At 46.5% G+C, this 144,179-nt stretch overlaps 2 protein-coding genes across 4 annotated transcripts; one reads left to right on the plus strand and one right to left on the minus strand.

The window, feature by feature from the left end:
* The first annotated feature begins 34,554 nt into the window (after nt 1–34,554).
* LOC127333822 (uncharacterized) lies at nt 34,555–117,969 on the plus strand. Its single transcript, XM_071822687.1, has 4 exons — nt 34,555–34,597; nt 36,334–36,729; nt 37,021–37,331; nt 117,907–117,969. Exons 1-4 carry the CDS (start codon nt 34,555–34,557, stop codon nt 117,967–117,969), a joined length of 813 nt encoding a protein of 270 aa, XP_071678788.1.
* A 10,183-nt stretch (nt 117,970–128,152) lies between these two features.
* Nucleotides 128,153–141,289, minus strand: LOC127305204 (phospholipid-transporting ATPase 3). Of its 3 annotated transcripts, XM_051335599.2 has the most exons (27): nt 140,809–141,289; nt 139,142–139,207; nt 138,435–138,496; nt 138,126–138,207; nt 137,921–138,031; nt 137,694–137,771; nt 137,481–137,577; nt 137,227–137,333; nt 136,228–136,293; nt 136,021–136,142; nt 134,508–134,592; nt 134,356–134,433; nt 134,165–134,281; nt 133,794–133,949; nt 133,599–133,703; nt 133,214–133,356; nt 132,646–132,747; nt 132,498–132,561; nt 132,209–132,421; nt 131,410–131,575; nt 131,163–131,242; nt 130,389–130,628; nt 129,726–129,947; nt 129,477–129,644; nt 129,035–129,397; nt 128,845–128,951; nt 128,153–128,723 (listed from the first exon to the last, which is right to left on the minus strand). In XM_051335599.2, the coding sequence occupies exons 1-27, from the start codon at nt 141,037–141,039 to the stop codon at nt 128,405–128,407; spliced, it is 3,750 nt and encodes a 1,249-aa protein (XP_051191559.1). In that variant the 5' UTR covers nt 141,040–141,289; the 3' UTR covers nt 128,153–128,404. The 3 variants fall into 3 exon arrangements, with proteins under 3 accessions (XP_051191559.1, XP_051191562.1, XP_051191568.1); XM_051335602.2 differs by lacking the exon at nt 140,809–141,289 and having other exon boundaries at nt 138,435–138,491; nt 139,142–139,186; XM_051335608.1 differs by lacking the exons at nt 138,435–138,496; nt 139,142–139,207; nt 140,809–141,289 and having other exon boundaries at nt 137,694–137,776.
* Nucleotides 141,290–144,179: the final 2,890 nt, after the last annotated feature.

Genomic DNA, 144,179 nt, shown 5'->3' on the forward strand with positions numbered 1-144,179 from the left:
TCGGTAAGAGGCAGGGAATCCGGTTGGGCGCCCGGTTGACCGGGCCTGGGACCGGGTGACCCGGTTGTGGGTCCGGTCTGACCGGGTCCTGGACCGGCCAGGCTGGGCCTCTTCCTCCCGCCTCTTCTTCCTCTTCCTTCTTCTCTTCTTTCCTTCTTCTTCTTCTTCTCTCTTCCTTGCACCATGGGAGTTCCCTCTCTCTTGGTCCTTGTCGATGTCGGCACCTATAGACACAATGATGATAGGCATGAGGTAGCATACCATTCAAGTTGGTGTTGAGGTCGACCATAGAGAGGAAAGAGTTCACCTTGACATATATGGCGGGGGTTTGTGTTGTTGGTCCACTTGGGGGACTCCTTGGCCATGGTGTGGCGTCGACGATAGGCGGGGCTGCACTTGACGGTCTTGAGGTGGAGGTGTCCAAAGGCCACCCCGCATCACAGCCGACATTTCTTCGGGCAACTCCAGTTGATAAGATACTTCACCTCGGCGACTCAGAACTTTCAAGGGTCCGACATATCGGGGTGCGAGCTTTCCTTTCAGCTGGAATCTCTGCATTCCTTTCAAGGGGGATACCTTGAGATAGACGAAGTCTCCGATCTCGAAGGTCATCTCCCGACGTCTCTTGTCGGCGTAGCTCTTCTGTCTTGATTGCGCCGTCTTGAGGTACTCGCGAATCTTGTGCACTTTCTCTTCGGCTTCTCGAAGAACATCTGGGCCAAAAACTTGGCTTTCTCCGACTTCCGACCAGTTCAGGGGGGTACGGCATTTCCTTCCGTACAAGGCTTCAAAGGGGGCCATCTGCAGGCTGGCTTGATAGCTGTTGTTGTAAGAGAATTCTGCGTAAGGTAAGCAGTCTTCCCACTTGGATCCATACTCCAGTACACATGCTCTTAGCATGTCCTCCAGTATCTGGTTGACTCTCTCAGTCTGTCCGTCGGTCTGTTGGTGATAGGCGGTGCTGAAATTCAGGCAAGTTCCTAGTCCTTCATGCACTTTCTGCCAGAATCTTGAGGTGAACTGTGATCCTCTATCTGACACTATCGATTTCGGGGTTCCGTGCAGGGCGACTATTCTGGAGATGTACAATTCGGCTAACTTTGGGCCTTGGTATGTGGTCTTGACGGCGATGAAATGGGCTACCTTGGTCAGTCTATCGACAACTACCCATATTGAATCATTGCCTTTGCTGGATTTGGGCAATCCGGTGATAAAGTCCATTCCTACGGAGTCCCATTTCCATTCTGGAATCTGCAGTGGTTGTAGCAGTCCGGCGGGTCGTTGATGTTCTGCCTTGACTCTCTGACAGATGTCACACTTGGCGATGTAGCTGCCGATTTCTCTCTTCATTCCATGCCATCAAAATTGCTCCTTCGGGTCTTGGTACATCTTGGTACCTCCGGGATGGATTGAGTAAAGGGTGTCATGGGCTTCTTGCAGGATGACTTGCTTCAAGTCTGAGTCCGATGGTACGCAGAGGCTTTCTTTGTACCAAAGAACTCCGGCTTCATCTACGGTGAATCCAGGGGCTTTTCCTGCGGCTATCTGTTTCTTGATTCCTTCGATGCTAGCGTTTCCCTTCTGAGCTTCCTTGATCTGACCAATCAAGGTGGGTTGCAGTTCTATGCTGGCTAGGAATCCTTCACTAACAAGTTCAAGTCTGAACTATTCAAACTCTTGATACAGGCTGGGCTGCTCGGTTGCGATCATGGAGTTCAACTGACACGGCAGTCGACTCAAAGCATCCGCTACCACATTGGCCTTGCCGGGGTGGTAGTGAATCTCCATGTCGTAATCCTTGATCAATTCGATCCATCGGCGTTGTCTCATGTTCAGCTCCTTCTGGGTGAAGATATATTTCAGGCTCTTGTGGTCGGAGTAGATCTCGCATCGATTACCCATGAGGTAATGACGCCAAACCTTCAAGGCTAGGACCACGGCTGCAAGCTCGAGGTCATGGGTTGGGTAGTTCTGTTCATGTTGTTTCAGCTGTCGTGAAAGGTAGGATACAACTTTGCCTTCTTGCATAAGCACACATCCAAGACCAGTCTTGGAGGCGTCGCAATATACGTCAAAGGGCTTTGCGATATCTGGCATGATCAGGATTGGGGTTGTTGTCAGTCTACTCTTGAGCTGTTGAAAGCTCTCTTCACATTTGTCGGTCCACTCAAACTTCTTGTCCTTTTTTAGCAGTTGGGTCATTGGTCGAGCGATGCTCGAAAAGCCTTCTACAAATCTGCGGTAATATCCGGCTAATCCAAGAAAAGCGCGGACCTCGGTTTGGGTGGTTGGGGCTTGCCATTCCATAACGGTTTTGATCTTGGCGGGATCTACGGCAATTCCTCCTGCAGACAAGATGTGTCCCAGGAATCCAACTTCTTCCAACCAAAACTCACACTTGCTGAACTTGGCATACAACTTGTGGTGTCTAAGGGTTTCTAGGACAGTCTCCAAATGCTGTTCATGTTCCTCTTCGGACTTGGAGTATACAAGGATGTCATCGATGAAGACAACGACAAACTTGTCCAAAAAGTTCATGAAGATCTTATTCATGAGATTCATGAAATAAGCGGGGCATTGGTTAGTCCAAACGACATGACGTTGTACTCATACAACCCATATCGGGTGGTAAAGGCAGTTTTTGGAATGTCGGTGGCTCGGATTTTCAGCTGATGATATCCAGTCCTAAGGTCGATCTTGGAGAAAACTTTGGCTCCGGTTAGTTGATCAAACAAGTCTTCTATCTTGGGTAGGGGGTATTTGTTTTTGATGGTGACATCGTTAAGCTTACGATAGTCCGTACATAAACGATTGGCACCATCCTTCTTGTCCACAAACAACACTGGGGATCTCCAGGGGGATGCACTTGGTCTAATCAGACCTTTGGCTAACATATCATCTATCTGTTTCTTCAGCTCCACAAGCTCTGTTGCGTTCATGCTGTAGGCTCTCTGGGCTATAGGTCCAGTTCCGGGGATTAACTCGATGATAAACTCGATATCCCTATCCGGGGGCATACCGGGTAGATCATCCGGAAACACATCAGGGTAGCGACAAACGACCCTGATTTGATCCAGAGTTGGCTTGGATACACTTTGGTTGCAGGTGAATTTTCTGGGGAGTCTTTCAGAGACATGTTCTACTATAATACCTGTGCTGCTAGTCATGGTTATGGCTTTCTTGGCACAGTCTATCAATCCATTATGTTTTGACATCCAGTCCATTCCTAGTACGACTTCCAAACCTTTGGTTCCCAGAATGATTAGATTGGCATAGAAATCTACATCATGGATTTTGATGGGTACATTTTTGCAAAATTTTCTGGCTTTGGTGGTTGATCCGGGGATTTGAACTATCATAACATGCTTCAAACTGATAGGTTGAATTTTATTTTTGGATGCAAAGTCTTCCGTGACAAAAGTATGAGATGCTCCGGATTCAAACAACACTCTGGCAGGGATGTGGTTGACAGAAAACATACCCAGTACAACATCCGGTGCTTCCTGGGCTTCTTCGGCGTTCATGTGGTAGAGACGGCCGTTGCGGTTATTGGGGTTGTTGGGGGCGAACTTCTTGCCGGTGGAGACATGGCGTTGCTGCTGAGCAGGTGCAGCGGTGTTGTCGACGAGCTTGGTGAGTCGCTTGGGACACTCGTTGGAGTAGTGCCCCGCTACACCACACTCATAACATGTGATGGTGGCCTTGTCCTTGGTCGCAACGGGGATGGCGTTTTTTCCGGTTCTGGGAGCGGTGTTGGTGTTGCTGTTGTTGTTGTTGGGGGCTCTGGGCGAAGCGCGGTTGTAGTAGTAGTTGTTGTTGTTGTTGTTGTTGTAACCTCCTGGCTTGGAGTTTCCTCCACTCCGGTTCTGATAACCGGGGCGCGAGTTCTGCATCTGGGGTTTGTTGTTGTTTCTCGGAGTGAAACCTCCGCTTGAGCTAGGGCGATACTTCTGGGCATTGCTAGACCCACTTTGATTCATCATGCGGCGCTTGCGGTTCTCATTGTCTTGGTTCAGCTTGCCCTCCATCTGGATGGCGGAGTCGACAAGGGCTTCAAGGTCGACGAAGGGGATGTTGACGAGGACAGTCTGCATCTCATCATGCAGTCCGTTCAGGAACCTCTCCTTCCTCTTCTCAACGGTGTCGGTCTCGTCGGGGGCGTACCTTGACAGTGTAAGGAACTTGTCGCGGTATTCTACCACCGTCATGCGACCTTGCTTCAGTTCACGGAACTCATCCCTCATCTTTTTGATAAGACCCGGGGGTACATGGTACTTGCTGAATTTGAGCTTGAAATCCTCCCAAGTCATGAACTGACCCCCGTTCATGGCACGGGTGCTAGTCCACCAGGCGCGGGCTGGTCCGGCAAGATAATGGGTTGCAAACAAGACCTTCTCATTGGCTTCCACTCCGGCTACTTCCAAGTTGTTCTCCATAGTTTGGAGCCAGTCGTCGGCGTCGAGGGGTTCCTCCGTCTTGCTAAACACCGGAGGGTTGGTGTTCTGAAAGTTCTTGAGCTTCGATCCGGGGTGGTCATGATTTCCAGGGCCCTGATTGGCAATGTTCTGCAAGGCTGCGATGTTGGCTTGGCATTCAGCTCTTTCTATCTCCCTGTCGGCAAGCAGGGTTTGCAGCAGTTGCATCATCGCATCGTTGGTGCGATTGGGAGGGGCCATCTGAAGATAGAGAAGATCATGAGATAAGAGGGAACATTTCTATGGTTTATTTTGAGTAAGTTTGAAAACATTTGAAACTTGTAATCTTTTCATGACAAACATAACATTCATTCATTCATTCAACACACATTACAAACTAACACACTCATACTACCATGGTTTTAAGAACCATTCTCATGCTACGATACAAAGGACGGGATACAACTCACACCTACATAAGTGAAACTAGTGCAACTACTCCTCATCCTCGACGTCGATCGGGACGTAGTCGTCAGGTCCTGTCTCCAGGAACTCGTAGTCCTCCTCCTCGGTGAACTCATCCTCCTCAAAGTCGTCGTCGTCGCTCAGGAAGGCTCCTCCTCCCTGAAGGTCGATACCTCCGTCGTCATCCTCCAGCTCTCTAATCTGATCCTCCTGGGCCTTGACAGTGGCCTCAAGAGACGCGATCTTGGCGCGAAGGCGCACAATCGTAGCGTCCTTCTTGGCACGCTGCTGGCGAAGGCTCTTGCGGTCGTTGTTGAGTAGCTTGATCGCCTCACCCTGCTCGACGATATGAGCATGGGTCTGGTTCGCGTAAGCACGAGTGGCGTCGAGGTCCTTCTGAGTCTGGTAGAGCATGAAGTCCAGGTGCTCAGCATGGTGCCTCAACTGCGGGTGCGGCTGCAGCTCCATGGGCACTCGCATGGCATTACGCCTCACGAGATGCGCGAAGCTCGAAGCGAGGATGCGCACCACGTTCTGTCCACAAAGGCGCGCAAGTGCCTCCTGAAGGCCACGTGCGAGTCCGTCGAGCCAGTTGCTCTCACGGAAGGAGAAGAGGATCCTCTCAGAAGTGGGAGGCTCCATCTTGCCCCTCAAGTCGGCGGTGATGATCCACTGCAACTCTCCTCCAGGAGTGTCGTCCACCTGAATCCCGTGGAACTCAGGGTGCGGGCGCTCGAGGAAGTCCGAAAGGGCGTTGAGGTCGTGCTCGAAGATCAAGCTCCCTCCGTTCCCAAGCTGGTAAAACTTGGTGTTGATGGGTTCATTCGGCTCCATCTGAAAGAGAATTGGATGAGTAAGTTAGAGAGTGCAAAGTGTGGCAAAATTTTAAGTAGATTCAAATAAGATAGAACATGATTCATCAAATTTTGGAAAAGTCTCAAAGGCAAGAGTGTAAGTAAATTTTCACAAATATTTTCTTCATTTGATTTCAAAGTTAAGTTTTTCAGAACGCCCATTCTAACTAAGGTCTTCTAAGGTCAAACAATGGCTCTGATACCAACTTGTCAACACCCGGATTTTTAAGTCCGGATGCCTATTATGTCATACATCGCAATCCCAGGAATATTGTTGTTGCGAGGCATAATAGTTAAGTATCATAGTCATCATTCATTACAAACCATAATGTCTTACAATTGGAATCACATCATCCATATTACACGAATAGTTGATCTATCGATCAACGAACAAACACAAGTTCATAGCGGAAGCGTAAGATACAAGGACTCTCTAGTCCACAGGCCAACGCTTGACGTCGGAAGACTCCTAGTTGTCAGGCGTCCTGCTGGTCATCTCCTTGCTCATCTTCATACTCTGGCCATTTGAATAGCCAGGGACAAAGCCGTGAGTACTTCAAGTACTCGCAAACTAATACTAATGTAAGTGCTAGACATTTCTAGTATGGTTTGCTAAGCTCTAGTTTATTTGCATAAAGCCAATTTTAGTTCACAAGTATTTGAGAAAAAGCTTATTCAAGTGCTAACTAACTCAAGTGGTAACATTAGTGTCATTCCCACCATTCAAGTGGTGATTTCAATTCAATTCACCACATGTCATTTCACCCATTTCATTTCATCATCATTTTCAAGAATTTGACATCGGAAACTGTATGGCCTTTCCAACCGTCCGTAACCGTGGACGCGGCTATTCGAATAGATTGACACTCTGCAGAGGTTGCACACTTGTGCCACAACATTTGATTTCATCCGTCGGGATTACCCCGAATCATCGTAACACAGTATGCGGATCATCAACCATAACCTTTCACTTATAAACCCTAGTATGAGCACCTCTCCCCATGAGCTTGGTCTCCCAGTGAAGACCAATTGCCAACCTGGGAACTGCACAGGGCTTGGCCGTACAATTCACCTCAATTCACATCATTTCTCAACAACGGAGGCAGCCTCAAGCGTAACCCCTATGACGTGTGTTCAGAGGGAACCCATACTAAGATGCATAAACTTCCAGTTAAGCCCTACCCATAATCAGGTATTGTGGGGGTACTCAATATTGGAAAGGTATCGCATTCAAACCAATATCATTTTTATCAAAAATCACCATCTTCTCTTTGTCATATTCACCTTCAAAAATCATTCAATGGAATGCTTCACCATTCCAAGGTTTCAAATTCATTTCAAGTCACATTGTTCCCATCTAGAGTAGTCAAGTTTTATTTATTAGCACTAGCTCTAAATCATGAGGGGTGCTATCTTGCTTTGCTTGATTGAGACTAACTTTACTACTCTAGTAAACTTCTTTACTTTGACCAAAGTTAACTATAAAAGTAACTTCTTGAGAAAACAAGTAACAACTTGTAAGGTATAAACTTGGGATAGGCATATGTAAGAAAAGGTAAGATTCATGGTGCCTTTCCCCAAGGGGCTTTGCACTTTGCAAGAATATTAGCTTGCCTTGGTAGTTCTCAAAGTTCTCCTCCTCCTCTTGGTAGCAACCTTCTTCTTCCGGGTACTCTCCGGTGCTAGCGTCTAAATTTAAATACGAGTATAATCACTCAACTAATTCAATGGCTATTCCATACATCACATATAATCACACAAACTATTCTAAGCACACAATTAATCTAATTATGGTGCATTGGTTGTGTTGCTTGAGGAGAATTAGCTTCCTTTTATTTAATATGTAAATGATAGTTTCCATAGGGTTCTTGAGAAATAATTTCCTCTCATTGAAATCTTCTTAAGATTTAATTTCTCAAACAATCATACATGAACTTATATTGACCTAAGTCAAACATTCATTATCATCATTTTAGAAAAAGATTTAAATGAGGTAGACCACCTCATACCATTTAATAATGCTACAAATGATTTAAATCTCCAAGTAATTCATATAAGAGAGTTTTGCCAGGGGTCCAAACATCACATGAATTCATTTGAGACAAGATTTAAATGAAGTATAAAACTTCATATGATTTGCATAATAGTTTTGGACAATATCAATTACATAAACTAGCCATATTGTCCATTAATTAAACTATGGCATAATCATGCAAAGTGACCACACCATTTTCTTGCATAAACAATTAGTGTAAGTCAAATTTGAGCTATTGGAGTTGGAATTAACTTAATATCTATTTTGGTTGATTTTTAATAATTATTTGAATAGGGAAAAGTCCCTACCTTCTTCTTTTTATCAGATTAATTCTACAACAAATTTTGAGATGGGACCAGTGGCATATTGTAGATCTTTTTCATAGCTTTCCAACAATATAAAATTTGTTAAATTTGGCCAAGCCAAAATGATTCTATGAATTTTCAAAGTTGGGTGCAGTATTGAATTTAACTGGATTTGAATTAAATTAGATTTGAATAAATGGGCTGGCGGGAAACCAACGTGGGCCGAAACTAATTCAAACGCAGCAAATCGGCCCAGTAACGCATCCAATGCGCTTGGGCTTGCTGACAGTGTGGGTCCCACACGTCAGTGGCTGTTAAAACCCGAAACGGTATGTTTTAAAGTGGAGCGTTGGATTAGAAGCGAATCGAACGATTGAGGTTCATCGTCTTCTCCGACGAGAACCCGATGCTCTGGCGGCGGACCTAGGGGTCGGAGGGCTAACCAGAGCTCCAGCAAGGGTTGGCAGTGTGCTCGAGGTAGATGTGGACGACGGCGAAGCAGCCGGTAGCGGTGGCGGAGCTCGAGGTGGCCTGGATCGTCGGTGATTTCTCCAGGGCTTCCGCGGCTCCGAGCTTGCGATTGGCCTTGCTCCGGCGACGATCGAGGTGGCTAATGGTGCGAGGCGAAGTGGTGAAGGGTGGGGAGTGAGATGGTGTGCTCCGTTGCTTCCAGGGAACGCTCTATTTATATAATCGAGTGAGGGTTGCGGGGCAGGGTGGTGGTCGACATGGGCGCGGCGATTTCGGCGAGGTGTTGGGCTAGGCAACGGTTCAGGGAGGTTCTCCTCGTCCAGGCGAAGCTGTAGGTAGCAACGGCACGGTCGGGCGGCGTCTGTGGGCGACGCATTATTTCCGTGTCGTCGGGCGGCGCTGTAGCACCCTACCTTTTAATAAAGGTAAGATACCTGTGTATAGTGCTATTCCCGGGATCACTGATAACACACACATTACAAAATTTAGTAATCATTGCAATAGTATCAAATTACTACATCTTTGATCCAAAGGGTAAAGTAAAACCTTACAAATTGCATAGTCACATGGACTAGCTTAACAATATTCAAAACATACACAGCGGAAAGTAAATCATCAATGAGCCTTCATCATCTTCATGTGCCACAGGCAGTCATGTTGGAATGTAGACTCGAGATCCTACCACGTACTTCTCCTCAGAAAATCCTGCACGTTTGAATATGCAGCCCCACGAATGGAGGTCAGTACAATGATGTACTGGCAAATGACACTTATATGGTGGCAGTTTTTAGGCATGACTAACTACATGATATTTGGCAAGTGGAGTTTAGGCAAATTTGCATAAAGCCAATTTTATCCTACATTTTATTTCAAAATAAAACATTTTACAAAACTCATAATGATGTCATAAACAGTATCATGGTTACATCTCCCATGTACTATCCGACAGTTGCTACTCAAATTTTAACTTATTCAGAAAAGGTGATGAGATTCTTCCGTACATTCCCTGCCTAGAAAGCTCAAATTGTCCGTAACCGGGGACACGGCTAAGATCTTAGGTTTAACTCTCGAGAGGTTGTGCACTTTCACCTTACGACCCACCCCTCCCAAGATAAGAATGAGACAAGATCTTTCAGAAGGAGATTTCAACCATACTAGCATAGACTCGTACCCATTTGGCCGCAGCCACATCTTCCTGTCTATCAAACAAGTTGGACCTCACAACTTACTTAATTCTAGCAGAGCCCATAATACCATAAGGCTGCACTTGAAGCTAACTAAGACATGGACGACATAGTAATCTCTTTAATCATGGGTGGCCATCCACAAGTGAAACTCACAGGCTTAAAATCATTAAAGATAATAAACCCCCGCACGATCCCCTGGTGAAAACCAGAGGTGCAGTCCAGGGCAACCACTATTCAACTGCGCACTCTCAGGTACCCACCTGCCACTGGTTACTCCAGGGTCGGAGCCCCGAGCAGCCGCCCACCACACAACCAATCCACCCAGGTGATTCATTAAAGTTGTTAATTTTAATTCCCAATACTCACAATCCAGAATAATCAAAACAGCAGTGGCATTTTGTTATTGCTAGGCAACTAAGTATCCTAGCAAGGGTTCATGGTGGCTACACACTACTAGGATTGATAAGCATAGCATAACTTTCGAAAACAAAATCCTACCATGCATACTAGTTTGAAAAACACTAATGCATAATAAAGTAGGTAGGAATTGAGTGTCACTTGCCTTTTTGGTAGTCGAAGCGCGTTCACTTTTCTTAATCAAAATACGTTCCTCTCCGTACAAACTATAACATAGAATATAGCACAACATAAACATACCATTCAACAACAACATCAAAATCAAACAAGACAACAATCGTAAATCGCTCTATGGTACTAAGGTGTGGCATGAGGTTTGGCTTGCAAGATATGAATTGGAGATATTGAATGGATGGATCAAATACTTGAAAAGGAAATGATTATCTAAGTCAAGTGCTTAGAAGAAAAATGATTGATAAGAACCTATGGTCAATTGTTGTTTGCTACTCAAGAATGGGAAAATTGGAATGATCCATGTGATAAATCACATGAGTCTCAAAATGGCGCAACTCAAAATATCGTTTAGTAAAGTGTGACAACACTTACTAAGATAGTATGGGTTACACATAGATTTGGGTATGAACTAATGATATATGGAATTACTCAAATTACTCATTTGTAAGTTGAATAGTTTTAAACTAGTCAAAGGAATGAATGAAAAACAATTTGGATAGGCACGATATTGATTCAAGGTAGAGTGTCTAATGGTATTGGTGTGTGGATGTGATCATAAGTTTCACCTTCACAAAAGAATCATGTTGAGGAAGGATTATAGAAATCGCTAATGGGCATATACTCAAATTCTCATATTTGAATTTGAATATTTGCAAAGTGATTCAAATATTTTGGACGGTGGTGGTATTGGATGGAGTACTGTAAAGCAAGACTTATGAAATTGACATAGTGTGACAACACTTATCAAATTAGCACAAGATAGCATTGGATATGAACTAATGACATATTAAACTATTCAAATAACTCATTTGAAAGTTGAATAGTTCGAACTAAGTGGAAGGATTGAATGACATAAATGATATCGGGATTTGGTTCGCGGAGCCTAATGGATAACAAAAGTTCATCACATGAAGCAAGGTAAAAATCTAAACTAGGACATGTCACACTTTACTCAAATAACTCAATTGTTATTTGAATAATATGAACTAGACGACTAGGGGTAAGGTATGTGAACATGATAAACAATTATAACGGTCCTGGAAGATGGGTATGATCATAAGGATCATTTCGGCAAAAGGAACTATGTTAGGACTGCACTTTTCGCGAAAAGTTATTAGAAAAGTTCTCCAGATGGAAGACCTTTCTACACGGAAGTTCTAGAGGATTCCATTACAAGCGTATCGCCAAAAGAATCTTTCGGAAAAAGTTTATACGATTATTTTATAGACGATGTTGCGGATCAAATGGATACCGCGAAAATAAAGTGGGCAAAACTGACATGCAAAAAGTCTAGAATGATCTACGGGATTTGCTGATTCCAACGGTATAGAGTTTGTCGAAATCCGACGGATAGAACTTAAGATATAAATTTTATAAAACTAAACAGAATTGGGTGCAATTCTAATGGTGTACGAAAAGTTGTCCGAACAAGTTGCTCGGATGGAAAAACTTCCTACATGAAAGTTGTAGAGGATCTATTTACAAACTTAACGGAAGAACCACTATTCTAAACGGATGTGTAGATCTAAGGAACTAAAATTACGAAGTTACGTAGGATGTTCCATCGCGTGTGTGAATCGCGAACGGCAGCGTCGTGTGAAGGAAAGAGCTTGCTGCCCGGGGGAGAAAGAAAGAGAAGAGGCGTCGGGCTGTGCTTTGGGGCTGCCCATTGAGATCTTTATATAGGCTGAGAGTTGGGGCAAATATTACTCAAAAACCGATGTGGGACTAAAACAAAAGGCAAAGGAATAGGCTGCGTGCGTGCGTGTGCGGGGCGTGCACGCGCGGGAGTTGGGCTTGCGCGGGAGCGTGGCCGGCTTGGGCCAGATCGGCCGGATGGGCTGGGATGGGGAGATGGGCTGGGTGGGGCTGAGGCAGCAGCGCTCGGGTGGCCGAATCGGCCAGACGGGCCGCGGCGTGAGCGACGTTGGCTGTCTGCCGCACGCGGACGGTGGCGCGCGGGGCGAGGCGGCCGGGTGGGCTGCGGCGGCCTTGGGCCGCACAGTCGGCAGCGCCCATTGTTTTTTTGTTCTCTTTTGTTTTTAAGCAAAATTGGAAATACATATTTGGAGGCTCAAATAAAATCAGAAAAATACAAATGAGGTACCGTTGGATTCGTTATGAAAAATGCTTCAATATGAGACTAAATTTTGGAACAAAATATGATGAGGACATCCCTACTACACCATTACCTCCGTCATTGACGAATGAAGATGAACCTGCTGTGAAGCTCAAGTCCGATGAAGTTCGGATTGGACCAATTACAAGAGCTCGTGCGAAACTACTTAAACAACAGGTGAACTTGTTCTTAAACGATACTTTGATTGATGAGAACTTTATACTGCCTAAGTCCTATTACTTATGTATCATCAGGTATCAAGAGGAGACGTGCATCGCACGAGGAGTAGAGAAGCAGCTGGACATGAAGACGGACGTCAAGATGGACGTGAAGCTGGACATGGAGCTGGACATGAACATATCTCATGGTCGCGCGAGGGAGGAGCGGGAGGAAGGCGCGAGAGGAGAAGACGACGTCCAGGCCGGTCCAGCACCCGGTTAGACCGGCCTCCGGACGGCCGCACTGGCCCTGGTTCTGCTGACCGGCGCCAACCGGATGGGATTTATCGTACCGGGCAAAAACCGGATTTTTGCGAACTTCCCGGTTTGCCGCCCGGTTGACCGGGTTCCCAGGCAACCCGGTCACTGGCCCGGTTGACCGGATTCCAGACCGGATCTGTCCGAGTCTGTCTCGACCAGAACTATTCTGGGTCGGTTTTACTTGTATTTTTCGACCAGAACTCGTCCCGGACACCTATATAAGTGCCTTGGACGACCCCCTAGCTGCTTTAGACCAAGTTTAAGATAAACCCTAGTTCATAGTTGTTTGCTAAGCAAAACTATTGTTCCCCAACTCTCCAATTCGTTGCGATCTGGAGTTTTATGCTACTGAAAGTTTGTGTGATCTGATGTTCCATTGGGGATTAGAAGATTGCAATCTACCGCTTCGTGGTCGGCGGCTACGTGCGCAAGTGTGTGGAGTTGCGAATATCTTGCAGGGTTGAGAGCTGTTGCATTGGCATCAGGAATCAATCGAGAGACTTCGTTGGCGTCATACAAGTTATCCTCCTCATCATCATCGATTCCATCCGCTGCTACCTTCGTGTGTTCATCACCACCCGTCACTTACTGAGAAGATCGGGCCACCCCCCTTATCAAAATATAAAGTTTATAAAACCAAAATTTGACATATATGTCTATGTGACTATATTGCCTTGTTATGGTTTAAACTCTTTTATTAAATAAAAGAATTTATAAGTTTCAAAACCTCCAAACAAAATAGAGTATTGTTAGACAATATTTTGAAACTAAGGTTTATGAAAACTACTATATTTTTGCAACAACCTTTTTAATATCTATTTCTGAAAATAAAATAATCATTATATGCACTTAGCCCAATTGGCTACTTTGGCAATATTTTGCAAACATAGTTTTCTATAGTTTTATTTTCTTAAATAGAAATCCATTAAGGATTTGAAAACCTTGAAAACCAAGATATGTTTAGTTTTGAAAATACTTTGAAACCAAAAGTCTTAAAAACACTATTTTAGGATTAACTTGTAAATAACTTTTAAAAGTTTTAATTCTTCGTGAAATTTTCAATCAAAGTTCAAACAATCAAGCATTATATTTATTTTTATTTCACATTCCAAAATTTAGAAAATTTCAGGATGTGACAGACTACCACCCTTAAAAGAAATCTCGTCCTCGAGATTTGAGAAAGGCCAGAAAGAAAAGGTTTTGGTCTCAGGTCTTCTAGTAGGTTCATATCCACTATTTCTTCTTTTTGGAACACCTCCGAGAAGATTCCGGAAGTTAAATTTGGGTTTTAAAAACGTTACACTAAACTATACGTGGTTATACTATCAATGGTATCCATTCTTATGCGGGTAATCATCCCATGGGTATTATCCTTTACTTTAGTACACTTGGTCATGGGGAACTCCTTATGATACCTTCTCCAAAACACCACCTCGTGCAGCATCCGATGTAAATTCAAAAAACCAGGGTATGGCGTCTACTACCCTTAAAAGAAACTTTTGTAGGCAGTCTTAGGTCTTGGGTTTTGGCTAAGCTTATCTTGGATATGACTTGGCACTGGGTCATGGTTTGAAACACCTATGGCTTATGGCTTCTGAGTTAATGTCCACTAGGTGAATGCTTATTCACATATAGTGAACAATATATCTCTTGTAAGTGAAATGAGTAGGATTTTCCTCATGGTTGGGATTCTAATCCATATAGAATGGTGGTTGATCTAACTTTGACACTGAGGGGTCACTCTTCGGGTCAATCAGGAGATCAAGATGAGAGGACTTCATGACTTTCCTCATCTTTGTTTATTGGTATCTTCGACGGTCTTCCACTATCTTCATCCAGTAGTTGGGTGTTCATTCTCACCGTAACCCTACGGTTGGCAGCACTTGCCTACTATAAGGGTATAATATTTATCCACCCTAAGGTTTAGACTTAACAACGACGTCTCTCTTGTAGGCACGTCTCTCTAGATTTACCATTCCTCATAACAAGAGCGAACAATATGAGTAGTCGTCATGGGGGCCAATCCATGTCGCACCCAATCATTTCCTTATTTTCAGTTTGGTATATCTCGTATTCTAACTCTTGGTCAACCTCACAAGTTTGACAAAAACCTCCATGGAGAACTGAATCAATGTTTCAATCCCCATTATTGAATTGTTTTGAAAACACTTCTATCAATCCTTAACTAGGGTTTTGCGTATCTCACATCGTATACTTCTTCATCTGATAGGAAACATCTAGGGTTGATTTCACTACTGTTGTCTTCAGGGCAAGTTGCCGAGAAAACATTCTCTGGGTTGGGTATTGATGAGAATAGATAGAAAGATTCTAAAGAAGATTTCCTACCCAAACACATCAGATCAAGGCAAATCATTTTACAAACAACATCTAACAAGCATCAAGCAATATGGTTAAACACAAACAAACTAACATGGTCATACCTCAATTTGGTATGATCAATACTTTTCTACTTTATCGTTAGTTCGCTAAAAGAGAACTAATGGTGGTCTAGTCTATTTATATCTCGCGTGCTTCAAGTTTCACTTCTACTCCTTAGTTGTATCTTTGGGTCTTGTGCAAATTGTTTCGGAGTCTTTCTTCAAATCTTCGTTGGTCTTCTATGAAACACTTCTTGCGGAGTCAAAGAATGTCACACGAAGTAGCAGTCCCTCACTTCAGGCACAAGTCATCGTCGGTCCATGTTGATAGTTTTGATAAGGTGGTCATCTAAAGTGAGAGGAAAACAATTTTGAAGATGAAGTGGATGAGAATACCAGAATTTCACAAAGCAAACATATTTTTGATTTAAAATAGGATTAGACAAAATTTTCATCCTAGGGTCTTCCTATTTCTAATCCAAACCTAGGGTCTCGATCCTACAGGCAACACTATGCTCTGATACCATTCTGTAGCACCCTACCTTTTAATAAAGGTAAGATACCTGTGTATAGTGCTATTCCCGGGATCACTGATAACACACACATTACAAAATTTAGTAATCATTGCAATAGTATCAAATTACTACATCTTTGATCCAAAGGGTAAAGTAAAACCTTACAAATTGCATAGTCACATGGACTAGCTCAACAATATTTAGAACATACACAGCGGAAAGTAAATCATCAATGAGCCTTCATCATCTTCATGTGCCACAGGCAGTCATGTTGGAATGTAGACTCGAGATCCTACCACGTACTTCTCCTCAGAAAATCCTGCACGTTTGAATATGCAGCCCCACGAATGGAGGTCAGTACAATGATGTACTGGCAAATGACACTTATATGGTGGCAGTTTTTAGGCATGACTAACTACATGATATTTGGCAAGTGGAGTTTAGGCAAATTTGCATAAAGCCAATTTTATCCTACATTTTATTTCAAAACAAAACATTTTACAAAACTCATAATGATGTCATAAACGGTATCATGGTTACATCTCCCATGTACTATCCGACAGTTGCTACTCAAATTTTAACTTATTCAGAAAAGGTGATGAGATTCTTCCGTACATTCCCTGCCTAGAAAGCTCAAATTGTCCGTAACCAGGGACACGGCTAAGATCTTCGGTTTAACTCTCGGGAGGTTGTGCACTTTCACCTTACGACCCACCCCTCCCAAGATAAGAATGAGACAAGATCTTTCAGAAGGAGGTTTCAACCATACTAGCATAGACTCGTACCCATTTGGCCGCAGCCACATCTTCCTGTCTATCAAACAAGTTGGACCTCACAACTTACTTAATCCTGGCAGAGCACATAATACCATAAGGCTGCACTGGAAGCTAACTAAGACATGGACGACATAGTAATCTCTTTAATCATGGGTGGCCATCCACAAGTGAAACTCACAGGCTTAAAACCATTAAAGATAATAAACCCCCGCACGATCCCCTGGTGAAAACCAGAGGTGCAGTCCAGGGCAACCACTATTCAACTGCGCACTCTCAGGTACCCACCTGCCACTGGTTACTCCAGGGTCGGAGCCCCGAGCAGCCGCCCACCACACAACCAATCCACCCAGGTGATTCATTAAAGTTGTTAATTTTAATTCCCAATACTCACAATCCAGAATAATCAAAACAGCAGTGGCATTTTGTTATTGCTAGGCAACTAAGTATCCTAGCAAGGGTTCATGGTGGCTACACACTACTAGGATTGATAAGCATAGCATAACTTTCGAAAACAAAATCCTACCATGCATACTAGTTTGAAAAACACTAATGCATAATAAAGTAGGTAGGAATTGAGTGTCACTTGCCTTTTTGGTAGTCGAAGCGCGTTCACTTTTCTTAATCAAAATACGTTCCTCTCCGTACAAACTATAACATAGAATATAGCACAACATAAACATACCATTCAACAACAACATCAAAATCAAACAAGACAACAATCGTAAATCGCTCTATGGTACTAAGGTGTGGCATGAGGTTTGGCTTGCAAGATATGAATTGGAGATATTGAATGGATGGATCAAATACTTGAAAAGGAAATGATTATCTAAGTCAAGTGCTTAGAAGAAAAATGATTGATAAGAACCTATGGTCAATTGTTGTTTGCTACTCAAGAATGGGAAAATTGGAATGATCCATGTGATAAATCACATGAGTCTCAAAATGGCGCAACTCAAAATATCGTTTAGTAAAGTGTGACAACACTTACTAATATAGTATGGGTTACACATAGATTTGGGTATGAACTAATGATATATGGAATTACTCAAATTACTCATTTGTAAGTTGAATAGTTTTAAACTAGTCAAAGGAATGAATGAAAAACAATTTGGATAGGCACGATATTGATTCAAGGTAGAGTGTCTAATGGTATTGGTGTGTGGATGTGATCATAAGTTTCACCTTCACAAAAGAATCATGTTGAGGAAGGATTATAGAAATCGCTAATGGGCATATACTCAAATTCTCATATTTGAATTTGAATATTTGCAAAGTGATTCAAATATTTTGGACGGTGGTGGTATTGGATGGAGTACTGTAAAGCAAGACTTATGAAATTGACATAGTGTGACAACACTTATCAAATTAGCACAAGATAGCATTGGATATGAACTAATGACATATTAAACTATTCAAATAACTCATTTGAAAGTTGAATAGTTCGAACTAAGTGGAAGGATTGAATGACATAAATGATATCGGGATTTGGTTCGCGGAGCCTAATGGATAATAAAAGTTCATCACATGAAGCAAGGTAAAAATCTAAACTAGGACATGTCACACTTTACTCAAATAACTCAATTGTTATTTGAATAATATGAACTAGATGACTAGGGGTAAGGTATGTGAACATGATAAACAATTATAACGGTCCTGGAAGATGGGTATGATCATAAGGATCATTTCGGCAAAAGGAACTATGTTAGGACTGCACTTTTCGCGAAAAGTTATTAGAAAAGTTCTCCGGATGGAAGACCTTTCTACACGGAAGTTGTAGAGAATTCCATTACAAGCGTATCGCCAAAAGAATCTCTCGAAAAAAGTTTATACGATTTATTTTATAGACGATGTTGCGGATCAAATGGATACCGCGAAAATAAAGTGGGCAAAACTGACATGCAAAAAGTCTAGAATGATCTACGGGATTTGCTGATTCCAACGGTATAGAGTTTGTCGAAATCCGACGGATAGAACTTAAGATATGAATTTTATAAAACTAAACAAAATTGGGTGCAATTCTAATGGTGTACGAAAAGTTGTCCGAACAAGTTGCTCGGATGGAAAAACTTCCTACATGAAAGTTGTAGAGTATCTATTTACAAACTTAACGGAAGAACCACTATTCTAAACGGATGTGTAGATCTAAGGAAATAAAATTACGAAGTTACGTACAACAGTCGACGTAAAAAAGAGCGGGAAAAAAATTATTACCGCGTCGAGTCGCGGCGTTTCCCAAATGTGTTGCGGATGTTCCATCGCGTGTGTGAATCGCGAACGGCAGCTTCGTGTGAAGGAAAGAGCTTGCTGCGCGGGGGAGAAAGAAAGAGAAGAGGCGCCGGGCTGTGCTTTGGGGCTGCCCATTGAGATCTTTATATAGGCTGAGAGTTGGGGCAAATATTACTCAAAAACCGATGTGGGACTAAAACAAAAGGCAAAGGAATAGGCTGCGTGCGTGCGTGTGCAGGGCGTGCACGCGCGGGAGCGTGGCCGGCTTGGGCCAGATCGGCCGAATGGGCTGGGATGGGGAGATGGGCTGGGTGGGGCTGAGGCAGCAGAGCTCGGGTGGGCCGAATCGGCCAGACGGGCCGCGGCGTGAGCGACGTTGGCTGTCTGCCGCACGCGGACGGTGGCGCGCGGGGCGAGGCGGCCGGGTGGGCTGCGGCGGCCTTGGGCCGCACAGTCGGCAGCGCCCTTTGTTTTTTTGTTCTCTTTTGTTTTTAAGCAAAATTGGAAATACATATTTGGAGGCTCAAATAAAATCAGAAAAATACAAATGAGGTACCGTTGGATTCGTTATGAAAAATGCTTCAATATGAGATTAAATTTTGGAACAAAATATAAAGTTTATAAAACCAAAATTTGACATATATGTCTATGTGACTCTATTGCCTTTTTATGGTTTAAACTCTTTTATTAAATAAAAGAATTTATAAGTTTCAAAACCTCCAAACAAAATAGAGTATTGTTAGACAATATTTTGAAACTAAGGTTTATGAAAACTACTATATTTTTGCAACAACCTTTTTAATATCTATTTCTGAAAATAAAATAATCATTATATGCACTTAGCCCAATTGGCTACTTTGGCAATATTTTGCAAACATAGTTTTCTATAGTTTTATTTTCTTAAATAGAAATCCATTAAGGATTTGAAAACCTTGAAAACCAAGATATGTTTAGTTTTGAAAATACTTTGAAACCAAAAGTCTTAAAAACACTATTTTAGGATTAACTTGTAAATAACTTTTAAAAGTTTTAATTCTTTGTGAAATTTTCAATCAAAGTTCAAACAATCAAGCATTATATTTATTTTTATTTCACATTCCAAAATTTAGAAAATTTCAGGATGTGACAGGCGCTCACGGGATTTTCTTCTCCGTCTCCGGCGGCGGCGGTCCAGGGTCGGGTCGAGCGCGTGTCTGGCGGCGTCGTGGTGTCACGGCGGTGCTCAACGGCTAGCAAGAGGGGCCAGAGCGAGTGCGAGCGATTGGAACGGCGCGTGTCCAGTGTGTGTCCACGCGCGACGCGAGCGGCATCCAGGGGCGACCGTGGCACGCGATCTCCGGTGAGGCTACGTCGTCTACGGCGAGCTGGTCGGTGCTAGGATAGGTAGGTGAGCACGGTGGCGTCGTTGGACACCAGGGCCAGGGGTGGCGATGAAGGAGGAGAGGGGGAGCTTGTCGGGGTGGCGACATGGCCGGCATGGCCATGCCCTACCTTGCTTCTCCTCTCTCCTTAGGGTTCCTATGTGTCATTAAGGGTGAGAGGGGGTAGGGGAACCATTTAGAATAGGTTGGGGTAGATTAGGGTTGAGGTAGATCACTATTTCAAATAGTGTCAAATAGTTCCATAGTTGGAAATTTGCAAATTTGTCCAAATTTGATTGAATTCAAATGGTTGCCCAATTTGAAATGTGTGTGTTTAGTTGAGTTATAAATGACCAGAGATGATGAGAGGTGGTGGTGGAAAAGTTTAATTCAAAGATTTGCAAAAATTGATAAGTGGGAGATTGTTCCACTTAATAAAAAGTTGCAAATTTGGATGAGCATAGCATTTGATGTAGAAAGAATTTGGCAGGGTGATCTTTACAAAAAGTGTTCACCTTGATGTTGTCTTGGATGAGGTGCAAAGAGTTAGCAAGGTTTAGTTTGAAAATTTTGAATTGCAGGGGCTCAAAGTAGTGATCAGACTATAATTGGCAGATTTGACCATTATCATATGTGAGCCAATTTTGCATTTGAAAATCATTTGATTTGTGATTCTTTGATTCCCAAAGTTGTAATAAGTGTTTAGTAACATTATTCAACTAAGGGTGAAGACCAAAATGGTCTAGGGTCAAAATTTATAAAAATGGCATAGGGCCATATGTGAGGGCTTTAGGGTTTTTCTTTTATTTGATTTTCTTCCTCTTTTTGATTTATTTGGTTGGTGATCTTCTCATGATCACATTAGGGTTTTAGAGTATGGCATATACACATAATAACAATCATCATGGCATATCACTCAAATGCACAAGTCCTATGCATGGCACTATATGCAATTTAAAAAGTTTTTGTTGGTTTGAAATTTTGCTCTCTGGAATTCTTCTAACTTTCTTTTAATTGAAATTTGGGATGTTACATTTACTTCCGTTGCACTAAAAATTGAAAAAGGCTAAAACTTTGCGTAGCGTCCATTCACCCCCCCCCCCCCCCCCTCTTGTTCGCTACGATCCATTTAATTGGTATCAGAGCAAGGTTTTCTTGCTCGGGCTTTACCGCCTAAGAAATGTCCGAACAAGAGACGGTTGCGAATGGTGACAAGGGATTAACTTGTCAATGCCTACGGATTGTAGACTAGGGTTTAGTTGGAAGTAGAGGGCAAGTAGATCTCGAAGGTTTCAGCCGAAAAGTACTCGACGATTATGAAAACTAGGGTTTGAGAGACAATGATTCGATGCTTTCTTTGTCCCTCGACTCCCCCTTATATAGGAGGTGGAGCCGAGGGATTCGTGTTGTACAAGTTACAGAGTCCGAGAAGGTTTCTAACTCATCCCGCAAGATTACAAATAATGCTTCCTATTACAACTCTAGCTTTCCTTAACAATATCTTGGGCTTCCGAATCTTCTTATTCTTCGAGTAGTGGGCCTTCAGTAAACCCCGGGTACTATCTTCGGCAGGCCCATTGGGGATGCCTATGTCAGTAGCCCCCGAGATTTTGCTTGAATCGCAGAGTCAGGGAAAATCTCCATTGTTTATTTTTACTCGACAACTTAAAACTTCTCTATATTTCTTCACATGAATTTCTATATTGTACAGGGATAATGGTAGTTGGGGCTAGTTCATCTGACGGATCAGGTACTAGTTAACTGCTCTAGTGGCAATCCGCAAAAACCTACTTCAAGATCACGTCCCTGGACATGATCTCGGGATACTGGTGTAAACTTCGACAGGTGCCGCTTAAGGTCTTACCATTCTGTCGAGTCCCAGTCATATTTATCGGGTACCTAACGCGTCCGTTATGATTTTTCTTCGTATCTGTTGATACGGATAAAAGTAGCAAACCGACGTCAGAGACGGCGCCACGCCACACAGAACGGATCTGGGGTCTTACCTTCGCAAAGTTTTGCGGCATTCAGAAATTGTTCGCAACTTCGGCGTTCTGAGAATATATTGTCGAGTGCTTATTCGGCTGCTGGAATGACACATTTTATTGAGTCAATGGATGACTTATATTGCTCTCCCAATGGGAGTATATGTAGAGTTACTTATAACTCGAAATATACTCTCTTGTTCTTCTATCTTTCTTCTTCTCTCTCTCTCTTTTTTTTTATAATTTCATCGGGCACGCGTACAGCGTTCCCGATGGGAGTAGCCTCCGAGGCTACAGCCAAGGACTTGTGCTTGGGTGTAGACTCCACGCCTTATGCTGCTATATTTTCTTTCTCTCCCGAAGTTTTCAAATTTCTCGGGTGCGCGAACAGCGCTCCCGATGGGAGTAGCCCCCGAGGCTATGAGCAAATATTTGTATTTGATCATAGGCTCACGCCATTTCTATTTTGTCTTTTCTTGATCTTTTTCATTTTTTCAAAGTAGCCCCCGAGCATTTGATCAAAAACTTGTATTTGATCAAAGGCTCTCCAATATTTTTCCCTGTCGCCTTTTTATGAAGCTGTTGAGTCGAATTTTTCTCCTGCTAAAGTGACGTTATTGCTGACGATAGCCACGATTGCAAGTCCTAAAATCGCGAGAAGTCTCCTCCCGCTGCCTTGCGGTCCCAAATTACCCATTATCTTGACACGTCGTGCAAGTGGGGGACACACGTCCTCCGCTTTTCCTGGCGCACGTACTGTAACTTCTCCAGGGTTAAAGTACTTTTTTACCCCTGTTCCACGTGGTCATCATCTGCCGCACACTTTTTCCATCCAACGGTCCGCCGCTTCACCGCACCTCTATATAAGATCCCCTTCTTCTTCCTCGAGCACTTCCGCTCGCGCCGTTCTCCTGCTCTCCTCTGCAAAATCTCCTCCTGCGCCCCACAACTCCCTGAGCTCATCTTCTCCAAGCTGCATTCCTGCGCCATTGTTAATGCCACCGCGTAGATTGATCAGACACAGCACGCCGGAATCGACGATGGCTGCCGTGGATCTGGGAAGCGCGGAGTGGGAGAGGTCCAAAATCTCCACCCAAGACATCAACCTCTTGAAGAAACTGGGGATCAGCAAGAAGCCCAAGGCGCTGTGCTTCCCTAGCGAAGAAAGCTACCCAACCCCTCCAATGGGGTATCGGGTTAGTTTTATCGACCATCTCATCCGCGGCCTTTCTGCCCCCATTCATCCTTTCCTTCGAGGATTGCTTTTCGTTTATGGTCTGTAACTTCACCACCTCACGCCCAATTCTATCCTCCACATTTCCATTTTCATCACCCTCTGTGAAGCCTTCCTTGGCGTCCAACCTAACTGGGCGCTATGGAAGCGCATTTTCTTTTGTCACCGCAATGGCTCTCCCAATGTCGCCTATAATATAGGCGGCGTTGTTATCTGCGTCCGCCCCGATGTAGAGTATTTCGACGTCAAATTCACTGACTCAGTTCAAGGGTGGCGCAAGAAGTGGCTGTACATTCAGGAGGAGAACCATGGATGTGCTGAAGACAACATTCCTCCTTTCGACAGTGCCGAGAAAATCTATCGCTGCCGCTCCTGGGATGCAGAGGCTACCGAGGAAGAAAAAATATCGACAGAGGCACTGATGACTCGCATCCACGAGTTGCCAAACACTCGCGGCAAAGAGCTGTCAGGTATCCAAATCACGGCGTATTTCCTTAGAATCAGAGTGCAGCCTCTTCAGGCTCGCAAATACCCTCTCTGGAAGTATGTTGGCGACAAGGATGCGGATCGGTTGTCGGTGGATTTAGAGGTCAAGGACTTAGAGAAACTTGTCCGGAAAATCTCCTCCCTCAGCAAGAAAGATCCTGTCCCTTCTTCTTGTCGCGTAAAACCATATAGCGCCACCAATGCGCTTCCCAAGGTAACCTTTTGTCGACTGATTTGTTATTGTTTTGCCATACTTTGCGTTATTCTTTTATTGACACCTCCCCTTGTTTTTGTATAGAACCATCCAAATCTTGTCTCGCTTCCTCTCCTTCCTGAAGGTGGAGAAGTCGACGAACGGGCTGTTGTCACCGATGACAACCAAGATGCCCCTTCTTTTGAGAATGAACCCGCAGATTCTCAAAAATCTGCGGGATCTTCTGAAAAGGAGGCTGCCTCTGAAGCTACTGCATCGGCACAGTCTCCTCCTCCTGCTGTTTCTCCAAAGAACAAAAGGAAGAGGGCTGAAGTCGAAGATTCCGGCACCTCCAAAGCCGAAGAAGCTGCTCCTTCGCGTCAGAAGGCAGCTTTTGATCCATACCTTGAGGCCCTCATTAGCTCGTAAGTCACCTTTTATTTTCCCTTATTTTGTACTCGAAGATTTTTGTCTATCTTGCTTTTTATGCTGCCGCCATTTAATCGTAGTGGTGACGAGGAAGAAGTACCAGCTTTTGATGCGACTGCTCGAACGAGTACGTCGCACACTCTGGTTGTTTCTGAGGTGCAAGTGGAAGGAGAAGAATCTTCGCCTCCTCAACAAAACCTCGACGCTCCTACTCCTCCTTCAAGCCCCCTTGTCCCTTCACCAAAAAGGACAAGGGTTGAAACAATCACGGAGCCTGCCCTACAATTGGGTAGCTCCTCAAGTCCTCTTCTGGATTATGTAGGTCTTTAATTTCTTGTTGTCACTGTCTATATTTCCTCTGTTTGCTTCTTTGTGCCATCATATTTTTCCCATACCGATGTTCTCTTTCTTTATCCTTCTTTGATAGCCTATGATCAAAGAACTTATTCGCATTGGTGCCCAATTCATTAGGTACCGTGAGTATGCCAACAAGACCGAAGGTATTGACTCCTTGCTTGCCTTTGTTCATGACTTCTTACTCCTGTTTTATCGCTATTTTGACTATTTTTAACTATTTTGGCAGAAAAACTTGCGGAGGCCAACAAACTTGCCGACACGCTTGCTCAGAAATTAGAGCAAAGTGAGGCGGCTTGCAAGAAGGCCGAACTTGATGCTGGCAAAGCTAAAGCAGAGACTGAGAAGGCCAAGGCAGAAGCTGTTGGTGTCGAAGATCTTGAGAAGAGACTTCACGATGCCGAAACTTCCTTGAGCGAGCATAAAGCCGCGCAAGCTACTCGTGAAAAAGCGATCCTCAAGCGCTTGAACTCGCAGAATCGATGCTTTGTCAGTAAGTTTTTCAATCTATTCTGTCTTCTTTAAACTTGCTTTCCTTTACTTGCTTGTCGACCAACATATATTTTCTTCGACAGATAAAACCAACCAAGAATTTGAGCTTGAAGATCCCGACAACGATCCTCTTCTCGACGCACTCTCTCTCCTTGAGTTTCATGGAACAGAAACTCGTGAAGGTATTGAATAGGCTGAAGCAGGATTGTCACGGCTGTTCCCTTACTTCTTTCCGAAGAAAACGGAACCCAAGACTTTCCTTGCTCTTGCTAAGGACTTCAATCCACCAGAAGATCTTGGACTGAAGATGCGCCAAGAAAATATGAAGATTGCTGTCGAAAGCACTGTCGCCTTGGTTGCTGACAGCCAGCAAACTATCGACTGGACGAAAGTGGGCGACACAGAAGAGATGGAGACCACAAAGTGGCGAGCACTGATCAGGGCGGCAAAGCCCAACACGAAGAAGATCCTGGCCTATCTCGGAATCAAGCCAACTTCGACTCCTAGCTCGTCGAAGCCGGAGGTCTAGTTGAATGCCCCTTCTTTTTCTTTTTTTATTTATCTTTTCTGTTTCTTTTGCCGTTGTCGCCACAATAGCTTTGGCGATAATTGTCCTAGTAGTCCTTTTGAAGAACTCCTTCTGTAATGTCTGTGTAAATTTCCTGAAGATCAATGGAATTCTATCTTGCGCGATCATTTGATATTGAGATTTTCTTTTCCAGTTGATATTTGATAACTACTCTGCAAATCCTGATCCTGCCGATGCTTCTCCTGCTTCCTCCTTCTCGAAAAAAACACTCATCGATGATAACCTCATCGAAGGTTCTTCGGGTAAACATTTCTCACAAGATTTACAAGAACTTCGCCAACAACTCCAATCCATGAAGAAACAAACTCTGGCGATGATGGATCAATCTCGAAAAGCATCCGAAAGAGAGAAAATTGCTCTTCAACAAGCTAAAGAAGCCATAGCTGCCAAGGACGCTGCTGTGTCCAAAGCTGAGAAAGCAACTACTCGAGAAAATAGTATGCTCGAGCTAATGACTGAAGCTAGTGTGGATATGTTAGGTATGTTTTGCCATACTTAGTACTGCTTCTGCCATTTGCTGTACCCCTCCTTAAATTTCTTGTTCTGTCGCCCAATAGGTTCGGTTCTCGACGCTGCTGCTGAAGATGAAAGAGTGAATGTGAGAACGAACCTCCTCGTCAATCTTTCACTTAACCATGGCTGTCTGTTCTGGGCCACTCCCGAGCGAACTCAACAGATTGTCAGGTTCCAAGATCGTGCCTGTCAGGTTCACGAATTTCTTAACTTCTGCACGAGGACCTTGACCCTTGTTTACAAGACCCTGTTTCCTCGAGACGAGGCTCCCGAAACTCTTCTTGGATTGATGGAGAAATTCAGAGATGCCCCCCGTATTCACAACTTTGTGCGAGCTCAGTTAACTGCTGGAGCAAGGTTCGCCATGATCATGATACACATTTGCCATCCCAAATTGGACCTGACGAAGATTGTTGCTGACTGCTTGGCCAAGAAATCGCGGCGAAAAAATAACATTGACGCGATTAATGAAATGGTGACTCCTGTGGCCGAGGCAATGATGGATGAACTTCTTCGGATGGATTCAGAATTCTTCGTCAAAGGGACCTATGCTGAACACAAGACAACCAAAGGTTTATCCATAGATAGTATATTAGCCTTGACTGAGCTGTACTATATTGCGAGAAGTTATGTCTATATTTTGTCGAACTCTTTTGTATTGATGAATTTGTTTGTAAAGTGGTCTATATTGCGAAGCCCCCGAGCCTTTGGTTGGAGCTTATACTGTTTTGTTATCTCGAAGATTTTTCTCTGTTGCAAGAATATATATATATATTTTGCTGTCGATGGGTTACGATCCCCCGAGTGTCTTGGTGGCGACGTTCTATATTTTTGTTGCGAGGTTTTCAGACCAAAGCAATAAGATTTGAACGAGTGTACTATATTTATGGGTGTTAGTCCCCAATGTTCTATTTGGCGAGGTATTTTTGTACCAAGGCGAAATATTTCGGTAATTCTAGTTCATCTATATTGTGTATAATTTATAACTTGAAGGCATTTAGCCCCCGAGCGTGTCGAAGAACAAGAAGTATATCTCCACTATCTTTATTATATTGCAGCACCGCGAGCCCGCCTCATTAAAAACCTTTCCAGCCGCACTCAGTGCCCTGAAAAGGAAAAGAGTGCGTCTGAAAACTCGCGGGCGTTTCAGTACATTGTATTTTACAGAGGAGGACTATATTTCGACTCTAAGCGTAGAACTGCCTGAGCTGCGCCACGTTCCAGGGGTTTTTCTCGGGAACCCCTGTCTTCTTGTCCTTGATCCTGTATGCTCATCCGTCGATTACTTCTGTGACAACGTAAGGGCCCAACCATGGTGACTCGAGCTTTTGAGTACTTTGCTGGTTGAGCCGTAGGACCAAATCGCCGACCTGGAAAGATCTTGGCCGCAATCGTCGACTGTGGTAGTTTTTCAGGTCCTGCTGGTACTTGGTGACTCGTGATAGTACTTCATCTCGAGCTTCATCGAGTGCGTCTACATCGTCCTCCCGAGCTCTTCTTGAGGTTTCCTCGTCATACTCTGCCACTCTTGGGGAGTCATGCTCTATTTCAATTGGTAGTACCGCCTCAGCTCCGTGGGCGGGAAAAAACGGAGTTTCTTGTATCGCCGTATTTGGTGTTGTTCGGATGCTCCACAAAACACTTGGCAATTCCTCTGGCCAAGTATGTCGAGCCTTTTCAAGCGGTCCTAGCAGGCGCTTTTTAATGCCGTTGTAGATGATACCATTGGCTTTCTCGACTTGGCCATTGGTTTGCGGGTGTCCAACTGACGCAAAGTGAAATTTGATGCCTACTTCTGCGCATTATGCCTTGAACTCCTTAGCTGTAAAGTTACTGTCGTTGTCTGTCACGATGCTATGAGGTACTCCAAACCGAAAAACGAGGCCCTTCACGAACTTTATTGCCGACGCTGCGTCTGGTGAGTTTATTGGCTTCGCTTCTACCCACTTGGTGAATTTGTCGACAGCAACCAACATGTACTCATATCCTCCTGGCGAAGCCTTGTGCAATTTTCCAACCATATCGAGTCCCCATTGGGCGAAGGGCCAAGACAATGGTATTGGCATCAGCTCTGCCGCCGGAGAGTGAGGTTTTGCGGCGAATCTTTAGCACACGTCGCAGGTTCGTACTATCTCTTTTGCATCCTCGATTGCTGTCAACCAGTAAAATCCTGCCCGAAAAACCTTGGCCGCAATAGCTCGACTGCTCGCGTGGTGACCACATATTCCCTCATGCACGTCCTTTAGGATTATCCTTCCTTCTTCGGGTGTGACGCACCTTTGCAGGACGCCTGAAATGCTTCGCTTATATAACTCCCCTTTGACCACTGTGAAGGCTTTGGATCGTCGAATAACTCGCCTTGCTTCGACTGGATCGTCGGGTATTTCTTTCCTTAGGATATACGATATTACGCTTGCATCCATGGAACTTCTATCATCATCACCATCTCTTGGTCTTCTTCGTCATCCGCACCTTCTTTGAGGGGTGCCGAAGTTTTCTCTTCCTTCACTTTCTTCTGCGCCTTCTTTGGCTTTGTGGATCTCTCTGCTATTTCTTCCCAAAATACACCTGGCGGGATTGGGAGGCACTGCGACCCGATGTTTGCTAGAACGTGGAGGCACTGCGACCCGATGTTTGCTAGAACGTCGGCTTCATCATTGCTCAGCCTACTGATGTGATTTACTTCGCATCCATCAAATAGCTTCTCAAGCTCACTGTACACCTCCTTATATGCTATCATGCTATCATTGACTGCATCACATTGGTTCATAACTTGCTGAGCTACCAATTGTGAGTCGCCAAAGATTTTTAGTCGAGTTGCTCCGCAAGCTTTCGCCATCTTCATCCCGTGTATAAGGGCTTCATATTCTGCTTCATTGTTAGATGCGTTTGGGAACGTCATCCGTAGGACATACTTCAATTTGTCGCCTTCGGGTGATATGAGTATCACTCCTGCACCAGCTCCTTCTACTCTCTTGGATCCATCGAAGTTCATGGTCCAAGTTCTCGATAAATCTGGAGGTCCTGTATTTTGCAGCTCCATCCACTCTGCAATGAAATCTGGAAAACTTGCGACTTGATTGCCTTTCTTTTTTCATACGTGATGTCCCGAGGGGAATGCTCTATTCCCCAAAGGGAGACACGCCCTGTAGCTTCTGGATTGTTTAGTATATTTGAAAGAGGTGCTTCATTGACCACTATTATCGGGTGTGCCGAAAAATAGTGGCGCGACTTTCTTGCCGTTGTAATCACTCCATATGCTAGCTTCTGGTACTGCGGGTACCGCTGTTTGGAAGGCGATAAAACTTCACTGATGAAATATACCGGCCTTTGCACTCCATGGAGTTTTCCTTCTTCTTCTCTTTCGACGACTAGCACCGTGCTAACCACCTGGGGTGTGGCTGCGATGTATAGCAGGAGAGGTTCCTTTTCTTTCGGCGCCACCAAGATTGGTGGTGTCGAGATTGTGCGTTTCAGATCCTCGAAGGCTCTATCGGCTTCTTCATTCCACTGGAATTTCTCTCCTTGCTTTATTAAAGCGTAAAACGTTAACGCTTTTTCTCCCAGCCTGGCGACGAATCTGCTTAAAGCTGCGACTCGCCCAGTTAGTTGATGTATTTCTTTCAACTTTGTTGGCTTCCTCATTGTTACGATAGCTTGTATTTTGTCGGGATTTGCTTCAATCCCTCTTGCTGAAACTAGAAACCCAAGAAGTTCTCCCGCTGGGACGCCGAAGGAACACTTCGTCGGGTTTAACTTGAGGCAGAATTTGTCGAGGTTGTCGAAAGTTTCCTTGAGATCCTCGATTAGCGCCGTTCCCTTCTTTGATGTTATGACGACATCGTCGATGTATACCTGTACATTTTTTCCAATCTGTATCGCCAAACACTTCTGCATCATCCTCTGGTATGTTGCTCCCGCATTTTTCAAACCGAAAGGCATTGTTCTGTAGCAAAACACGCCGTACGGTGTGATGAACGCTGTTTTGACCTCATCTTCTTCTTTCAATCTGATCTGGTTATAACCAGAATATGCATCCAAGAAGGAAAGACGTTCACATCCTGCCGTGGATTCGATAATTTGATCGATCCTCGGGAGGGGAAAGTGATCCTTTGGACAATGTTTATTGAGACACGTAAAATCGACGCACATGCGAAGGACTTTAGTGTTTTTCTTTGGCACCAACACTGGGTTTGCTACCCATGTGGCCTCTGTATGCATCTCCTTGATAAAACCAGCTTCTCTTAGTCGATCGATTTCTGACAGCATAGCCTTGCGGTTTGGTTCCGAAAAACGCCGCAAAGGTTGTTTGATTGGTCTCGCTAATGAATCCAAGTTTAGGTGGTGCTCGGCAAGTTCCCTGGGTACTCCTGGCATGTCAGCTGGACACCATGCGAAGATTTTCCAGTTCTCACGGAGGAACTCGACGAGCGCGCTTTCCTATGCGAGGTCCATGTCGTTTGCGATGGATGTTGTCTTTTTTGGGTCTGTCGGGTGAATCTGCACCTCCTTTGAATTTTTCTCAGTGTTGAAAGTTGATTCTTTATTTGGCCTTCCAACATCTGGCAGCACGTCATAGTCAGTCATAAGCCTTGACGCCATATACTCGGCTTGCATCCCGAAAGTTTCTGACAGTCGATGAAAATCCTTATCACACTTATCGGCCAGTGCAAAGCTTCCTTTGATTGTGATTGGTCCCTTAGGTCCAGGCATCCTCCACAACAGGCAAGTATAATGTGGTACCGCCATAAACCTGGCATATGCTGGTCGACCCAACAAAGCGTGGTACTGTGATGGGAAATCTACGACTTCAAACTCCAGCTTCTCGATTCTGTAATTTTCTCGGGTCCCAAACTGAACGTCGAGATTAATCTTCCCCAGCGGATAACTTGGCTTCTCCGGTGTGATACCGTGGAATCTCGTGTCTGTTGGTTTCAGGTTTGCTAGGGATATGTTCATCTTCCTTAATGTATGATGAGGTCTAAGACCCCGTGTGTGGCCCGATCTCGCGGATTGACTTCGAAACCAAGGGGGAAGATGGGAAAACGCGAGGAACACGAAGAACACGGCGATGAACACGAGGAACTCCGAGACTCACGCACACACACAACCCGATACACCCGATGCTTACCTCCGTGGCTCGATGGACCACGCCAATAGAATCTCCGAGGAAGAGACACGCGGTAGAATTCCCCGGGGAGAGATTGGGATTGGAGAAGAAGAGCTTGGTGAGGGAGAGAGAGTATCTTGTACTAGAATCTCACTCAACAAGTTCCAAATCAACAACCAAGGTGCCTTGATTACAGAGGGATGATACCCAAGGGAGACTAAGCTCAAAGTTAGGTTTGAGTTCAAAACAAGTCTAAAGAGCTAATGAGGGGTTCCAGCTACTTATATAGTCATACATGGCCAGCAAGGGCGAACAGGTACGCGAATGGATAAGTTAAGGCAGTTTGGTGGGGCATTCTCGTCAGGTCCGGTTTGGGGCCGGTCTGACCGGGCCTGGGACCGGGCTGTCCGGTTTGAGGCCGGTCCGACCGGGCCTGCGACCGGCCCGTCCGGTCAAGGGTCCGGTCGACCGGGCGCAAACCGGGAAACTGCGAAGTTCCCGGTCCTGGGTCCGGTCGTCGTCCGGTACGAGGGAGCTGGCCCGGTTTGCGCCCGGTCGACCGGGCCTATGACCGGGGCGTCCGGTTGTAGGTCCGGTCTGACCGGGTCCTGGACCGGCCAGCGTCCGTCTCTTCCTTGGGGCGCTTCTTGCGACGTCGGCTTCGGCTTCATGATCATCTCCATGTCCAGTTGCTTCTCTCCTTCCCTTGACCTTGGCGTCTTCTCCTCTCCGTGGTCTTGACGCGCCTTGTACCTAATGACACATAGCACGTCGGCATGAGGTAGCAATCCATCCAAAGGGGTACCAAGATCAAGGGTGGTGAGGAGCGAGTTCACCTCATCATGAAGAGCTTTGACTCGGGCTCGTGTCATCGGTCCACTTGGGGGACTTGTTGGTCTTGGTGTGGAGGTGACCGAAGGCCACCCCGCATCATCTCCCCCCCCTTGGGAAAGAGTCGTCCTCGACTCTTGTTCCTCTCCATCTTCATGATATGGCGACAAGTCCGCAACGTTGAAGGTGTTGCTCACCAAGTACTTGGAGGTGGGAATGTCGATGACGTAAGCGTTGTTGTTGATGCGTTTGAGAACCTTGAAGGGGCCATCTCCTCTTGGCTTGAGCTTGGAGTTGCGCTCACGAGGGAACCGTTCCTTCCGGAGGTGGATCCAAACGAGGTCTCCTTCTTGAAATATCCTTTCCTTCTTCTTGGCGTTGAGGCGGGTAGCTTGACGAAGCACATGTTCTTGTATGGTTGCCCTTGTCTCTTCATGTAGTTTCTTCACGTCAGCGGCGCGCTTGGCGAAGTCCATGTTCGTCCGCTCATGAAGGGGAAGTGGAAGTATGTCGAGTGGCGTGAGCGGCTCGAACCCGTAGACGACCATGAATGGACTCCTTGATGTAGTCGAGTGCTTGGCGCGGTTGTAGGCGAACTCCGCGTGTGGGATGCATTTCTCCCATGACTTCAAGTTTTTCTTCACGAGGATGCGTAGGAGGGTGGAGAGGCTTCGATTGACCACTTCCGTTTGGCCGTCCGTTTGCGGGTGCGATGATTGTCGTGGATGTAACCACGGCAGATGCTACAGGGGGTAGCACTTCATTGATGCGAGGGGAAGGGAACATTGCCATCTACGGGTCGAGGTGCAAGAGACGCAAGGGTTTTACCCAGGTTCAGCCCCTCCGGAGAGTAAAAGGCCTACGTCCTGCTAGATCTTTATTGCTCTGTGGAGAATTACAATGGGGGGGCTCAGTCGGCGGCTACGCCGAGAGCTTACAGGGGGAGATTGGATCTCGAGTAAGGTGTCCTCTAGGGTTTAAGCTCGGGGGTTTATATAAGCACCCCCGGCCTAGGGTTACATGGAGATAACTCCGAATCATATCAGTTGCTACTAATCCGGGATCCGCTATCCCTCTCGCAAGTAATCTTCTTGTCCAGCCGTGTGGACCTCCTCCTTGGGATCACGGCCCAGTCGCCTTAGGGCCCAGTCGCTTAGGCGACTGGCGATCCACCCAAGCCTCTATCTTCATGGCGACTGGGACTGGCGACCCACCCCCTATGGGCATATCCCCATCAGTAGTCTTGGAGAGGCGCGGTGATGGATCAAGATGAGTCGCCGCCGGGCTTCCAAAGATAAAGTCGCGGGTGCGGTGGCAGTCTCAGTCGCCATAATTTGATCAGTCAGTCGGCGTGTGACAGTCGGCTCTAGCCAGTCGCCGTTTGCCGGGCCGACGCGTAGTCACCATAGAGACACGTGGAGAGGCCAACGGCTAGATTTCACGTTGACCGAGGCGCACACCGTCTGCATGTTGTTGACCGTTGGGCTCGACGTGACCGCTAACGGCTAGTTTAACGGCTATTCAGCCGGTGACGGCGCAGATCTCGACCGTTGATTGCGGGGCGGCGATTCCGGGACAATTCAACGAACAGATCTCATCCTCAATCTGAGCGAGTGCGGGCGGTATAAAGGGTCGCCCCTAGGATTAGGGTTCAACACTCCTCCGCATTCATCCCCCATCTTCTCTTTATCTCATCTTCATTCCACACTCCACACGCATCCATGGCGGCGAAGGGTTGGGGCAAGTCGAAGGTCACGCGGGAGTCTCTCCTCCCGTACGTCGCCTCCGGAGTCATCCCGGAGTTCAACCAGGAGCGATGGCGGGTTCCGCCGGCGAACGAGACGGAGCCCCTCCCACGGCCCGGGGAGTTCGTGATCTTCATGAGCTTCCTCGATCGCGGGTTCGCTCTCCCCACCTCCGATTTCCTCCGGCAGTTGCTGGCCTTCTACAGCATCAAGGTTTCCGACCTCGGGCCGCACAGCGTCCAGCAGATTTCTCTGTTCGTGGCGCTGTGCGAATGCTACTTGGGCTGTCCGCCCTACTTCCCGCTGTGGGTGTCCATCTTCCACGGGCGGGCGACTCGGGCCAGCAAGAACAGCGAAGCACTCATCCCGAACGGGGGGATCACCTTCCAGGTGAAGTCCGGGAAAGCTTCATCGACATGGCGCTCCCCAAGAAGGCGCGATCGCTGTGGCGTCGTTCTGGTTCTACGCCAAGGAGTACACTCCCCCGGGCGAGGTATGCATTCCCCAATACAGTCCCGAGCCGAGCGTCCCGCGGCGCCTCAATGTCCGGTCGCTGCCGCGCGAGCAGGAGAAGGTGGTGAAGGATATGCGCCAAGCGATCCAGGCGCTAAAAGATGACGGCCTGACGGCGGTCGACATGTACAACTGTTGGCTTGGCCGGCGGCTGATCCCCCTGCGGTGCCGAGCTCACCCCATGTGGGAGTACCGGGGACAGAACGACCGCACCCGGTCGACGGCGACCGAGTGGGACGAGGGCGAGTACCGAAGGCGCTCGCTAAGATCACCACCGCCACCTTTACTTCCTTCGAGGACGGCTTGCAGCCCTACACCGAAGACACCCAGCGCCTCGGGTAATGCTTCGCATGGCGACTTCGCACGGCTTAGCCGCGCTTCTTCCTTTCTGACTTGTTCCTTTGATTCGATTGCAGCGTTGGCAGAAGATCGCAGACCACCTCCCTCCTCTCGCCGGAAAGGAACCACCGGAGATGACCGAAGGCGAGGAGGAAGAGGTCGACGAGGAGGAGGAGCGCACCGAGTCGGACTCGGAGGCGCGGGACTTCATCAGACTCCCGCGCGGGTCGAAGAGGGGTGCCGAGTCCTCGTCCCAGGGCGCGGCTGAAGAGGAGGCGACCTCCCGTCCGGAGGACAAGGCGGAGCCCTCCAAGGAAGGGGCCGAGCCGCTATCGAAGCGACTGCGCCCACTCTCCGGAAGGGTCCATGAGGCTTCGGCGTCCCTTGAAGGACGCGATCGATGCGGGAGCTCGGGCCGGTCCGGGCGTAAAGCGATTCCCACGGTGAAGTAAGTATTTCTTGTCGAATTTATCCTTCCTGCGACCGGACTGAGTGTCGACTCACCTCGCCTCTGTAGGTCCAAGAAGAAGACCTTGGCGAAGCCGCCCGCGGCCGGGGTGGCGGCCACGAGGGCGGCCGAGGCAAAGAAGAAAGCCGCGGAGAGGAAGGCGGCGCCGTCCGACCTTGGGGGTGCGGGGTCGGCTCCAGAAGAGCCCGCCGCCGGGAGTCAAGCGGAGAAGGAGAGCATTAGCCACGTCGAGCCCATCGCCAACGTTTTTCCTCTACCCAGCATGGCTCGCGGGGGCATGGCGAGTGCGGCGACGGGTCCGGACGTTGCTCCGCCTGTGGTGGAGGAGGAGTCGACTGACATTGGATCGACCGAGGGCGAAGGCACCCGAAGTTGAAGAGGACATCGTCGAGGAGGGCGGCCTGTCGGAGCCACCGAAAGAGCGCCGGTCCAAGGCCGCCAGGACCGCGCCCGCCCATGACACCGACACGCGGACGGGCGAGGTTCCGTCGACCGAGGCGGTGATGCGAGCGGACGGGCGACCGAGTCGCGTCATCCGCCGCCGTCTTCATTGACCTTCACTGAGCTCCACACGGCGCTTGGCGAGGCGCATGTGGTAAGTGTCGCTGAACACGTGGCCTAGTCACCCCCAGTCCCCGAGGGTCGACTTGGTCTGAAAGGGCGAGTCGAGTCTCTATTTGCTTTTTGTTTGTTGACCTTGGCATTTTTGTTTGGTTTCCGTAGGCGGAGATTAAGCGGCTGACCGCGCTTGTGGAGGAGGCGGCGCAGAAGAACCGGAAGCTGATTGCCCTGGGCAGTAAGTCATGCCCACTCGCCGTCCTCATTCAGTGTCACTGGCCCGGGCGTTCGTTCTCACCGTTTCCTTTTCTTGTAGCAGAGGCGCAAGCAAAGGCTCTTGCCGAGGCTCGGGAAGGGTTCGTCAAGGAGTCCTTCTACCGTGAAGCCGAGTTCCGGGCGCAGCAGGCCGAAGAGGCCCGGAAAAGGGCGAAAGCGGAGGTGGCGGAATTGACGAAGGTCCTGGAGCAGAAGGGCCGGGAGCTGGAGGACGTCATCACCGAATACAAGGTGAAGCTGGAGGCCGCGACTGATGCGCGGGACTCTGCACGTGGGGCTGCCGCGTCTCTGCGGGAGGAGGTGGCGGCCTTGAAGCAGCAGCACGCCAAAGAACTTGCTGCGGAGAAGGAGGCGTCCGAGGGCATCGTCCTGGCGGTGCAGGCCGAGAAGACCAACTTCGAGGCTTTCGTCAGGGAGATGTCGCGGCAGATTCTTGGTAAGTTCTTGTTGTCGCACTTCTTGTTTTATTTGCCGGGGGTTTGAGTATCTGAACACGGCGAGTCGGCCTCGGGGGTCAGTCCCCGAGCGTGGCGAGTTGGCCTCGGGGGCCAGTCCCTGAGCGTGGCGAGTCGGTCTCGGGGGCCAGTCCCCGAGCGTGGCGAGTCGGCCTCGGGGGCCAGTCCCCGAGCGTGGCGAGTCGGCCTCGGGGGCCAGTCCCCGAGCGTGGCGAGTCGGCGTTGAAGGGGAAGTTCTCATTTTTCCCTTTTCCTTGTGTTGTTGACTGCAGGTACGTGCGACTTCGTGGAGACGGCGACTCCACGGGAATGCCTGTCGACCGCGACCGCGCGTATCATCGCCTGCGCGGGGGCGATACTTGCCGCGCTCCAGTACCTGAGCCCGCGGGAGGTGATTCCGCGGGACACGCCATCCGTCTTCAAGGCCGTGTCCAACATTCCGGCTGTTGTTGACTGGCTTCGTCGCTCTTCCTGCCGCGTTGGCATTACCATGGCTCTGAGCATGGTGCTGGCGCATTACTGCGAAGGGTTCGACGTGGAGGAGGTCACCGCTGGCTTCCCCTCGGAGACTGGGGAGTTCGATGTTGCCGAAGTGCTGCGGCTGATGGATGCGGTGCGCCCCTTCGCCGACCGAGTACTGGCGACCGCGGACTTGGAGACTCATATCCCCAGCCAAGCGGCTCCTGGTGACGCGGAGAAGGAGCCGGGCCCGGTGGACTACCCCGCGGAGCGCCTCTTCCATGCTGCTGCCGCCGGCTCGCTGTCTACATATCCGGTCGTGGTGTACACGCCGAAATTTCGTCACGGCGATGACGGCGTCGAGCCTGTCGTAGAGGGGGCTCCGGGGTCGTCCTCGTAGTTTCCTGAGTACCTGTGTAAGAAGTAGCTAGATTTCCCGCGAGCGGGTGTTAGTTGTAAATAGAATGATGACTTTTGCTTAAATGTGATTCGGTGGTTGCTTTTGCATTATTTGAGACGGCGATGCATTGGAGTTGGTTCCGACTATCCATGGCCTTCAGGTCAGTCGCCTTGCGACCCCAATGAAGGCTATCGACTTGACTGTTTTCCTTTTCGAGCTGGGCGTCCTGGCCGCAGACGTAGTCATTATAGTACGAATAGCAGCCTCATGGGTGGAGTAGTGGTGTGGTGTAGTTTGCGCTGTTCGGATGTAGCGCGCCACTCGCCGTGGCTCGGTGAGCCGATCGCTAGGCGACTCCAAAGGGGATCATTGCGGGCGTATTTTCCTTGGCGAGCCGCGGGTCCGTTTTGCGGGGTCCCTAGTCGAAGTACTTAGCCACGCAATTCGCCAACCTAAGGTAGAGGAGGGCATTGGTGTGCTTTATAACGTAGCACAAGGCGGTCGCCGAGGCCCGTGGGGCTGGCCGAGCGTGCGGCCCTGCTGTGGGTTCCAGTCGCCGTTTTCACCCGATGGCGTGAGAGATGGTGGGTGACCGGGCCTGGTGTTGCGCCTCGGTCACGCCGCCATCCCGTGTTAGCCCGGCTACTTGGCCGATCGTGGACTTCTCTCTTCCAGCAGCGGCGACCGGAGGTCTCTCAGTTCCTAGTCGCTTGTCGCGGCGACTAAGCCGGTATGTCCCGGGATGAGAGATGACGATATTTGGCGGGTGAAGGAGAGGTAGTCGGAGCTTGAGATCAAAAAATGGTCGGCGATTTTTATTACCCTCTGAATTTTCGGATTACATTTTTCCCTTAGGTATAGAACCGCCGGAGGAGGTTGATGTTCCAGGGCGCTCCACCTCTTTAGTGAGCGGCTCGCCTTTGTCGTCCTTGCGGACGTCGATGAGGTAGTAGGAGTCGTTGCCGAGTACGCGGCTGACGGCGAATGGTCCTTCCCAGGGCGGGGACAGCTTGTGCATCCCTTTCTTGTCCTGGATTAGCCGGAGTACCAGATCGCCGACTTGGAAGGAGCGACTCCGAACGCGGCGACTGTGGTAGCGACGGAGGTCCTGCTGGTAAATGGCGGTTCTGGAGAGTGCGAGGTCTCTGGCCTCGTCGAGGAGGTCGATGTCATCTTGGCGAGCTCGCTCGTTGTCTTCTTCGGCGTAATTGGCGACCCGAGGTGAGTCGTAGGCGATGTCCGTGGGCATGACGGCTTCGGCGCCATATACCAGGAAGAAAGGCGTGAAGCCGGTTGACCTGTTAGGCGTTGTGCGGATGCCCCATAGTACTGAAGAGAGCTCCTCTGCCCAGCAGCCGGCTGCGCGCTCTAGGGGCACGACCAGGCGTGGTTTGAGTCCGTGCAGGATGCTGTGGTTTGCTCTGTCGGCTTGGCAGTTCGTGTCGGGGTGGGCGATCGAGGCGAGATCGAGTCGGATGCCCTTTTCTTCGCAAAAGTCAGCCATCTCCCCTTTGGCGAAGTTGGTGCCGTTGTCGGTTATGATACTGTGAGGGTAGCCGTACCGATAGATGAGCTCGCGTAGGAACTTTGTGGCCGTCTTCCCGTCGCACTTCTTTATGGGCTTTGCTTCTACCCATTTGGTGAACTTGTCCACCGCTACCAGGAGGTGAGTATATCCGCCGGGGGCCGTTTTGAATTTTCCCACCATGTCCATGCCCCATACGGCGAAGGGCCAGGTGAGGGGGATGGTCTTCAATGCCGATCCTGGCATGTGCGACTGGCTTGCATGCTTTTGGCACCCGGCGCATGAACGGACAAGGGCGATTGCGTCTTCGTGGGCTGTTGGCCAGTAGAAGCCGTGACGAAAGGCCTTGGCGACGATTGACCGCGCGCCTGCGTGGTGGCCGCAGTCTCCTGCGTGGATGTCGCGCAGAATGTTGCGCCCTTCCGCCGTGGTGACGCATCGTTGGAACACTCCCGAGACACTGCGCTTGTATAGCTCATTGTTGATGATGGTGAAGGACTTGCATCTGCGCACGATGGCGCGTGCTTTGGTTTCATCCATCGGCAGTGCCTGGCTCTCGAGGTAGCTTATGTATGGCTCGGTCCAATCGGTGCTGTCGACGGCGAGTGCGACTAAGGCGGAGTCGGGAGCAGGTGGCTCGGCAATGTCCAGCTCGCGCGGTGCGCGCACCGAGGGGTGGCTGAGGATGTCCAGGACGACGCCCGGAGGAGGTTGAAGTCGCTTGGACCCGATTCTGGCTAGCGCGTCGGCTTCTTCGTTCTTGCGCCTGTCAACCCACTCGACGACGTGACCGGCGAAGCTAGCGCCGGCTTGGTCGACGGCGCGTTTGTATGCGATCATGTTGGCGTCTGTGGCGTCGCAGGTGCCGGAAGTTTGGCTGGCGACTAGGTCGGAATCGCCGAGGCAGCGCAGCCGTGTTGCGCCCATCTCTTTTGCGACTCGCATGCCGTGCAGGAGCGCCTCGTACTCGGCCATGTTGTTGGTGCATGGCTCGAATCTGAGTTGCAGGACGTACTTCACTGTGTCGCCCTTTGGTGATGTGAGGACGACTCCCGCGCCTGCTCCTTCGAGGTTTTTAGAACCGTCGAAGTGCAACGTCCAATGTTTGAGGTCCGCGGGGGAGCTTGGCTGCTGGGCCTCTTCCCAGTCGGCGAGTGCTTGAGATTTGATGGCGTGGCGTGACTCGTAGGTGATGTTGTGGACGCCGAGCTCGACTGCCCACTTGGCGATCCGGCCAGTTGCGTCGCGGTTGCGGATGATGTCGGCGAGTGGTGTTGAGGCGACTACCTTGATGGGGTGCTCGTGGAAGTAAGGGGCCGCCGCCGCTGGGCCCCGAGGACGGCGTACACCAGCTTCCGGTAGTGTGGATACCGTTGCTTGGATTCGATTAAGGCTTCGCCGATGTAGTAGACCGGGCGTTGTACCAGCTTGCTCCCTTCCTTCCTCCTTCCGTTCGACGACCATGACCGCACTTATAGCGCGGTTCGACGCGGCGACGTATAGGAGCATGGTTTCTTTTGGCAGCGGGGCCGCGAGGATAGGGGCATTCGAGAGGGCGTGCTGGAGTTCCTCTAGGGCCCGCTGCGCCTCGTCTGTCCACCGGAATGATTCCGACTTCTTGAGCAAGCGGTATAGTGGCATGGCCTTGTCTCCGAGCCGGGTATGAAGCGATCGAGGGCGGCGACTCGACCGGCGAGTTTTTGCGCGTCGACTAGGCATGCTGGCTGCTTGGTGCGCATGACCGCCGTTGTCTTCTCCGGGTTAGGTTCGATGCCTCGCTTGGAGACGACGTAGCCTAGCAGCTGTCCTGATGGAACCCCGAAGGTGCACTTCAAAGGGTTGAGCTTGATCTTGTACCGCCGTAAGTTGGCGAATGTTTCGGCGAGGTCGCTGACGAGGTCGGTCTGTCGAGTCGATTTGACCACCACATCGTCGATGTAGACATGCACGTTGCGGCCGATCTGGCTTTCTAAGCAGCTGTTCATGCACCGCTGGTACGTTGCTCCGGCGTTCTTGAGGCCGAAGGTCATGGACGTGTAGCAGGAGGCGCCTAGGGGTGTGATGAATGCAGTCTTCTCTTGGTCTTCCTTGGCCATCTTTATTTGATTGTACCCGGAGTATGCATCAAGGAAGCATAGCGACTCGGACCCGGCGACCGCGTCGATAATCTGGTCGATTCGCGGTAGGACGAATGGGTCCTTGGGGCACGCGCTGTTGAGGCTTGTGTAATCGATACACATTCGCCACGTCTTGTTCTTCTTTAGCACTAGGACTGGGTTTGCCAGCCATTTCGGGTGCTTGATTTCTATGATGAAGCCGGCAGCGAGCAGCCGGTTTACTTCTTCGGCGATTGCGCGTCGCCGTTCTTCTCCCACAGGGCGCATTGCCTGCCTAACGGGTCGCGCGGTGGGATCGACATGTAATTTGTGCTCAGCAAGTTCTCTCGGGACACCTGGCATGTCGATGGTTTCCATGCAAAGATATCTCGATTCTCACGGAGGAACTTGATGAGCGCGCTTTCCTATTGGGCGGACAGGCCCGTCCCAATGGTAACTTGCCTACTTGGATCGTTTTCTACAAGATCTACTTGGCGGGTGCCTGCTGCGGCCTTGAAGGTTGCTGCGGACGAGTCGAGCTCGGTTGGCTTCTCCAGGATGGCGGGGTCGTTGCGGTCGACGGGGTACTTGGCGAGCTCGGCGGAGTTGTCTTGTTCGTCGGCGATGACGGCGTCGGCGAGCTTGGCGCTGTCGTCCTCACATTCCAATGCCATCTCCGGGTCGCCATGGACGGTGATGACGCCTCGAGGCCCTGGCATCTTCATCATGTTGTACGCGTAGTGTGGGGTCGCCATGAAGCGGGCGAACGCTTGTCGGCCGAGTACGCAATGGTAAGAGCTTTTGAAGTTCACCACCTCGAACGTTATCCGCTCGGTACGGTAGTTCACGGGCGTGCCGAAGGTGACTGGCAGCGTCACCTTGCCGATCGGGAAGGCCTTCCGCCCGGGGACGATGCCGTGGAACGTGACCTTGGTGTTCTCAAGGCGTGAGTCCGGCAGGCCAAGCCGCTGGAAGGTGTCGTAGTACATGATGTTGATGGAGCTTCCCCGTCCATCGTGGTTTTTGGTAGCCAGGAGTCGGCGACCTTGGGGCGGACGACGAGCGCCACTCGCCCGGGGTACGCGATGCGGGGGGCGTGATCGTCGCGGCTCCAGGTGTTGCATAGCTCGGACCAGTTGAGCCACCGGGGTACGTCGGAAAGTATGACTGCGTGTACCGCCACTGCCCTTGCGAGGACCTTCCTGTCCCGCCTGTCGCCGACCCCGGTGAAGGTGTGGAGCGAGCCGGCGCTGCGACCGAAGCCCTCTCCCTTGTGCTGGTCTTGGTCCTTGGCGCGCTCCTTGTGCTGGTTGCCGCCGTCGTTTTCCTTGGCGCGGCGAGCTCTTTCTATCTGCTCGTGGAGTAGCAATTTCCCGTCGTGTGGTTGGCGGGCTTGCCCTCCTTGCTGTGATAGATGCATGGTGCGTCTAGGAGGCTGCGGGCGTCGAAGCGCTTGGGCTGAGGCCGATCCTCCCGAGGTGGACGAGTGTCGCGCCGAAACGATTTTGGCTCGCGCTGCTCGTAATCGGTGGTAGCAACTAGCTCGTTGTGTCCTCCCTCTCCGCGGCGCTTGCCGTTGTTGGACCGGCCGGCGAAACGGTAGTCGCCACGCCGAGGCTCCGTGTGCGCAGGGCGGCGATTGCGTCGTTGACCGTACTCGCCGTCCGAGTCGATCGTAGGGTCTTCATCGGCGTAGCGGGTGGCGATGTCGAAGAGCTCGGAGATTGAGATATTGTCCCTGCCGACGCGACGGAGCTTGGCGCTTAGTGGTTCGCACCGGCAGCAGCGTCGGAAGCAGTAGATTGCCGTGTCCGTGCTGATGCCGCCGGAGGTCGTCCACATGTCCTGCCGCCGCTGCACCCACCGACGGGTCGACTCGCGCGGGCCTTGGACGCAGCGATCTAGGTCTTCTATGGTTGTGGCACGGGTGTATGCGCTGGCGAAGTGCTGGATGAACGCGGCGCGGGCTTCTTCCCAGGAGTCGATGCTGTTGACGGTGAGGGTGTTGAACCAATGGCGATTGACGCCGTCCATCATGAGGGGCAGGTATCGCGCTGCGAGTAACTCGGAGTGGCCCTGGATCCCCATTGCCATGGCGTACGAGTCGATCCAGACAGTGGGGTCAATGCTTGTATCGTACTTCGATGTCGCGGGGTCCTTTGAACCCCACAGTGGTACGGCTCGCCTCTAATCATCGGCCCGAAGCAAGCGGGGCCGATTCGGGTGAACGCGCTCTGGCGCGGGGCTTCATCGGCGTGGCGGTCGTTCAATCGATTGCGCGCCCGCCATTCTTGGTCGTTGACGATGTGGGTTCGGGCGTCGACTGGCTGCCCGTTAGCGGCGACCATCACCCGCGCGGGGCGCGGCTCGACTCGGTTGTTAGACGAGTGGGCCGCGCGCGGTGGCCGGCGGCGGGCCGTTGTTGGCGTTGACGATTGCGCGGTTTGCCGCGTCGACGACGCCGCGCGACCGGCGGATGTGCGCGAATAGAGTCGCCCTGCGAGTCGGCTGCGGCGTGCTGCTGCTCCAATGCCTTGGCTACCAAAGCCTTGGCGTGTCGGACGAGGATCGCGCCGTCTCCGTTTCGGGGATTCTTGCGAGGACGGCCTGCGCAGCTGCCACGTTGTCGGCTGGTGCGGCGTGCTGGGGTTGGCGGTGGGCGTCGACCACTGCCCGAGGAACTTCGGGGGGTGGTGGTGGGGGGGGCGGTGGTGCTCCGCGCGCTGTTCTATCTGCAGCAGCCCGACTTCCTTCCGGGATGTCAGGGTTTTGGACTCGGGCGACCCGGATTTCTCCGTCTGGGTCGTCGAAGTTAAGGCGTGCGCTGGGAAAGTCGCCGCGCGCGGGCGCGCTCCATGCGCCGGCGGTTTCGCTGCCGACGATAGTGGGACACGGCCCTTACTTCATCTTGCTCGAGGCGGAATTTCTGCCTTTCGGCGAGCTCCTTTTTCCTCTGCTCCTCGAGGGCCGCCCGGTGCGCCTCGATCTCGGTCGCGGTGGCGGTTGCGGGAGGGGAGTGGTGAAGGCGTCGACCGGGATCTCTCCTTCACCCTGCCATGAAGACTGCGGTCGGGTAGCGGTAACGCGGGGCCTCGACAGCAGTCCGAGTCGTAATCGCTGCCGAAGAGGGAGAGGATGGAGTCGTCCTCGAAGCCACCTTCGAAGTCGCTCGGGTGGGAGACCAGGGAGATAGAGTCCTTGGTCGATGCTGTGGCGATGGAGCGGGCAGTCGGGGACGCAGCGGTGGATCCCGCAACCGACGTTGTAGCGATGATGTCGGTGAAGTCGGCGTCGATCGCAGCGATGATGGATTTGATGGCCGGGATGGTGTCGGCGGAATCGGCGATCGGAGCGGTGTCGGCGGAGTCGGTGGCTGCCGAGGCAACGGTGGAGTTAGCGGTCGGTGCCACGACCGCCGACTCGGCATCGTCTCCCAGGGCCGCCTCAGCCTCCGCGTATACCTCGCCGGTGACCGGGCGAGTAGCGGTGAGGAGCTGCCCGGGCGCGAAGGGGTCGTGTGAGCGATCGGGGCGAGGCTCGAGGGGTCGCCGACGCCGGCGAGCCCAACGAAGAGGTTGATGGAGCCGATCGGCACCATCCAGGCGTGTGTGAGAGGTGACGAGGCGGGCCGGTAGGTGCTTGGCTGGATGTGGAAGAAATTGCCGGTGGCGATCATCCTGCCGGAAGCAACCGGCCGCCGAACTGGCGAGTAGGGCCTCGCCGTAGCTCGAAGGCTTGATGTCCCATGCCCCACGGTGGGCGCCACTGTCGTGGATGTAACCACGGCAGATGCTACAGGGGGTAGCACTTCATTGATGCGAGGGGAAGGGAACATTGCCATCTACGGGTCGAGGTGCAAGAGACGCAAGGGTTTTACCCAGGTTCAGCCCCTCCGGAGAGTAAAAGGCCTACGTCCTGCTAGATCTTTATTGCTCTGTGGAGAATTACAATGGGGGGGCTCAGTCGGCGGCTACGCCGAGAGCTTACAGGGGGAGATTGGATCTCGAGTAAGGTGTCCTCTAGGGTTTAAGCTCGGGGGTTTATATAAGCACCCCCGGCCTAGGGTTACATGGAGATAACTCCGAATCATATCAGTTGCTACTAATCCGGGATCCGCTATCCCTCTCGCAAGTAATCTTCTTGTCCAGCCGTGTGGACCTCCTCCTTGGGATCACGGCCCAGTCGCCTTAGGGCCCAGTCGCTTAGGCGACTGGCGATCCACCCAAGCCTCTATCTTCATGGCGACTGGGACTGGCGACCCACCCCCTATGGGCATATCCCCATCAATGATGATGAGAATAAGAGCTTCACTCCAAACTTTGCCATGAGCGTCTTCCAAAGATAACTCATGAACTTGACGTCTCGATCCGACACAATGCTTTGTGGTACTCCATGTAGGCGAACGATTTCCCTGAAAAACAATGAAGCAATGTGTGAAGCATCGTCGCTCTTATGGCAAGGTATGAAATGAGCCATCTTAGAGAATCTATCCACTACCACAAATATAGAGTCATGACCATGCTTAGTGCGAGGCAAGCCTAAAACGAAATCCATGCTAATATCGGTCCATGGTGCATGTGGAATAGGCAATGGGGTATAAAGACCATAGGGATTGGAGGTAGACTTAGCTTGTAAGCATGTGGTGCACCGGCGGCAAAGGCGTTCGACGTCGCGGTACATTCTTGGCCAATAGTAGTGGGTTGAGAGCATGGCATATGTCTTCTCTCGACCAAAGTGACCCATAAGACCTCCTCCATGAGACTCTTGCAAAAGCAATTTGCGAAGCGAAGACTCGGGAATGCAAATCTTGTTAGCTTTGAACAAATAGCCATCATGCAAATAGAAATCATCCACTCCTCGCTCAACGGAGCACTTCTCAAAAATGGGAGCAAAGAAAGAATCGGAAGGATAGAGTTCTTTGATCTCTTCAAGTCCCAAAACATGAAAATCCAAACGAGTTAGCAAAAGGGTGTTTTTGCGGGAAAGAGCATCCGCCACAACATTGTCCTTGCCCTTCTTGTATTTTATCACATATGGGAAGGACTCAATGAACTCGACCCATTTTGCATGTCGTTTGTTCAAGTTGTGTTGGCTTTTCAAATACTTCAAGGACTCATGATCGGAATGAATGATAAACTCTTTTGGCCAAAGATAGTGTTGCCAAACTTCAAGAACACGAACCAAAGCGTAGAGCTCCTTGTCATATATAGGATAGTTGAGGCGTGCGCCATCCAACTTCTCACTATAGTATGCCACGGGTTTGCCCTCTTGCATAAGAACACCGCCAATACCAAGCCCACTTGCATCACACTCAATCTCAAAAGTTTTGGCAAAATTTGGAAGAACAAGAAGTGGAGCTTCGGTAAGACGTTTCTTCAACTCATCAAAAGCATTTTGTTGGGCCTTGCCCCAAACAAACGGAACATTCTTCTTGGTAAGCTCATTCAAAGGGCAAGCGATGGTGCTAAAGTCTTTCACAAAGCGGCGATAAAACCCGGCAAGTCCATGGAAGCTTCGGACTTGGCCAACATTTGTAGGGGTAGGCCAATTATGGATGGCCTCCACCTTGGAAGAATCAACTTCAATTCCATTAGCGGAAACCACAAAACCAAGAAAAACCAATTTGTTTTGAGCGAATGTGCACTTGGGGAGGTTAGCATAAAGCTTTTCATGGCGCAAGATGCACAAGACTTCTCTCACATGTTGCACATGGTCCTCGAGGTTTTTGCTATAAATAAGAATATCATCGAAGTAAACAACCACGCTCTTGCCAATGAGAGGACGCAAGATGTGATTCATGAGGCGCATGAAAGTTGATGGAGCATTGGAAAGACCGAAAGGCATAACGAGCCATTCATAGAGACCAAGTTTGGTCTTGAATGCCGTTTTCCATTCATCACCAATAGCCATGCGGATTTGATGGTAACCACTACGCAAATCGACTTTGGAGAAAATCATGGCACCACTAAGTTCATCAAGCATATCATCTAAACGCGGAATGGGATGGCGGTAACGGACGGTAATGGCATTGATGGGGCGACAATCCATACACATCCGTTGCGTCTCATCCGGTTTAGGCACAAGGATCACGGGAACCGCACAAGGGCTAAGGCTTTCGCGTACGTACCCTTTGGCGAGGAGATCTTGAATTTGGCGGTTGATCTCCTTGGTCTCTTCGGGATTGGTGCGGTAGGCGGCACGGTTTGGGAGCGGAGCGCCGGGTATGAGGTCGATGCGGTGTTCTATGCCTCGGAGTGGTGGTAGTCCATGAGGGAGCTCATCGGGGAAGACGTCTCGAAATTCCTGCAAAAGAGACAACAAAGACGGAGGAATGTTGGTTAAGTCGTTAGTCTCCGACGCAGGTCCCTTGCATATGAGCACATAGTGCAATATGGTGGATGGGTTCTCTTGGAGCTCTCTCCACTCACTCTTGGTGGCTAGAAGGACACTCTTGGGCTCACTCATGTATGGCTTGTGGCGCTCACTCTCTTTATGGTGGGTCGCTCCCTCTCCTCTCATCTCACTATGGATGCGGAGTTGTGCCCTCGCTAAAGCCTTCGCATTATCCGCGATGATTTGGCTAGGAGTCATCGAGCGCAACTCGAACTTCTTGTCGTTGACCTTGAAGGTGTATGTGTTGGAGAGTCCATCATGTATAGCCTTCTTGTCATATTGCCAAGGGCGGCCAAGCAACATGTGGCACACCGTCATGGGTACCACGTCACACTCGATGGTGTCCTCATAAGGGCCGATCTTGAAGTTGACAGTGACGGTATGTTGTATCTTGACGTTGCCCTTGTCACTCAACCATTGGATATGGTAGGGGTGAGGATGCTTGCGGAGAGTAAGGTGTAGCTTCTCACACAACTCGGTGCTCGCAAGGTTATGGCAACTTCCACCATCGATGATGGCCTTGATAGACTTGCCACCAATTCCGGCACGGGTTTGGAAGATGTTGCACCGTTGTTCTTCCATATCATGAGGTTGTGTGGTTAGCACCCTTGTGACCACAAGTGAGGGACTTGGGTCATGTTCACATAAGAGAGGATCTTCTCCACTTTCTTGCTCATAAGCTTCTTCACTTGCCACGGCGGCTTGCACAAGGGCTTCATATTCATCCTCATCAAGAGTCTCGATGTCACCATTCTCCATAGTGATCATGACCTTGGTGTTCTTGCACTCAAACGATTTGTGACCTTGGGTGCCACACTTGAAGCAAGTGACACTAGAGGGTCCCGTGGATGCCTTAGAGGAGGCGGTGGAGGAGACCGTTTGCTTCATGCGACTTTGGATAGTCGGTTTCTTGGAAGGTGTAGAGGAGGCTTCGGCCTTGGCACTTGTAGCATAAGGAGTTGAGGAAGTAGGAGGGGTCGATGTAGCGAGCTTGGAGGAGAAATAGGACTTGGCCTTGGAGTACTTGATGTCCTCAATCACTTGGCGCTCGGCCTTCGATGCTTGGTGGACTAGCTCAACCATGTTGGAGTAAGGTTGGAACTCGACAATCCTCTTGATGGGATAGGTAAGGCCATTGAAGAAGCGAGCAATGGGTTGCTCCTCGGATTCTTGGATGTTGGCTCGCATCATAGTGAGCTCCATCTCCTTGTAGAACTCCTCAACGGTTTTGGTACCTTGCTTCAACTTTTGGAGCTTGTTGAAGAGGTCTTTCATGTAGTGCGTTGGGACAAAGCGAGCATGCATCTCCTTCTTCATATCTTCCCAAGTGTCAATTGGAGGTTCACCCTTTTCTTCGCGAAGAGTGAGGACTTGCTCCCACCAAGTGTTGGCGTAGTCTTCAAACTCGAGTGATGCCATAGCCACTTTCTTGGCACCGGAGTAGTTGTGGATGCGGAAGATCTTGTCCACCTTGAGTGCCCATGAGAGGTAAGCTTCGGCGTCGTCTTCACCTTTGAACTTGGGCATGTTGAACTTGAGCTTGCCATACATGTTCTCTTCATCCTCCAAGTTTCTTCTACGAGGAGGGGCGCCGTCCACTCTTGCGGCTAGAGGTGGAATAGGAGGTCTTCTATGGCCAACCATAGCATTGGGTTGGCGGTGGAGTTGAACACTTGCTTCACTTGGTTCACGGTGAGGATGTGGTTGAAGATCTTGTCGCGGTTGAGGACGATGCTCAATGTTGGGTCTCTCATCTTGATCATGGTGAAGCTCTCCTCGTCCACGTTGGTCATGGCGAGGGTGGCGACGAAGATCTCGCCGAGGTGGATCTTGGTTTTGGGGATGGCCATCACGCCCATGGTGAGCATGGCGATCCACTTGGTGACGATCTTGTTGAAGATCTTGAGCTTGTGGAGGACGCTCATGTGGACGAGCATGGCGATGTATTTCTCCACGCCTAGAGTTGGAGCGAGAGTCTTCATGACGAGCATGTGAGCGATGAGGTCGATGATGGTCTTCATGCCTTGAAGAAGAGCTTGGGGACGAAATGCCACCATGAGAGTAATGGTCTTCATGCCTTGAGGAGGAGCTTGATGAAGAGGAAGTAGAGCGGTGTCGACGATGGCGACCCAAGTTGGTGATGGCGCGCTCGAGGCTATCCATGCGCCGCTCCATGTTGGCATCATTGGCCGCCATTTGGCCATTCAAGTTGTCCGTAGCTTCACGAAGAAGGGCCAAGTCGTGGTTCACGGTGGAGAAGTTGTGAGCCACTTCATCGTATTGCTCATCGATGCGCGTCTCGAAGAGGGAGAGTTGCTCCTTGAACTCTTGTCGCTAAGGGCCCATAGGTTGTGTTGAGTAGCCAACCTCTCGGTGTTGCGAAGGATCTCTTCATCCCTATTGGTATCTCCGTTCCTATCCATGATGGAAAGACAAGAACTATGTTGTGTATGTTAGTGGAAGGAGACTACCTCGCACTCTTACCAAGGTAAGATAGTATTGAGGCAATCCACCAAACCGAAAGCAAGATCAAGTGTATCGGGAACACACGCAAAACCACACGCAAAAGCTAGCAAATATGGTGTTAGGCGAGTGTTGTGGAAAGCCAAAAGACAAATCCAAGATCGAGTATGTTGTCAAAAGTGGGTGAGGTCCAAAAATCCAAATGTCAATGTGAAGATCACTATAAACACGGAAAAAGATGTGGAACACACACACGAGATAAGCGGGGTTAGTGCAACCAAAAGTGAGCGGAAAAGTGTATGTATAAGTGCTCGGTGTCACACTAACACAAGGAGAGCCAAAGCTTTGGTTGCAAAGGAAGAGACAACAAGATTCACACGTGGCCTCTCTTCTCCTATCTCTCTTTGCTTAAAAGCTTTTTCTCTTTTGTATATGGCGGCACTTGCACTCGTTTGTATCTTTGGTGGCACGTGGACACTTTGTATGTATGGGGTATGGATGTATGGATATATGGATGTATGGATGTATGGTGCTACTCGCACTCTTTTTGTGTTTTTGGGGCTTTTTGACGCACTATGTTAGCGTTAGCCTCGCTTTTGCTATCTTGCCACACGAGTGTTTGCTTGGGTGCCTTACTCAACGCGACACACACACCTCACAATGCGGGGCCACATGCAATGTCTCGCAACACTAGACAAGCAATGCTCGATGGGATAGATCGCAAAAGGAAGAGGGGTTACAAGGTGAAAGCTGCAAGTTATACCTGCGATGATGGTGGTGGTGGTGGTGGTGGTGGAGATCGCCGGAAGACGAGGTCGAAGGAGGGGGCGAAGATGCGCCCGGTCTGGGGTCCGGTTGGACCGGCTCCTGGACCGGCCTGTCCGGTTGCCGCCCGGTCAACCGGGTTCTGTGCTGGCTCGTCCGGTCGTGGGCCCGGTTGACCGGGTCCGAAACCGGATTTCACGATTTGGAGCTTTCTCTCTCCTGTTCTTCCCCAAACCAAATCCAAATCGACCAAAACGAAGGGAAACGATGGAATCGGAGGCTCAAAGTTGGGGAAATAGTAGATCAAGCACAACAACACCAGATCCACGGACCAAAACCACTCAAAACGCAACCAAATCACAGATCGGTCAAAAGGCAATTTAGGGCTATTTTTGGGGATTTTTTGGAAAATTTTCTAGGAACGAAATCGGGTGGTTGGGAGGTCAAATCCGCGGTAACCAAGAGCTGCTGATACCATATGATGAGGTCTAAGACCCCGTGTGTGGCCCGATCTCGCGGATTGACTTCGAAACCAAGGGGGAAGATGGGAAAACGCGAGGAACACGAAGAACACGGCGATGAACACGAGGAACTCCGAGACTCACGCACACACACAACCCGATACACCCGATGCTTACCTCCGTGGCTCGATGGACCACGCCAATAGAATCTCCGAGGAAGAGACACGCGGTAGAATTCCCCGGGGAGAGATTGGGATTGGAGAAGAAGAGCTTGGTGAGGGAGAGAGAGTATCTTGTACTAGAATCTCACTCAACAAGTTCCAAATCAACAACCAAGGTGCCTTGATTACAGAGGGATGATACCCAAGGGAGACTAAGCTCAAAGTTAGGTTTGAGTTCAAAACAAGTCTAAAGAGCTAATGAGGGGTTCCAGCTACTTATATAGTCATACATGGCCAGCAAGGGCGAACAGGTACGCGAATGGATAAGTTAAGGCAGTTTGGTGGGGCATTCTCGTCAGGTCCGGTTTGGGGCCGGTCTGACCGGGCCTGGGACCGGGCTGTCCGGTTTGAGGCCGGTCCGACCGGGCCTGCGACCGGCCCGTCCGGTCAAGGGTCCGGTCGACCGGGCGCAAACCGGGAAACTGCGAAGTTCCCGGTCCTGGGTCCGGTCGTCGTCCGGTACGAGGGAGCTGGCCCGGTTTGCGCCCGGTCGACCGGGCCTATGACCGGGGCGTCCGGTTGTAGGTCCGGTCTGACCGGGTCCTGGACCGGCCAGCGTCCGTCTCTTCCTTGGGGCGCTTCTTGCGACGTCGGCTTCGGCTTCATGATCATCTCCATGTCCAGTTGCTTCTCTCCTTCCCTTGACCTTGGCGTCTTCTCCTCTCCGTGGTCTTGACGCGCCTTGTACCTAATGACACATAGCACGTCGGCATGAGGTAGCAATCCATCCAAAGGGGTACCAAGATCAAGGGTGGTGAGGAGCGAGTTCACCTCATCATGAAGAGCTTTGACTCGGGCTCGTGTCATCGGTCCACTTGGGGGACTTGTTGGTCTTGGTGTGGAGGTGACCGAAGGCCACCCCGCATCAATGTATCTGCGTACATAAGGTTTAAGCTGCTACTGCCGTCTATGAACACGCGAGATATGTCGAACCCTACGATGACTGCTGGTAAGATGAGTGCTGCCTGCCCTGGTCGAGGAACTTGCTGTGGATGGTCCGCTATGGTGAAGCCAATATCTTGCCCTGACCAATTAAGATACTCGACTGTTGGTGGAGGCATTTTTTCTGCCATGAACACCTGTCGCGAGATTACTTTCTGAGCTCTATTGGATGGCCTTCCTTTCTGAATTATCGAGACCGCTCCGTTGGAGTTAGGATCAACATAAGGCGGTGGTGCAGGTGCTGCCGCTATTATGAGCTGATGTAGATTTTCGTCCGTAATCGCGGGAGGAGGTGGCAAGTGAATCTCACTCCTGGGTTCTCGAGGATTTCTGTGTGCTGCCTGAGCATTAGCATGCCCTGCCCACCTTAGCATTGCCTGGAAGTTTCGACAATCCTTCTGCAGATGTCCTGACTGTCTTTTTCCGTTGCTGTCGAGGAAAAAATGCATCTGACACGGCCCGTTCATCATCTCTTCGGGAGACACGAAAGGCCTCTGAAACCTTGGCCCAGTATTTTGCCTATTGTTTCGAGAGTCATCTCTATTGTCGCCTCGTTGCTCATTGCTCCTCTGGTAATCATCTCTGTTGTTTCCTCCGGCGCTTGCTCGGAAACCAGCCGAGATTTGCCCTGGAGCATCATAGCTTGAGTACTGCCGAGGAAAACGTCGCCTACTTTGATAATTTCGGCCGCGGTCCTCCTCTGGTGACCTATGCCGTTTGTTGTGAACAGCATCTTCCCCATCTGCCCATCTATTTGCTATCTCCATTAACGCGGATACTGTCTTTGGATTGGTTCTCCCCAAATCCTCGACAAAATCTCCCCGCCTGATTCCTGCGACAAACGCATCTATTGCTCTCTCGTCAGATATGTTTTCTGTCGAGTTTTTGATGATATTCCACCTTTGGATATACTTTCTCATTGGCTCGTCTGGCTTTTGTCGGCACGCCCTCAGTTCTTCTAGCGATGCAGGTTTTTTGCAGGTAGACCGGAAATTCTTGACGAACACGTCCTCGAAGCTATCCCAGCTGTCGATAGATCCTGGAGGAAGTTTCTTTATCCAAGATCGCGTGGCTCCACTCAAATGCACCTGGATGCTTTGCATAGCTGTTGCTCTGGTTCCTCCTGTGAGCTTCACCATCTCGAGGTAATCAACTAGCCAATCCTCTGGATCCTGCAGGCCATCGAATTTCTTGAAATTACCGGGCAACTTAAATCCCGAAGGGACTCAAGTTTTTCGGACTCTCCTTGTGAAGCATGGTAAACCGCACATATCCTCGTCGTTTAGCTCTGGGGAATGCCGATGTTCCCTTCTGCTTTGTCGCGCTCTGTCGACCCTTGCTTGTGCTGCCGTGTCTCTTGCTCCACTTGGTCCTTCGGGAGCTGCTGTTGCTGCTGCCGCAGGTCGTGGACTATTTTGCCTTGCTGTTCCTTCGGGGGGTGTTGATGCAAACGCCGTTCCCATGGCTCCAACTCCTGCCATTGCCATGTTGTACAATGCTTCCCTTGGATCTCCTGGAGGTGGCCTGGATGCAAGGATGAAAGCTTGTGTCGCCATATACCCAGCTTCTGGTGTCTTGGGGATGATGTTCCCTCTCGTGTCTATCGACATAAAAGACATGTCGAGGTTTTGAACCAAGTGCTCTCTTTCTCCTTCAGGTATGTTTTGCAACCTTGATCTTGCTCTATTCCGAGCTTCCCTGTGGCTATCACCCGAAGTTCCAGATTGTCGACTCAGTTCTTCCCTTCGCCTACTTGATGCAGAGGCTGCCTCCTTTCTCCTGTTTAAAGCAGCTGTCTGTTTTTCCAATTCCCTTGCAGCTCGTGCGGGCCTATATTGATATGCTTGCAACTCTTCTGGCGTGGCTGTGGTAGCCATTGGTTCTGAGCCATCCATAGCCCTTGCGGCTCTATCCCATGCTGCTTGCGGAAGTTGAACTCTATCTCGAGGTTCGGATCCGATATATTTGTTGCCTAGACCTCGTCGCAAATCAGAGGGATCGACGTATGGATTTCCCAAATCGTCGAAAGCCTCAGATGTTTCCTCCTGGTCACGGCTTGGCTCTCCGATGACATAAATCTGATGATACTTTGTATTCAGATCTATGCTGGGTTTGGTGACACCATCATGAAGATTGGCGAAGACCTTGCCCAATGTAGTGGATTTGTCGATGAAGTTGAAGCTGTCGACACTGCTTGAGTCATCGCTTATATAGGAGTCCGCAGATGACTCAAACGACATGTCGTTGAAGATCTTGGTGAGCTTTTCTCTTGCCCTAGTGCTGATGAAGCGTGACGATGAAGTTTCTTCCTCTCCTGACTCGACTGACGATGTAGAGTTCGAAAAATCGGAATCGATCGCCGACAATCCCGACGAGATCGGAATTTCGGCACGATACGCTCCCTCTTTCTCGACGCGAAAGTGAAACCTTCCGAACGTCATCTCCATAGGCTCCTCCAGATACGCATATGCATCCAAATGGGAGGGCGGGTGAGGAACAAAATCGACAGGACTAGTTGCGATCTGTTTACCTCGATCCATCGCGTTGCTTGCAGTTGACGAAGTCGACGATCTTGAACGTGCCATCGAGATCAGATCCTTGACGCCTCTAATCCCCACGGTCGGCGCCAATTGACAAGGGATTAACTTGTCAATGCCTACGGATTGTAGACTAGGGTTTAGTTGGAAGTAGAGGGCAAGTAGATCTCGAAGGTTTCAGCCGAAAAGTACTCGACGATTATGAAAACTAGGGTTTGAGAGACAATTATTCGATGCTTTCTTTGTCCCTCGACTCCCCCTTATATAGGAGGTGGAGCCGAGGGATTCGTGTTGTACAAGTTACAGATTCCGAGAAGGTTTCTAACTCATCCCGCAAGATTACAAATAATGCTTCCTAATACAACTCTAGCTTTCCTTAACAATATCTTGGGCTTCCAAATCTTCTTATTCTTCGAGTAGTGGGCCTTCAGTAAACCCCGGGTACTATCTTCGGCAGGCCCATTGGGGATGCCTATGTCAAATGGATCCCTTCCCGGTGAGCAATCACCTCCATTATCAATTGTCGATAATACTCCGGCTACTTTGGATGACCTCAAGAAATTGGAGTCATCCATTGTATCTCAAATGAAGGCTATGATGATGGAGTTGATTGCTCCAAAACCAAACCTCATCATAGATCCTAAGGGAAGTGTCGATGTTTCTCCACAACAAGTCAACACCCTTCCTCTTGTTGGTTTTGTTGTGCAATCGACAAAACCACCTCGAGAAGGGGAATTTGAGGGTGTTGAAACTTCATCAAAAGGGAAGGATGAACCTCCGGTTGTGGGATAATTAGGAGGTAATCAGGTGGTGCTCCCACCAAGTGATTACACCATGAATGTCCCAATACCTATGCCTCATATTTTGACTCATGGTTCACCACCGCTACTTGAATCTAATAGCTTTAAAAATTGGCAATTCTTAATGCGTTCTCATGTGCGCAGTGCTTCTACCGAGCTTTGGCGCATCATTAAGGAGGGCTATTCACCACGAGACCCAAAGAACTTGACAAGAAGAGAAGTGGTGGATGACCAACTCAACGCCACCGCCATCAACATGATCCACATGGCCGTCACGCCCAAGGACCGCGCTCATATCCGCTCGCTCAAGATCACCAAGGAAGCATGGAATATACTCGACAAGCTCTTCCTAGGAAATGAGAGCATTCAAATCTCTCGGTTCGATGAAGTGAACAACATGGCTGACAACTTCGTCATGGATGAGGGAGAATCGCCCGAACAGATGTACCGGCGCCTTATTGCTCTCGCCGTGCAAATGCAAGATCTTGGAGCAACGTTTGTGGATGACCCTTGGATCAAGAGAAAGTTCTACAATGCTCTCCTTCCTTATGAGGAAGTAAAGTTGACAACCATCCGCCAAAACGCCTCTTTCCGTGCTATGACATCCGATGAAGTTCTTAATGAAGTCATCGCTTTGGACATCTCTAAGAAGAATGCGGAAGATCTTGTTGCACGCGCCCACAACACCCGCAAGCCCAACCTTGCGTTGAATATGAAGGAGCATGGAGCTAGTGAGAGCGATGAGGATCCCATTGAGTGGGGTCCGGATGATCTCAAGGCCAACTATCATGAACGCATGGCTCTTGCCGCCAAGAGCTTTTGGAGTGGAAACAAGACACGAAGCTCAAGGCCAAGGAGATGTTGGAGATATGCCCAAGAGGCAATAATAAAAGTGGTTATTATATATCTTTTTGTTTATGATAAATGTTTATATACCATGCTATAATTGTATTAACCGAAACATTGATACATGTGTGATATGTAAACAACAAAGAGTCCCTAGTATGCCTCTTAACTAGCTTGTTGATTAATGGATGATTAGTTTCATAATCATGAACATTGGATGTTATTAATAACAAGGTTATATCATTGTATGAATGATGTAATGGACACACCCAATTAAGCGTAGCATAAGATCACGTCATTAAGTTATTTGCTATAAGCTTTCGATACATAGTTACCTAGTCCTTATGACCATGAGATCATGTAAATCACTTATACCGGAAAGGTACTTTGATTACATCAAACGCCACTGCGTAAATGGGTGGTTATAAAGGTGGGATTAAGTATCCGGAAAGTATGAGTTGAGGCATATGGATCAACAGTGGGATTTGTCCATCCCAATGACGGATAGATATACTCTGGGCCCTCTCGGTGGGTGTCAACACCCGGATTTTTAGGTCCAGATGCCTGTTATGCCATACCTCGCAATCCCAGGAATATTGTTGTTGCGAGACATAACAGTTGAATATCATAAGTCATCATTCATTACATACCATAGTCGTCTTTCAAATAGAGATCACATGATCCATATTACACAAATAGTTGATCCATTGATCAACATACACAAAGTTCATAGTTTCATAGCGGAAGCGTAAAGTAGAAGGGACTCGCTAGTCCACAGGCCAACGTTTGACGTCAGAAGATTTCCTAGTTGTCGTAGACGTCCTGCTGGTCGTTATCTTGATGATTCTGCTCCTCTTCATAGTCTGGCCATTTGAATAGCCAGGGACACAGCCGTGAGTACTTTAAAGTACTCGCAAACTAATACTAATGTAAGTGCTAACAATTCTAGTAAGGGGTGCTAAGCTCTAGTTTATTTTGCATAAAGCCAATTTTAGTTCACAAACATTTTTGTAAACAACTCTTCATGTGCTATCTAACTCAAGTGGGAACATTAGTGTCATCCCCACAACTCCGTTGTGATTCAAAGTCAATGTCACCTTTCAAGTTCAAATTCACAAGTCACCCTTCACCATTCATAGTTTTCGAAAAGTTCTGATGACGGAACAGTATGGCCTTTCCAACTGTCCATAACCGAGGACGCGGCTATTCGAATAGGTTTAACTCTGCAGAGGTTGTACACTTGTGCCACAACAATTGCAATAGCTCGTCAGGGGTAACTGGCCCTGATTTATCGTACGCAGTACGCGAACTACCAATCATAACCTTTCATTTACATACCATAGTATAGGCACCTCTCCCCATGAGCTTGGCCTCCCAGTGAAGACAAACTGTCAGCCTGGGAACTGCACAGGGCTTGGGCCGGACATTCACCTCATTTCGCATCATATCATATCATTTCTGTTGTGGTAGAGGCAGCTTTCGGCATAACCCCGATGACGCTTGTTTAGAGGGAACCCATACTAAGACACACAAACTTCCGGTTAAGCCCTACCCAGATTCAGGTATTGTGGGGGTACTTGTAAAATTGGAATGGTATCGCATCCGAACCCAACCATCAGTGTTTTTGTAAAATTCACCAAGTCATTCACCAGTCATATTCACCTTCAAAATCTTTCAATAGAATGACTCATCATTCCAAGGTTTTCAAAGTCATTTCACACACACTTGTTCCCATCCAGACTAGTCATCTTTAACTTAGCACTAGCATCTAAGTATGAGGGGGGGGGGGCTAAGTACTTTGTGTTACTTCTAGGCTAACTTTGATACTCTTGTACTAATCCACTACTAACCAAGTGAATCATGAATCAACAAGGTACTTTGATAAGACAATAGTAAATAAAGCTTGTAAGGTAAAACTGGGAAAATAGGATCGTAAGCATAAAGTAAATAGGGGAATGCCTTGCTCATAGCGAGCTTTGCACTTTGCAAGAGTATTATCTTGCAACCAAAATGGTTTGCATCAATCTAGCTTGCATTTGTAAAAGCTTGCTAACTGTACTACTCTAGTAAACTTCTTTACGTTGACCAAAGTTAACTATAAAAGCAACTTTATGGAGAAAACAAGTAACAAAACTTGTAATGTATAACTTGGGATAGGCTTATATAAGAAAAGGTAAGATTCATGGTGCCTTGCCCCAAGGGGCTTTGCACTTGGCAAGAATATTAGCTTGCAACAATATTAGCTTGCATTGGTATTGGCTTGCCTTGGTTGAAGTGAGGGTCCAAGTTCTCTTCTCCTTCCTCTTTGTAGAAGTCCTCCTCTTCCTGATGGTCTCCGGTACTAGCGTCTAAAATACGAATGCGGGGTACACAATCATCATACCAAACTTACATACTAAACTAAGCACACACATGATTCACACAACTTAAACTAGCATCACACCTTACTATTAAGTTGGTGAATGTGTTCCTTCCTTATTTTAAGACAAATAATTCCTCTCATTATCTTATTAAGATTTAATTTCTCTTATGAATAATATATGACCTAGGTTGACCAAAGTCAACCTCTTCATACTCATCATTTGAGAAAATGATTTAAATGAGGTTCCATACCTCATACAATTTAATACTAACATGGTAGTGACTTAATGTCACCAAATAACTCAATATGAGATTACATAGACCATGGTCACTACCTCATATTGAATTACTTGAGACCAAGATTTAAATGAGAGGAAAACCTCACATATGATTTAACACATAGTTGTAACTAGGTTAACAACTACCATTGAGGTGATTTAACATCATCAACAATTTATTGGTTATTCTAACATTACTTGTACTCACACCCATTATTCTATTCACACACTTACTACAATTAGGGTGCATTGGTTGTGTTGCTTGAGGAAGATGATTTCCTCTCCTTACATATGTAAAGGATAGTTTCCATCTAGTGTTTGAGAAATACTTTTCTCTCATTGAAAACTTCTTAAGATTTAATTTCTCAAACAATCATACATGAGATCATGTTGACTCAAGTCAACCATTCATCATCATCATTTGAGAAATAGATTTAAATGAGGTAGAGTACCTCATACCATTTAATAACACTACCTATGATTTAAATCTCTAAGTAATTCATATAAGTGAGTTTGGCCAGGGGTCCAAACATCACATGAATTCATTTGAGACAAGATTTAAATGAAGTATAAGACTTCCTATGAATTACTTAATAGTTTTGGACAATATCAACTAGTTAAACTAGCCATATTATCCACTACTTAAACTAGGGCATGATCATGTAAAGTGACCACACCATTTTCTTGCATAAACAATTAGGGTAAGTCAAATGTGAGCTATTGGAGTTGGAATTGACTCAATATCTATTTTGGTTGATTTTTAAGAATTATTCTAAGGCAGAAAAGTCCCTGCCTTGTTTATTTTGCTACATTAATTCTACAAAGAAATTTGAGATGGGACCAGTGGCATTTGATAGATAATTTCACTAGCTTTCCAACGGTATAAAATTCATCAATTTTGGTACAGTAGATTTGAAACTATTGAATTTCAAAGTTTGTGCTGAATTGAAATTCATTTGGAATTAATTAAACTCGATTTGAAAAGAGGGCCGGCGGGAAATTAAACGGGCCCAAGGATTTGAAATGCCAGGGGGCAGAGTTGGGCCGGCCCAGCAGTGCGTCCAGCGCAGCGGGCCAGCTGACAGGGGGACCCGCATGTCAGCGACGGGGGCTTACCGAAACGGTATGGAGGATCGTGGGACGTAGGATCAGAAGCAGATCGGACGGCTGGGCGTCGTCGTCGTCGACGATGCGAGGGAGGCGCTGGCACGGCGGAGGTAGGGGGTCGACGGCGAGCTGGGACTCCGGCGAGGGTCAGCGGCGGCGCAGGACGGCGTTGTCGACGATGAGGAGTGCGCTGGTACCCGCGGCGTCGCTCGGGGAGGCGTCAATCGACGGCGGCTTCTGCGTCGGGTTCCGGCGATCGACGGAGCAATTGGCGAGCTCCGGTGAAGATTTGAGAGGGGAAATGGGTCGAGGAGATCGAGGAGAAGGAGGCGAGCAGGTTTGGTGTGGAGGAGATAGCGCGGGGACGGCTCTATTTATAATGGCGAGGTGGCCGTGTGGGGTGCGGCGAGGGTGACAGCATCGCGGCGTTGCCGGCGATGGAGAGGGTTAGGAGGGAGCAGGGCGAGGTAGGTGGCATCACCGCGAGGCTAGAGAGCTAGGAGACGAGGTGGGGGACGGTCTGGTTGGCGCGCGCGACGTCGAGCTCTGGCGGCACGGGCGCGGGATTCCGGTGATGATGTCGACGGCGGCGGTGCTTGCGCGAGCAATGGCGCGTGTCTGGCGGGTTCTGGTCGCGGCGGTGATGCTCAGGGTGCAGAGAGGGGGGCCAGGGGTTGCGCAGGTCGTCGGGGCAGCAGGTGGCCGTGGCGCGTCTGTGGGCGCGCCCACGCCGTGATCGGCATGGCCTGGGCCACTCTGGACGCGCGTTGCCTGACGCGTGTGGGCTTCCTCTCCGGCAATGGCGGGCACAAGGGGTTGCAGGGAAGTGAGGTGGAGCCAGAGGACATGGTGGCCAGAGCTAGGGAGGAAGGAGAGAAGAAGAGGGGGAACATGGCCGGCTTGGGGGTGACATGGCCATGTCCATGGCCGGCTAGCCTCTCCCCTAGGGTTTCTGTGGTGGAGTGATGAAGAGAGGGGACAAGGGGACAGGGTAGAGAGGTTTAGGGACTTAGGGTTGGGTGTAGGACACTATTTGAAATAGTGTCAAATAGTTCCCTATTTGTATTTCACAAATTTGGTCCAAATTTGGTTTAATTTAAAAAAGTTGGCCAACTTGAATTGTGTGGGTTTAGATAGGTTGTATTGGACCAGAGGCAACTTATGTGTGGTGGTGGAATTCAGAAATTCAAAGAATGGCAAAATTTGATAAGTGGGAGATTGTTCCCCATAATAAAAAGTGCCAACTTTGGATGAGCATAGCAAATGATCAAAAATGATTTTGGCCAGGGGGTCTTTACAAAAAGTGTTCACCTTGATGTTGACTTTGAAATGGTGCAAAGAGTTAGCAAGAGTTAGTTTGAGAAAATTGAATGGCAAGGGCTCAAAGTAGTGATCAGGCTAAAATTGGCAGATTTGACCAATATCACATGTGATCCCCAAGTGAGTTTGAATTTGATTTGAATTGTGTTTCTTTGATTCCAAAAGTTGTAATAAGTGTTTAATACCATATTACAATTAATGGTGAAGGCCAAAATGGTCTAGGGTCAAGGTTTATAAAAATGGCATACACCATATGTGAGGGTTTTGTGATTTTCTCACTTTTATTCTTTTATTCCTCTTTGCTTAATTTTGACAAGAGTGAGGGTTATTTGGTGTTAGATTGAGTTGGGTGAAAGGTTCAAACCACTTTGAGGCAATGGAGGTGGCTAGGTCAAGATTTGATGAATTGGCCCTATGTGTATGTGAGTGAAAAATGGAATTATCTCACTATTTGATTCCTCTCCATTTGATTTGACTTTTCTTGACTCAAAAGTGATTCTTATTAGTTTAGAAACATTTTCAAACCATTGAAACCATTTCAAATGGTCTTGCTCAAAGATTTGTAAAATTGGCCATAATGCATGAGAGGTGATATGTCAATTTTTCTTATTCTTGTAAGGTGCTCCCCTTGCTTTACTTGGGCAAGGTTGAGGGTCAATTTAGGGTTAGATTAGGTTCACAGATGGTTTCACACCATTTGGTTAGGGTAGGAGTGCATAGGACAAGAATTGGTGAAAATGGCTATGTGTCACATATGCCTCTATGCATATGTGGCATTTGATTTTTAGTTTGGCTGGGCTTGACCCAATTGAGTTGTTGAGTGTTGAAAAGGTATATAGGAGTGATCCAACCACTCACTAGAGGTCTTAGGGTCAAGATCCTCAATTTCACAAATTTGATATTTTGCTCTCATATGCCTCTATGGCATTATTACTTTCCTTTTACAAACCTTTTGTTTCACTTTGGATTGGGTTGGAGCAGTACTAGATAAGGTTTAAGAAGGTTTTCCAATCCTCTAAAATAAGTAGAAAGGCCTAGGGTAAAGTTTTACAAGATAGCCATAGGCATATATGCCTCTTTCTTAAATAAGATTTTTCCCTTTTATTTTATTTCTCAAAGATTGATGGCAAGAGGGATGAGGTTTAGGGTTTGAGTAAGTTTTGCAATGGTTCATCACCATTTAGCAAAATAAGAAAAGGTAGGGTTCAAGATTTACATATTAAGGCTATAGGCCCACATATGGCTTTTTCTTTAGTTTAAGTTTCTCCAAATAGATCCAAATGATTTTTGAGAAGGTTAGGGTTTAGGGTTTTTCTTATTGGATTTCTTTTTCTTTTAGTTTTATTTGGTTAGTGATCTTCACTTGATCACTTCAGGGTTTTAGGGTTTATCACATAAGCATAAAAACACTCATCATGGCAAAAGCACAAGTAAAAGGTATGAGCACTAAGCATAGAACTCTATTTAAGAAAAGTTTTTGTTGGTTCCCATTTTTGGAAGAAGGAAATTTATTTTCTCTTTATTTTGAAATTTGGGGTGTTACAGTGGGATGTCGTCTAATGTCTTGCAAGCATATGAATAAGTTCATAAGAGACCACATACCAGGGTACGAGTAAAGCGTACTTGTCAGGAGACGAGGTTGAACAAGGTATAGAGTGATACCGATGATCAGACCTCGGACAAGTAAAATATCGCGTGACAAAGGGAATTGGTATCGTATGTGAATGGTTCATTCGATCACTGAAGTCATCGTTGAATATGTGGGAGCCATTATGGATCTCCAGATCCCGCTATTGGTTATTGGTCGGAGAGAGTTCTCACCCATGTCCACATAGTTCGTGAACCGTAGGGTGACACACTTAAGGTTTGATGTTGTAATGGTAGAACTTGAATATGGAATGGAGTTCGAAGTATTGTTCGAAGTCTCGGATGGGATCCCGGACATCACGAGGAGTTCCGGAATGGTCCGGAGAATAAGATTCATATATAGGAAGTCATTTTATAAGTTTGAAAATGATCCGGTGATTTTATGGAAGGTTCTAGAAGGTTCTAGAAAAGTCCGGAAGAAGTCACTAAGGAAGGAGGAGTCCCGGAGGGACTCCACCTCCCCATGGCCGGCCAACCCTAGAGGGGGGATGTAATGTCCCAGGTTTAGAGACGATCGAGGGGTAGATTTTAGAAAGGGATGTGCATTGCATTGTAAATTACGGGGAAATTTCGCGCTTTTAAAACAAAACTGCATCGAAGGGGGACAGGTTTCTCTCTCGACACCTTACAGGGTTAGGGTTTCGAGAGTGCGATGAACTTGTTCCTACTTATCTAAATTAGGGTTTTGAGAAGAGAGAAGGGATATTGCATTGAAATCTTAAGTTGCATGATTGAATTACAAGTTAAGTTGTATGATTGAATTCAAACCAAATTAATGATTATCAAATAATTCAAATTTGAGATAATTTAACAAACAATTATCATTAAGCAAGAATATAAGTAATACAACAATTACATTAAGCTCATTAAGGAAAACTTGAGCTTTATTGATAATCAAACACATAATACATTGTCTTTACAATATTCAGAATTGAATTATGGAATTACAACACATTACAAGAATTGAATAAATAGAAAAAGAAAAAAGGAAAATTACAAGTTATCTAAATGACCTAAACTACATTGTGATCTTCATGAATTCTTTGATCAAGATGATCTTGAGTTCATCTTGAGCATCTTCTTGATCCCTGCACACACACAACAATCAAAACATTAAGCCAAGTGGCAAAGCCACTTGGCAGGTTAGCAAATATTACATAGTGTGGATATGACCAAGCTGCCGAGCTGATCCATTCCACCAGCCCAAGTCCCAAGCCACACATACACAGGCAGCACACAAGGCCTGCTGCATGTGTAACAACACACAAGGCCAGGGGAAGTCACCAAAACAGCCAGGTAGTGCTGTCGACCAGGAGAGCAAGCAGAGGACCAGATATAAGCTTTTCACCAGCAAACTTGCATCATTCCATCGACAGCAGCCTCACAGAGTAAGTCACAAGAACACAAGAACACAAGAACAGCTTGAACAGCCACTGCTGTTCAACACATTTTCACCACCACAGCAAATAACCAAGAAGCATCAAGCTCACAAGGAGGAGCAGGGCAAGCCAAACAAACCACCAGAAGCAAAACCTCTACATCAACTGAAATTCTTGGAGCTGGAGTGAGGTATACCAAGCATCATGAACAAACCAGATGGTTTTGTTCATAAATAAGCATATGCACCAATCACACACAAGCAAAAGGGTGTGATACCCAATTTGTGTCATCATCTGGCTACTAAGCCATATGGTGCAAGCAAAGGTAGTAAGGCCACTAGGAAATCATCTTATGGGAACAGCAGCTATGAAAATCAATGCATAACTGAAGAAATCTAGCAAGAGATGAAAGCACAGCTAGCCTAGCTACACACTTAGCACCTATAGCTAGTCAGGCCATCAGACATAGACAAATCTTTGTCTATTTGACAATTGCTTCACAAGTAATCAAATGGATGAATTATAATTGTATCCAGAAGCACATCAAAGGCTTGATGAACCACTGGATCTTGCTAAACCAATAAGCATTTATCCCTAATCACTGAATCATGCAGTTAAGCCAACAGTAATGCTCAATTGAGCATGCTCATGTATTTGAGCACAAGGAACAGCACACTATTGCTCTGGCACTTGCCAAATTGCAAGTAATATACACAGAACCCAAGCCAGAGCAGCATACATGAACACACTTGTTATCTAGCAAGCTTAGTAACAAGAATAGGGCCACAGAGAGGGAATTAAGCAAGAAAGGAGAGCATGGCAACCAATTAGATTAGGTAATCTTGCACAGAGATATGGCAGAACATCACCCAGCAATAGCACATGCCTAGTGCAGGCAAGCACAGCACAGTAGCTAGGGTTCATGGCAGTAGCACAGGCAGCACCGCAGCAGCAAGCAACAAAGACAAAGAGCCTAAGCACGGCCAGCACCTCCACGAGGAGGGAAGCCAAGGCCAGAGTTACTGGAGGAGGAGGAAGACCAAGCACAGGAGAAAGAGAAAGGTGGCGCGCGTACCTGGGGAGAGCAGACGACTGGCACAGCCATGGCGGCCACGGCGGCGCGCGCTGTAACACCCCAAATTTCAATAAAAAGAAAGTTAGAGAATTCCAGAAAGCAAAATTTCAAACCAACAAAAACTTTTCTATTTGCATATAGTACCATGCATAGGACTTGTGCATTTGAGTGATATGCCATGATGATTGCTATTACTTGTATTTGATATGCTCTAAAACCCTAGTGTGATCATATGAAGATCACCAACCAAATAAATCAAAGAGGGAGAAAATCCATTAAATGGAAAACCCTAAAAACCCTCACATATGCCCTATGGCATTTTTATAAATTTTGACCCTAGACCTATTTGGTCTTCACCATTAGTTGAGTAATGTTATTAAACACTTACTACCACTTTTGGAATCAAAGATTCACAATTCAAATGGAATTCAAACACAAATCCAACTCACATATGATAATGGTCAATTTGAACAATTCTAGTCTGATCACCACTTTGAGCCCTTGCCATTCAATTTTCCCAAACCAACTCTTGCTAACTCTTTGCACCATTTCAAAGTCAACATCAAGGTGAACAAATTTGGTGAAGATCATCATGCCAAATTCATCTTTGATCATGAGCAAGGCTCATCCAAAGTTCCAACTTTTTCACATATGCAACATTCTACACTTAGCCTTTTTGGCCAATTCTTGAATTCTAATTTTTCCACCACCACCTCAAAACCTCTCTGGTCATTTACAACTTATATCAACACTCACATTTCAAAAACTTTCACCATTTGAATTATTTCAAATTTGGTTATTTTTGCATTTTACAAATTCGGGCACTATTTGCAATAGTTGCAAATAGTGAATCTACCTAACCTAAACTACCCTAACCTATCACATTGTGCTCCCTGGTCCCCTTAAACCTTAAGTGGAGCATAGTGAGGCTAAGGGAGAGAGAGAGCAAGCTAGGGCATGGCCATGCCGGCCATGTCCCCGAGCTCGTCGACCTCCCCTCTCTCCCCTTGCTCCTCTGCCAGGACCACCTCGCCACCGTGCGCCAACGCGTCTCCTAGCACGCCCTAGCACCGCCATGGTCGAAGGAACGGCGACCACACGCCGGACAACGCGCGCCAGCACACGCCCTGGACGCCGCTCACGTCGCACGCATGCACGACGCGGACACGCCCAGTACACGCGCCGCGCCGCCAACCTGCACTCGCCCTGGGCCAGCTCTCAACGCCTTGAGCACGCACTCGACACCTGGACGCCGCCAGACAACCGCCAGACCGCGACCCGTGCCCACCGCCGCCGGAGAAGGAGACCCTGCTCCGCCGCGGACACCGCCAGACACGGAAGCAATGCGAGCAATTCCGACGCTCCCCGACCACGCTGTCGCTGCCAGTAGCACTGCCTGGACCCGTAGAGCATCGCCATAGCCTCGCCTAGCTCGACCAGCCGCCGGAGACGCCGCGCCCATGTCGACCACCTCACTGCCCCGCAACCCTCATGCGATTCTATAAATAGGAGGTTCCCTGGACCAAACCAACCACACCAGCTCACTCCCCACCTCTCACTACTTCGCCACCACCACTCCACTCACTCGATCGTCGCCGGAGCTGCTCCAATTTGGAGATCGGAGCCGCCAGTACCTGGTGGACGCCGCCGTCGATTGGAGCCACCCCAGGACGAGCCACTGCTACCAGTCGACTCGCCGTCGTCCACAACGTCATCGTGCACCTTGCCAACCCTAGCTGGAGCCACGGTGAGCTCTCCGACCCCCTACCTGAGCCGCCGGTGAACTCCCCTCTCGCCGGCGGGACGATGAACCACAACCGTTTGATCGCGTTCTAATCCAACGCCTCAGACTCGCCCATACCGCTTCGGCGTTTAACACTCGCTGACATGCGGGACCCTTTGTCAGCGCGCCGCGCGTCACTGGACTGTGGCTGGGCTGGTTTGGGCCGCTCAGTTTGAATCTGGCCCAGTAGTTTTTCCCGCCGGCCCTTTTATTTCAAACTCGATTTAATTATTTCAAATGATTTTGAATACTGCTGTCACTTTGAAATTCAATAGAATTAAATTGGCTAAACCAAATTTGATGAACTTTATATGGTTGGAAAGCTAGAGAAATTATCTAGCCAATGCCACTGGCCTCATGGCCAGATTCTTTGTAGAATAAATGTGATAAAAATAACAAGACAGGGACTTTTCCCTATTCAAATAATTCTTAAAAATCAACCAAAATAGATATTAAGTTAGTTCCAACTCTAATAGCTCACATTTGACTTACACTAATTGTTTCTGCAATAAAATGGTGTGGTCACTTTGCATGGTCATGCCCTAGTTAAATTAATGGGTAATATGGCTAGTTTAACTAGTTGATATTGTCCAAAACTATTAAAGTAAAGTATTGTGAAGTCTTATACTTCACTTAAACTTGTCTCATATGAATTCATGGGATGTTTGAACCCCTGGTCTCAAACTCTCTTATATGAATTACTTGAGATTTAAATCATATGTAGTGTTACTAAAATGGTATGAGGTGATCTACCTCATTTAAATCATTTTCACAAATGATGATGATGAACATTTGACTTAGGTCAATATGAGTTCATACATGATTGTTTGAGAAATTAAATCTTAAGAAGATTTCAATGAGAGGAAATTATTTCTCAAGAACCCTATGGAAACTATCATTTACATATGAAATACAAAGATGAGAATTCTTTTCAAACAACACAACCCATGCACCTAAGTAGATTATTTTGTGTGCATAGAATAGTTTGTGTGTTATATGTGATGTATGGAATAGCCATTGAATTAGTGAGTAATTATACTCGTATTCAAATTTAGACGGTAGCACCGGAGAGTACGCCGAAGAAGAAGGTTGCTACCAAGAGGAGGAGGAGGAACAGTTTGAGAACTACCAAGGCAAGCTATTATTCTTGCAAAGTGCAAAGCCCCTTGGGGCAAGGCACCATGATTCTTATCTTTTCTTACATGAACCTATCCCAAGTTTTTACTTTACAAGTTTTACTTGTTTTCCTAAAGGAGTTACTTTTATAGTTAACTTTGGTCAAAGTACAAGCTGGTTACTAGAGTAGTGAGTTAGTCTTCTCCAAGCAAGGCAAGATAGCACCCCTCATGATTTAGAGCTAGTGCTAATGAAATAAAACTTGACTACTCTAGATGGGAACAATGTGAATTTGAAATGAATTTGAAACCTTGGAATGATGATGCATTCCAGTGAATGATTTTTGAAGGTGAATGTGAACAAGAGAAGATGGTGATTTTTTTTATAAACAATGATGTTGGTTTGAATGCGATACCTTTCCAATTATTAAGTACCCCCACAATACCTGATTATGGGTAGGGCTTAACTGGAAGTTTATGCGTCTTAGTATGGGTTCCCTCTGAACACACGTCATAGGGGTTACGCTTGAGGCTGCCTCCGTTGTTGAGAAATGATGTGAAATTGAGGTGAATTGTACGGCCAAGCCCTGTGCAGTTCCCAGGTTGACAGTTGGTCTTCACTGGGAGGCCAAGCTCATGGGGAGAGGTGCTCATACTAGGATTTGTAAGTGAAAGGTTATGGTTGATGATCCGCGTACTGTGTTACGATGATTCGGGGTAATCCCGACGGATGAAATCAAATGTTGTGGCACAAGTGTGCAACCTCTGCAGAGTGTAAACCTATTCGAATAGCCGCATCCACGGTTACGGACGGTTGGAAAGGCCATACAGTTTCCGATGTCATATCTTTGAAAATGATGTTGAAAAGGGATGGTGAAATGAATTGTGGTGAATTGAATTGAAATCACCATTTGAATGGTGGGAATGACACTAATGTTCCCACTTGAGTTAGTTAGCACTTGAACAAGCTTTTCTCAAACTTTGTGAACTAAAACTAGCTTTATGCAAATAAACTAGAGCTTAGCGAACCATACTAGAATGTCTAGCACTTACTTGAGTATTAGTTTGCGAGTACTCAACGTACTCACGGCTTTGTCCCTGGCTATTCAAATGGCCAGAGTATGAAGATGAACAAGGAGATGACCAGCAGGACGCCTACGACAACTAAGCGCCTTACGACGTCAAGCGTTGGCCTGTGGACGAGAGAGTCCTTGTATCTTACGCTTCCGCTATGTTGAACTATGAACTTGTGTTTGTTTGTTGATCAATAGATCAACTATTCGTGTAATATGGATCATGTGATTCCAAATTTGTAAAACTTATGGTTTGTAATGAATGATGACTGTGATACTTCACTATTATGCCTCGCAACAATAATATTCCTGGGATTGCTATGTATGACATAATAGGCATTCGGACTTAAAAATCCGGGTGTTGACAAGTTGGTATCAGAGCCATTGTTTGACCTTAGAAGACCTTAGTTAGAATGGGCGTTCTGAAAAACTTAACTTTGAAATCAAATGAAAGAAATTATTTGTGAAAATTTACTACACTCTTGTCTTTGATCTTCGAGCTTGATCTTCGAGCACGACCTCAACGCCGTCTCTGACTTCCTTGGGCGCCCACACCCCAAGTTTCATGGGGTTCAGCTGGACGACACGCCCGGAGGAGAGTTGCAGTGGGTGATCACTGCCGACTTGAGGGGCAAGATGGAGCCTCCCACTTCGGAGAGGATCCTCTTCTCCTTTCGCGAGAGCAACTGGCTCGACGGACTCGCACGTGGCCTACAGGAGGCACTTGCACGCCTCTGTGGACAGAACGTGGTGCGCATCCTCGCCTCTCGCTACGCCCACCTTGTGAGGCGTGATGCTGCGGGAGTGCCCATGGAGCTGCAGCCGCACCCGGAGTTGAGGCACCATGCTGAGCACCTGGACTTCATGCTCTACCAGACTCAGAGGGACCTCGACGCCACTCGCGCTTACGCGAACCAGACCCATGCTCACATCACCGAGCAGGGTGAGGCGATCAAGATACTCAACAACGACCACAAGAGCCTTCGCCAGCAGCATGCCAAGAAGGACGCTACGATTCGTCGCCTTCGCGCCCGGATCGCGTCACTTGAGGCCACTGTCAAGGCCCAGGAGGATCAGATTCGTCAGCTGGAGGATGACGATGGAGGCATCGACATTCAGGGAGGAGACGCCTTCCTGAGCGATGACAACGACTTTGAGGAGGACGAGAACACCGAGGAGGAGGACTACGAGTTCCTGGAGGCAGGACCCGACGACTACGTCCCAATCGATTTCGATGATGAGGAGTAGTTGCACTAGTTCCACTTATAGTAGGTGTGAGTTGTATCCCGTCCTTTGTATCATAGCATGAGAATGGTTCTTAAAACCATTGGAGTATGTGTGTAGTTTGTACTATGTGTTGCATGAATGAATGAATGTTATGTTTGTCATGAAATGTTTACAAGTTTTCAAAGTGTTTTCAAACTTAACCAAAATGAACCATAGAATGTTCCCTCTTATCTCATAATCTTCTACATCTTCAAATGGCCCCTCCAAATCGCACCAACGACGCGATGCTGCAACTGCTGCAAACCATGCTTGCTGACCGGGAAACCGAGAGAGCCGAACGCCAAGCCAACCTCATCGCCTTGCAGAACATCGCCAACCAAGGCCATGGAAATCATGACCACCCCGGATCCAAGCTCAAGAACTTCCAAAAGACCAACCCTCCGGTGTTTAGCAAGACCGAGGAGCCCCTCGACGCCGACGATTGGCTCCAGACTATGGAGAACAATCTGGAGGTAGCCGGAGTGGAAGCCAACGAGAAAGTTTTGTTCGCCACCCACTATCTCGCTGGACCAGCCCGCGCTTGGTGGACAAGCACCCGTGCCATGAACGGAGGTCAATTCATGACTTGGGAGGATTTCAAACTCAAGTTCAGCAAGTACCATGTACCCCCGGGTCTTATCAAGAAGATGAGGGATGAGTTCCGTGAACTGAAACAAGGTCGCATGACGGTGGTTGAATACCGCGACAAGTTTCTCACATTGTCGAGGTATGCCCCTGATGAGACCGACACCGTTGAGAAGAGGAAGGAGAGATTCCTGAACGGACTGCATGATGAGATGCAGACTGTCCTCGTCAACATCCCCTTCGCCGACCTCGAAGCCCTTGTTGACTCCGCCATCCAGATGGAGGGCAAGTTAAACCAAGCCAATGAGAACCGCAAGCGCCGCATGGCGAATCAGAGTGGATCAAGCCACCCCCAAAAGTTTCGCCCTAGCTCAAGCGGAGGTTTCACTCCGAGAAACAACAAACCCCAGATGCAGAACTCTCGCCCCGGTTATCAGAACCGGAGTGGAGGAAACTCCAAGCCAGGAGGCTACAACAACAACTACAACAACAACAACAACTACAACCGCGCTCCACCCCGAGCCCCTAACAACAACAACAACAACACCAATACCGCTCCCAGAACCGGAAGCAATGCCGTTCCCGTTGCGAACAAGCAGGACAAGACCACTATCACTTGTTATGAGTGTGGTGTAGTGGGGCACTACTCCAACGAGTGTCCCAAGCGTCTTGCCAAGCTCGCCGGCAACACCGCTGCACCTGCTCAGCAGCAACGCCGTGTCTCCACCGGCAAGAAGTTCGCCCCCAACAACCCCAACAACCGCAACGGCCGCCTCTACCACATGAACGCCGAAGAAGCCCAGGAAGCACCAGATGTTGTACTGGGTATGTTTTCTGTCAACCACATCCCCGCCAGAGTATTGTTTGATTCCGGAGCATCTCATTCTTTTGTCACCGAAGACTTTGCATCAACAAGTAAAATTCAACCCCTCAGTTTGAAGCATGTTATGATAGTTCAAATCCCCGGATCAACCACCAAAGCCAGAAAATTTTGCAAAAATGTGCCAATCAAAATCCATGATGTAGATTTCTTTGCAAATCTAATCATACTTGGAACCAAAGGTTTGGAAGTTGTCCTAGGAATGGACTGGATGTCCAAGCACAACGGATTGATAGACTGTGCCAAGAAAGCCATAACCATGACTAGCAGCACCGGTATCGTAGTTGAGCACGTCTCTGAAAAACTACCCAGAAAATTCACCTGCAACCAAAGTGTATCCAAGCCAACTCTGGATCAAATCAGGGTCGTGTGTCGCTACCCTGATGTGTTTCCGGATGATCTACCCGGTATGCCCCCGGATCGGGATATCGAGTTTATCATCGAGTTAATCCCCGGAACTGGACCCATAGCCCAGAGAGCCTACAGCATGAACGCAACCGAGCTTGTGGAACTGAAGAAGCAAATAGATGACATGCTCGCCAAAGGTTTGATTAGACCAAGTGCATCCCCCTGGAGATCCCCCGTCTTGTTTGTCAACAAGAAAGATGGTGCAAATCGTTTATGCACGGACTATCATAAGCTTAATGATGACACCATCAAAAACAAATACCCCCTACCCAAGATAGAAGACCTGTTCGATCAACTCACCGGATCCAGAGTTTTCTCCAAGATAGATCTTCGAACTGGATACCATCAGCTAAAAATCCGAGCCACCGACATTCCAAAAACTGCCTTTACCACCAGATATGGGTTGTATGAGTACAACGTCATGTCGTTTGGACTGACCAATGCCCCCGCTTATTTCATGAATCTCATGAATAAGATCTTCATGAACTTTTTGGACAAGTTTGTCGTTGTTTTCATCGATGACATTCTCGTCTACTCCAAGTCCGAAGAGGAACATGAACAGCATTTGGAGATTGTCCTAGAAACCCTTAGACAGCACAAGTTATATGCCAAGTTTAGCAAGTGTGAGTTTTGGCTGGAAGAAGTTGGATTCCTGGGACACATCTTGTCTGCAGGAGGAATTGCCGTAGATCCCGCCAAGATCAAAACTGTTATGGAATGGCAAGCCCCAACCACACAAACCGAGGTCCGCGCTTTTCTTGGATTAGCCGGATACTACCGCAGATTTGTAGAAGGTTTTTCGAGCATCGCTCGACCAATGACCCAACTGCTGAAAAAGGACAGAAAGTTTGAGTGGACCGACAAATGCGAAGAGAGCTTTCAACAGCTCAAGAGTAGACTGACAACAGCCCCAATCCTGATCATGCCAGATATCGCAAAGCCCTTTGACGTATATTGCGACGCCTCCAAGACTGGACTTGGATGCGTGCTTATGCAAGAAGGCAAGGTTGTATCCTACCTTTCAAGACAACTCAAGCAACATGAGCAGAACTACCCAACCCACGACCTCGAGCTTGCAGCCGTGGTCTTAGCCTTGAAAGTTTGGCGTCATTACCTCATGGGTAATCGATGCGAGATCTACTCCGACCACAAAAGCCTCAAATACATATTCACCCAGAAAGAGTTAAACATGAGACAACGCCGATGGATCGAATTGATCAAGGATTACGACATGGAGATTCACTACCACCCCGGCAAGGCCAATGTGGTAGCGGATGCTTTGAGTCGACTGCCGTGTCAGTTGAACTCCATGCTCGCAACTGAACAGCCCAGCTTGCATCAAGAGTTTGAACAGTTCAGACTTGAACTTGTTAGTGAAGGATTCCTAGCCAGCATAGAACTGCAACCCACCTTGGTTGGTCAGATCAAGGAAGCCCAGAAGGACAACGCTAGCATTGACGGAATCAAGAAACAGATAGCCGCAGGAAAAGCCCCCGGATTCACCGTAGACGAAGCCGGAGTTCTTTGGTACAAAGAACGTCTCTGCGTACCATCGGACTCTGACTTGAAACAAGTCATCCTGCAAGAAGCCCATGACACCCTTTATTCAATCCACCCCGGAGGTACCAAGATGTACCAAGACCTAAAAGAACAATTTTGGTGGCACGGAATGAAGAGAGAGATCGGTAGCTATATCGCTAAGTGTGACATCTATCAGAGAGTCAAGGCAGAACATCAACGACCCGCCGGACTGTTACAACCCCTCCAGATTCCGGAATGGAAATGGGACTCCGTAGGAATGGACTTTATCACCGGACTGCCCAAATCCAGCAAAGGCAATGATTCAATATGGGTAGTGGTCGATAGATTGACCAAAGTCGCCCATTTCATCGCCGTCAAAACCACCTATCAAGGCCCAAAGTTAGCTGAACTTTACATCTCCAGAATAGTCGCTCTGCATGGAACCCCCAAATCGATAGTATCAGATAGAGGATCACAGTTCACCTCAAGGTTCTGGCAAAAAGTGCATGAAGGACTAAGCACCCGTCTGAATTTTAGCACCGCCTATCACCCTCAGACCGACGGACAGACTGAGAGAGTAAACCAGATACTGGAAGACATGCTTAGAGCATGCGTACTGGAATACGGATCCAAGTGGGAAGACTGCCTACCTTACGCAGAATTCTCTTACAACAATAGCTATCAAGCCAGCCTACAGATGGCCCCCTTTGAAGCCTTGTACGGAAGGAAGTGCCGTACCCCCCTGAACTGGTCGGAAGTCGGAGAGAGCCAAGTTTTCGGCCCAGATGTTCTTCGTGAAGCCGAAGAGAAAGTCCACAAGATCCGCGAGTACCTCAAGACGGCGCAATCGAGACAGAAGAGCTACGCCGACAAGAGACGTCGGGAGATGACCTTTGAGATCGGAGACTTCGTCTATCTCAAGGTATCCCCCTTGAAAGGAATGCAAAGGTTTCAGCTGAAAGGAAAGCTTGCACCCCGCTATGTCGGACCTTTCAAAGTCCTCAGCCGCCGAGGTGAAGTATCTTATCAACTGGAGTTGCCTGAAGAAATGTTGGCGGTGCACGACGTGTTTCACATCTCACTTCTCCGGAAGTGCCTTGAAGTCCCGGAGAAGACCGAAGTGTTCAAGAACATCGATCACCGATCGGTGGATATCAACAAGGATCTGACTTACCGCGAAGTGCCGATTCGCATCCTGGAGGAAGCTTACCGAACCACCCGCACCCGAAGCATCAAGTTTCTGAAAATCCAATGGAGCAATCATACCGAGGATGAAGCCACATGGGAACGCGAAGACTTCATGAAGAAGGAGTACCCAGATCTCTTTAGTACCTAACTTTCTTTTCGATCTCGGGACGAGATCTTTTGTAAGGGGGAAGGGTTTGTAACACCCCAAATTTCAATAAAAAGAAAGTTAGAGAATTCCAGAAAGCAAAATTTCAAACCAACAAAAACTTTTCTATTTGCATATAGTACCATGCATAGGACTTGTGCATTTGAGTGATATGCCATGATGATTGCTATTACTTGTATTTGATATGCTCTAAAACCCTAGTGTGATCATATGAAGATCACCAACCAAATAAATCAAAGAGGGAGAAAATCCATTAAATGGAAAACCCTAAAAACCCTCACATATGCCCTATGGCATTTTTATAAATTTTGACCCTAGACCTATTTGGTCTTCACCATTAGTTGAGTAATGTTATTAAACACTTACTACCACTTTTGGAATCAAAGATTCACAATTCAAATTGAATTCAAACACAAATCCAACTCACATATGATAATGGTCAATTTGAACAATTCTAGTCTGATCACCACTTTGAGCCCTTGCCATTCAATTTTCCCAAACCAACTCTTGCTAACTCTTTGCACCATTTCAAAGTCAACATCAAGGTGAACAAATTTGGTGAAGATCATCATGCCAAATTCATCTTTGATCATGAGCAAGGCTCATCCAAAGTTCCAACTTTTTCACATATGCAACATTCTACACTTAGCCTTTTTGGCCAATTCTTGAATTCTAATTTTTCCACCACCACCTCAAAACCTCTCTGGTCATTTACAACTTATATCAACACTCACATTTCAAAAACTTTCACCATTTGAATTATTTCAAATTTGGTTATTTTTGCATTTTACAAATTCGGGCACTATTTGCAATAGTTGCAAATAGTGAATCTACCTAACCTAAACTACCCTAACCTATCACATTGTGCTCCCTGGTCCCCTTAAACCTTAAGTGGAGCATAGTGAGGCTAAGGGAGAGAGAGAGCAAGCTAGGGCATGGCCATGCCGGCCATGTCCCCGAGCTCGTTGACCTCCCCTCTCTCCCCTTGCTCCTCTGCCAGGACCACCTCGCCACCGTGCGCCAACGTGTCTCCTAGCACGCCCTAGCACCGCCATGGTCGAAGGAACGGCGACCACACGCCGGACGACGCGCGCCAGCACACGCCCTGGACGCCGCTCACGTCACACGCATGCACGACGCGGACACGCCCAGTACACGCGCCGCGCCGCCAACCTGCACTCGCCCTGGGCCAGCTCTCAACGCCTTGAGCACGCACTCGACACCTGGACGCCGCCAGACAACCGCCAGGCTGCGACCCGTGCCCACCGCCACCGGAGAAGGAGACCCTGCTCCGCCGCGGACACCGCCAGACACGGAAGCAATGCGAGCGATTCCGACGCTCCCCGACCACGCTGTCGCTGCCAGTAGCACCGCCTGGACCCGTAGAGCATCGCCATAGCCTCGCCTAGCTCGACCAGCCGCCGGAGACGCCGCGCCCATGTCGACCACCTCACTGCCCCGCAACCCTCATGCGATTCTATAAATAGGAGGTTCCCTGGACCAAACCAACCACACCATCTCACTCCCCACCTCTCACTGCTTCGCCACCACCACTCCACTCACTCGATCGTCGCCGGAGCTGCTCCAATTTGGAGATCGGAGCCGCCAGTACCTGGTGGACACCGCCGTCGATTGGAGCCACCCCAGGACGAGCCACTGCTACCAGTCGACTCGCCGTCGTCCACAACGTCATCGCGCACCTTGCCAACCCTAGCTGGAGCCACGGTGAGCTCTCCGACCCCCTACCTGAGCCGCCGGTGAACTCCCCTCTCGCCGGCGGGACGATGAACCACAGCCGTTTGATCGCGTTCTAATCCAACGCCTCAGACTCGCCCATACCACTTCGGCGTTTAACACTCGCTGACATGCGGGACCCTTTGTCAGCGCGCCGCGCGTCACTGGACCGTGGCTGGGCTGGTTTGGGCCGCTCAGTTTGAATCTGGCCCAGTAGTTTTTCCCGCCGGCCCTTTTATTTCAAACTCGATTTAATTATTTCAAATGATTTTGAATACTGCTGTCACTTTGAAATTCAATAGAATTAAATTGGCTAAACCAAATTTGATGAACTTTATATGGTTGGAAAGCTAGAGAAATTATCTAGCCAATGCCACTGGCCTCATGGCCAGATTCTTTGTAGAATAAATGTGATAAAAATAACAAGACAGGGACTTTTCCCTATTCAAATAATTCTTAAAAATCAACCAAAATAGATATTAAGTTAGTTCCAACTCTAATAGCTCACATTTGACTTACACTAATTGTTTCTGCAATAAAATGGTGTGGTCACTTTGCATGGTCATGCCCTAGTTAAATTAATGGGTAATATGGCTAGTTTAACTAGTTGATATTGTCCAAAACTATTAAAGTAAAGTATTTTGAAGTCTTATACTTCACTTAAACTTGTCTCATATGAATTCATGGGATGTTTGAACCCCTGGTCTCAAACTCTCTTATATGAATTACTTGAGATTTAAATCATATGTAGTGTTACTAAAATGGTATGAGGTGATCTACCTCATTTAAATCATTTTCACAAATGATGATGATGAACATTTGACTTAGGTCAATATGAGTTCATACATGATTGTTTGAGAAATTAAATCTTAAGAAGATTTCAATGAGAGGAAATTATTTCTCAAGAACCCTATGGAAACTATCATTTACATATGAAATACAAAGATGAGAATTCTTTTCAAACAACACAACCCATGCACCTAAGTAGATTATTTTGTGTGCATAGAATAGTTTGTGTGTTATATGTGATGTATGGAATAGCCATTGAATTAGTGAGTAATTATACTCGTATTCAAATTTAGACGGTAGCACCGGAGAGTACGCCGAAGAAGAAGGTTGCTACCAAGAGGAGGAGGAGGAACAGTTTGAGAACTACCAAGGCAAGCTATTATTCTTGCAAAGTGCAAAGCCCCTTGGGGCAAGGCACCATGATTCTTATCTTTTCTTACATGAACCTATCCCAAGTTTTTACTTTACAAGTTTTACTTGTTTTTATAAAGGAGTTACTTTTATAGTTAACTTTGGTCAAAGTACAAGCTGGTTACTAGAGTAGTGAGTTAGTCTTCTCCAAGCAAGGCAAGATAGCACCCCTCATGATTTAGAGCTAGTGCTAATGAAATAAAACTTGACTACTCTAGATGGGAACAATGTGAATTTGAAATGAATTTGAAACCTTGGAATGATGATGCATTCCAGTGAATGATTTTTGAAGGTGAATGTGAACAAGAGAAGATGGTGATTTTTTTTATAAACAATGATGTTGGTTTGAATGCGATACCTTTCCAATTATTAAGTACCCCCACAATACCTGATTATGGGTAGGGCTTAACTGGAAGTTTATGCGTCTTAGTATGGGTTCCCTCTGAACACACGTCATAGGGGTTACGCTTGAGGCTGCCTCCGTTGTTGAGAAATGATGTGAAATTGAGGTGAATTGTACGGCCAAGCCCTGTGCAGTTCCCAGGTTGACAGTTGGTCTTCACTGGGAGGCCAAGCTCATGGGGAGAGGTGCTCATACTAGGATTTGTAAGTGAAAGGTTATGGTTGATGATCCGCGTACTGTGTTACGATGATTCGGGGTAATCCCGACGGATGAAATCAAATGTTGTGGCACAAGTGTGCAACCTCTGCAGAGTGTAAACCTATTCGAATAGCCGCGTCCACGGTTACGGACAGTTGGAAAGGCCATACAGTTTCCGATGTCATATCTTTGAAAATGATGTTGAAAAGGGATGGTGAAATGAATTGTGGTGAATTGAATTGAAATCACCATTTGAATGGTGGAAATGACACTAATGTTCCCACTTGAGTTAGTTAGCACTTGAACAAGCTTTTCTCAAACTTTGTGAACTAAAACTAGCTTTATGCAAATAAACTAGAGCTTAGCGAACCATACTAGAATGTCTAGCACTTACTTGAGTATTAGTTTGCGAGTACTCAACGTACTCATGGCTTTGTCCCTGGCTATTCAAATGGCCAGAGTATGAAGATGAACAAGGAGATGACCAGCAGGACGCCTACGACAACTAAGCGCCTTCCGACGTCAAGCGTTGGCCTGTGGACGAGAGAGTCCTTGTATCTTACGCTTCCGCTATGTTGAACTATGAACTTGTGTTTGTTTGTTGATCAATAGATCAACTATTCGTGTAATATGGATCATGTGATTCCAAATTTGTAATACTTATGGTTTGTAATGAATGATGACTGTGATACTTCACTATTATTCCTCGCAACAACAATATTCCTGGGATTGCGATATATGACATAATAGGCATTCGGACTTAAAAATCCGGGTGTTGACACGCGCCGAGAGCACGGCGGCACCTGGCCAGGCCAGGCCAGGCTCCGACTAGCGCCGCAGCACCCCGCACCACGGCGGCGAAGGCCACGGCGGCGCCATCACACCAGAAGCGTCGGTGAGCACCGCATCACCAAGCGGGCGAACGCGATGAGGGTCGGCGAAGGGGGCGGCAAGGACCAGATCGACGCCGTTGATCTGGTGCGCCGTCACGTGGCGGTGCAGATGCGCCCCATCTCACCGCCGGCGATGGCCGGAGGCGGCCGGAAAATATCGGCGAAGACGGCGGCGACCACGGCGTCGCCAGAGCTCGTTAGGGTTAGGGTTCGGTCACGCGCGAGTGAGAGAGAGAGAGAGATGGGGTTGGGCCGGACCAGGTGGGTCGGCCAACCTAACCCGTTGGGCCACCTGACAGGTGGGGCCCAAGGGCAAATAAGACATTTCACAAAATGAAATAAAAATAGAAACTTTGAAATTAAATAATAAATGTTTAAAAGCTCTAAAAAAATAATTAAAAATATGAAAATTGATCAGCATAAAATTCTCTATCTAAATAAAATAGCAAAGAGAATTTTTGAAGACAAATAAGAATAAGTTTTAATTTGATGATTTAAATAAGGATTTAAATCACACATATTATTTTCAATAAAGAAAATAAGTCCATTAATGCCATTGGATTTTAAAAAACATCTTGACAATATTTCAAGATTGTATTTTACCCTAAATTAAGTATCTCCAAATTGTTCTTAGTATTAACCTCTCACATGAAATTACAACGACATCGGAAGGGGGGAACAAACCCTAAAACTGGAATCATGCATAATTGCTTCTTTAACCATTGCCCTTATCGAACAATGATGCTATTTTTCAGAGACAGAGGACAAGGGTCAGTCCACACCATTCAACTGCAAAACTTTGCAGTGTTCAGGCAAGTTCATCACTTGCTCATGTCATTTGAGTATTTCTATCAAATTACTTGCAAAGTATTATGGTTATCACTATTGCATAAAAATCAAAACCACTACTTTCATAACTATGAATATGACTACGAGGTGGGCAATGGAACCATGGATTGTGTTGATATGGTGGAGGTTCCATTGCAAGGGTTATATCCATCTAGGATTAAACAACAAATGTCGCCAGTGATTCTTGTGCCGTAATACCCGTGTTAACCATAAGATCCGGAGTGGGACGGAGTAGTCAAAAGTGTTTCCACCTCTCGTTCATCAACGGATGCGCTTTACCGTAGACACTTGTATTTGTCAGGGCAAGCGGTTGGCTGGGGAAGCCTTAAGTCCCCACGGCATAGTCCGTAGACACTTGTCGCTCGAAGAGCAAGCGGTTGGCTGGGGAAGCCTTAAGTCCCCACGGTATTGCGGTCTATGATGGGTTGCAGCTACCAGCGAAGGAGTTTGGTTCGATCCCAAACTGTCGTCGTGGTCGGGGTCCACCCGTGAGTGGGAATAATGGGACCGGCGAGGACCCAGGGTCGGGGCATGCAACAAAGGGTGGGTGTTCGAGGTAGCGGAGGAACATGATTGGCTAGACCTTATACCGGGCCTCACACCGAAGGAAGTGTGGACGGGAAAGCTGCCCGGTTGGCACCAAGGTTAAGATCTCTTATGGGTAAAGCAACACACCTCTGCAGAGTGTAAAGAACCGTGACCTATCACTCCCTGTTCCGGGATATGGAACTGCGAACGCGGCCGGAAAGGAGCTCCATGAAGTTCTAGTAAACCGGTGAAGGCTGGCGGACATAGCTCTTTGGAATAAAAGCAATCTCTTGAAGAAATGTTTATCAAAACTTGCATTGGTATTAGATTTTCTGGTCTAATATCGTAGCTAGAGCATTAAACACCTCTTATCTATAATGAACTTGTTGAGTACGCTCGTACTCATACCATTCTTAAATCCCTTGCTTAGATTGTCTGAATCATCTGGAGGAGGACTACGACAACAATGAAGGAGCCGAGATCATCGGCTATGAAGAACCAGACCTCTCTGGAGGTATCGAAGGCGTAGACTACCTCATCGTCTACGGAACCGGGGAGGCTTCTGGAGGAGATCAAGCCTAGAAACATCCAGTAGTAGTAGTAGCCGAGCAGCCGAACTCTTAGTATTTAGCTGCTCGAGAAAATAAATGTATAACTTAATGAGACTCTTATATTGTAAGCTAAGTTGGGTTCGCCTCGAACCCAGGAGTATTCCTCTTAGGACCCAAGAGGAGCTCCGAGACGATATGTGTATGATGTTTGTAATAATAAATGAATGAGTTATGGACCTGCTATGTTCTGTTGTACTACTCTGAGGGATGTAATATTTGTGGAATGGTACTTCGTGAATGTTATATCAACGACTGGCATACTACAACATGCAGTGGTATGCAGGGTCACCACAGTTGGTATCAGAGCAAAAGCTTTGACCTTAGGTTGGAACCTAGTAAATGGGACCAAACGTTAGGAGTCAAATAGGATTAGTAAAGAATTCTCTAAAAATATGGTGTATATTCAATTGAGAATAAAACAATCATATCTTTTAGTGCGATAATTCTTTATTATCTCTATTATGATGCATTATTACTAATCTTATAATCTTTCTATGTCTACTGCCAACATGGCAAGTTCACGCCCGGGACGAAACGTGAAAGTGATGGATTCCACATTGAGTGAATATGAAGGAGGACTTGCAGATATTCTACGTGCCATGTTACTTGAATTTGGGTGTGATCCCCAGATCCAAGTAAAGAAATACATGTACTATGATGGTACTGTATTGGCCAAGTGTAGGGTAGGACTGCGACTTCCCGAATCTTTGGGAATGAGCGTAGTAATGCCAGCAGGTGAAGCCAGAACTATCAACACAGCCTACCATATAGCCATTATGAGAGCCATCACTGATATTCGGGAGCATAAGACGAAAGAGCTTATGGGTTCCGAATTCACCCACATTCCTCATATGCAGGAGGAAGAGGATCCCATGCTTAACCACTACAAATACGCAAAATGCAAACCTATAGCAGCTGCAAAATACATGGATAATAGCCGCAACTTAATATCATTGCTCTTTCAGTTGAACCATCATTTGACGGGAGCAATTGATACGATGCTAGAGGAGTTTACTGAACCCAAGGAGGAGACTAGGGGGAAAGCACCTATGGAGAATGTGGTGCACACACCAGTTTACTCAGCTGGTGACTACATCAGTATTGATCCTCTTGAGCGTGAAACTACACCCGTTACACCTGGGAACTATCTTGGGAGTTCCTATGGGGGATATGAGGGTGGAGAGGAATCCGGAAACAATCAGCGTTCCGAGACTCCTATAGAAAACTCCACGGGTTGGCGTTGGGGATCTGATACGGGAACTCATAGTACTTCCGTGTATTATGACGGAGAGATGAATGAGGACGCCACAACCCAGAACCAGAGTTATCCTAGCAATGGAGGAGTGGATGGAGGGTATCCGACACATATTGAGTCGGATACGAATGTTGGAAACACCTATGGTGGAGCTACAGGGGAGTACACCCGATGGGTGGACTATGATGCACTTAATGACCAGTTTGTGAACACTGATTTCTCCCTAGGATCATCATCTGATTCTGATTACCAGCCGACGGGGAGACCTTATGTTCCAGGGTCTATCAGGAGGACGACACGTTCGACCGGATGGAAGCCTGGGATGTACCGGGAGTGAAGATCGACTAGAGTCCACCAAGGAAGGCGGGACTACAATACACAAGTACCACGTGTATTGTAGTGTGTAATATTTGTAGAAATTTGTACATATACTTTAATAAGTGAGTTTGCATACTCACATCGACTTGAGTATTGTAATAAGACCACTTAAGTATGTATATACATGGTATATGTTTTGTATGATTTGGATTTGCTTCTTGATTTCCATTGCGTGACTAGTTCTGTGCACATAGTTGAGCTCAGAAAACTTGCGCATGGAGTAATTATGAGTATCATCTTGTGTTGCAGAACTAGGGGGTTATGTCGGGAGCGTTAGGAGAGGAGACCGAAGCGCAGCGCATGGAGCGCGAAGCGAAGCAAAAGGAAGAGGCTGATGAAGCAGCTAGGAATCAGTTTCCACCACCACCACCCATGACGCAGCAGAATTTCGTCCAGTACATGCAGCTGGTGGAGGAGAGACAACGTGTAACGTTGGAGCAGCAGAACAAATTCTTTCAGGAATTGCTGCAACAGAATAGGGTAGAGAGACCCGAGAATCAGGGAGTCACCTTATCAGACTTCCATAACACCAAGCCTATATCTTTCGCATACGCGCCCGAGCCAATGGACGCGGAAGATTGGCTTATGGACACTGAGCGAAAGCTCAACACTGTTGGTTGCAACGACCAGGAGAAGGTCCGTTATGCTACCCACCTGTTGTGTGGACCTGCCGCATCATGGTGGGACAACATAGTAGCCGTTTATCCGGCTGGAAAGGTATTCACATGGGAAGAGTTTGCGAGGAAGTTCAGGGAATCCAATGTCCCTGAAAGTATTGTGGAACTGAAGCGTCGAGAATTTGAAAGTCTCGAGCAGAAGGACAAGGCAATCCTGACTTATGTCAGGGAATTCTCAAAGCTGTCCCGGTATGCTGTTGAAGAAGTCAACACCGAGGACAAGAAGAAGAAGAGGTTTTTGAGGGGGTTAAGTCCCCAGTTCAAGGTACAGCTCCGTATGATGAGAGCGACTGAATTCCAAGAGTTGGTGGATGCAGCCATCACTCTTGAAGATGATTTCAAGCAACTGCAAGAAGAGAAAAGGAAGAAGGCCAAGTTTGAGCCTAAGAGGTTTGTTAGTAACAAGCCCAATACCAGCTTGAGTTTCAAGCCAAGGTACAACAACAACAACAACAACAACAGCAACTACTACAGTAGCAGGAGGAACCAAGCGTTTCAGACTGCTAATCCAATGGTTTGCCGAAGCTGCGGACTTCCAGGGCATTTTGCCAAGGATTGTAGAAAGCCAAGGATAATATGCTTTGGTTGTCGCTAGGAGGGGCACATGCTGAAGGACTGCCCCAAGAAAAATAATGGTGGAGGTCAGTCAGGAGGAGGAGGAAGCCGTGGAGGAAACACCGGAGGGAACTGGAAGAATAAGAAGCCCTTCGGCAAGCTGAACTGCACCTGTCTGGAGGAGGTGGTCAACTCCGATCAGGCGGTGATAGGTACGCTCCAGATACTCACTCATCCTGGCAAAGTACTTTTTGACACTGGTGCAACTACATCATTCATTTCTCAGCAATTCATCATCAAACATGGGATTAGTTGCACTAAGTTAGATACACCCATAACTATACTTTCCGCGGGGGGAACGATAGTAGTAACCCATACCAAACAAAAACAAGTCATCATGATCAATAAGTGCGCGTTTGACGCGGACCTGTTCATTTTACCGATGAAGGACATTGATGTCATTCTTGGTATGAACTGGTTAGAAGCTAACGGAGCATTGATCGACTGTGTGAACAAGACGGTGTCTTTGAAAAGCCCCGATGGAAGTAGAATGATTTATCAAGGAGACAAGCATACCCAGATCGAAGTCGAGCTACAGCTAAACAGCATGAAGGAGGTGAAGTTAGAGGATATACCTGTAGTGAATGAATTCCAGGATGTGTTCCCTACGGAATTACCTGGTATGCCACCAGATAGGGAGATAGAATTCACTATCGACCTAATTCCAGGAACAGCTCCGATTGCAAAAGCACCATATAAGATGGGGCCTAAGGAGTTGAAAGAACTTAAGGAGCAACTGGACGACTTGGAACAGAAAGGATTCATACAAGAAAGTGTTTCACCATGGGGATCACCTGTGATCTTCGTGGATAAAAGAGATGGAGGAAGAAGGATGTGTGGAGACTACAGGAATCTGAACAACGTCACAATCAAGAACAAGTATCCACTTCCAAGAATACAAGATCTATTCGATCAAGTTAGAGGCGCGGGAGTCTTTTCCAAAATTGATCTAAGATCTGGTTATCACCAGATAAAGATCAAGAAGGAAGATGTTCCAAAAACTGCCTTTGTTTCAAGGTATGGACATCATGAATACCTTGTAGTGCCTTTTGGATTAACCAATGCCCCAGCAATTTTCATGAATCTCATGAATAAGATCTTCATGCCATATCTAGACAAGTTTGTCATCGTATTCATGAAGGAGATATGCCCAAGAGGCAATAATAAAAGTGGTTATTATATATCTTTATGTTTATGATAAATGTTTATATATCATGCTATAATTGTATTAATCGAAACATTAGTACATGTGTGATATGTAGACAACAAAGAGTCCCTAGTATGCCTCTTAACTAGCTTGTTGATTAATGGATGATTAGTTTCATAATCATGAATATTGGATGTTATTAATAACAAGGTTATATCATTATATGAATGATGTAATGGACACACCCAATTAAGCATAGCATAAGATCACGTCATTGAGTTATTTGCTATAAGTTTTTGATACATAGTTACCTAGTCCTTATGACCATGAGATCATGTAAATCACTTATACCGGAAAGGTACTTTGATTACACCAAACGCCACTGCGTAAATGGGTGGTTATAAAGGTGGGATTAAGTATCCGGAAAGTATGAGTTGAGGCATATGGATCAACAGTGGGATTTGTCCATCCCGATGACGGATAGATATACTCTGGGCCCTCTCGGTGGAATGTCGTCTAATGTCTTGCAAGCATATGAATAATTTCATAAAGAGACCACATACCACGGTACGAGTAAAGAGTACTTGTCAGGAGACGAGGTTGAACAAGGTATAGAGTGATACCGATGATCAAACCTCGGACAAGTAAAATATCGCGTGACAAAGGGAATTGGTATCGTATGTAAATGGTTCATTCGATCACTGAAGTCATCGTTGAATATGTGGGAGCCATTATGGATCTCCAGATCCCGCTATTGGTTATTGGTCGGAGTGAGTACTCAACCATGTCCGCATAGTTCGCGAACCGTAGGGTGACACACTTAAGGTTTGATGTTGAAATGGTAGAACTTGAATATGGAATGGAGTTCGAATATTTGTTCAGAGTCCCGGATGAGATCCCGGACATCACGAGGAGTTCCGGAATGGTCCGGAGAATAAGATTCATATATAGGAAGTCATATTCCAAGTTTGGAAATGATCCGGTGCATTTATGGCAGGTTCTAGAAGGTTCTAGAAAAGTCCGGAAGAAATCACCATGGAAAGTGGAGTCCCGGAGGGACTCCACCTTGCATGACCAGCCAACCCTAAAGGGGAGGAGTCCAAGGTGGACTCCCCAAAGGGTGGCCGGCCAACCCCCCAAGGAAGGGGTGGGAGTCCCACCTTGAGTGGGATTTCCCCCCTTGAGTAGGTTTCCCACCTATGGGAGGTTTCATTGTTGGGGTCTTATTCGAAGACTTGGATACCAACACTTGAGGATTTCCACCTATATAATGAGGAGGAGAGGGAGGGGGCTGCCCACTCTTGGCCGCACCACCTAGGGCTGCCCTTGGCCGGCGCCCTAGCCTCCCCCTCTCCCCAAACCCTAGCCTCTCTTCCTCCACATAATACTCCCGCAGCGCATAGGCGAAGCCCTGCCGGAGTTCTCCATCGCCACCGCCACCACGCCGTCGTGCTGCCGGATTCAAGGAGGAGCTACTACTTCCGCTGCCCGCTGGAACGGGGAGAAGGACGTCGTCTTCATCAACACCGAACGTGTGACTGAGTACGGAGGTGCTGCCCGTTCGTGGCGCCGGAAGCGATCGTGATCAAGATCTTCTACGCGCTTTTGCAAGCGGCAAGTGAACGTCTACCGCAGCAACAAGAGCCTCATCTTGTAGGCTTTGGAATCTCTTCAAGGGTGAGACTCGATACCCCCTCGTTGCTACCGTCTTCTAGATTGCATCTTGGCTTGGATTGCGTGTTCGCGGTAGGAAATTTTTTTGTTTTCTATGCAACGTTATCCAACAGTGGTATCAGAGCCGTGTCTATGCATAGATGGTTGCACGAGTAGAACACAATGGTTTTGTGGGCATTGATGCTCTTGTTATCTTTAGTTTGAGTACTTTGCATCTTTGTGGCATAGTGGGATGAAGCGGCCCGGACTAACTTTACATGACCGCGTTCATGAGACTTGTTCCTCGTTCGACATGCAACTTGTATTGCATAAGAGGCTTTGCGGGTGTCTGTCTCTCCTACTATAGTGAAGATTCAACTTACTCTTCTATTGAAAACATTAGTATCAACGTTGTGGTTCATGTTCGTAGGTAGATTAGATCTCTCTCGAAAACCCTAAACCACGTTAAATATGCAAACCAAATTAGAGACGTCTAACTTGTTTTTGCAGGGTTTGGTGATGTGATATGGCCATAATGTGATGATGAATATGTATGAGATGATCATTATTGTATTGTGGCAACCGGCAGGAGCCTTATGGTTGTCTTTAAATTTCATGTTGAGTAGTATTTCAAAGTAGTTGTAATAGTTGCTACATGAGGTGAACAACCATGAAGACGGCGCCATGAACCTTGATGCTACGCCGACGATGATGGAGATCATGCCCGTTGATGATGGAGATCATGTCCGTGCTTTGAAGATGAAGATCAAAGGCGCAAAGACAAAAGGGCCATATCATATCACATATGAATTGCATGTGATGTTAATCCTTTATGCATCTTATTTTGCTTAGATCGCGACGGTAGCATTATAAGATGATCCCTCACATTAATATCAAGATAATAAAGTGTTCTCCCCTCGTATGCACCGTTGTAACAGTTAAATCGTTTCGAAGCATCTCGTGATGATCGGATGTGATAGACTCAACGTTCACATACAACGGGTGTAAGCCATGTTGCACACGCGGAATACTTGGTTTTGCTTGACGAGCCTAGCATGTACAGACATGGCCTCGGGACAACGGAAACCGAAAGGTTGAACACGAGTCATATGGATGATATGATCAACATGTTGATGTTCACCATTGAAGCTACATCATCTCACGTGATGATCGGTTTTGTTGTAGTGGATTTGGATCGTGTACCACTTAACAACTATGAGGGATGTTGTATTAAGTGGGAGTTCATTAGTAATTAGATTAAAACATGAACTAATTATCATAAACATACTCTGAGTAGTATTTTGAATTAATTTTGTAGTATTGGCATCCGTTTTCTACCATGCGCTAGTCTTGTTATTGAGATAGAAATACTGTTAAAATCTGACAAGAAACTTTACGGATTGGTACCGTATTGTTAAAGAATCAAGAATTGATTAAGTCCTATTGCAAACTTTTAGTAAACCTCACAATGTTGATTCAAAGAGCTATGGTTTCAATTAGTACCTAAAAGTTATCTTGTCTCCATGAAACTTGAAGTTCAAATCTGTTTGAAAAGTAAGGAGCTGAAAATTTAGTTTTCAGAAATAATCAAGGTATGAGATATATGTGATATCTAAGACCTTATTGCAAGATGATAGAATATAATTTGGTGAGACTACATAAACTCATAAGTTTTATGGGAATGTACGAAGGTTGAAGACGCAAGGCGTCCCAATCCTCCAACTATTGGGGCACTAACAATATTCGCATATCCATGAAGTTATCATCCTTAGTATGCACCGTTGCTAAGACTCGTCGTATCGAAGCATCACGTGATGATCGGGTGTTATAGATTCTACGTGTGCATACAACGGGTGCAAGCCAGATTTGCACATGCGAATACTAAGGTTAAACTTTATGAGCCTAGCATGTACAGACATGGTCTCAGAAAGTTGTCATGAATTGATGGATAAAATTATGAGTGAAATTGTTCATCGTATTACAAAGTTACTAATAGTGAAATCTAGAATACTTGTCATATGATGATCAACTTCAAAATAAGAACCTCAAGGTTATTGGTATTAGACCAACAAACCTAGAAGTTATTGATGTTGAAGTGTTTTTCTGAATAATGAGGAAAACTAAAAGAGAAACTGCAAAAGATATTTTGGCAGAAAGAAAGAAAAGACTAGAAAGTCTAGCTCAGGTGTATATAAATGATATACATGTTATGGTTGTATTCCTAGTTAGGTCACACTATGAAATTCTTGGGTATTAGTACTATATTGGTTGGTATGAAGTGTCATACAAAACAACGCAATACAAGAATACAATGGCCTAAGTGACTGACAAGGAATATGATAGGAATGCACGTCTAGAACAAAATAAAGTGTTATTATGTTCGTCGTTGGCATTCTATCTAGCCCTTAGAATTTATAATAAAGAACTTAATAATTGTTATTTTGCTCTGGTCAAATGAAAACAATGAGTTGTTCAAATTATGACATTACTCCATGTATGATGGATAAGTTATTATAAATCTTAATGGTGAAACACACATACATAACACTGACGCTAAAATGCCATAAGGCAAATGATTTGAATTCCATTTATTTGTGGAACCGCCATTTAGGTCATGTTAGAAAGGAACGCATGAAGGAACTCCATGCAAATGGATTTTTGGAGTCATTTGATTTTTGAATCATTTGGCGCTTGCAAATTTTTTCTAAAGAGAATGACTAAAATACCGTTCATAGGCCAAGAGTTGAACGGGCAACAAACTTAGTGGAAAAATACATAATGATGTATATGGTTCACTGTGCATAGTTGTGTGCGGGAGATTCTTCTACTTCATGAAAACTTTCAACAATGAATTGAGTCTATATATGTGGATATATTCGATAAGGAAGAAGTTTGAAACATTTGAATGGGTTCAAATAAATTTCAGCATGAAGTGGAAATCATCGTAATAGAAAAGTCAAATATCTATGATTGGATCATGGTAGAAATATTTGAATTACGAGTTTTAGCGAACATCTAAGAGAGTCATGAAATTGTTCTACAACTCACATTTCTTGGAGTATCATAATGATGATATAGTATCCGAGAGATGTATCCAAACCTTGTTGGATCAATGATGAGATAAAATATTGATGCCATTATATTTTGTGGATTATGCTTTAGTGACTACCGCTTTCACACTGAATAGAGCATCATCATGATCCGTTGAAATAACACCATACGAGTTATGGTATTGGTATAAACCCTAATAGTCTTTTCTTTAAATTTTGGTCTAAGAGTTTACAACCAAAATCGGATGAATGTCTTTGTTGGTTATCCCAGAGATTTAATTGGGAATTCTTCCCACGAGACAAAGACAAAAATGTTTGTCAATGTTTCTTATTTCTGAGAAAATTGTTTCTAGTGAAGTATTTGAGTGGGAGGACAATATAATTAGATAAGGTTTATGAACCTGAGCATAATGATCAGAGTAGCGCAGCATCGGAATTGGTTTCGGAAGCGGCCACGACGATTATGGCTCCCATGACTACAAAGTGTTTTAGCCATGGAGATCGAAGTAGATATTGAACCTTGTAGGTATGGTTTACTTTGTGATCAAATAAATGATTTGTGGACAAAGAATTGATTTTGAAACAATGATAAACCAACTACAAACAAAGAAGTTATGATGGGCCCTAACTTCGTTAAAAATGGCTATATGCCATGAAATCCAAAATAGATGAATACTTCTTGAAAGTAAATGGATCTATAAAATTGATGGACTTGGATGGAATATCCTTGAAGAAGCTCAACTTGTTGAAAAGTTGTTTACAACAAAGTTCAAAGAGTTGACTACGATAAGATTATATCTTCCGTAGCAATGCTTATAGTCTATGTGGATTATTCTAGTAATCACTACATATTTCTTTTATGAGATATGCTAGTAGGATGGCAAAATACACTACTTAACAGAAGTGTGTATTAAAGGTGTATACAAGATACAACCAATTGATTTGCTAGTCCGTAAAATACTAGATAGGTATACGAACTTCAATTGGATGAAGTGAGTATCACGGAGTTGGAATCTTCACCAGATGAAATAGTCAAAGAGTTTTTGATTTCATCAGAGACAATGAAGAGACTTGCATTTGCAAGAAATTAAGTGGGAGCACTGAGACATATTTATAATACTTATGTAGATGACATATAGTTGGTTATAAATGATGTAATTATATACTTGATTAAAAGGTTTCATTGAGAAATTAACTTCAATGAAAGGATATAGACAGAAACAAATTTTGTGTCAAGATCTATAAAGATAGATTAAAACACATAATATGTTTAAAGTCAAAGTACATAGAATAGATATTGAAATAGTTCAATATAGAAAATATTCTTGTCATGTTAAGTTTTAACAAGACTTGAGTGTATCTGACACTCAATGAGTAAAAACACATGAGTGATTATAGATCACGAATAATATGTACACAATCAGATGTCATGTGCTATAAAGTGTTATGAGCATATACCAGAATGATTCATATGATGATCATTGGATGACAGTAAGAGTATCCTTGAGTACTTTAGAAGAAACCAAGGATATATATATATAGTTTTGTATGGGAAATGACAAACAAATCGCTGTAAGATGTTGCACCGATATTTGTTTTGTCACATATGAAAATAAAATTTCAATCTCAAATTAGACTAAGTGTTGTTTAAAAGGTAGCACGATGAGCTAGAAGTTGTCTATGCTAAATTTAGAAGAGTTCTAAATATTATGACGGATTCTACAAAAGAAGGCAGAATATGTAATTGTTTTGACAATGACAAAGGATGTTAAAGTCAAGAGGTTCTTTGAGAACTTGGTGTAGTTCCGACAGAGTCAGAACTTTGAAGCTATATTGTGTGTGACAATATTAGTGACATATTTCAGACCGCGGAGTTAAGGTTCCACCAGAAGACCAAACATATTTAATGCTGACTCATTTGAAAATGAGTGATGCGATTGAGGCGCAAATGAATTACAAAATACATACGTTTCTGAGCATGTCAGATCCGTTGACTAAAACCTCTCCCGTGAGCAAAACATGATAAAACACCAGAAGGCCAAGGTGTTATATCTTTACAAATGTAAACTAGATTATTGACTCTAGTGCAAGTGGGAGACTGAAGGAGATATGCCCAAGAGGTAATAATAAAAGTGGTTATTATATATCTTTATGTTTATGATAAATGTTTATATATCATGCTATAATTGTATTAACCGAAACATTAGTACATGTGTGATATGTAGACAACAAAGAGTCCCTAGTATGCCTCTTAACTAGCTTGTTGATTAATGGATGATTAGTTTCATAATCATGAACATTGGATGTTATTAATAACAAGGTTATATCATTATATGAATGATGTAATGGACACACCCAATTAAGCATAGCATAAGATCACGTCATTGAGTTATTTGCTATAAGCTTTCGATACATAGTTACCTAGTCCTTATGACCATGAGATCATGTAAATCACTTATACCGGAAAGGTACTTTGATTACACCAAACGCCACTGCGTAAATGGGTGGTTATAAAGGTGGGATTAAGTATCCAGAAAGTATGAGTTGAGGCATATGGATCAACAGTGGGATTTGTCCATCCCGATGACGGATAGATATACTTTGGGCCCTCTCGGTGGAATGTCGTCTAATGTCTTGCAAGCATATGAATAAGTTCATAAAGAGACCACATACCACGGTACGAGTAAAGAGTACTTGTCAGGAGACGAGGTTGAGCAAGGTATAGAGTGATACCGATGATCAAACCTCGGACAAGTAAAATATCGCATGACAAAGGGAATTGGTATCGTATGTAAATGGTTCATTCGATCACTGAAGTCATCATTGAATATGTGGGAGCCATTATGGATCTCCAGATCCCGCTATTGGTTATTGGTCGGAGTGAGTACTCAACCATGTCCGCATAGTTCGCGAACCGTAGGGTGTCACACTTAAGGTTTGATGTTGAAATGGTAGAACTTGAATATGGAATGGAGTTCGAATATTTGTTCGGAGTCCCGGATGAGATCCCGGACATCACGAGGAGTTCCGGAATGGTCCGGAGAATAAGATTCATATATAGGAAGTCATATTCCAAGTTTGGAAATGATCCGGTGCATTTATGGCAGGTTCTAGAAGGTTCTAGAAAAGTCCGGAAGAAATCACCATGGAAAGTGGAGTCCCGGAGGGACTCCACCTTGCATGACCAGCCAACCCTAAAGGGGAGGAGTCCAAGGTGGACTCCCCAAAGGGTGGCCGGCCAACCCCCCAAGGAAGGGGTGGGAGTCCCACCTTGAGTGGGATTTCCCCCCTTGAGTAGGTTTCCCACCTATGGGAGGTTTCATTGTTGGGGTCTTATTCGAAGACTTGGATACCAACACTTGAGGATTTCCACCTATATAATGAGGAGGAGAGGGAGGGGGCTGCCCACTCTTGGCCGCACCACCTAGGGCTGCCCTTGGCCGGCGCCCTAGCCTCCCCCTCTCCCCAAACCCTAGCCTCTCCTCCTCCACATAATACTCCCGCAGCGCATAGGCGAAGCCCTGCCGGAGTTCTCCATCGCCACCGCCACCACGCCGTTGTGCTGCCGGATTCAAGGAGGAGCTACTACTTCCGCTGCCCGCTGGAACGGGGAGAAGGACGTCGTCTTCATCAACACCGAACGTGTGACCGAGTACGGAGGTGCTGCCCGTTCGTGGCGCCGGAAGCGATCGTGATCAAGATCTTCTACGCGCTTTTGCAAGCGGCAAGTGAACGTCTACCGCAGCAACAAGAGCCTCATCTTGTAGGCTTTGGAATCTCTTCAAGGGTGAGACTCGATACCCCCTCGTTGCTACCGTCTTCTAGATTGCATCTTGGCTTGGATTGCGTGTTCGCGGTAGGAAATTTTTTTGTTTTCTATGCAACGTTATCCAACAATTCATTGATGATATCTTGATCTATTCCAAAGACAAAGCTGATCATGCCGAACATCTGAGGTTAGTGTTGCAAACACTAAGAGAACATCAACTCTATGCTAAATTTAGCAAGTGTGAATTTTGGCTGGATCAAGTGGAATTTCTTGGTCATATCATCAGCAAAGATGGAATAGCTGTTAACCCGAGCAAGGTAGCAGCAGTTCTAGAATGGGAAGCACCCAAGACTGTCAAGGAAATCCGATGATTCCTAGGAATGGCAGGATATTATCGGAGATTTATTGAAGGATTCTCCAAGATAGCAGGACCCATGACGAAGTTGTTAAGAAAGAACACACCATTCGTGTGGTCAGAGGAGTGTGAGAAGAGTTTTCAAACTCTGAAAGAGAAACTCACCACAGCACCGGTGTTAGCAGTTCCTGAAGTTGGCAAGGATTACACCGTGTACTGTGATGCATCCAAGCATGGATTGGGTTGCGTACTCATGCAAGATCGGAAAGTGATATCTTATGGATCGAGGCAACTCAGACCTCATGAAGTGAACTATCCAACACATGACTTGGAATTAGCAGCAGTTGTATTTGCACTCAAAACTTGGAGACATTTTCTCTATGGAGCCTAGTGTGAGCTCTATACGGATCATAAGAGTCTCAAATACTTCTTCACTCAGAAGGAACTCAATATGAGGCAGAAAAGATGGCTAGAATTAATCAAGGATTATGATTTGACCATCAATTATACTCCAGGAAAGGCCAATGTTGTAGCAGATGCCTTGAGTAGGAAGAGCACCGAAGGAGTGGAACAAGAGTTATCACCGGAGTTGAGGAAGGAAATAAGTCAAGCCCAAATACAACTTTGGGAGAAGGAAGCTCATGAAGGACTATCGGCTTTGCAAGTAGCCGATGAGCTAAATGTTAACCTGAAGAATGAGATAATGATGGGTCAGCTGGACGATCCATTCATCATGGAGGAGATGAGAAGGATAGATGAAGGAAGACCATCAGAATTTCACCGAGGAGAATCAGGATCACTATGGTTTCAAAAGAGGATTTGCGTTCCGGATATTGCTGAAATCAAGGAAGTAATACTCCGGGAAGCCCATCAAACACCATACTCCATCCATCCGGGAAGTACAAAGATGTACATGGATCTAAAGGAGCTATTCTGGTGGAATAACATGAAGAGAGAAATAGCACAATATGTGGCGGAATGCCATACCTGCCAAAGAGTGAAGGCTGAACATCAGAGTCTGGCAGGGAAATTACAACCTTTACCTATTCCAGAATGGAAATGGGAGGAGATAGGGATGGATTTTATCACCGGACTACCCATGACCAATAAAAAGAAGGACATGATATGGGTAATCATGGACCGGTTGACGAAGAGTGCACACTTCTTAGCGGTAAATCAGCAGGACAAAGGAGAGAAACTCATCGATCTTTACATCAAAGAGATCGTGAGTAAACATGGAGTGCCCAAGAAGATCGTGTCGGATCGAGGATCCGTGTTCACGTCAGCATTTTGGAAGCAACTACACGAAGCTTTAGGATCCAAGTTGGACTATAGTACCGCCTATCATCCTCAGACAGGTGGACAGACGGAAAGGACTAACCAGATTCTAGAGGATATGCTTAGGGCTTGTGCCCTAGACTTCAGAGGATCATGGGAGGAGCACTTACCACTAGCAGAGTTTTCATACAATAATAGCTATCAAAGCAGCATCAAGATGGCACCGTTTGAAGCTCTGTATGGAAGAAAGTGTAGATCACCGATATGTTGGTATGAAGCCGGAGCAAGCAAAGAGTTCAACCCTGATTATGTCAAGGAAAAGCAACAGATCATTGACATTATCAGGGATAGGCTCAAGATAGCCCAGAGCCGACAGAAGAGTTATGCCGATCAAAAGAGGAGAACATGGGAGCCACGAGTTGGAGACATGGTATATCTTAAGGTGAGCCCGATGAAAGGACTTCAGAGGTTTGGAGTAAAAGGAAAGCTAAGCCCTAGGTACATCGGACCTTTCAAGATTCTGAGTCAAAACCGAGGGTTAGCCTTTGAATTGGAACTACCGGGAAGGTTATCTCAGGTTCACAACGTATTCCATGTGTCGCAACTCAGAAAATGCTTGAAGACCCCAGATGAACCAGTATCACATGAAGAGCTCGAGTTACAACCAGATTTGACATACATCGAGAAGCCAGCGAAGATTCTCGAGGAGAACTGGAAACAACTCAGGAATCGAGCTATAAAGTATTGCAAGATACAATGGAAGCATCATCCCGAGAGGGAAGCCACCTGGGAAAAGGAGGAAGATCTGAGGAAAACATACCCCGAACTTTTCAGGTATTACAACCACAACTTCGGGACGAAGTTTTCTTTAAGGGGGAAAGGCTGTAATGTCCTAGGTTTAGAGATGATCGAGGGGTAGATTTTAGAAAGGGATGTGCATTGCATTGTAAATTACGGGGAAATTCCGCGCTTTTAAAACAAAACTGCATCGAAGGGGGACAGGTTTCTCTCTCGACACCTTACAGGGTTAGGGTTTCGAGAGTGCGATGAACTTGTTCCTACTTATCTAAATTAGGGTTTTGAGAAGAGAGAAGGGATATTGCATTGAAATCTTAAGTTGCATGATTGAATTACAAGTTAAGTTGTATGATTGAATTCAAACCAAATTTGAATTTGAATTTCAAATTCAAACATTAAATGATTATCAAATAATTCAAATTTGAGATAATTTAACAAACAATTATCATTAAGCAATATTCAGAATTGAATTATGGAATTACAACACATTACAAGAATTGAATAAATAGAAAAACAAAAAAGGAAAATTACAAGTTATCTAAATGACCTAAACTACATTGTGATCTTCATGAATTCTTTGATCAAGATGATCTTGAGTTCATCTTGAGCATCTTCTTGATCCCTGCACACACACACAACAATCACAACATTAAGCCAAGTGGCAAAGCCACTTGGCAGGTTAGCAAATATTACATAGTGTGGATATGACCAAGCTGCCGAGCTGATCCATTCCACCAGCCCAAGTCCCAAGCCACACACACACAGGCAGCACACAAGGCCTGCTGCATGTGTAACAACACACAAGGCTAGGGGGAGTCACCAAAACAGCCAGGTAGTGTTGTCGACCAGGAGAGCAAGCAGAGGACCAGATATAAGCTTTTCACCAGCAAACTTGCATCATTCCATCGACAGCAGCCTCACAGAGTAAGTCACAAGAACACAAGAACACAAGAACAGCTTGAACAGCCACTGTTGTTCAACACATTTTCACCACCACAGCAAATAACCAAGAAGCATCAAGCTCACAAGGAGGAGCAGGGCAAGCCAAACAAACCACCAGAAGCAAAACCTCTACATCAACTAAAATTCTTGGAGCTGGAGTGAGGTATACCAAGCATCATGAACAAACCAGATGGTTTTGTTCATAAATAAGCATATGCACCAATCACACACAAGCAAAAGGGTGTGATACCCAATTTGTGTCATCATCTGGCTACTAAGCCATATGGTGCAAGCAAAGGTAGTAAGGCCACTAGGAAATCATCTTATGGGAACAGCAGCTATGAAAATCAATGCATAACTGAAGAAATACAGCAAGAGATGAAAGCACAGCTAGCCTAGCTACACACTTAGCACCTATAGCTAGTCAGGCCATCAGACATAGACAAATCTTTGTCTATTTGATTTCAACATCAAAAGTTACTGGCAACCCAACCAAAAGGATCAACCAGAGAGCATCTAGTGAGCCACAGTAAGCCAACACTGGTGGGAGCCACCCTAACAGCAAGGAACTACTGTCAGGGTTACCTCAGCCACACAACCAACCCAAACAGTTAAGCCTTACACATGCATCATCACCCAAGTGGGTTCAGAGAGTGGGCTAGGGTCCCCAACAATTGTTGGCATCCCTCTAGCCCAAGCAAATTAATTGATATGATCATCACTGTATCACAGTTCACATCATTTATCCAAATAACAAGGAAAATTAAGCAGATAAATGAAACAGATAAGCTACTGATGCACAGGGTCTTGCAGATGATCCAAAGAATCATTGCACACAGTCATTAATGCTTGGACAAGCACCAGCACACCCAGACTAAGTCTGTAGGAAGCACTAATAGCACTGAATGAGCACCAGTGAGTCACAGAGAGGGGCACCCACTAATTCACAAACAGGAAATGATCATATGATCATTAGGGCTTGCTATAGCATGCCAATACATGTTGGAGCATCACTAAGCAGCAGAGCATGGACCAGATAATTAAAAAGCCACACATAATCAACAATTGCTTCACAAGTAATCAAATGGATGAATTATAATTGTATCCAGAAGCACATCAAAGGCTTGATGAACCACTGGATCTTGCTAAACCAATAAGCATTTATCCCTAATCACTGAATCATGCAGTTAAGCCAACAGTAATGCTCAATTGAGCATGCTCATGTATTTGAGCACAAGGAACAGCACACTATTGCTCTGGCACTTGCCAAATTGCAAGTAATACACACAGAACCCAAGCCAGAGCAGCATACATGAACACACTTGTTATCTAGCAAGCTTAGTAACAAGAATAGGGCCACAGAGAGGGAATTAAGCAAGAAAGGAGAGCATGGCAACCAATTAGATTAGGTAATCTTGCACAGAGATATGGCAGAACATCACCCAGCAATAGCACATGCCTAGTGCAGGCAAGCACAGCACAGTAGCTAGGGTTCATGGCAGTAGCACAGGAAGCACCGCAGCAGCAAGCAACATCACAGCAGCTAAGCACGGCCAGCACCTCCACGAGGAGGGAAGCCAAGGCCAGAGTTACTGGAGGAGGAGGAAGACCAAGCACAGGAGAAAGAGAAAGGTGGCGCGCGTACCTGGGGCGAGCAGACGACTGGCGCAGCCATGGCGGCCACGGCGGCGCGCGCCGAGAGCACGGCGGCACCTGGCCAGGCCAGGCCAAGCTCCGACTAGCGCCGCAGCACCCCGCACCACGGCGGCGAAGGCCACGGCGGCGCCATCACACCAGAAGCGTCGGTGAGCACCGCATCACCGAGCGGGCGAACGCGATGAGGGTCGGCGAAGGGGGCGGCAAGGACCAGATCGACGCCGTTGATCTGGTGCGCCGTCACGTGGCGGTGCAGATGCGCCCCATCTCACCGCCGGCGATGGCCGGAGGCGGCCAGAAAATATCGGCGAAGACGGCGGCGACCACGGCGTCGCCAGAGCTCGTTAGGGTTAGGGTTCGGTCACGCGTGAGTGAGAGAGAGAGAGTGATGGGGTTGGGCCGGACCAGGTGGGTCGGCCAACCTAACCCGTTGGGCCACCTGACAGGTGGGGCCCAAGGGCAAATAAGACATTTCACAAAATGAAATAAAAACAGAAACTTTGAAATTAAATAAGAAATGTTTAAAAGCTCTAAAAAATAATTAAAAATATGAAAACTGATCAGCATAAAATTCTCTATCTAAATAAAATAGCAAAGAGAATTTTTGAAGACAAATAAGAATAAGTTTTAATTTGATGATTTAAATAAGGATTTAAATCACACATATTATTTTCAATAAAGAAAATAAGTCCATTAATGCCATTGGATTTTAAAAAACATCTTGACAATATTTCAAGATTGTATTTTACCCTAAATTAAGTATCTCCAAATTGTTCTTAGTATTAACCTCTCACATGAAATTACAACGACATCGGAAGGGGGGAACAAACCCTAAAACTGGAATCATGCATAATTGCTTCTTTAACCATTGCCCTTATCGGACAATGATGCTATTTTTCAGAGACAGAGGACAAGGGTCAGTCCACACCATTCAACTGCAAAACTTTGAAGTGTTCAGGCAAGTTCATCACTTGCTCATGTCATTTGAGTATTTCTATCAAATTACTTGCAAAGTATTATGGTTATCACTATTGCATAAAAATCAAAACCACTACTTTCATAACTATGAATATGACTACGAGGTGGGCAATGGAACCATGGATTGTGTTGATATGGTGGAGGTTCCATTGCAAGGGTTATATCCATCTAGGATTAAACAACAAATGTCGCCAGTGATTCTTGTGCCGTAATACCCGTGTTAACCATAAGATCCGGAGTGGGACGGAGTAGTCAAAAGTGTTTCCACCTCTCGTTCATCAACGGATGCGCTTTACCGTAGACACTTGTATCTGTCAGGGCAAGCGGTTGGCTGGGGAAGCCTTAAGTCCCCACGGCATAGTCCGTAGACACTTGTCGCTCGAAGAGCAAGCGGTTGGCTGGGGAAGCCTTAAGTCCCCACGGTATTGCGGTCTATGATGGGTTGCAGCTACCGGCGAAGGAGTTTGGTTCGATCCCAAACTGTCGTCGTGGTCGGGGTCCACCCGTGAGTGGGAATAATGGGACCGGCGAGGACCCAGGGTCGGGGCATGCAACAAAGGGTGGGTGTTCGAGGTAGCGGAGGAACATGATTGGCTAGACCTTATACCGGGCCTCACACCGAAGGAAGTGTGGACGGGAAAGCTGCCCGGTTGGCACCAAGGTTAAGATCTCTTATGGGTAAAGCAACACACCTCTGCAGAGTGTAAAGAACCGTGACCTGTCACTCCCTGTTCCGGGATATGGAACTGCGAACGCGGCCGGAAAGGAGCTCCATGAAGTTCTAGTAAACCGGTGAAGGCTGACGGACATAGCTCTTTGGAATAAAAGCAATCTCTTGAAGAAATGTTTATCAAAACTTGCATTGGTATTAGATTTTCTGGTCTAATATCGTAGCTAGAGCATTAAACACCTCTTATCTATAATGAACTTGTTGAGTACGCTCGTACTCATACCATTCTTAAATCCCTTGCTTAGATTGTCTGAATCGTCTGGAGGAGGACTACGACAACAATGAAGGAGCCGAGATCATCGGCTATGAAGAACCAGACCTCTCTGGAGGTATCGAAGGCGTAGACTACCTCATCGTCTACGGAACCGGGGAGGCTTCCGGAGGAGATCAAGCCTAGAAACATCCAGTAGTAGTAGTAGCCGAGCAGCCGAACTCTTAGTATTTAGCTGCTCGAGAAAATAAATGTATAACTTAATGAGACTCTTATATTGTAAGCTAAGTTGGGTTCGCCTCGAACCCAGGAGTATTCCTCTTAGGACCCAAGAGGAGCTCCGAGACGATATGTGTATGATGTTTGTAATAATAAATGAATGAGTTATGGACTTGCTATGTTCTGTTGTACTACTCTGAGGGATGTAATATTTGCAGAATGGTACTTCGTGAATGTTATATCAACGACTGGCATACTACAACATGCAGTGGTATGCAGGGTCACCACAGGGGAGTCCAAGGTGGACTCCACCTAGGGGGGCGGCCACCCCCCCTCATGGAAGGGTGGGAATCCCACTTGAGGTGGGAGTCCCACCTTGGGTAGGTTTCCCTACACATGGAAGGTTTTGGGTTGGGGTCTTATTCGAAGACTTGTAGTCCAACACTTGGGGGTTCCACCTATATAATGAGGAGCAAGGGGAGGGGGCCGGCCACACCAAAGCCATTGTGGCCGCACCCCCTCATAGTGGCCGGTCACCTCCCCCTCTCCCAAACCCTAGCCGCCCCCCTCTCCTCCACCTCTCCCGCAACGCTTAGCGAAGCTCCGCCGGAGTTCTCCATCACCACTGCCACCACGCCGTCGTGCTGCCGGATTCAAGGAGGAGCTACTACTTCCGCTGCCCACTGGAACGGGGAGAAGGACGTCGTCTTCATCAACACCGAACGTGTGACCGAGTACGGAGGTGCTGCCCGATCGTGGCACCGTGATCAAGATCTTCTACGCGCTTTTGCAAGCGGCAAGTGATCGTCTACCGCAGCAATAAGAGCCTACTCTTATAGGCTTTGGAAATATTCAAGGGTGAGTCTCGATCATCTCCTCGTTGCTCCCGTCTTCTAGATTGCATCTTGGCTTGGATTGCGTTCTCGCGGTAGGAAAATTTTTGTTTTCTATGCAACGAATCCCTACAGTGGTATCAGAGCCGTGTCTATGCATAGATGGTTGCACGAGTAGAACACAATGGTTTTGTGGGCATTGATGCTTATGTTGTCTTTAGTTTGAGTACTTTGCATCTTTGTGGCATAGTGGGATGAAGCGGCTCGGACTAACTTTACATGACCGCGTTCATGAGACTTGTTCCTCGTTCGACATGCAACTTGCATTGCATAAGAGGCTTTGCGGGTGTCTGTCTCTCCTACTATAGTGAAGATTCAATTTACTCTTCTATTGACAACACTAGTATCACCGTTGTGTTTCATGTTCGTAGGTAGATTAGATCTCTCTCGAAAACCCTAAACCACGTAAAATATGCAAACCAAATTAGAGACGTCTAACTTGTTTTTGCAGGGTTTGGTGATGTGATATGGCCATAATGTGATGATGAATACGTATGAGATGATCATTATTGTATTGTGGCAACCGGCAGGAGCCTTATGGTTGTCTTTAAATTTCATGTTGAATAGTATTTCAAAGTAGTTGTAATAGTTGCTACATGAGGGGAACAACCATGAAGACAGCGCCATGGACCTTGACGCTACGCCGACGATGATGGAGATCATGCCCGTTGATGATGGAGATCATGTCCGTGCTTTGAAGATGAAGATCAAAGGCGCAAAGACAAAAGGGCCATATCATATCACATATGAACTGCATGTGATGTTAATCCTTTTATGCATCTTATTTTGCTTAGATCGTGACGGTAGCATTATAAGATGATCCCTCACTAAAATATCAAGATAATAAAGTGTTCATGCTTAGTAGCACCGTTGCCAAGACTTGTCGTTTCGAAGCATCTCGTGATGATCGGGTGTGATAGAATCAACAAGTGCATACAACGGGTGCAAGCCAGTTTTGCACATGCGGATACTAAGGTGGCCTTGACGAGCCTAGCATGTACAGACATGGTCTCGGAACACGTGATACCGAAAGGTAGAGCATGAATCATATGATTGATATGATGAATACTTTGAGTGTTCGCCATTGAAATTACATCTTGTCTCGTGATGATCGGACTTAGGTGTGATGGATTTGGTTCGTGTGATCACTAAGACAATTCGAGGGATATTGTTTTGAGTGGGAGTTCGCCTAGATTTTTAATTATGTTGAATTAAAATTTGAACTCAATTTGTCATAAACTTAGTCTAAACTATTGCAAATATATGTTGTAGATATGGCGTCCCCAATCAATTTTAACCAGTTCCTAGAGAAAGAAAAGCTTAAGAGCAACGGTAGCAACTTCACCGACTGGTTCCATCATGTGAGGATCTTCCTCGCTGGCGGAAATCTGCAATATGTGCTTGATGCACCGCTAGGTGACCCTCACTAGTAGGAAAAGCCTCATCAGTGGCGCACCAAAAATGGATTCTATGGCGCATGGGAGGTGCGCCACAGAAACTTCGCCACAAAAATAAGGTTTCTGTGGCGCACCGGCCCATGCGCCACAGAATTAACGTATATGTGGCGCACGTGCTCTTAGGTGCGCCACAGAAAAGAGTGCGCCATAGAATTGGTTTGCAGTGCGCCACAGAATTTGCTTGTATTATACACGATTTTGTGCTGCCTGCTATACACATGCAGTTTATAGACAGCAATATACAGATATACAGGTTATATACAACAACATTCAGATATAATATAAATATCATGTACATTGCACAGATATAACATAGACATTATCATCACATTACTTAGATCCCGATCGAGATACATATATAGTGGCAAGTGTCAAATGTTTTGCATACAACTCTTAATTCATACAAAATTCACAATTTCGAGATACAAAGTAGTCTTCATCCTACAAAGTAGTCTTCATCCGGTTCCTCCTTTGCTCCCTCATCTCTACCCACCAGGCTCGCTTGCATCGGGGTCCTTCATCCAGTTCCTACTATGATGAAAATGGAAGAAAGTGAGACCAACAAGTCCGATGCACAAGAGAAATGGAATAAATGCCTCATACATTGTTGGTCAACACAAATATTAACATTCAGGGACGGTGTAAGTGAGACCAAGTCCGATGCACAAGAGATTGATATTTGTGCTATCTTACCAGGCTCACTTACGCCGCCCCCGAGTGTACGGTGACCAAACATTTTAATCATCGACATTTTGAAAATCTCAAAGCAAATGGAATGACAAAATGGAATAAGTGCCTCATACATTGTTGGTCAACACAAATATTAACATTCAGGGATGGCGTAAGTGAGACCAAGTCCGATGCACAAGAGATTGATATTTGTGCTATCTTACCAGGCTCACTTACGCCACCCCCAAGTGTACGGTGACCAAACATTTTAATCATCGGCATTTGAAAATACCAAAGCAAATGGAATGACAAAATGGAATAAGTGCCTCATACATTGTTGGTCAACACAAATACTATGGTCAGAAACCATAGTTGCAGTATACACCGCAATATACTTTGCAGAAGGGCCCCCTTTGCCCGGCCGCCGTTCTGTGAACGGGTCCTTGACGACACAACAGCGCCGATCTGCCTCTCCGGCGCAGAACCACGGCAGTCCCAGCCGCCTCCCTTGCGGCCACAAGGGAGGCGGCTTGGACTGGCGTGGTTCTGCACCGGAGAGACATGTCGGCGTTGTTGTCTCGTCAAGGACTCGTTCACGGAACGGCAGCCGGGGAAAGGGGGGCCCGTCTACAAAGTATATTGCGGCGTATAGGTGACCAAACATTCTAATCATTGGCATTAAAATGGAAGAAAGAGCCAAGTGGTATCTCAACTAGATATCATATGCCTCATACTTTGTTGGTCGAAAGAAATATTAACATTCCGGGATGGGGTCAGTGAGGCCAGGTAGGATGCACAAGAGATTGATATTTGTGCCATCGCACCAGGCTCACTGGCCCCACCCCAGAGTGTACAAGTGACCAAACAATTTAATCATCGGCACTAAAATGGAAGAAAGGCCAATGCAATTAAGAAGTAGCTAGTATGAACTAAATGGAATGCCTCATACTTTGTTGGTCGAAACAAATATTAACATCCAGGGATGGAGTAAGTGAGGCCAGGTAGGATGCACAAGATATTGATATTTGTGCCATCACACCAAGCCTCACTTGCTCCACCCCCGAGTGTACGAGTGATATCGACCAACCATCTAATCATCGGCAAGTACAAAAACACCAACAAACCAGCAACCATGGTGACATAAGTCAAGATGCTCAAACACACATAGCATGCATGGAGCAGATGCTCCAAAGGGATTATTCATCACTTGGTATATAGGCCAAGTGATTCTGGCAAAAGAGAGGCCAATCAAGAACCAGTAAATCCAGTAAGTGATAGATATGCCTAAACAACACATAGCATATCCCAGCTAACCAGATGAGACAAGTCTTGGTAGCCAACTGAATCACCTAGCACCACCTAGCCTTTTAAAACCATCAGAAACAGTCCTTTTTCTTCAAAGGATACCACAGTGGCATTCATTTACATGATCCCCTACTGTGGATATCTCTATTTTCATCAAAGCCAACAAGAAATAGAAATTTATCATTACTCAGTTGAGTTCAAAACAAAGCTGGGGTACCATAGAACCAAGTGATGCTAGCAAGAGAGAGGCCAAGCCTGAGCTAGTCAATCCAGTAGAGATGGATATGCATAAGTAAGCAAGAACACATAGCCTATCCAAGTTAACCAGATAAAACCAACCTTGACAGCCAACTTAATAACCTAGCATCACCTAGTCTTTTAAACCATCAGAAACTTCCCATTTTCTTCAAAGGATACCACAGTGGCATTCATTTACATGATCCCCTACTGTGGATATCTCTATTTTAGTATACCATCATAAGCATTCCATTTAAATCACACATTTTAGTATCTGTTCTTATCCAAGTTTTTGCCTCAGCCTTTGCATCATTGGCTGAGCCAAGACATCAAGCATCTGGCCAGGGAGCATTCTTTCTTTTTAGGGACCTATATGAACTATATGCACATGATCCAGTAAGCATCCCCACTAATCAGAGCATTATAAGCATAGTAGCATACCATAAGCTCACAAGAATCCATCAAGTAAATCTTCACAAGGATACCACAGTAGCATAGTAGCATACCAAGTGAGAAAGTCTTCATTACCTTGTACAGGTTCAGACATGGATTTATTTCCAACAAAGGATGGAAATCAAATTAACATCATTGAATTAAATTGAATCATTAGCATCACATGGTTCATCAATAACAAGTGGCAGTAAACCTCCACAAACAACAGGTACATATGATCCAGTAAGCCACACAGGCATAGCAAGTGATATAAGGTGACAATAACCAACACCAATATGTAGTAGAAGCATAGAAGTGTCACTGATATATAACACTCCAATAAGCATCAATAGCTCACAAGTTAATGGTAAGCAAGTACAGAGAGGCATAGACAATTTCTATTGCTTAAGACAAGCAACAACAAGGATTAGCAGCATAACAATATACTAACCACTAGCAATCCAGGCTCCAAATGGAACCTTTGGAGCAGATAGAGCCAATATAGCATGTCACTGCTAGTAGCTGGTGTTCATATGAACACCATATGAAGCAAAACGATTAGGGGCAATGCATCCAGAGCAACAGCAGCAATGCATCCAGAGCAACAACAACAACAGCAGCAGCATAGCACACCGACATCACCATTTTGTCGAGCACCTTGTGCGCGCGCGGGAGAGGAATTAAGAGGGAGAGGAGGGGAGGGGAGAGAGATCACCGATGACAGGGGTGGAGGAGGAGGTTGAAGATGACGGCAGGGGTGGAGGAGGAGGAGGAGGCGGCGGCTCCTCCACCTTGCCGCGACGGCGGCCCCTCCTCGCGGCGGCCCCTCCTCGCCGTAGCGGCAGCTTGTGCTGCAGGTGGCGGGGATGGGAGGACCGTGGCGGCATGCGGCCCTCGCGGAGGAAGGCGGCGGCGACGGCGATGGCGACGACCATGGCGGCACGCGGCGGATCGGAGGAGAGGGGAGAGGGGAGAGGGGAGGGGAGAGGGGAGAGGGGAGAGGTGAACAGGCGGGGGAGGGCACGGGCAAGATGATATAAGTTACGTTAATTCTGTGGCGCACCCGAGCAGGTGCGCCACAGAATCAACTACTTCTGTGGCACACCGAAGCACGTGCGCCACAGAAAGAGTTATTTCTGTGGCGCAGCACGCCATGTGCGCCACAGAAATACCTACAGTAATAATTGGTGGTGGCAGGATGTGGGCCCCACATAGTTTCTGTGGCGCATGGTTCAGTAGTGCGCCACAAAATTAAGCTATTTCTGTGGCGCACCCAGAATGGTGCGCCACAAAATAATATTCTGTGGTGCATTTTTAGTAGTGTGCCACAGAACTAAGCTCCGCCTATAAGGGTTTTCCTACTAGTGCCTCCTGCAGAAACTGAAACCGATGAAGTAAAGAATGTTTACGCGACTCGGAAAGCTCGGTACTCTCAAGTTCAGTGTGCCATCCTATGCAGTCTGGAAGCCGATCTTCAAAAACGTTTTGAGCACCACGATCCTCATGAGTTGGTCAATGAGCTGAAAGCTATATTTGAAACTCATGCGGTCGTGGAATGCTATGAAGCATCGAAACACTTCTTCAGCTGCATGATGGAAGAAGGCAGCTCCGTTAGTGAGCACATGCTGGCTATGACCGGGCATGCGAAGAAACTCAGTGACTTGGGAATAGTGATTCCTAACAGACTGGGGATTAATCGTGTCCTTCAATCACTGCCACCTAGTTACAAGAACTTTGTGATGAACTACAACATGCAGAACATGAACAAAGAGTTACCTGAACTCTTTGGCATGCTAAAAGCTGCTGAGATTAAGATCAAGAAAAGAGCACCAAGTGTTGATGGTCAACAAGACCACCCGTTTCAAGAAACAGGGCAAGTCTAAGGGAAAATTCAAGAAGGGTGGCAAGAAAGCTGCCACGCCTCCTATGAAACCTAAGAACGGCCCTAAGCCTGATGCTGAGTGCTATTACTGCAAGGAGAAGGGACACTGGAAGCGTAATTGCTCCAAGTATCTGGCTGATCTGAAGAGCGGCCTTGTCAAGAAGAAGAAAGAAGGTATATCTGATATACATATTATAGATGTTTATCTCACTGGTTCTCGTACTAGTACCTGGGTATTTGATACTGGTTCGGTTGCTCATATTTGTAACTCGAAACAGGAACTAAAGAATAAACAAAGACTACTGAAGGATGAAGTGACGATGCGCGTTGGAAACGGATCCAAAGTCGATGTGATCGCTGTCGGCACACTTCCTCTACATCTACCTTCGGGATTAGTTTTAAGCCTAAATAATTGTTATTTTGTACCCGCATTGAGCATGAACATTATATCTGGATCTTGTTTAATGCAAGACGGTTATTCATTCAAGTCTGAGAATAATGGTTGTTCTATTTTTATGAATAATATCTTTTATGGTCGAGCACCTGAAAAGAATGGCTTATTTCTGTTAGATCTCGATAGTAGTGATACACATATACATAACATTGATGCTAAGCGAATTAAATTGAATGATAATTCTATTTATATGTAGCACTGTCGTCTTGGTCATATTGGAGTGAAACGCATGAAGAAACTCCATACTGATGGATTACTTGAATCACTTGACTTTGAGTCACTTGATAGATGCGAAGCATGTCTGATGGGAAAAATGACTAAGACTCCATTCTCTGGTATGATGGAGCGAGCTACTGACTTATTGGAAATCAGACATACCGATGTATGCGGACCAATGAGTGTAGCATCGCGCGGTGGTTATCGTTATGTTCTAACCTTCACAGATGATCTGAGTAGATATGGGTATATCTATTTCATGAAACATAAATCCGAAACTTTTGAGAAGTTTAAGGAATTCCAAAGTGAAGTAGAAAATCAACGTAACAAGAAGATTAAATTTCTACGATCTGATCGCGGATGTCAATATCTGAGTTATGAGTTTGGCATGCATTTAAAGAAATGCGGAATACTTTCACAATTGACACCGCCGGGAACACCTCAACGAAACGGTGTGTCCGAACGTCGTAATCGAACTCTCTTAGATATGGTTCGTTCTATGATGTCTCTTACTGATTTGCCGTTATCATTTTGGAGTTATGCATTAGAGACAGCCGCATTCACTTTAAATAGAGCACCATCAAAATCCGTTGAAACGACACCGTATGAATTATGGTTTAATAAGAAACCTAAGCTGTCGTTCCTTAAAGTTTGGGGTTGCGAAGCCTATGTAAAGAAGTTACAACCGGACAAACTAGAACCCAAAGCGGAGAAATGCGTCTTCATAGGATACCCTAAGGAAACTATAGGGTACACTTTCTATCACAGATCCGAAGGCAAAATCTTTGTTTCTAAGAACGGAACCTTTCTTGAGAAAGAATTTCTCACTAAATAAGTGAATGGAAGAAAAGTAGAACTCGATGAGATTGATGAATCTTTACTTGTTGATCAGAGTAGCGCAGTACCGGAAGTTTTTCCTGTGCCGCCTGCACCAACAACAGAGGAAGCTAATGATAATGATCATGAAAATTCGAACGAGGAAGCTACTGAACCTCGCAGATCGACAAGGGAACGTGCCACTCCTGATTGGTATGATCCTTGTCTAAATGTCATGATTGTGGACAACAATGATGAAGACCCTGCGACGTATGAAGAAGCGATGATGAGCCCAGATTCCAACAGATGGCAAGAAGCCATGAAATCCGAAATGGGATCCATGTATGATAACAAAGTGTGGACTTTGGTAGACTTACCTGATAGCCGCAAGGCTATTGAGAATAAATGGATCTTCAAGAGAAAAACAGATGCTGATGGTAATATTACTGTCTATAAAGCTCGACTTGTCGCAAAGGGTTTCTGAAAAATTCAAGGAGTTGACTACGATGAGACTTTCTCACCTGTAGCGAAGCTAAAATCTGTGAGGATTTTGTTAGCAATAGCTGCATTTTTCGATTATGAGATTTGGCAGATGGATGTCAAAACGGCGTTCCTTAATGGAGACATTGAGGAAGAGTTGTATATGGTACAACCCAAAGGTTTTGTCGATCCTAAAAATGCTGACAAAGTAGGCAAACTTCAGTGTTCAATTTATGGACTGAAGCAAGCATCGAGAAGTTGGAATCGACGCTTTGATAAGGTGATCAAAGACTTTGGGTTTACACAGTGTCATGGAGAGGCCTGTATTTACAAGAAAGTGAGTGGGAGCTCTGTAGCATTCCTGATATTATATGTAGATGACATATTATTGATTGGGAATGATATAGAACTATTAAGCAGTGTAAAAGGTTATTTGGATAATAGTTTTTCAATGAAAGACCTTGGTGAAGCATCGTATATATTAGGCATCAAGATTTATAGAGATAGATCAAGACGCCTAATAGGGCTATCACAGAGTACATACCTGGACAAGATTCTAAAGAAGTTTAGAATGGACGAAAGTAAGAAAGGATTCTTACCTATGTTACCAGGCAAGGTCTTGAGTAAGACTCAAGGACTGGCTACGGCAGAAGAAAGAGAAAGGATGAGTCAGATCCCCTATGCCTCGGCAGTAGGCTCTATTATGTATGCCATGCTATGTACAAGATCAGATATAGCACATGCTGTTAGTTTGACTAGCAGATATCAAAGTGATCCAGGAATGGAACACTGGATATGTTTCTTTGTTATGGAGGTGACCAAGAGCTCGTTGTAACAAGTTACACCGATGCAAGTTGGAACACTGATCCTGATGACTCTAAGTCACAGTCTGGATACGTGTTTATATTGAATGGTGCTGCAGTAAGCTGGGCAAGCTCGAAGCAGTGCACGGTGGCGAAGTCTTCAACAGAATCAGAGTACATAGCGGCTTCAGAGGCTTCATCAGAAGCGGTATGGATGAAGAGGTTCATTGTAGAGCTCGGTGTGGTTCCTAGTGCATTGGACCCACTAGTCATCTACTGTGACAACATGGGTACCATCGCCAATGCACAAGAACCAAGGTCACACAAGAGGCTGAAGCATATCAAGCTGCGTTACCACTCTATTCGCAAGTACATCAAAGATGGAGAAGTAAAGATTTGCAAAGTACACACTGATCTGAATGTAGCAGATCCGTTGACTAAAGCTCTCCCTAGGGCAAAGCATGACCAACACCAGAATGCCATGGGTGTTAGGTACCTTACAATGTAATCTAGATTATTGACTCTAGTGCAAGTGGGAGACTGTTGGAGATATGCCCAAGAGGCAATAATAAAAGTGGTTATTATATATATTTATGTTTATGATAAATGTTTATATACCATGCTATAATTGTATTAACCGAAACATTGATACATGTGTGATATGTAAACAACAAAGAGTCCCTAGTATGCCTCTTAACTAGCTTGTTGATTAATGGATGATTAGTTTCATAATCATGAACATTGGATGTTATTAATAACAAGGTTATATCATTGTATGAATGATGTAATGGACACACCCAATTAAGCATAGCATAAGATCACGTCATTAAGTTATTTGCTATAAGCTTTCGATTCATAGTTACCTAGTCCTTATGACCATGAGATCATGTAAATCACTTATACCAGAAAGGTACTTTGATTACATCAAACGCCACTGCGTAAATGGGTGGTTATAAAGGTGGGATTAAGTATCTGGAAAGTATGAGTTGAGGCATATGGATCAACAGTGGGATTTGTCCATCCCGATGACGCATAGATATACTCTGGGCCCTCTCGGTGGGATGTCGTCTAATGTCTTGCAAGCATATGAATAAGTTCATAAGAGACCACATACCACGGTACGAGTAAAGAGTACTTGTCAGGAGACGAGGTTGAACAAGGTATAGAGTGATACCGATGATCAGACCTCGGACAAGTAAAATATCGCATGACAAAGGGAATTGGTATCGTATGTGAATGGTTCATTCGATCACTGAAGTCATCATTGAATATGTGGGAGCCATTATGGATCTCCAGATCCCGCTATTGGTTATTGGTCGGAGAGAGTTCTCACCCATGTCCACATAGTTCGCGAACCGTAGGGTGACACACTTAAGGTTTGATGTTGTAATGGTAGAACTTGAATATGGAATGGAGTTCGAAGTATTGTTCGAAGTCTCGGATGGGATCCCGGACATCACGAGGAGTTCCGGAATGGTCCGGAGAATAAGATTCATATATAGGAAGTCATTTTATAAGTTTGAAAATGATCCGGTGATTTTATGGAAGGTTCTAGAAGGTTCTAGAAAAGTCCAGAAGAAGTCACTAAGGAAGGAGGAGTCCCGGAGGGACTCCACCTCCCCGTGGCCGGCCAACCCTAGAGGGGGGAGTCCAAGGTGGACTCCACCTAGGGGGCCGGCCACCCCCCCTCCCCCCTCATGGAAGGGTGGGAATCCCACTTGAGGTGGGAGTCCCACCTTGGGTAGGTTTCCCTACACATGGAAGGTTTTGGGTTGGGGTCTTATTCGAAGACTTGTAGTCCAACACTTGGGGGTTCCACCTATATAATGAGGAGCAAGGGGAGGGGGCCGTCCACACCAAAGCCATTGTGGCCGCACCCCCTCATAGTGGCCGGCCACCTCCCCCTCTCCCAAACCCTAGCCGCCCCCTCTCCTCCACCTCTCCCGCAACGCTTAGCGAAGCTCCGCCGGAGTTCTCCATCACCACCGCCACCACGCCGTCGTGCTGCCGGATTCAAGGAGGATCTACTACTACCGCTGCCCGCTGGAACGGGGAGAAGGACGTCGTCTTCATCAACACCGAACGTGTGACCGAGTACGGAGGTGCTGCCCGATCGTGGCACCGTGATCAAGATCTTCTACGCGCTTTTGCAAGCGGCAAGTGATCGTCTACCGCAGCAATAAGAGCCTACTCTTATAGGATTTGGAAATCTTCAAGGGTGAGTCTCGATCATCCCCTCGTTGCTCCCGTCTTCTAGATTGCATCTTGGCTTGGATTGCATTCTCGCGGTAGGAAATTTTTTGTTTTCTATGCAACGAATCCCTACAGGATATACTCACCTCATGATTCTACTAGGCACTCCTCGAAGAGCCCAAGGGAGGATCAAAAGTGAAGATCTTGCTACAATTGCAGCGACAAAAGTCATTTTGTTGCGGATTGTATCTACGAGATAAGGGAAGACAACGGTGGAAGGCTCGTCCGTAAGAGCAAGTTCAAATCCCTCTCCAAAGGTTTCTCCAAGTTCTCCTCCAACCCCGATGACACCAAGATCTCCTCCACCAAGAAGCCTAGAGCCTTCATTATTCATGAGGAGTACTCCTCCGATGAAGGTGATGAGCTTGAAGACAAAGGGTTAAACAAGAAAGAAGAGGGAGTGGCCGCCATCGCCATTTCCACTCCCTCCATCTCTCTCTTCGACTCTCCAAATGAGAACCTCATCACCAACACCCCTCGTTGCTTAGTGGCAAAGGTATTGTTGGAGGTAGAACCCCTTCCCGAACCTACACCTTCTTCAAATACTATATCTATTGTGGGTTTAGATGCTCCTCTCACTAACATGCTAGGAGATCAAGACCATATGGTCGAAAAGGAGAGGCTTGAGAAGGAGGCGGAATTAGAGCTTATCTATCTCACTCAAGCTCATGAGGAAGAAGTGTGCATGCGTATGTCTCTTGAAGCTAGTGCTATTGTTCTTGAAGACTCCAACAATTCCCTCATCTCCCAACTCATCAAGGACCGAGATTATGCTCTTGGTTGGGTGGATGAGCTCAAGACGAAGAAGCGTTATCTTGAAGAAAGCCATGAATGGTTGCATGAGGATGTTGCAACCCTTACCAAGGACTTTAAATCCTTGGAAAGCAAGTTTGAGCTCCTATCCGAGATGAGGAGGCATCCTCAAGAAGAAGTGTACAAGAAGAAAGAAGATGAAGGTCCCAATTCATGTTGTGACAAGCTCCTTGACGAAGTTTGCTTCTTGAGAAGACACAATGCAAAATTCTTAGAAGTCATTTCTACCCAAGAGAAAGCCTTGGATGAGTACTATCGCTTGAGTAAAGAGAAGGTGCCATGTTGTGACCATGAAGAGGAGATTGCCACTCTAAAGAGACACAAGGCCAAGCTTGTGGAAGTGAATGATATGCAAAATGAGTCCTTGATGGAGTGGGTTCGTTTGAGCAAGGAAAATGTCACTTGTTGTAATCATGAGGATGAAATTGCATCTCTAAAGAGGAGCAAGGCCAATCTTATGGTGATCAAGTCCATACAAGATGAAGCATTGAAAGAGTACCATCTCTCGAGCAAGGACCACATTTGTTGCAATCATGAGGATGACATAGCAACCTTAGAAGGACACAAGCGTTTGCTCTTGAAAAGGAATTCTCTTCTTGAAGAAGCATTAGCGGAACAATTCCAGGTGAATAAGGACAAAGAGGTTCAAATATTTGACATCACCCACTCTCACCCGGATCATGAAGATGAAGTCAATCGCTTGAAATCCAAAATTGAAAGTCTCCAAATCCAAGCCCAATTCTTGGAAGGAATCATTGAAGCTAGAGTTGAAGCCCATGAGGGCTCGTGCAATGAAGGAGTAGTGACTATCAAGTCAAAGAAGAAGAAGAGAGGAAGAAGGATCAAGATAAAGAGGAACGTCATGATAGGACCCATTGAAAAATGTGTTCCTATTTCCAAGTCTTGATCCATGAAGGGCCTTGCTTTCAGTGGTGCATATTGGGTGGTTGATATTGAAGCCACAAGTCTTATGACCGGAAGCAAGGAATTTGTTGTCGTCATCAAGTCATCTCTCTCTACCATTTCTCATGATGACAACACAATTAAGCTTAAAGGTATTGGGCCTTGACAAGGTGGTGATTACGCCCTACCTTGTCAAGACCCTTGTTTACAATTCTCTTCGTTCATCGCTTTACACGCTTGGGTCTTTGTACCTATTACAATGAACATGTGGTGGTTCTCTTGTGGAGCTAGTGTCTCCAAGAGGCAACGGTCTCGGACTAATGGAAAATGCTTCCTTGTGTAGAGATCGTGTTTTGTAGGAATTGCGTTGAAGGAAATGAACCATGATGAAGTTTGTCAAACAAGTTCAATGCAAGTTCTACACCATGATCCTCACAATAAGGAGCAACAATGGAATGGAGTTCAAGGTCAATATCTTGAATGTCTTCTTTGGCAAAGAAGGAATCCGTCATATACTCCTAGCCATTTTCTTTCCCTAACATCATGGGGTTGCCGGGAGAGGAAGCTAAACCTTAGTTGAAGACACTCAAACATGATGATGGAGTATGAGTCTATTGTGTGGTTTGTGGAATTGTGTGATGGGACTTTTTGATGAAGATGATAGTTCTTTGGAGGGGCGAAGTGCTTCTTGTGAGAAAGGAGATGTAATTCCCCCGGTTACCGTAGGTTTTCTGGTTTTGCGTGTGTGTCGCGAGGTGACATGGTAGGAGAGGAAAAAGTAGTTTCAGCCAAAGCGGTACTACCGGTACCAGGAGCGGTAGTGCCGCTACCCTACTGGTACCGCTATGCAGTACCGCTCTGGAGGTTTCTCACGCAAATGTCTCACATAACAAGTTACGGTACCTTTGCGGTACCTTGACCGGTAGTACCGCTTGAGAGCGGTAGTACCGCCTCGGTACTGCTTAAGTATCGTAACTTAAGTTACAACAGTACCGCTGCGGTACCGCTTGGGATCCAGTAAGCTCCGGAGGCCATTGCGGTACCTCGAGCGGTACCGCAAGCGGTAGTACCGCTATGTGTCCACGTGGACAAGTTATGTGGGGATTTCGAATCCAGAGCGGTAGTACCGCTTACCAAAGCGGTAGTACCGCTTAGGCAGAAACTGCACATAACTGTTGGATTTGAGGAGACCTATATAAAGGCCCCTTCTTCCCCAGTTCGTTTTTAGCTCTTCTCTCTCTCTCCTCCATTGTTGCTGAGCTCAAACTGAGTGGATCTCCCTACCTACCCAATCAATCTTGCTCATACTTTGAGGAGTGGTGGAGGAGACCCCGATCTATCGTTCTACCAAGAGAGTTTTCACCAATTCATGGTAGTCCTTAGTGGATCTTGTTGGTAGGGTTCCTATGGTGGGATCTTGGAAGAAGTGCACCTGTGGAGGCTAGCTTGGTGTTGTGCTAGCCCCATAGGTTGTTGGGAGCCTCCTAGTGTTGTTGAGCTCGCCCCAACCTTGTGAAGGAACCACCGCCTCGACCGGTGTCATAGTGGAGAAGAGGGAGCCCCTTCGTGGAGCTCTCTCGAGGAAAAAGGTGAGGCCTTCCTTCGTGGTGTGGTCGCCTAGCCTCTTGTGTGAGGCTAGCACCTCCTCAACGCAGACGTACTTCCTTTTGTGGGAGGAACTGCGGAAAACAAACCTCGTCTCGTCTCCGCGCCCTCCGGTTGTCCCGCTCCTTACTCTTACTATCTTGTTTGGTTACTTGGTGCACTTGTCTAGGATTATACTAGGATCACCTTGAGCATCAAAGCTATCATCTTTAGTTCCGTTGCACTAAAAATTGAAAAAGACTAAAACTTTGTGTAGCGTCCATTCACCCCTCTCGTTCGCTACGATCCATTCAGAAGTGAGGCTGTGCCGATTAAAATTAAGAGATGAGCCATAGTGAACCTCCTTCAGAGAAGGTTATGCTCGGATGCGGTTGGAATAGGTGGGGGCGGTGATATAGAAATTAGACGAGGCGGAGGTGGAATTTCAGAGAAAGACAAGAAGCTCAGACATGGTGTCGGAATCAGTGTGCGCCGGTCGAAGTCGGAGCACGGAAGATGCGTCCGCTGCCTGGGCGCTCCTCTCGTGGAGGGGGGAGATGGGGATGGCGCGCTGTCGGCGCAAGCGCAAGGAATAGCCGGAGGGAGGCCGCGAGGTCTCATGATTTTGCAAGGAGGCCCAGAACGAGATCCACCAGTGCCGGGCGCTCGCAATCTCCACTGTAGTGGAGCGATATTTTTGTCAGCCTAAGGGTCTGTTTGTTTGGGCTGCAGCTTTTGAGAAGCAGCTGTAGCTGTTGAGCTGTGGAAAAGCAGCTGTGGAAAGCAGCTGTGAGAAGCAGAGATTTAATGTTTGGCAGGAATGCTGTTAATGGCTGATGTAGCTGTGATGAGGGATGTAATCTCTGAAATGCCCCTGAATGCTGAAGAAGTTGTATAAATGTTGATTTGACATGAATCAACTAATTCTGGTTGTTGTTTCACGAGACTTGTTCATATTAAATATAAAATATTACATATATTCAAGATCGGTTTGCCCTAAAATAAAGGAGTATTGATTTGGCACGAATCAACATCGGCTTGCCCTAAAATAATTACATATATTCAAGATCGGCTTGCCCTGATTATGAGTGTAGAACTTAAATAAATAAAAATCAGGTACTTGGATAATTTCCGCAACACACATGCGCCATGCCGGAGTTTTACCGCTGTTTGTGTTCTTTCTTAATTCAAAATATCACAAACAATCACAACTAAAATTTGCACTAAACCAAGAGCTAGAAAATTTTGTACAGATGCATACCAGATACATACATACTAGTATTACTCAGATTGCAAAGAGCTCATCTCAACATGCTAGTACTATTTCCAGAATACGGACGTGGAGCTGCTGGCCGGCGACGGTGAGGACCAGACACGGGCGTGCGAGGAGGCCAAGCTGAGCAGTTTTGCACATCAGGTTTTTCCACAGCGCGGCGACGTACACGTTGTACGAGGCCACGCCCGGCACGAGCCCACGCAGGAGCATTTTGTCGAACGCCTCGTCGGCGGCGTCGAACTGGCAGCGGTCGCCGAAGGCGCGCAGCATCAGCTCGAAGTCGGCTGCTCCAGGGGCCACGCCGTCGGAGCCCATCTCCTCCCTGGCCTAGGAGATGAGGGCGGCACGAGCTGGACGAGGACAAGGACGCCGGCGCCCCGACCTACAGGGACATGGACGGGGACGGGACGAGCTGATGGAGAGGCAGCTGCAGTCAAGGCCGGCCGAGCACGGGGAGGACGGGGACGGCGGCGGCTCGACGGGGACGGGGACGGCGGCGCAAGCTTGTGGAGGACGGGGACGGGAGACAGCTGCGGGTCGACGGGGACGGGAACGGTGGCGGCGGTGGCCGGGGACGGGGACGGGAACGGCGGCGGCGGTCGGGGATGGTGCGAGTTTGGGGACGACGCGGACGGCGGCGCCTCGACCTACAGTGCGCGGGCAGACGGAGACCTTGCGGGCGGACGGAGACCTTGCAGACGACGGGAATGCAGCGGGGCCGGAGTACTGGGGCGGCGGTGGCGGACAGTCGTGACGGCGGCGGCGGCCAGGGACGGCGGCGGCGGACGGGTCAACCCTAATCTTATCTCTGTCTGTGAACGCGATGGGGAGAAGAGGAAAATGGCCAGGGGGTGTCGGGCTGGGATATTTTCCAAGGGGCAGGTCAGTTTATATGCGAGGGCAATTTGTCAGTAGTTTCGTTGAAGACTTGGGGGTATTTTAGGACGACTCCGCTCGGGAAGCAGGAGAAGCTCGGGAAGCACCTCTCCTCCAGCTTTCGGGAGTGACGTTCATTTCTTGGCAGCGCTTTGGAGAAGCGATTTTCAAAATCTTGCTGTTTGTTTCACGTTGGTGATTTTGGACCCTAAAAGCTCCAAAAGCTGAAGCTGAAGCGCAAACAAACGGAGCCTAAGTGGCTTCCCAGGCCACGGGAATCAACTCAATCAAGTGAAGCTATTCAGGTTAGTGATACTGTAGATCGATTGGACAAAGGAGTTATGTAGCTGGTGTTGCTATGTTGTGCATGAATGGATTGATTGGAGTTGGAATCTAAGAAATAGGGCCATCGACATGGATCAATGGTTCGGCTATGGTGAACCACCTGCTAACGAACGCGGCGGGGCCGATGTGATCGGCCTCACAGTCGAGCTGCAGGCCTCTCCGCATCTTCAATGTGCTGCCTCGTCGTCGAGCTACAGGCCGCCGGAGTCATCAAGGGAAGGGGAGCTCTAGCGCGAACTCGATTTCCCCTGGTCCTCCCGCCGTGCAACGGAGGTACGCGAGAGCGTGCCTCTAGAAGCTAGGGAGCGAGAGCGTTGGAGAAGAGACACCAGATGCAGAGGGGCAGACAAGGGAGCCGGGATTAACTGATGTGCATGTCCAGGCTCTCGGTGGTAGATGCTAGCGGCAGGTGCGGCGACCGGCGGCACTGCCCCCATCCCCTGCATCACGTGCGTTCGTAGGCGTCGTTCCCGTCAAGGATCGAACTCAAAGCCGTGCAGACGACGTCAGGTACCGGATGATGTGTGATTCCTCTCGCATGTGCAGATGCAGCTGTGACCGCGTGAGCCATTCCTGTATACATATTGAAGTAGCATCAGCAGCCATTGTACAACTGGTGCGCCGGCTGCTGCTTGCGGGGGTCGAATTAGTGGATGGACCCTGTTATTGCTTTTTTCGAAATAGGGAAAATATTGCTCCAGCTTCTGCATCCAAAGGATGCACACGGTTTTTTATTAAATTATTCACGAAACCTTATAAGAAACAATACAAAAGATCAATCTCGAAGCAACCTAACTATACCTACAGTGGGATGTAGAGGGTGACAATACACCAACTCACATCATCCAAACTAAATGCCTTCCCAAACCGCCCAATAGCAGGTGAGAAGCACATCCAGTCAAGCAGACTCTCAGCGCACGCCAACGCCCACGCCACAGGAGTTGCTCCCGCCGTCTTCCTCGACTCCATCTTCAAGAGAGATAATCACATTAACCTTGCAAGAACTGCCGTCGATGCCACCATGACGCCAGACAGCTCCACCATCCTGCACCTATACATCATCCCGCATCTGTCGTTGATACCCTGCAGCACCATGCCACTGAGACTCAGCGCCAACAATGTGGTAGGTGAACACCACTCCACCGAAAACCGCCAACATCCAGCAGCTGCTCCAAAAACGATGCCCCAAGAGGTAGAAACGACGCAGAGCGCGCCGCCATCGTCCGATCCGGGAGACCCAGACCTAGGGTTTCCCCCGGAGCAGCACAAGTGAGAGACCGCAGACTGCGACGACGATGCCTTCAAGAAGGTAGCGGCGTGACACGTCGCCATCGTCCGCCAACCGAGGTCGGAGCACGGTTTTCACCGGCAGCCGCGCATCCCCAACTCGCAGAGTGTAGCGCCAAGACGGACAAAGATGGCGCCTTCGACAAGGTAACGACATCGACCGACGCCGCCATCATCCGCCAAGACCGAGGTCGAGGCTCAGTTTTCATCGGCCGCCATGACACCCCGAACTAGATCACCATTGCCGGAAACCTGTGTGAGATCCCATGATCCCCCACACAAGACAACCAGCCTGGCCGACCACCTCCGACGAAGAAGAAGGCCGCCTCCTCCGTCGAACCCGAGGCTGCTGCCCCGGGCGTCCTCGTGCCGCGGGAAGATCCCGAGGTCACCACCCCGCACCGGCGAGAAAGGGAGGGGATGGCGCAGCCCGTCCCCCCCACCATCCACCACCGGTGTGCACCGACGGGAGGCGGGGGAGGCCGCGGCAGGCGCCGTCGCCCCCTTCCTCCGACCACCGCCGCCCAGCCATCACACATGGCAGGGGGTCTACCGCCGCAGCGTCGAGGGGATCCCCCAGCCGTCGTCCTCGCCACTTCAAGAGGGAAGCCCGCCGCCGCCACGCCCCGCGGCCTTTGCCCGGCGCCGCCGCCGGCGGCGGCGGGAGGCGGCTAGGGTTTCTGGGGGTGCGGGCGGACCCCTGTTATTGCTGTGTTGCAATTATGTTTCTTGGCACATCTTGATGTTCCTATGTCCAAGTGAGCTGGAATTTCTAGCTCGATGAAAACTGACCTTAATTTATGGATGCCATTTGCAGTCCTAAACTACACAAGATATTGGTATCTTTTTTAATTCTCTTTTTGTTGTTGGCTTCTGTGTCTTCGATCTGAAAGCTTATCCTTTATTCATGGATACCACGTGCGTTTCTCAGCCAAGCTTGACTGTCTACCTTGTGCCAATATATTGCAACGATTGTGCAAACCAAAGCGTGGTTGAGCTGATGAAGGAAATAGGATCAAGTGATACCAGCAACTGACCACCTATGTACCCAATGCATAGTTGAGATGCGGATAGATGTCTTTCTTTGCTATGTGCTTTGCTTCAGTGTGAGAGATAGTTAAAAAGAGAGACACTGAGATATTAGATAGATTTTATCACTTATTGTTTCATAATTATAAACTACAGAGGTACTTTTGGTAGCTACAAAAAATTAATATAAAACAGGGAGTGAGATTTTCCGCTTACATCGAAATGTGAGTGCAAACCAAAGAATTTTTAGAGAGCTCTCCAAATAAATATATAGAGAGAGTTAAATTTACCTTTTCCGTTGGACCGTGTCTAAGGATAGAACTCTTTCGTACCATTTTAAACTCGTTGCAACGCACGGGCACTTTTGCTATTATATATAAAAAGCTAAAATTACATCATCTCACTTTCGAGGTTTGTGAGAACATATTAAATTATTTTAAAACCATTGCATCGCACATGCACCTTGTGTGGCAAATACAGGCAGTGAAAAGAATTTCCACCTTGTGGCCTCGGTCGTTGTGCAAACCAGGTTGGTCGGTCGACTATCGGAACAATCTCATTGTGTGAGATAAAGGTCATCATGTATCAACAAAAATGAAGGCAAACCCAGCGATGCCACCAATTAGAAAAACTAATTCTCATCAAATAGTGTTCAAATAGTGTTGTATTATATTTTTACAAGAATGATCTGTCACTTGTTGCTCCGTTGCAACGCATGGGTATTGTGCTAGTCCCTAACAATATCCTCTGTATTCCTCGCATGCCTCTACCGTCTATACTCAGGTAACAATAAATTGATCAGGTGTGTCGATTCCCTCAATGAGAAGAGAAATTAATTTGTATACTAGCATATACTAGGACAAAACCCGTGCATTGCTACGGCCGCATTAAATCAAGTCAACCACGATACATTTTAAATGTTTTGTTTTAATTCGTACATCAATCGAATTGCAGGGACTCCTTGATTGATCCACCTTTTCTTATCGTGCAATAGTAAAAATCACACGATATCGATTTTAAAACTCTTAATAATAAATATCACATGACGGTTTAACTCCGCAACAAACCTTTCCACGTCAAATCAAATCGAGACATCAACAAAGACGACACTATCCCGCGTGTGCGAAAGTGTTGTACATTGTGTCCCTCGCATCGCCGAGTATACCCATGTATAGACATAAAATATTTAATAACCCTAAATAGGTTGCAATACTTAACAAGTGATCACAATGTAATTTTTGTGTACAATCAAGACATTCATATAAAACAAACATGTTGCACATGTGTGAACATACATACTATTGCATCGGCCATAAAATTTCTTATTCTTCCCTTCCTTTTTTTTTGTTTTTATTTTATTTTTTTCCAAAACTCATAGTAACAATTTTTTTTGCGAATTACTCATAGTAGCACATGCAGGCGCGGTAATGATTTAGGCAGTTGATGTGTGGTAGTTAGTTGAACTATTCTTTTGCTGCAAAATCAGGGCAATGTGTTCGCTTGCAAATATAGTGCCCTCACCTCTTCACAGGAAAAAGACTGATGCATCTAATGGCCATACACCGAAAGTATAGTTTTTTCGATAAAGGGAATATATTAATATCAAAAGATACCAATTACACGCCTCTGCAATAACTCAACACTCCAATGGTAGTATGGATGCACACAGCAAAAAAAGAAAAGAAAACTAAGAAACAAAAGTCCCGCTATAGCATCCTAGGCTTAGCAAAAGCAATACAACCACCACCGAGACAACACCTGAAATACAGAATCTCCAAAAATGACGCCTCCAAGAAGGAAACGGTGCACCAGCGCTGTCGTCGCACGACCAAAGATCTTGGGTTTTCACCCTGAAGATAGTCTCCGCTCTCAAAACAATGGCCCCAACAAGGTCATTGGTAGGCACAACCAGTTAAGGCCAGACCTTGGGTTTTCACCCTGAAAGGTATGACTCTGAACTTCACATGTGTTGCCGTCTCCACTTCCATACCAGTGCTGCGGATCCCAGGACACCAAGCAAGTCCCTCAACAACGCGGAGACTTGAACCTCCCTTAGCTAGTCCTCCGCTCCGGCCTTCATGTTATTCCTTTCATCTGACTGCATCATGGACTAAAATGTCTCTTGATGCCAACACAGACCAGAGCTTAGCGTCACTCCCTCCAGAACCAAATGGCCGGAATAAAAGCATGGTTGCGCACGACCGAATACCACCGATCCAGCAAACTCTAGGGAAAAAAACACTGTTACATTTGCTGGCGACGCCTTCCGGAACTCAACACTCCTGCCAGATCGAGAAGAGCAACAGCAGGTCAGTCTTCATCTTCGCCAAAGAGAGACCCTAGGACCTCCGCCTTTATTCAGGCCGGGCCCCCATGCCGGCGACCATCCCAGGCTGGCCACAGTTGCCGCCGGAGACACCAAGCGCAGATCGTGTTGTCTGGAGACACCGCACACGCCCTGGGAACCGCTGCAGCCGAACGCCAGCCCTCCACCGGCGACATCAGCCGTCGCCGGCTTCCAAGCCTCTCCACCTCGCCGCCGGTACGCGATGATAGGTCGAAAGACCCACCACCAGGCCGGCCATCTCCGGCGAAGAACAGGGCCGCCTCCACCATCGAACCCAAGGCTGCTGCCCCGGGCGGTCTCGTGTCGCGGGGGAAGCCCGAGATCACCACCACGCACCGGCGAGAGGCGGGGGTGGCGCAGATCACTTGTCGCCGCCTACCAACAGCCACCACCGGCGTGCCGCTGACAGGAGGCGGGGGGCACAGCACAGATCAGGTCTGGCCGCCGTCGCCCAGCCATCCACGTTCGACCGGGCGCAGCGCCAACCACCACCGGCGTGCCACCGGCGGGAAGCGAGGGGGAGGGGGTGCAGCACAGAGCAGGTCTGGCCGCCGCCGCCCAGCCATCCACGTTCGATCGGCCAAGTCCCCGGCGCCGTCCCCGACGCGACACGAGGAAAGGCCACCGTCACGCCTCGCGGTCTTTGCCCGGCGGCGCCACCGGCGGCGGCTGCGGGAGGCGGTTAGGGTTTGGGGGTGCGGGAGGGTTTGCCCTGCGTGATGTATATATATGTTCTAAAAGAACTATAATGCAAAAAACAATCACCACACTTTTGTTATACTAAACTATAATGTGCGTGAATCTACCAAGTAAAAAAGGTACGTACAAAATCAATCTTTTTTGCTATTTTCTATAAAAATGACTCTGAACTCTTTAGGACTAAGAAGAGCTTCTGAAATTGTGCATGCGTAAACTCAAGATTGCCAGGCTGGAGTTTGTGCCGTTTGGAAAGACGATGGGTGTTTGTTGTGGCTTTTTTTGGCTTTTGGCTTTGGCAAAAGCCACCAAAAGCACCTAAATAGGTGCTTTTTTTGGCTTTTGGATTTTGGAAGCCAAAAACAAAGATCCTATTCTTTTGGCTTCCAAAATCCAAAAGCCAAAAAAACACCTATTTAGGTGCTTTTGGTGGCTTTTGCTAAAGCCAAAAGCCAAAAAAAGCCACAACAAACACCCCGGCTGCTGCCAACTTCTGAATCCCGATGTTAACGCTGTATGTCGAAAGCTTGCAGCTCGCTGCTGGAGCCCGCACTTCTTGTGATAACTCCTAGTGTTAGCGGTAGATATACCGAGAGGAGCATCAGGCGAGCACCATAAGAGCATCTCCAGTCGTGTTCTCAAAGCGTCCTCCAAAGCGATTTGAGGCGCGCCGGACAAAAAAACGTTTTCAGACGCGTCCTCCAAAGCCTTATTTTGTCCGACGCGGCCTGATATGGTGTCCGGCGTCCCGAGCCCGTCACCGCCCCACAGGGGACGCGCAGGGCACGCCGACACAACGAAAAGCGAGGCGAAGCGACACAGGGCCGACCCGTCAGCAGCTCGGAAGCCTAAAACCCCGTCGGCTACCTTTGGTCAAGCAACGTTAATGGCGTCCTTGTTTTCCCAGGCGACACAGGGACGCGTCTCGTCGTGCATGATCGCGTGGCCATCCGCGCCGGCGTTATTGCGTGCAACCACCCGCTGCCGCCGCTCTACATTAAGAGGCCCTGCGGTTCGTCCCAATCTTTCACCGCTCTCAAACCTTCTCCTCGCCACCCCCAGATCTTCTCCTCGCCGTTCCAAGTAATGTCATCCTCGTCCTCCCGCAAGATCGCCGCAGCGAACAGCTTCGGCCGCGGCAGCCTCACCGTGAAGGAGGCGTGGGCGCTGTACCACGCGGGATATCATGTCCCGCTGGACATGCGCCTGCCAAGCAGCGGCGGCTGGAAGATGGCCGTGAACGGCATTGGCATCCCGCCGCCACCGACGTCGGGCATGGAGCGCTGGAAGGACGCCATCAGGGCCCGGCGGGATGAACTCGACGCCGAGGAGCGGGCGGATCCGACCTGGGCGGCCAAGAACAACGACGCCTGGTGGGCCACCTACTTCAAGGCCAAGTACGACATGGAGATGCACAGCACCACCGGCCTCATCGGTGGGCCGAACAGCTGGAACAGGGAGGGGCGCCTCCTGTTCTGGGGCGTTCCGAGGCGCACCCTGGAGAGCGTCATCCACGGCATCCGCAACGGCACTCCAAGGTTTGAGGCGCCATCCTCACCGCCACCATCTCCCGCATCGCAATGGCAGCCGAGGAGGACGTACTCGTCCTCCTCGAACTCTTCTTCCTCAGGACCGGCCCGATCGACGTCGTCCTCGTCGTACCGCTCGGCACCCTACACCGTCCCCAATCGCGTGGTGAAGGAGGAGCCGGCGACGCCCGTCAATCCGAGGCGCGACGGCAGCCGGCGGCAGCAAGAGAGGCGAGGCGGCGCCCTCCTCATCCCGAAGCCGGAGGTGAAGGAGGAGCTGGAGGAAGCATCGAAGGCGGCGCTGCTGGCGAAGTACAAGCGGCAGCAGCGCCTTATCGCCAGCAACGACGATCCCGATGACTGCCCAGGGCTGCGAGCGGCGTGCTTGGCGTCGCTGAAGGACAAGGACGCTTGGAAGGGCGACCTCGAGACGGCGATCGCCTTGTCCATCCGCGACTCCGGCAAGCCACTCGTGGACCTCACCGACGACGGCGAGGCAGGGCCAAGCGGCCTAGTGAACGACGAGCCCATCGATGAGCCCGACGAGCGCGTCAAGCGGGAAGTCGTCACCGACGACATGTACAACTTCCATCAGTACTACGACGCCTCCGGCCGCCGCAAATAATTCTAGATTAGGTTTAGTTTAAATCTAGTCGAATCTAGTTCGAATCTATGTAATATATTTCAAGTTTGGATGAATTTAATCGAATCTCGCTTAAGTTTAAAATTTCCAAAATTATGTTTGGGGGACGGGACTGGGGAGCGACGTCCCTCAAACGTGGCACGAACGTAACACGTCCCCCAAACGCTTAATCCAGCACCGTTTGGGGGATGATTTGGGGAACGGTTTGGGGAACGCGACCGGAGATGCTCTAATGGCGGCATATGGCCGGCTCGCTGACCCTTCACGCGCGCTCAACAATCAGGACCGAGAGGAGCACTCTGGCGCTCTCACGCCTATGCACTGGAGATCCATGGGTGGCCCAGATTGGTGGGTGCAGCAGCGGGTCGGATGCCGGAAGAATGAGGACGGGAAATAGGAGCGTAATCGAATCTCCTTGTATGCTTGTCATTGAGGCGTCCACCACCGCTGTAGTGACGTACGTGACAAGACGGTGAGACTACGCCGGTGAGCTTCGCAGGAAGGGGATCAAATCTCCTTGCCGGTGAGCCACAACCTCCGTACGTGATTAGACGGCGAGACTATTCGAGGACGGCGAGATTGCTCAAGATTTACAGGTAAAACCGCTCAAGACGATTTCTGGCGATGACTTCAGAACAGCGAGACGACATCAAGGTCGAGCACGGGCAACTCGGATGAAGAAAAAAAAATTCCACTTGCGGATGGTAAGGGTGGGTAATTTTTATCTAAATTCAGGGGTAAATCGAACAAATAGCGATAATATACCACGGTTGCATTGCAATTTAATAGTAAGATGCATCATCTTACTCCACCAAAAGGTTTGTACTGAACATGCATACACAGCTAATACTCCTATCGAGAGTACTGAAGATGCATCAGAAAATCGAAATTGAACGATTAAAATAAGTACTCCTCGACCCTTGCCCTAACCATCCAAGCAAGAACCTCCAGGTGGAAGTTGCATAAGATGGCACTGCAACAAAAGACCGCAATGAGCCAAAACAAAATGCGTAAACATATAATCCTGTAAAAATCCCAGAGAATTTTGCGAACTGCATTTCCAGTGTCCAATTTGTTAACTAAGCGCGTGCCTACCTGAATCTTCAGCCAACTGAATCAATGGCCACCTACTGACATCGCCAGCATAATGGATGACAACACAAAAAAAAGGGGGGCTAGAAGGCTACTTATACACACTCCTGTGGACTGCTCTCTGCTGGCAAAAGAACATGATGTACATAACTTTACACGGAAGGGGGGTTACGCCGATGTGGCTGCTGGCGCTGCTGCTTCATGCTGGCTCTCCTTGCAACGTCCCATGGCTTATGAGGCACGCAGACGCCTTGCTGAGACGCGAAGAATGACTCATATCCCGGGGAGTCAAAAGCAAAACCAGTGTGCTTGGAGTTCTCTCGGGGAAGCATGGAGATCGCGTAGCTTCTCGCTTCTTCAGGGCTCAGATGGCTCCTCTCTGGCAGATGTATTATGCTGTATTCGTGAGGATCATCCTTGTGCATCTCTTGAACAACTTGGTAGTCATAGGGGGATAGCCATCTCTGAAGCCTGAGATATCGATAGAATATCAGAGACAGCACACAGTTGATTCAACTACTTCAGTGTAAACTGAAAGGTAGCTAGATGGTATCACCTAAAATATTATTTTGCAAAAGGAGAAGCTGCTTACGATAGATATAGGAAGTCACCAAAGAGAGCGATGACCGGAACAAGCATTAGTGTGAGGTAGAAGAAAAAGGTACTCATCAGAACATAAATCACAAAATATACATTTTCCTGCAGAAAGCAGTATGAAGTTAATGCATATGTAAAAAGGGTGGTCATCAGCAAAACAATAGATTTCTGCATAATTCACCCACCTGTCTGTCAAATGATGTCATTATTGCAGAGTATACAAAGATAAACAGAAACCAGGCAGCTATACTGCCAGCTACACTGAAATAATGCCATCTTGTAATAGAGTTGCACGACATGAGGAGACGGAGGTTCACAGTCACCACAACACAAGTAAAGGCCATCGTGCTAACATCCCATTGACCAAGGATCTTGCCAGATGAGCCATGACCATGCTGACTTGCAGCTGCAGTGAAGTAATAGAACACTATTGACTGGTAAAAGGCAAAGAAAGCCCAGACCGCTATCACTTTCCACTTGAAGAACGTATTCCTAATTCCTTCCTGGTAAAGTTGCGGGTATTTTTTTGATAGAGATGCACTCACATCCTGAAAGGGTTCATTTTAGTGAATGCAGCAAATAGCATCACTCCAGAGCTAAATGTATAACAGATACAAGCAACTATACCTTATCAAACAAGCCAACCATAATTACAGGCAGCGCTGTGAAAATGACATTATACAGAGACTGGAACCAGTCATCATAAAATCGTTGACCAGAAAAGCCAGTTTGGAAAGTGAACCAGAACTGAGTTAGCGTAAATGTCAGATTCTTGTAGAAGAAGTATGTGATAACCTGAAATTGCAACATGTCAGCACTTACTTTTTGTGAACTATACATATTGAAAGCTACAAGCTAGGGAAACCATAAGCATACCTTGCACAATCTCAAGTATGACCACCGTCCATGTACAAGAAGTAAATCGGTAAGATATCGAAACTGAGCGATGGCGAAATCACTAGCCATAACTGCTTGCATTCCTTCTTGCCCACTAATGCCAATCCCAACATGAGCAGCTTGAATCATGCTTACATCATTAGCGCCATCGCCAATGCTGAGAGTTATCTTACGAGCACCTTTCCTAACTAAGCTAGTAACCTACAAAATGTGTGTCACCATTGTCCAATTTGACATCATTTTAACATATAGTTTATGCAAGGAAAGAAACGCACAAAACATAGGTTTTGATATCCTAATGGTATGGGTAATAACCAACTTAGCGCATATGATATGTCATAGTGCATGATTGAGTAGAGAAAAAAACTGCAATAGCAAATGCATCCTTGTACAATGATTAATAACATATCTGCCACACAAACTCTTATAGTGGAGGTACAATATAGGTTATTCCCTTTACAATTCAACAATATCAAGATAACCATTTTCATGACTACGCATCCTGAAGAGCATCCATATGAGACCTTGAGTATAAGAAACATAGATACCCCAAAATCAAGCATGACATACTGTTAATTATTCCCTGGGGGTAATGCAAAGTTATGCACGAATAAGATACTAACAGCAATAAATAAAATTTACCTGTGCCTTTTGCAGTGGAGAAACACGACAACACACAACTGAGTGGCAAATTAAACTCAAACCAAGAAGATTCACACGCAGAGCAGGATCTAGAGCATACATCAAGCATCTTCCATCGATAATGAAAGCTAACTTTCGTCCTGGTGTGCTACTTAGAGAACGGTGGGCTTCCTCGAGGTAACTTCTCAGACTCTGTTTTACTGAGTCTTTGATAACTCGGGCAACTTCCACCGGGTCGCCCTGAAAATGAGTGACACGTTATAATATGGCAAAGGCATGTCCATAACAAAGATCACACACTACATGTAAAAGTTGGTTTACACCAATGAGATGCAATCATATTTGTTTATGGTTGATCAAAGTACAATGAACAAGAAGTACAAGGCAACACAATCCACATGGAGAAATAAGATTAAAATATATATATATATGCTATCTATACAACAATAAAGGCTAAAATCTACACCACAAATTATTTAATGCCCCACAAACCAAAGTACAAAGGGGAAAATGTGCCTTCTAACCGAAAAGAATACGTACAGGCATCCAGCTGAGGCATTCCTTTATTTTAAATGATATGAGTTAACACCTTTAGCAGAGTCTTCACTTGCATGTCCATGTAATATAAGATGTTATTACATCCAATACTCTTATATTTATTGTAATAACATCTTATATTAAGGGACAGAGGGTGTACAAGATAATATATGTTGTGGCTTAACAAGCTCCATGACAGAATATCATTTCGAAGTGCAATCTCTATGGTTGTCTTACCCTATCTTCAGCCTCTCTAATTGCATTCGTCTCTGAACTGATGATGAACTGTTTTGTGTCGTTGTTCACCAGACTGCATGCTGCAGAGCAAATAACCAACTCAAAAACTTCTGAAGCTTTTCTAGGCCAGGTGAAAGAGGGAGAAAACAGAGAACCCAAATTGTCCAATACTGAGCTATTAGTGTATACATTCGTTAAGAAAGAAATAAGCAAAGGTTAAACAAATAATAAAAAATTAAAACCTCACCGTATGCTATATTAATTGCAGTTTCCATTTTATCTCCAGTTAGCACCCAAATTTTTATGCCAGCTGCAGAAAGAGTTTCAATGCACGCTGGCACCCCTTCTTGCAGTTTGTCTTCTATAGCAGTGCACCCTATCAATATAAGGTCCTTTTCAATCAATTCAGCCACCTACAAAAAAGAACGAGAAGAAAATTATATCACAAGATGACCCAGCAATAGAAGAAAATACTTCAACATCAATTTATATTTCGTACAAAGCAGTCTTTGATTATATGACAGATTGCAAAGATAATGCTTTTCTGGTGACAATCTTTGAATTTCTTTTTTTACACCCAACATATTTTTATGTTGTTATATTCATAAATTTATGTTTAGTCATTAGTCATTACAGTGCAAAATACACCAAAAATACATATTTTACGACGTCTATTTTTCCATACATTCTTCTGCACTTCTTGAGTAAGACAAAATTTAGGAAGCGCTATTTGACCGTACATGATTTGTCAAGCACTCCCTCCACTCCCTATTAATTAACTCTGATTTAGTGGTTGGAATGCAAACAAAAAAAACCCAAAATATCGGAATAAGGCTTTTCAGAAGAAGAAAATGCATAGCTACAAAAAATTGCCTACGATGAAATAAATCGCATGCCCAACAGTGCAGGTCTAGTAGTGGATGATAGTAAACCGAGAAGTCAGGCAGGCAAGCATAGAAGTGCTTGGGGAGGCAGTAACATAGTTTGTAAAAGGTTATTATCATGTCATATTAATAAAAGTATTTTTAGAAGATAGTGATGCATGCCTCATCAAGTTTCTTATCGCGATCACGTAGAGAGGATTTAGCTTGCACGAACTTCTCATTCCAGCTTTCATATTGATCCCTGCTGAGATCTCGATAAGCAAGGCAAAGTGTACGCAAGCCAGCAGACCCAAATTGTTCTAGATGTTCTCTGCTTTTCTTCTTAATGTCATGATTTCCATCAGCTAATCGTTCATAAATCACATTATCAGCACCCTATTACACAATATTATAAAGTTAGTGTGACAATATGCAAAATAAAAGCTAAACGAAATTAAATTTTGTGTATTACCTTGCAATAGAGAACAAGTTTACCATTCGGGAAATGGCAAACCACAGATTGACGCTTCCTTGTACTGTTAGTTACAGCAAAGTGTGAAGTGTAGAAAAAAATAATGATGTCATATTATCGAATTTCAAAAGAAAAAAACAAGGCAGACCTGTTAAATTCCAAAACATTCAAAATTTCATATGCAACATCTTGTATACTCCCCATCCTCTCAACATGTGATTCGCGTACCATAACTGTGGATGGCGTACGTCTACAGAACACACAAACATATTTTAGCTGAAAAAATTGCAACAAATTTATTAAGAACTATGGATGATTTCACAACTCTGAGCAGTTGTCATATCCATGGGAAGAAACCATCCCAATAGAAGCATAGAGCTAACAGAGATCTAATTTACATAGGGATTTTTTATAAATGGGGTACTGGCTCATTTTGCTACTCCCTCCGATCCAAATTAATTGACTCCATTTTATCTAGATACGGATGTGACTAGATGTGTTTGTTGACTAGATACCTCCGTATCTAGACAAAGTGGAATCAGCTAATTTGGATCGGAGGGAGTACCAAGAATGTCAATTCAGTCCTTTATACTACAAAAATATACTTGTAAGCAATAACCTGGATGTACAGCTAAACGTAACGGAGTTTTTCTATATATCCTGTTGGGAACAAAATGGCAAGAGCAAACTAGGGCCACTTTAAGGTAAGGGCTTACCTATAAAAGAAGAAACCAAAATTCTTTGCAGCAGCCACAAGCGCAGCCTCATCAGGAGAGGCAGCTTGATAAGTGATCTTTTCTGGTGTCTCCTCGCCCTCAGGAAGAACTGTATGACAGATTGCAAGGCATCTAAAGAATTCCTAAAGAGAAATAAGAGCAAATAAGGAATGGCTGTTTAGCAATTAGCACACTAAAAATGGAAATCATCATACAGGAAACATAGCCACATAGGATTTAAGAAAAGTTTATAATAAAGGCATCAATCATGATATGTAAATAATCATGTCAATGAGACCAGAGATGATCATGAAAAAAACGAAACCAACGTTACTTAAGGAAGGAAAGAGTGAAAACTATTGCACAGGTAGTCTGATATATCTACCATGCAAGCCTCGTGATTTGGTTCATTTCTCCATGCACCACACATTATTCTAGCATCGTCGAAGTTGAATCCTTTCTCATGAACTGCAGTGGCTGACCTTTTACCCTAAGAAAAGTACGCAAACCAAATATAAGGGCAGTTGCACCTATTCACAGATACCACGCTAACAGAAATAGCAAGGTAAGTGTTGGACACCTCATCATCATCAATACTGACTCCAGCTCGCTCAGCTCCTCCTTTCTCGATCTCTGTAATGCCAGTTCCATATATTTCTCCACCAATAGAACATTTAAAGAATTCCATCAAGTTTCTTGTAAGTGTTCCAGTTTTATCAGAAAAAATATACTCAACCTGAACCATTAATGGTGAAAAAACAAGGTAACAACAGATGTCAGAAATGTAAAATTTATTTTTAAGTGCTAAATCTTTTTCAAGTAACACAGTAACACTGAGCATTTACTTTAGTAGTATATGTATTTATAGGGGCCTAATAGCCAATTACGAACCAATACTTTCATCATGGAAAAAATGAAACCACTGAGGCATTTTTGCTAAGGGACTATTACCTGCCCAAGCTCCTCATTCAGATTAGACGTACGGGCCAAAGCTGGGGTGTTGCTCTCCGCATGATACATATTCAGATCATTGTTAATAAACTTTGCACATTGAATAAATTTAATCATCTGCAAATCAAAGGTAACATAAGGTCTGAAAGTCCAATTACAGGGGTGTACTGAATTTGAAATTGAGCATATACCTCTATGGACACATAAAGAGATATAGGGATGATTGTTGAGTATAGAGTTATTAGAGTAAACATGGTTAAAATGGTCACCTGCAGAAGTACAAATGTATGATATAAGGCTGCTTGGAGCATATTATCTGGAAACGTATTTAAGTAATACATACCACAAATCTGTTCTTGGGATTAAACTGGTCCTCAACATGCCCACGCAATCCAAGGTAGAAGTATTTCTCATTGATAAACACACCACTGTTGATACAAGCCAAATATAAGGTCTATTAGTGAGATCTAATTCATTTCTTAGAGAAAGTGCAAACAGAATAGGCACATGCATTTAGAAGATCAGCCATCATAGTTACAGGAAGGTAACCAAAAGCAATAGTTAGGTCATCAACTGTACAGATGTCTGATTCTTTTACAGTTTTACCATGTAAGGATTGATAACTTTTCATTGTTAACAAGGATATTATCCTTCCCTGTCAACCTTCGAAGAAATCAATTTGCTGAAAAGAGCCATTCCTACTCTGTGCATCTAAATAGAGCCCAATCTGTCCACCCCTCCCACCTCCCACGTATAAAACCGTAAAAAAGTTACAGTATTAAGATTATTAAAACCTAAGTCCTGCGCTCATCCGTAATCCTGTTATCCCACACAGAAGCACTACGACTTCGTTTGGATGTAGGTACTCGGCTGCTGGAATTGAATTTGGGTTCAAGACCAAATCAGCTTCTGCATTGAATTGGGCCACAATACCAATTTTGCTTTTTGGGTGTACAAAATATTCGTGGTTGGAAATGAGGAGTCAATTCAGAATTTCTGTTTGGATGTCCATCCAGTTTAGTTTCAATTGAGCCATCTTCTCAGTCAGCACATCTCTCCCCGTAGGTGGTGCCATGTTGCCAACGCCGGCCTGGAGCAGAGGGGCATGGAGCAGCATGACAGAGATCATCGTAAAGCAGCGTGAGGATGGGCAGTTCCCATTGCGGCGAGGAGGTAAAAAGTGGGGATGACGACGACCAGGAGAGAGAAAGAGGGACGCGGGGTGTGCAGTAGAGGACCTCACCCTCGGCAGAGCTCCGACAGCCTGTGCTCCATCACGCTTCGCTTCACCGTCGGAGGGAGAGAGGTAGCAGATGGGGCTGGGGCGGAGGTTCGCCAGAGAGGTCGCTAACGGAGCACGCAGAGTAGTCGCCATGGAAGAAAGGCGGCTGGCGGCGGTCATCTGGGGATGAGGCTCATTTCCATCCAATTCAGAGGGGTCGAGCTCTGTATTGGAGATAGGCTATTCTAGTAGTCCACGATTCCATGTGGTATTGGGCCCAAATTCCATCTCCCAATTTTGAAGACATCCAAACAGCAGAACTGGGAAAGCCTGATTCCAGTTCCCTGCCTGAAATCTGAATACCTACATCCAAACGGGGTGTAAGGAGGAGGACAAGAAAATAAGAACTTCCCCCAACAAACTCCAGACATCTCTGTCTTATTTTTAGAAGCATATATTATGCTAATAAATTGTTTTTTATGATTAATTGAGAAGCTGAAAAAATAGTGTGCAAGTGTAAAGCCAACATAACATCAACCTAACCAGTATAACTGATCTTAAGAATATACATGTAAGCAAATGATACAGAATAGACATCTAATATATTAAGTGAACGGAGAAAAAAAAAACTTACCTTCCAATAGCACCAATGACACACATTGTGAACAGGGTTGCAAATAGAGCTAGTATAAGCTTGTCTAGTTTTTTCTCCAACGTACTTCTTTTAGAAGGAACATTCATTGAATTCATCATAACCTGCAGTAGTGCTCCATAGCAGTAAATCGCAGAACCAGAAGCAAATGACAGGTTGAATACATATATAACACAAAATTGCCCATACTTTTGTCTCATGGCCCGTGAATATAACAGCTGCAACAATGTTTTCCGTATTACGAAGGCTGCATCCCTGAGGCAAAAAGGTAGGAAGAAATTATTATCTTTTTTGCATGTGTGCCCACATACACAGAGAATTGAGTGATGTGCAGGAAAAGGCTCAAGTCTGATGAAAGTGAACTCTTGAAAGTGAACCATATCTAAGTGCTGACAAGTAGGTTTTGGTAGTTTCCACTCTCCATCGTAAAAATAAATTACATCTAAACAGATTCCAGATTGGAGCAACTAGAGGTCTCTCACTTTCTCTGGTCTTAACTCATGAGGAATTTACTTACTGTCTTGGAAGCGTACTTTACTGCACATGTGCACATTTCTTATAAACTTTACAAACATTGCTTAAACAAGTCACTGCATGTCCAACATGTGAAACTAGAGAAGTGGAAAGTTCATGAGATGATTGAACATTTTGAAATCTAAAACTACAAGACTTGTATCATAGCTAGTCTCGTTGGCAAAAGCTATAGAACTGTAATATTACACAAGTATGTGACAACAATGTGAATATGGCCAATGTAGGATGATGGTGTTATAGTGAGAAGAATGTGAGTGAAGGCATCAGTGGTGACATTGTTTTAACCTGAGGGGTACTTCTAGGAAAATCATGCTAATCTGGAACATGCAACAACTTGGCAAGCGATTAATCATGTAAATAGATAATGAGGGCCCCTCTGGATGAGAGGCATTAAATTGGAAGGTTTGGTACCAAATACCTAATCTCTCCAAGGAAATTAAAAAAAAAAACTCATTCCAACAAGTCCTAGATGAAAATTCTGAATCATGCCACTGCGAGGCTGCAAGTTTGAAAATTGCCACCGGATATCCCATTTATCCATATGTCATTTCTCACAGTTAGTCGCATTTTTTCAAAATGTCAACTTTGCAGTGGAATGACTCGATTTCTCAATAAAGATGCTAAAAACAAATAACACAGCATGAAAGAACTTACCCTTAGTAGTATCTGGTTTGGTGAAATTGGTATAGTTTGCTTGTCCACGATAAGATTCCCGGTGAATGTGTAAAGTGAATTGTTAGGCTGTTCACATTGTACTTCACCTGTAAGCCATAAGACAAAAAAAAATGTGAAAGTTCACAGAAGGTACAATGCTTATGCGAAGTTCAGAGAAAATACAAAGTTTCCTAAGTTCCACCAACTACAGAATAGGCTCCCATCAAGATGGAAAAAAATAAACATATAAAAACCTTTGAATTCATAAGCCTTTTCAGGAAGAAGATAGTCCCAGGTTTTCTCCAAAGCTTTCCTTATTTTCAGGTTGGTTTCCCCATCAAGATTTGCTGTCTGGGATAAATATAAAATATCCAACACACTTCAATTAGAAGAAAGGTTTCGCTGAAGTTCGTTTAATACTTCCAATTTGAGCAAAGAACAGAATGGGTAAGAATGAATTTATTAACCTCTATGTAGCAAACGCCATCAGGGTTTGTACTCGATAGGAAGAGCAAGTCAGCAGGGAAATAACTGTCTTGCTTGATCTGCTCTAAAGAAGTGCCCATCACTGTTAGTTTTTTCTTGTGTATGTATTTTAAGCTCAAGATTAAACTGAAGACATTTTATTAACTTTGGTAGAATTCAACAGTTCAAAGGATTAATTAGCTGAGATCAGGAGGATTTAAGACATTACCCTCACAATATCTCCAACCTGCAGTCTTTTCCATGGAGTACTTTCCCATTTTTGACCTTGCAATACATCGACGTGTGCATTATTAATTGACATATCATTCTGGAAACGTTTCTGTATTAAGGACAGGAAACAAAAAGGGAAGGGCGTCAGATTTCCTCATTACGAATAGCACAACAAAACAGTGAAGCAGCTGAGCAATGCTAACCCAATCCTCAAAAGCTTCCTTGATGAGAGACACCAAAAGCACTAAACTAAGGGGAACCACATTAGTGACAGGGTGAACTGGACTGCAAAAATACAAGCATGTATGATATTTGATTAATAGAAATAAAGATGAAGGGAAGCAAAGAATGTCTGAATCAACTCATGGACTTGTTATGCTCAGAAGTGTCTAGCTGCAACCAAGAATTCCACAGATAACATAGGCCTACACATGCATCATGTGCAGTTGTGCACACACACAGGGAGAGAGAGAGAGAGAGAGAGAGAGAGAGAGAGAGAGAGAGAGGGAGACCTAATTGGTGTAGTCGATAAGATCGAAATCATGAGAAAGTAAAGATTTGCCACCCGCCTGAACTGTCAAAGCAAAAAAAAAACGAATTACAAATGGTTCCTGCTACTGAATAATACAGTGATAAAACACTTGAATTGATGGTGGAGCTATCAGTGCAAAGCTGCTTTGTTTGGTACAGAAACATGCATTACATTTGTAACATGTGTTACTTGATTTGACAACTAAAGGCTTTTAGCTTCTGAAGCTCATTTAAATACTAGGATCCACAGCAGTGAACCATGAAAATGCCAGAATTATGTTGCCTCAAATACATCTTATGTTGTGTGACAAAATAATGGACCTTACTGCTTTGTCAAATACCATATAACTTTTATAATCACAGTATCTTAAACACATTGAAACACGGTGCCAGACCAGGTGAGCCTATCAAGCATCGACTATTTAAGCTAAGCACAATCCAAAGCTGAGGAAAGAAACATCTTTAAGGAGAGATCATTATGCAGAAGTTAAAATGATAAGATACTTATCTCATTGTGTTAATAACTCATGTGTCTAGTTTAAAGCGAAGTTCATATAAGGAACAAGGGAAAGAGGAATAAAATTGTTGCCTCAAGGAAAGAGACAAAATAAAATTTTGTTTTCAAGATGACAAACCTAGAGGGTTTATTGATAGAATATGTAACAAGCAAAAAACAATGTATAAATACCTGTTCAAACAATCCTTTAGGTAAAAATGTCAGGACGCTGTACTTTGTGGTCGATACAGAATTTCCCTGGAAATGAAGAACAAGACAGATACATAAATAGTTCATGAATTATCAGAAAATAAAGTATAACTCTGGCATTGGAGTTTGCGGAACTGATGGTTCGATACGCTTGCAGGAGAATGTTTTCCTAAACAAAAAGAGCTTTTGTGCATGGTCAAACAAACTAGAAGCATATTCATAATATCAGAAATGATATAGCCCAGTATCAATTCCAAATAAATTCAATCATATAAACTAATATCCAACGAAATTGTGGGGTGTCAGGAAAATTCAGGAATTATCTACTCACACTAGCGGCAGTAGTTTTGCAGGGATTGGATAAATGTCATTAAGATGATTAAATATTAACAAGTGGCGAGTAATAGAGTTTTCAATTGTTACAGAAAGCTAACATGGAAAGCAATCAATTCCTCCTTACAGGTAAATAGCTTTGCTTCAGCTTGCTGTCATCGGGAGGTGAGTTGGCCACACTGGCCAGATACAAGTTCAGCTATTGGCAGAGCAAGCATCATTCAGCCGTGGTTAAGCGCATTGATGAAGAGAATAGTACAGCCAGTACACCCATGCCCTTGAAGCCCCTCAACGCCAGTAGCATTTATATATCCTGCCCATACAGGGCCGGATCTGGCCCAGGGAAAAAGGTGCGACGGCCCGGGGCCATCGTAAATAGGGGCCCTATGTATTTAGTGTAGTATGTATATAGGGACGAGTAGAGGGGGGAAAGCCCACTATCGCACTGCTCAGGCCAACGTCTAACAGTAACAAGCAGGCAACCACACAGAAAAATTATTGATCGAATCAGGCACCAGACATGCACGCACGCCCGATGGTTCGTTTTCTTCTCGATCGAATCACCGATCAAGCACAGGCCGCATGGAAGCCGAGAAGAACACAAGTCACACGATTGAGCTGGAAGCCTGCCCCCAAATCCAATTTCATTTCCTAATCACTTTTAAGTTTTCCCTCACGCACGGCACTATCACGAAGGGCCGGCTCTGACGGAGAGTGAGACAGGGAGCGGACCTGCTCGGGCAAATCCGCAAGAAATCGGAGATATTGATCAACAGGTTACATACTTACAGGTAATTCTCTCACCACAAATTCAATGAGATAGCCGACTCTATTTTTACATTTTTTTTTTAATCAAAAATTTCTCAAATTTGCTGACCGAATTATCCCTGTTCATGAGTTAACAAAATTTTATCCATTGTATGCATCATTTTTTTATCCATTGGATCTATTGATAGAGTTTGCCCTGTGCCCATACTATGTCACTAGTAATCCTAAAAATCAAACAAGCTCTAATCCACCAATGACCTCAAAGTTAACTACAAATGCAGCTCTTAAGGACAAGGACAAACAGGTGGGGCGGTGACTTTCTGGTGGACTAATCAGTATGAATCGTGTAATCTCTGTACAAGATGGGGCGAAACAAACCTAGTGGTACTCTAGTAGCTTAATATACCAAACGGTCATCTCCAAATCAACCACCGGAACACGCAGCATGCATGTGGTGACGAGATCTAGGCCTACAGGACTGCCCAAAGCCTCGAGGCAAAACAACCTGCGGATCAAACCGAATTAGTGGAGGGGGGGCGGGTACGTACCTTGTACGCGACGGGCGCGTTGGTATCGCGGTCGTTGCAGTATATCGTGCGTACAGTGGGCGCTTGCGGCTGCGGCTGCCGCCGGAGGCTAGCACCCCCACCGCCGAGACGTGCCGTCCTGGACCTGGACGACTCCGCGCGTCCTGGCAGAGAAGACCCCGCCCGCGGCGACGGCTCGCCGCCTAGCCTCGCGGTGGCCACCCGCACCATTTCCTTTATCCGGGAGCTCATCCTGCGTCCCCCCCGCAGCGCCAAACTCAGCTGCGGGAGATCTAGGGAAATCTTACAGTGGACCGGACACGAGATCGGGTGGGGGGCAAATCGGCCGGATTTGCGCGGCCTTTTGGTGTCTCGGTGACGAGGGGATTCAATTTGGGTCACGCGTTCCCCTATGTGCGCGTTTTTTCTTTTATTTTGTACTGCTACTTCTTCTTTTCCTCCTCCGGCTCCGGGACCGGGAGAGCAGGACTGCAAGAGCCGAGGCCGCGACTCGCGTCGCGAGGAAGAAAATGAAGGGAATCTTGCATATTGCACCCTCCCTTCTACTAAAATGTTGAAAGCGTAGACAATGTCTACTAGTCGCACGGTATCCATGTCCCCACTGGCGGAGGGGCCGAACCGGGCCATGGCCCGCCCAGGTTTTTGGCAGAAAAACGATTAATTACTAGGCATTAGAATTACAACCCAACTGCAGCCCACCAGAACGCCTCTCACTCGACCCAGACGAAGAAAAAAAAAAGACACGCAACTGGAGAGAGAACCGTGGGGCTGAAATGAAACCATGGAGGCGCCTTGAGCCTTGACGAGGAATTTTGGGGGAACGAGGGGAGGCGGAGCAGGGCACCAGGAGGCACAGCAACGCCTCACCTCCGCCCCGCCGCCTCAGCCCGCAGGCACGAGCGCCGCGGTGTCAGCCGGAGGACCAGCAGCTGACCAGCTTCTGATTCGCCGATTCGGTTTTGATGCTGTATTCTTCTCCAATTTGTCTACGGAGTATACAAATACTTTATTTTTTTCCCAAATCCGTAGTTGGCAAAATGCGAATTTGGTAGCAGGGATTTGGATTGGACTTGACTCTGTTTCCAGAATTTGTTTTCAGTTTTAGGCACTGTATTTTAGTTATAGGTACCTCTGTGTAAAAAAAAAATGTGGAGTCACTTCTTATGACGGATGGAATATATGTATTTATGCGATGATTGGTAACCAACCAAAGCAACAACAGATTTAAGTGATCACTAATATTTAGTGAAGTGGTATAATTGAGAACAAAAAATTTGGTTTTTTTTAGCCTGGCCCGCCCTTGGTTTTCTTCGTAGCTCCGCCACTGCATGTCCACCGCCGCCCGCACCATCCCACTGGTGCGCTCGCCCTCCATTCTCCGTTTGAGGAACCGGTTGTTCATTTCTTTACTATTATATTGGAGTTGGTCGTAGGTCGTACAACGCGTTTAATAAAGGAGATTGGGAACATCCTCACCGCTCGATCTACATCTAACGGTACAGTAGGTTATTGTAATCCCAGCTAGCTAATTACGGCTTCATGCCACCGATAAGTGAAAAATATCTTTTTTCCCCTCTCCTGCCCGACCCTATGCCCGACCCTATCCTCCGAACTTCCTGGATCCCGCCGCCACCACCTCGATCTCCGGCCACCGGTGCCGCCGCCCTCCTCCGACCCGTGGAAACGAAGTCTATTTCCCTGAAACTCCTCCCCGTTCCTCAGCGTACTCCCATGGCAGACCTGCTCGTCCCTGCCTCTTTCGAATTTGGCCGCCGCCGCCACCCGCTCGAGCTGCCGCCGTCGTCGTCCGAACCTCATGTCGTCGGCACCGTCCTCCGGATCTAACGCCAGAGATACCCTGTGTGGTCCAACGCTAGAGATTTCCTATGGTGTAGACCGAGCGCGCAACTCCCGTCTGCACAACTCAATCTGGGCTCGATCTCACCAAGCTATTCGTCAGCCCGTACACCCGACAGCGACTGCGTCACCCAGTGCTTGCTTAGCCCGTAGCTGCTACTCCAGATCCTGTATGACTACCTCCTCTCCGCGGCGCTCTCTGCCTTGGACCGGATCTGGATGTACAAGCACCTCCTCTAGGCCAAGACGCTCCAGGCTTAGGTTCATGTGCCATTTCGTGAGCACCTACGTTGGCTGCCTTACATTTCCATAAATTCAGGCATTACCCCTCCTAATTAATCGGGTTGGAAGATGTATCAGAGAATCACAATGGCAAAGGTGAAGTTTGATCTGCATCCAAATCAATACAGTATATTTTACTGGTGGTTTGCTGAATCTCAAGTATCCAAAGGCAGTCAACGAAGCAGAGCTTGCAACTTCACCATGTTCAACATCACCAGGACCAGGGAGGTAATTTTTCACATAGAACATGTTGTGCACAATGACAATCTTTAGCACAACCATGATCCTTAATGAACATTCAGTTGTCTGCATGTCTACCACCTCCAGCCATCATGTCTGCCGCCTCTAGCCATTGTGACTTTGTACCGTATAACCAAGAGGCCTATTCAATTTTCAACATCAGAGGAAACAGGTAAGGACGTAAGGTATAACCAAGTTAGCTTGTTGAGTCAAAGAAATTGGATTGCATGTCACTTATGTTTGTTACATTAGGAATAACATGTTGATTCCACTTAGTGTGGTTCACATCCAATTTTCTGCAGTTCCTCTTCCTCACCGGCTTAGAGGCAACACTGGAATTGTGTTTGTGTGTACCATCTAGGTGAATGAGTAATAGTGTAAGAACGGCAGTGAATAGCCATTCCATTCTTCTATAGAAGCAGCCAAATGCCATGGCAATAGAGGTCGATTTTTGTATTCTGCAACACTGGTTATTTAGTATAGATTCATCCAATCTGGAAAAAATTGTACTCTTAGCAAGCGTATTCCTATATATTCTTGCGAAATAGAATTGTTCTTGACTCGGCTCAGCCCTCAAGCGCATAGAAAGAGGCAGGCAAAGCTTAGCCAGCGGAGAAAGCTCGAGCTCCAATTATTTCTTTCTTGCTAGCTCTAAGCTACAACTGGAGCTTTCATGATACGAGTAGGACAGACTAAATTATCACCAATGCCTTCTTGATACACACAACCAAGCGGATTGGACTAGAATTGTTAGTACACATCCATTTTTCTAAGGTTGATGCAATTTGATCCGGTACATATATTGAAGTGATGACCGACTAGCCTAAAGGTACATATTTATTCCATTTAATGTGTACTCCACCATCCGGCTCGAGCATGTTAAGAGTATTCTGAATGGAAAGTGCTATAGGAGACCTCACTGGCCATCAATTATTTTTGGTCCTGACCTGCGGCACCAGGGGACTCTGGTGGCCGTAATCGGAGGTGGAGGA

This window comes from Lolium perenne, chromosome 1 (genome assembly GCF_019359855.2).
Source record: "Lolium perenne isolate Kyuss_39 chromosome 1, Kyuss_2.0, whole genome shotgun sequence".
Classification (NCBI taxonomy): domain Eukaryota; kingdom Viridiplantae; phylum Streptophyta; class Magnoliopsida; order Poales; family Poaceae; genus Lolium; species Lolium perenne.

What these genes read in the sequence shown, in the direction of transcription:
- LOC127333822 (XM_071822687.1), top strand. Translation starts at nt 34,555, where the DNA reads ATGGCGCTCCCCAAGAAGGCGCGATCGCTGTGGCGTCGTTCTG. An exon ending in ATCGCTGTGGCGTCGTTCTG is followed by an intron (nt 34,598 to 36,333) that starts GTTCTACGCCAA and finishes CTTTTCTTGTAG; the next exon opens with CAGAGGCGCAAGCAAAGGCT. An exon ending in CGGAGACTGGGGAGTTCGAT is followed by an intron (nt 37,332 to 117,906) that starts GTTGCCGAAGTG and finishes GTGGAAAAGCAG; the next exon opens with CTGTGGAAAGCAGCTGTGAG.
- LOC127305204 (XM_051335599.2), bottom strand. Translation starts at nt 141,039, where the DNA reads ATGAGCTCCCGGATAAAGGAAATGGTGCGGGTGGCCACCGCGAGGCTA. An exon ending in ACGCGCCCGTCGCGTACAAG is followed by an intron (nt 139,208 to 140,808) that starts GTACGTACCCGC and finishes CTTCATTTCCAG; the next exon opens with GGAAATTCTGTATCGACCAC. An exon ending in TGCAATTAATATAGCATACG is followed by an intron (nt 131,243 to 131,409) that starts GTGAGGTTTTAA and finishes TTTGCTCTGCAG; the next exon opens with CATGCAGTCTGGTGAACAAC.